General features: G+C 38.7%; 1 protein-coding gene across 1 annotated transcript; it reads right to left on the bottom strand.

The window, feature by feature from the left end:
- Nucleotides 1-48,013: 48,013 nt before the first annotated feature.
- On the bottom strand, nt 48,014-126,509 carry FAM83B (family with sequence similarity 83 member B). Its single transcript, XM_052649719.1, has 4 exons — nt 126,066-126,509; nt 55,354-55,518; nt 54,552-54,676; nt 48,014-50,324 (listed from the first exon to the last, which is right to left on the bottom strand). The coding sequence occupies exons 1-4, from the start codon at nt 126,507-126,509 to the stop codon at nt 48,014-48,016; spliced, it is 3,045 nt and encodes a 1,014-aa protein (XP_052505679.1).
- Between the last annotated feature and the right edge of the window lie 17,670 nt (nt 126,510-144,179).

Raw genomic sequence — 144,179 nt, 5'->3', positions numbered from 1 at the left:
TTCTGCATTCAAACTATAAGAAGGGGAAATGCATAATAAATACGGCAATTTAGGTGATCTTGGCAATTCTCAGTAAGATGAATTGAAGGTATCAATTAAATGCTCAGAAAATACTAAGCCTTCCTCACTCATGAAATAGGCTATAGATTCAATCTTCAAAGGATCCTTCTTTATTTAGTCTTGAAGATAGTAAGGAGGAAATCTGGGAATATTGAACTATTAATAATTTTTTAAATTCCTTCCAAATCCCTCTTCCTTTAGCAGCCCATATAAAGAGTTGTGTTCTGAGGATTTTCCTGGTGGTCCCAAAATTAGGACTCCATGCTTCCAATGCAAGAGGCCTGGGTTCCATCCCTGCTCTGGGAAGTAAGATCCTGCATGCTTCACAAAAAGGAAATAAAACAGCTAGATAGTTTCTTAAAAAAAAAAAAAAGTAGTGTTTTGGCGTGAGTTATGAATTACATTCAGAGGGAGAATTTTTATTTTAAAGCTACTATGGATTCTGTGTCAGCATATATTATTTACGTCTACGTGTTATATTACATGGCAATTTATTTTCATTCATTCCCACATTTAAAATGTGTGTGTTGCATGAGATTGTATCCACGGGCAGACATGCAGAACTAATTTCAGAGAGAGTTCTCTTGCAGAATCAGTCCTAAACCATTATCCCAGCATGAATTTGTGGCACCATACCGGAAGAAGACATCATTTCTTTTAGGAATAGTAATTTGCAGGGGAGGTTGCTGTCCATTCAGGCTTACTATAGCAGAATGAGTGGCTTTGACACCATGAAGATTTTTCAAGCCAATCCCAAATTATAGACTTGTGTGTTGCCTCTGAAGAAGCTTGGCTAAATGGAAGGTCTATATTTGAAATTTTCCATATACAAATTTAAGTACTATTATTATTTCAAGCCCAGATTGTATTAGAATATCATTTTTGGTTATTACTCTAAGTGAAATGTTACAATTCAAGCAAAACCGGCATTTCAAAAAGATGGTCTCAAGGTCATCTGCAGACAATCCTTAAAGCTGTACAGCACAATTAATGCTACTAATTGTGGCTCAGGCTTCCCAGGTGGCTCAGTGGTAAAGAATCTGCTTGTCAATGTAGGAGACAAAAGAGACACGGGTTCGATCCTGGGTGGGGAGGATTCCCTGGAAAAGGAAGTGACAACCTACTCCAGTATTCTTGCCTGGAAAATTCCATGGGCAGAAGAGTCTGGTGGGCTACAGTCCATGGGGTTACAAAGAGTCAGACACAACTGAGCACACACACACACACACACACACACACACACCCCTTCTCAAAAGACTTGGTTTTCAAAGGACTTTGTTTTGTCTTCGTTTCTCTCCCCTATTCCATATTTACCATAATCTCTATGATATTGAGTTCAAAGAAATGCTGCAAAATTCCAGACAGATGTTTTGCATCCATAAATTGGCCTTAATGTAAACTGGTTCCTAGCAAACCAGCTAGGTATCTGCTGGTTTATAGGCCCTGCTTCCTCTTAGACTATTTTTCTAGTACACATTATTCTCCTGTCTTGAATTTCTCACCACTTGATCATTATTCGGATAAGTAAGAATGCAGAATTTCATTTTATATTTAACTAAGACAAAGGCTATTTAATAGTTGGTGGTGGTTTCTCTATCTTGTCATAGAGATATCCAACTCTAAATTTTGAAAAGTTTCAGCCACACACACTCCCTATTTATCATGTCAAAGTAAAGCAAGTAAGCCACTATGTATGTTTTGGCTTTGTTTTAAGTGTGGGTGTCGGTGATGGTATATTTTTAACACAATGATTACCCCACTGTACATCTTTGCATCTGTGAGTTTGCTTAAAGGAGAAATCTGAATGGATCAAGAGTGGAACATACATACCTTCCCTTTGAAGTGTGAATCTTTAGAAAAGTTAAACAGACTGAAGGTTGCCCCATGAAATTAGAGCAGTGTTCCCCAAGAGAAAACTGTTTTGAAAGGGGTGGTTTGGTCCATGAATTGCCATTGAGGAGGTCTAGTCCTCTGAACTGTGTGATAGATGCTGAGGTCTCTCCTTCCAAGTCCCTTGGGTAGCATGAGTGGATGAGTCTCAGGAAAAAAAGGCTGTAGATATGAATAAAAGTGTTTCTCTGAGCCTGACCCTAGGGACAGGAATATTTCTTCCCGGAGCTCTTGTTATTTGAATATGAAAATAAATACAATTTGTTTTCTGCTGCAGTAGAAAAAATGCAGCACACCAGGAATATTTAACACAAATTATATTTTCTTGCATTTTGTAAATTGCTTATGGATAGTAGCTTCATTTTTGAACCGTATCATTAACATCTTTTTGTTTTATGATAACATCCTCAATTGCTTTAATTTGTATATAGTGCACACCTGATATGTGGTTTTTAACTAAATTGTATTTTCTCTTTAAATGGCTTTATGGTTTATGATGTGCTTTCACTCACACACACGCACACACACCCCTACCTATCTAACAACCATGCCAAGAGGGGATTGTGCCAGATAAAATTGTTTCCCTGAAACTTCAGGAAATAGGGATTTGTTCATGGGTAAAATCTTGAGCTAAAAACTGGGAGAACCGAAATTCAAACACAAATGCGCACAATCTTAAAGCATTGTTATTCCACTTACCACCACAAGAGACACTCTGGTGTCCCTTAAGCCAATTGTCAGCCAGAGGCTTCTTTTCTCCTTTTTCAACTCATCACTAAGTGAAACTTTCACCAGATGACCACAGTGTTCAACAGTAGAGGCTGAGCCGTGTCTGGCACCCCTCAGTACCTGACCCCTAGAGGCCTCACATCTGGCACTTCACCATCAGCTATGCAACATGGATAGCTTCTGTGCCCTATTAGGGCCTTCACTTGAAACAGAAGACATTAAAGAGCAGAAGGAAGCAAAGTCAGCAGAAAGGGAACAGGAAGGAGAAAGGGCTACTAAGAAAGACATTTGTTGTGGGAGATTCTCATAAGAGTCTCCTGAGCCATATGGGAAATTCCCATTGACTATCTACTTTACATATGGTAATGAAAGTTTCCATGATACTCTTTCTATACAGCTCACCCTCTCCTCCCCTCTCCTCATGTCCATAAGTCAATTCTCTATGTCTTTATTCATTGTTTCCCTGTAAATAAATTCTTCAGTACCATTTTTCTAGATTCGGTATATAGGTGTTAGAATATGATATTTATCTTTCTCTTTCTGACTTACTTCATTCTGTATAATAGGTTCTAGGTTCATCCACCTCATTAGAATGACTCAAAGGTGTTCTTTTTTATGGCTGAGTAATATTCCATTGTGTATATGTACCGCAATTCTTTATCCATTCATCTGTCAATGGTCATGTAGGTTGCTTCCATGTTCTAGCTATTGTAAATAGTGCTGCAATGAGCAATGGGATGGATGTGTTTCTTTCAATTTTGGATTCATCAGGGTATATGCCTAGGAGTCAGATTGCTGGCTCATGTGGTGGTTTTTCAGTTCAGTTCAGTCATTCAGTCATGTGCGACTCTTTGCGACCCCATGAATCGCAGCACGCCAGGCCTCCCTGTCCATCACCAACTCCCGGAGTTCACTTAGACTCACGTCCATCAAGTCGGTGATGCCATCCAGCCATCTCTTTCTCTGTCATCCCCTTCTCCTCCTGCCCCCAATCCCTCCCAGCATCAGAGACTTTTCCAATGAGTCCACTCTTCGCATGAGATGTCCAAAGTACTGGAGTTTCAGCTTTAGCATCATTCCCTCCAAAGAAATCCCAGGGCTGATGGTTTTAGTCCTAGTGTTTTAAGGAATCTCCATAACGCCTTCCATGAGTTCAGTTCAGTCAGTCCGTTGTGTGTGACTCTTTGCAACCCCATGGACTGCAGCACACCAGGCCTCTCTGTCCATCACCAACTCCTGGAATTTACTTAAACTCATGTCCATTGAGTCAGTGATGGCATCCAACCATCTCATTCTCTGTCGTGATCTCCTTGCAGTCCAAGGGACTCTCAAAATGCTTCTCCAACATCACAGTTCAAAAGCATCAATACTTCACCTCTCAGCTTTCTTTACAGTCCAACTCTGACATCTATACATGACTGCTGGAAAAAACCATAGCTTTGACTAGACGGACCTTTGTTGGTAAACTAATGTTTCTGCTTTTAATTATGCTGTCTAGGTTGCTCATAACTTTTCTTCCAAGGAGTAAGCATCTTTTAATTTCATGGCTGCAGTCATCATCTGCAGTGATTTTGGAGCTCAAAAATAAATAAATAAACAAAATTTCTCACTGTTTCCATTGTTTCCTCATCTATTTGCCATGAAATGATGGGATCAGATGCCAAGATCTTAGTTTTCTGAATGTCGAGTTTTAAGCCAACTTTTTCACTCTCCTCTTTCACTTTCATCAAGAGGCCTTTTAGTTCTTTGCTTTCTGCCATAAGGGTGATGTCGTCTGCATATCTGAGGCTATTGATATTTCTCCTGGCCATCTTGATACCAGCTTGTGCTTCATCCAGCCTGGCATTTCTCATGATGTTCTCTGTATATAAGTTAAATAAGCAGAGTGACAGTATATAGCCTTGATGTACTCCTTTCCCAATTTAGAACCAGTCTGTTGCTCCATGTCCAGTTCTAACTGTTGCTTATTGACCTGCATACAGATTTCCATCTTCCATAGTGGCTACATTAATTTACATAACCACCAACAGTGCAAGAGTGTTCCCTTTTCTCCACACCCTCTCCAGTATTTATTGTTTGTAGACTATTTGATGATGGCCATGCTGACTGGTAAGAGGTGATATCTCATTGTAGTTTTGATTTGCATTTCTCTAATAACGAGTGATGTTGAGCCTCTTTTCATGTGTTTGTTAGCTATCTGTGTGTCTTCTTTGGAGAAATGTCTGTTTAAATATTTTTCCCATATTTCGATTGGGTTTTTTGTTTTTCTAGTTATTGAGTTGTATGAGCTGCTTGTATATTTTGGAAATTAATCCTTTGTCAGTTGTTTAATTTGCTATTATTTTCTCTCATTTTGAGGGTTGTCTTTTCACCTTGTTTATAGTTTCCTTTGCTGTGTAAAAGCTTTTAAGTTTAATAAAGTCCCACTTGTTTACTTTTTTTTCAGTAGATTTATTTATTTATTTATTTTTGCTTTTTAAAAAATTTTTATTTTTACTTTATACTTTTTTTTTTTTTAATTTCCATTACTCTAGGAGGTGGGTCATAGAGGATCTTGCTTTGATTTATGTCACCAAGTGTTCTGCCTATGTTTTCCTCTAAGAGTTTTATAGTTTCTGGTCTTACATTTAGGTCTTTAATCCATTTTGAGTTTCTCTTTGTGTATGGTGTTAGGAAGTGTTCTAATTTCATCCTTTTGCATGTAGTTGTCCAGTTTTCCCAGCACCATTTATTGAAGAGGCTGCCTTTTTCCCTGTTGTATATTCTTGCCTCCTTTGTCAAAAATAATGTACCCATAGGCACGTGGGTTTATTTCTGGGCTTTCTATCTTGTTCCATTGGTCTACATTCCTGTTTTTGTGCAGTACCATATTGTCTTGATGACTGAGGCTTTGTAGTATAATCTGAAGTCAGGAAGATTGTTTCCTCAAGCTCCATTCTTCTTTCTCAAGACTACTTTGGCTATTCAGGGTCTTTTGTGTTTCCATATGATTTGTCAAATTTTGTGTTCTAGTTCTGTGAAAAAATGTCATTGGTAATTTGATAGGGATTGCATTGAATCTGTAGATTGTGTTTGGCAGTACAGTCATTTTCACAGTATTGATTCTTCCTACCTAGGAACATGGAATATCTCTCCATCTGTTTATGTTGTCTTTGATTTCTTAAATTAGTGTCTTATCATTTTTTGTGTACTATTCTTTTGTTTCCTTAGGTAAGTTTATTCCTAGATATTTAATTATTGTTGTTGCAATGGTGAATGGTATTGATTCCTTAATTTCTCTTTCTGATTTTTTCATTGTTAGTATAGAGAAATGCAAGTGATTTCTGTGTATTGATTTTGTATCCTGCAACTTTGCTAAATTCACTGATTAGCTCTAGTAATTTTCTGATACTATCTTTAGGGTTTTCTATGTACAGTGTCATGTCATCTACAGTGAGAGCTTTACTTCTTCTTTTTTGATCTGGATTCCTTTTATTTATATTTCTTCTCTGATTGGTATAGCTAGGACTTCCAGAACCATGTTGGATAATAGTGGTGAAAGTGGACACCCTTGTCTTGTTCCTGAGCTTCGGGGGATTGCTTTCAGTTTCTCACCATTGAGAATAATGTTTGCTGTAGGCTTATCATATATGGCCTTTACTATGCCCATATTTCGAAGAGTTTTAATCATAAATGAGTGCTGAATTTTGTCAAAGTTTTTTCTGCATCTATTGAGATGATCACATGGTTTTATCTTTCAATTTGTTAATATGGTGTTGACTGATTGATTTTTAAATATTGAAGAATAATATCATCCCTGAGATAAACCCAACTTGATCATGGTGTATGAGCTTTTTGATATGTTGATGAATTCTCTTTGCTAAAATTTTGTTGAAGATTTTTGTGTCTATGTTCATCAGTGATATTGGCCTGTAGTTTTCTTTTTGTGTGTTGTCTTTGTCTGGTTTTGGTACCAGGGTAATGGTGGCAACATAGAATGAGTTTGGAAGAGTTTCTTCCTCTTCAATTTTTTTGAAAGAGTTGTAGAAGGATAGGCATTATCTCATCTCTAAATGTTTGAAAGAATTCTTCTGTGAAGCCACCTGGTCCTGAGATTTTGTTTTTTGGGAAATTTTTGATCACAGCTTCAATTTCACTGCTTGTAATTGGGTTGTTCATAATTTCTATTTCTTGCTGGTTCAATTTTGGAAGATTGAAATTTTCTAGTAATCTGTCCATTCCTTCCAGGTTATCCATTTTATTGCCATATAGTTGTTCATAATAGTCTCTTATAATCCTTTGTATTTCTGTGTTGTCTGTGGTAACCTCTCCTTTTTCATTTCTAATTTTGTTGATTTGATTCTTCTCTCCTTTTTTCTTGATGAGGCTGGCTAAAGGCTTGTCAATTTTGTTTATTCTCTTAAAGAACCAGCTTTTAGTTTTATTAATCTTTATTATTGTTTCCTTCATGTTTTCTCATTTATTTCTGCTTGGATCTTTATGATTTCTTTCCTTCTACTAATTTTTGTTGTTTTTGTTGTTGTTGTTGTAGTTGTTGTTGTTCTTCTTCTTCTTCTTCTTTTTCAGTTGTTTTAGGTGTAAAGTTAGGTTGTCTGTTCAATGTTTTTCTTGTTTCTTGAGGGAGGATTGTATTGCTATAAACTTCCCTCTTAGAACTGCTTTTTCTGCATCCCATAGGTTTTGAGTTGTCCTGTTTTCATTGTCATTTATCTCTAGAAATTTTTTGATTCTCTTTTGATTTCTTCAGTAATCTGTTGGTTATTTAGAAATGTGTTATTTAATCTCCATGTATTTGTGTTTCTTACAGTTTTATTTTTCTTGTAATTGATACGTAGCCTCACAGCATTGTGGTCAGAAAAGATGTTTGATACGATTTCAATTTTTGTAAATTTACTGAGGTTTGATTTTTGACCCAAGATGTGGTCTATCCTGGATAATATTCCATGTGGACTTGAGATGAAGGCTTATTCTTCTGCATTTGGATGGAATGTCCTGAAGATATCAATGAGATCCACCTCATCTAATGCATCATTAAAGACTTGTGTTTTCTTATTAATTTTCTCTTTTGATGACCTGTCCATTGGTGTGAGTGGGGTGTTAGAGTCTCCTACTATTATCATGTTACTGTCAATTTCTCCTTTTATGTATGTTAGTGTTTGTCTTACGTATAAAGTGCTCCTATGTTGGGTTCATGGATATTTACAATTGTTATGTCTTCCTCTTGGATTGATCCCTTGATTATTATGTAGCATCCTTCCTTATCTTTTGTAGTATTCTTTATTTTAAGGTCTATTTTGTCTGATATGAGGATTGCTGCTCCACCTTTCTTTTGCTTCCCATTTGCATGGAATATATTTTCCTATCCTCTCACTTTCAGTCCATATGTGTCTTTCGGTCTGAAGTGGGTTTCTTGTAGACAGCATATATATGGGTTTTGTTTAGGTCTCCATTCAGCCAGTCTTTGTATTTTGGTTGGAGCATTTAATCCATTTACATTTAAAGCGATTATTGATATATATTTTCCTGTTGCCATTTTCTTAATTGTTTGTGGTTGATTTTGCAGATCGTTTTTCTTCTCTTGTATTTCTTGGCTAAATATGTCCCTTTAACATTTGTTGTAAAGCTGATTTGGTGGTACTGAATTCTCTTAACTTTTGCTTGTCTGAAAAGTTTTTTATTTTTCCATCAATTTTGAATGAGATCCTTTCCAGGTAGAGTAATCTTGGTTGTAGATTTTTTCCGTTTCAGTACTTTAAATACATCCTGCCATTCCCTTCTGGCCTGCAGAGTTTCTGCTGAAAGGTCAGCTGTTAAGCATATGGGATTTCCCTTGTATGTTACTTGTTGCTTCTTCTTTGTTGTTTTTAATATTCTTTCTTTGTGTTTAGTCTTTGTTAGTTTGATTAGTATGTGTCTTGGTGTGTTTCTCCTTGGGTTTATCTTTTATGGGACTCTTCGTGCCTCTTGGACTTGATTGCTATTTCCTTTTCCATGTTGGGGAAATTTTCAACTATAATCGCTTCAATAATTTTCTCATATACTTTCTTTCTCTCTTATTCTTCTAGGATCCCTATAATTTGAATGTTGGTGTGTTTGATTTTGTTCCAGCGGTCTCTGAGACTATCCTCAGTTCTTTTCATTCTTTTTATTTTATTCTGTTCTTCAGAAGTTATTTCCACCATTTTATCTTCCAGTTCACTGATTCATTCTTCTGCTTCAGATATTCTGCTATTGATTCCTTCTAGAGTATTTTTAATTTCAGTAATCATGTTCTTTGTCTCTGTATGTTTATTCTTTCATTCTTCTAAGTCTTTGTTAATTGATTCTTACATTTTATGCATTCTGTTTTCAAGGTTTTTGATCATATTTACAATCATTATTCTGAATTCTTTTTCAGGTAGTTTGCCTATTTCCTCTTCATTTATTTGGACTTCTGTGTTTCTAGTTTGTTTCTTCATTTGTGTAGTATTTCTCTGTCTTTTCATTATTATTTTTTTAAGTTACTATGTTTGAGGTCTCCTTTTCCCAGGCTTCAAGGAAAGTTGAATTCTTTCCTTGAAGAAGGTTGAATTCTTTCTTCCTTTGGTTTCTGCCCTCCTAAAGTTTGTCCAGCAGTTTGTGAAAGCTTCATATGGAGTGAGATTTGTGCTGAGTTTTTGTTTGTTTGCTTGTTTCTCCCCTGATGGGCAAGGGTGAATGAGGCAGTAATCCTGTCTGCTGATGATTGGGTTTGTATTTTTGCTTTGTTTGTTAGATGAGGCATCCTGCACAGGGTGCTACAGGTGGTTGGGTGATGCCAGGTCTTGAGTTCAAGTGGTTTCCTTTGTGTGAGGTCTCACTATTTGATACTCCCTAGGTTTAATTCTCTGGTAGTCTAGGGTTTCGGAGTCAGTGCTCCCACTTCAAAGGCTCAGGGCTTGATCTCTGCTATATATCAGGCGTGGACTGTGACGCTTGGGATACAACAATAAATCAAACAGAAAACGATGCTCCCCATGGTATTGTTTTCAAAGGTTAGCTCTGACTGCTAGTAGAGAATTGACTGCAGGTGGCCAAGGGTGGCAGCAGGGAAACCAGGAAGGAAGCTGTTGTAGAAATCCAGGTGAAAGAGGATGGTAGCTGGAATCAGAGTGGCAGGTCTGTGATGGTGCACCTTGGTATCCCCCTCGGTGTGGGCACAGTATCTGTGGAGACTCCGAGCAGAGTTGCAGGGTGCAGGTGCCTGAGATCAAGGTCAATCAGGGATTCAATTCAGTTTGTCATTTGCAACCTTTGTGGGATTGAGTGGCCAACTGGTGCACAGTCGCAGATGAACACCAACCGCCTCAGAGAGTTGACAGGTGGGCAGAGCCTTATGGCCAGTGTGAAGTTTGGGGACTTCCCTGGTGATCCAGTGGTTAAGAACCCACCTACCAATGCAGGGGACACAGGTTTGATCCCTGGTCCAGGAAGATTCCACATGCCTTTAAACAACTAAGGCCATGTGACACAGCTACTGGAGCCCATGCTAGGGTTAGGAGAAAAGATGCTCAGTGAGGGTCTGTGAGCATCTAAGTGCCCCATCCAAGCCACCCTGGGATCACTGACCTGGAAGCCCATTTTCTCTCATTCTTATGGCATAATAGTTTGCTATAGCAGTACATTAAGAAGAGCTGTGAGGTTATATCCAGCTCAGAAAAAGTTTTGAGGTCAATTTGAGGGCTTTTCTGTGAGCCTCACAAAGTGAGTGAAGATGGGAGGACCAGTTAATTTGTCATGTTCACTCACTCAGATAATCTTTCCACGTGTTTAACTCTGATCATTATGACTCAGGCTTGCTGGAATCTTGGTAAGAGACAAAGGCTAAAGGTTTGACCAGCTCTCTTACAAAGTTGACATCTGACCCTAGCTTAGCCAGTGCCCAAGGCTAAACCTGCAGCCTGTAGAGGATTAGGGAAACTGAGTCTTAACCAGGTCCATCCTCCAAAGGTTGTTTTGGCAACTACAGCCCAGCAAGTCAAATCTCAAGACAGAAAAGTACATATGGCCAGGAAAATACCTTGCTAGTCATCTGATTGATTTTAATTCCTTCCAGAAGTCATTTACTTATAGGGACAGGGCATGATTCTTGGGCCTCATTAAGGGTCATCTAGGTAGGGATTGAACCTAGGAAGGAAGCGGTTTGTGAAGTAGAAATTGGAGAAATCAGGCCAGGCAGAGTAGGAAACATTTACACTTTGATGAGCAGAGCACACCAAGTCCTGAAAGTGAAAGTAGCTCAGTCGTGTCTGACTCTTTGTGACCCAGCGGAATATACAGTCCATGGAATTCTCCAGGCCAGAATACTGGAGTGGGTAGCCTCTCTCTTCTCCAGGGGATCTTCCCAACCCAGGGATCAAATGCAGGTCTCCTGCATTGCAGGCAGATTCTTTACTGACTGAGACACAGGGAAGCCCAAGAATACAGGAGTGGGTAGCCTAATCCCTTCTCCAGAGGATTTTCCTGACACAGGAATCGAACTGGGGTCTCCTGCATTGCAGGCAGATTCTTTAGCAGCTGAGCTACTAGGGAAGCCCATCCTCATTACTATAAATACATTTACCCCAAGATTAGTCGAACACAGTCCAAAACTTTCTCCCACCAGCCCTCTGTCTCCTGCCTTACACAGAACTGCAAGGTTAAAGATCCTACCTTGAATCTCAGAGGTCAGTCTAAGTGTCTGAGAGCAGCATCTTGGCAACATTAAGAAAAGATACTCTTTTCTGAGCTGACCATGTGGTGCTCTTAAACTTGGAGTAACTATTTTGATGGGATCTTTATGTTTAACTGTGGTAGAAAAAAAAAGCTTTAGGACAAACATTTTTCTACATAATTCATGCCATTCAGTACACCTCCTACTTACATCAATATTTGGGTCCTCGCTGAATTCATTTTGATTTCTTTTTATCCTTTCATAAGTATGGTTTTAAACAGAGCGTTTTATAGATGACAGATCCAATACAAGACCCTGCCAAGCGTGAAACACATTTTATGTCAAGGAAGGCACTAATATATGTATTGCAATAATTTCCTTGTATCTATTTCTCAGAAGAAATTGTGCCTTCTTTGTAATTCTTTTCCAACAGTATTGTAACAATTTCTATAAAATAAGTGATGCAACGTGGAGGGGGTGGCAGAGGATGAGATGGTTAGATTGCATCACCTGTGGACATGAATTTGAGCAAACTCCAGGAGATAACGGAGGACAGAGGAACCTGGTGAGCTGCAGTTCATGAGGTCTAAAAAGTGAGACATAATTTAACCACTGAACAACAATGTGGACACTAATTTACCATGGGAAAGTAGATATGATCTATTGTCATATTCTCCAGGCCAGAATATTGGAGTGGGTAGACTTTCCCTTCTCCAGGGTATCTTCCCAACCCAGGGATCCAACCCAGGTCTCCTGCATTGCAGGTATATTCTTTACCTGCTGAGCCACAAGGGAAGTCCAATACTACTGGAGTGGGTAAGCTATTCCTTCTCCAACAGATCTTCCCTGCCTAATCAGTATAGGAGAATCAGCTGCATTTCTGTACATCAACAATAAACTATCAGAAGCATTTACAATAGCATCAAGAAAAAAGTAAAATACTTAGAAATAAATTTAATCAAACAGGTGAAAGATTTGTACACTGATGGCATTCATGAAAGAAATTAAATGCACAAATAAATGGAAAGATATTTCATTTTCAAGAATTAGAGGAATTCATATTGCTAAAAGGCCAATACTACCAAAATTATCTATAGACTCAATGTAATTCCTATCAAAATTCCAGTGCCATTTTCATAGAAATAGAAAAAGCAGCCCTAAATTTTGTATGGAACCCCAAAAGACCTCAAACAGCCAAAGTAATCTTGAAAAAGAAGAGCGAAGCTGGAGGCATCATGCTTCCTGATTTCAGACTATATATCAAGCTATGGCAATCAAAATGTATGGTACTGGCATAAAAGAAGACACACAGATCAATGGAACAGAATCAAGAGCCCCCAAATTAACACACAACTAATGGTCAAATAATCTTTGACAAGAGCACACACACACACACACACACACACAAACACAGAATGAGTGAAGAATAGTCTCTATAATAAATAGTGTTGAGAAAACTGAACATCCACATACAAAATGATCAATGCAAAATGGATTAAAAACATAAAGGCAAGACCTGAAATTGTAAAATTTCTAGAAGAAAATAAGGAGAGGTGGTAAGTTCCTTGACATTGGTCTTAGTAATGAGTTACTGGATTTTATACAAAAAAAGGAAAGGCAAAAAAAAGCAAAAATAAACAAGTAGAACTATATCAAAGTAAAAAGCTTTTGCACAGCAGAGGAAAGACAGTAACAAAGAAGTCTGTGAAATTGGAGAAAATATTTGTAAACTGCATATCTGATAAGGAATTAATATCCAACATATATAAGGAGCTCATATAATTCAATTGAAGAAACATGAATAACCCAATAAAATAGAAGGCAAAATATGTAAATAGATATCTTTTGAAAGAAGAAACTCAAATGGTCAACAGGCATGTGGACAAGTGCTCAACACCACTAATTAATATCATCGCATCAGGGAAACGCACATCAAACAAAAAGACCAATGCTGGTGAGGATGTGGGGGGAAAAGAAACACTGATACAGTCTTGGTGTGAAGGTAAACTGGTACAGATACTATAGAAAATTATATGAAGATTCCTCAAGAAATTATAAATAGAACTATCATATGAAAGGTTATGACCAACATAGACGGCATATTAAAGAGCAGAGACATTACTTTGCCAACAAAACTCCATCTAGTCAAGGCTATGATTTTCCCAGTAGTCATGTATGGATGTAAGAGTTGGACTATAAAGAAAGCTGAGTGCCAAAGAATTGATGCTTTCGAATCATAGTGTTGGAGAAGACTCTTGAGAGTCCCTGGGACTGGAAGGAGATCCAACCAGTCCGTCCTAAAGGAAATCAGTGTGGAAGGACTGATGTTGAAGCTGAAACTCTAATACTTTGGCCACCTGATGCAAAGAGCTGACTCATTTGTAAAGACCCTGATGCTGGGAAAGATTGAAGGTGGCAGGAGAAGGGGACAACAGAGGATGAGATGGTTGGATGACATCATCGACTCAATGGACATGGGTTTGAGTAAGCTCTGGGAGTTGGTGATGGACAGGAGTTGGTGATGGGAAGCCTGGCGTACTGCAGTCCATGGGGTCATAATGAGTCAGAAACGACTGAGTGACTGAACTGAACTGATCATATTAAAACCAGTAATCCCACATCTGAGTATGTATCCTAAAATCATTATCTTGATGAGATATTTGTACTCTCACGTTCACAGCAACATTATTCACAATAGCCAAGGTATGCAAGTAACCCGTGTCCTCCTACAGATGAATGAATAAGCAAATGTGGTATATGTATGATGAAACATTACACAATGTTTATAAAAAGGAAATCTTGTCATTAGTAACAACATGAACAAAACTTGAGGACATTACGCTAAGTGAAATAAGTCAGAGAGAGAAAGACAAACACTGCATGGTATCACCCACATGTGGGATCTAAAACGATAAACTAAAAGTCAAACTCACAGAAATAGTAAAAAAGTAGTGGACAGGGACTGAGCATTGGAGGAATAGGCAGCATTTGGTAAAAGGGTAAAAACTTTCATTTTTAAGATGAATAAGGGCCAAGGATCTATTGTGTAACATGACTATATTGATAACACTATTGTATAACTGAAATTTGCTAAAAGAGTAGAATTTTGGTGTTCTCAAACACACATAAACAGGTAACTATGTGGATGATGGATGTATTAATTAAATTGATGGGAGGAATTCTTCCACAATATATATGTATATCAATTCATCACATAATATACTTTAACTATCCTATAATTTTTTTGTCAATTATACCTCAGTAAAGCTAAAGAAAAAAAAAATGTGAGAAAAGAAATCATGAAAGGTAGGCAGTTACCATAGTATAATTGTTTCTCAAAATTTAGTTGTATGAGAACCACCTGGAGATCTCTCTCTTTTGAGTTGTTCTCAAACACAGTTTGAGAATTGAAGATTTATTAAATTTAGAACATTACTTCAGGGGGAATAGCTTCCCTGATGGATTCTTAAAGACCTAATTATGAAGGTCAAATACAAACTATGTAGAGAAACAAACTATAAGAACTAATTTAAATCATGTATAATAACTTTATTTCATATTTCAAAGAAACAGTTATCTCTGTCTTTGGAAATTAAGTTGCTTTTTGTAAAAATGAATATGAAAATGCCCAATAAATAAAATATTTTCAATGTTTTTCAACAGTGGGATGCTGGTTTGGCTTTCTTGTGTTTTATTTGTTTGTTGTATGCATACATTCATCTATGAAACTAAAATATGAAAATTGTCTTTTTATATTTTTATTGCTAGAGAAATTGATGACCAATCATATCCACTAGAAGATACGAAACTTATCAAAGAAAATGGATATGTTAATTCAATCGACTGAAATACATTATTAACTAGCTACACACTACAGAAAAAATCATTCAAACAAATGATATACATATTATCAATAATTCTGAGATATTTGTTTATTTTGTACAAATGCAAATGTGAGAGGTTTATTCAACTACTCAAAAAGAACATGGGTTTTTAAATCATTAGGTACAAATTTGGACACATAATTTTAAACAAAATAAGACTGAATTTTACTTCTGTGTATAATTAAAGGGCTAATCTTTGTTCTTTTATATTTCAATCTCTATTTTAACAAAGCTTCAGGAAGGAAGTTAGATATAAGGATTTCTTAAACTTATAAAAGAGTTTTCCTTCTAGGACCCCAAAATTACTTGCATTTATTCTTACAAGATGCTGGTCAGGCTGTAGGTTTTGTGTTGTCTTAGGACTAAGGTGTGTCTGGCAGAATGAACCCAACTCCTCCTGACTTCTAATCAAAGGAGCAGGAAAGAACCAAGCAGATATCTATGGGTTGAGTCTGATTTAGTTTTAGACACGATGAGGTTCATACAGGTCCCCTACCTTTATGAACGAGTTCTGTCCAAGAACATGTTTGTCAGTCCAATTTGCATTCAAGTCCAACAAAGTTACCCCAGGTACCCAACTAACAGCATAGGCTATATAGCACTGCACTGCAATAGGTTTAGAACATTTTAAAAAAACAATAAAACATTTTTGTTTTATTTTTATTTATCTATTTTAATTGGAGGACAATCACTTTACAATACTGTGATGGTTTTTGCCATACATCGACATGAAGCAGCCACGGGCATCCATGTGTCCCCTCCCTCCTGGACTCCCCTCCCACCTCCCTCCCCACCCCATCTCTCCAGCTTATCACAGAGCACTGGCTTTGTCACACATCAACCCCCCACCGGCTATCTACTTTTCCTACAGTAATGTATGTGCGTCGATGCTATTCTCTCAAATCACCCCTCCGTCTCCTACGATCCCACGTGCAGGGCAGCAAAGGAGACACAGACGCAGAGAACAGACATTTGGACTCAGTAGAAGAGAACATTCTTAGTCTCACAGCGCAGTTGTACCAGCTACCTCACCACTGTTTTCACGCTTACTTCTGGACATCCCGGGTTACTAGATACTGTACTACTGTACTAGATACAGTACTGTACAGTAAAGCTCACAAAACCACAACTACTGGCAGAGGGTGCACACACGTGAGAATGGACCCCACACATGTGAACTAACACACGTGTATGAACATTAGAATGCATATTCACACCTTTAAAAGTTCACAACTTGAAGATCTGTATGCAGGAGACTTACTGTATTATATTTGTGGGAACCCTGCCAAAGTAGATGCCATGGAAGGATAAACACTCCATGAAGTTGCATTTGAATCCTGTGTGTTTAGTACTCTCTCTAGTAAAGGACTGAGTCACTTTCAGAACCAGTGGGTGAACCACTTCGCTGCCACACTTCAGTCAGTGAACACACTTCATTTCCGTCAAACACAGCTCCAACTAATTTTTGATGTCTTATTGTTTTTGTCTCTCACCCTCAACAGGAAGATTTTGTTGACAACATAAATCTCCAAAGAATGAGACTCCAAACTAGTCTCTGCCTTTCATAGGTCTGTACAATAAAAATAATATTGATAAACACTACATTGGATAACATTGATATTCTCCTGTAAGCCAGGAGCTACTCCAACACAATTTTATTTAATGCTTAATACAACTCATATGCTCATCTGATGTGACAGCTGACTCACTGGAAAAGTCCCTGATGCTGCAAAGATAGAGGGCAGAAGGAGAAGAGGGTGTCAGAGGAAAAGGTGGCTGGATGGCATCACTGATGCAATGGATATGAACTTGGGCAAACTTCAGATGATAGTAAGGAACAGGGAGGCCTGGCTTGCTGCAGTCCATGGGGTCACAAAGAGTCAGACATGACTGGGCAACTGAACAACAACAGCTCACATTATTAGATTCTTAAAAAGTAGATAATAAATCACATAACTTGCTCTTGACCACAGTTGATAAAATGCTTCCCATATGCAAACTCAGCATTACCCATTCCCAAGTCATTTGTGACTAAGGCAAGGAATACATGAGCAGCGGACACCAACATACCATTTGCCAATGTGAGAAAACTATTTATGGTGAAATGACTATACAATTTGTAATACAGTAGACACCATGTCTATGCATCAGAGAAGCAGTCTTGGACTAGGCACCACTGCATGCTAATAGAAGAACCTCACCCTTGGCTAATTCAGGTTTTGTGGTACTTGAAGCGTACTCAATTTTGGGACCCCTAATGTAAGGAAAACATTACATGAGTATGAATAAAAATAAGGGATAAAAGTACATATTTATTATAAATTAGAGAAGAAATCTCAACAGTTTTAAAAGTTAAACTACCAATTATCACAAAATGTAGAAAAATAACACATCAGTATTATTAATTAACAACATGATACAGCCATCTAATATTTTATTTCATATACATTTTAGTGCATATTCTTTGTCTCTTCCTGTGAAAATTATAATATCTTGTCTAAAAAGAGAATAGAAAGATGATATTCAATTGCTCCTCTGGCATGGTCAATGGAAAGTTGGGTGTGGTTTTGAAAACCATTGATTCCAAAGTGTCTTTGTATGTTCCATTTCTTTATCAATAATGCCACATCTGTTTCCAGAGTGCCTCTTGCATGGGGACAGGTCATCAGAGAACTGCTCGCACCAGCTCCTGGTCCAGCTTGGCCACCTACTCTTTGTGCTCTCATCCCTTGCCATGCCATCCCTTGCCAGGCCTTTGGTTTGCAGGGCATGATGTAGTCTTGAATCTTGGTCTTGGTAACTTCTGAGCAGGGAACATTTCTAAATCAATTTCTTCTTTAAGTCAAAGATGGGGTCCAGATGCATGATGAGACCTACCTCATAGATGTCTAATTTTTGGAGGTAAAGCTGCCAGTCTATTGACCTATCCAACACCCAGGGAAGCCATCATGGGACAGAGGGTGTTACTCATGCTGGGCAACATGCCATGCTGCCAGCAGCTTTCCACACCCACTGTGGAGAGGGCCACATGATTCATTAGCTTCCAGATATAGACACCACTGCCTGTAATACTTTACATATTTATAGAGAAGTAGGAGTTGGCACAAACACCCCACAGAATTTGCAATAATGGAAGCTTCCCAGATACCAGGGGAATGGCATGTTAGAAAACAAGGAAATCCAGGTGAGCCTGAGTAAGCACTGCCTTCATCCTGGAAACTTTGGGTTCTTCCCCTGAACCAGCTCAGATCTGCTAGCTAACTTTTTGCTAATTTATCCAAAGTTTAACAGAGTTAACAGGGACATTTAACAGAAACTGGAGATGGAAATGGCAACCCACTCCAGTATTCTTGCCTGGAGAATTTCATGGATGGAGGAGCCTGGCAGACGTGGTCCATGGGGTTGCAGGGAGTCGGACATGACTAAGTGAGTATCACTCACTCACACACTCACTTTAAGAAAAAAGAAAATCTCTCCTTGATGCTATAAAAGAGAAGGGGATTTAGATTCAGATAGATCATATCTGACTCTACCACTTACTTTCTATAATATGGGACTAGATATTGTGAACTGCTGAGTAAGAGAGTTAAAGAAATGTTATATGAGCAAATGACAGCACACTGCTTGGCCTGTATGTTTTTAACGTTAAATCCCTTCAATCTCTCCTGAACCAATCAATACCAATATTCTATACCTTGAGCTATCAGGACCAATATTACCCACCAGTGGAATAATTTTTACTGCTGTAAACTTGGCAGGTAGGGTCCCTTGTTCAGCAAAGGAAACTCAAATATGTATTGTCACAGCCAACATCAATCTGTGTCTTCTTTGTTTAATGCTTCATTTTTGAGTTTAGCGCATAGATCCCCCATTGAATTTGCATTCTTGCTGTAAATCTCTGCTCAGTGGAGTAATTCTGAATGTATTCAAAATGAAGAAATTTTGTATGAACGACTCACTGACTTGGACACTTCTTGATGTGTGTTCAACCCGCTAAATCAGATTTCCTCAGCATTGTTGCTAGCCTGTCTGAAACCCAGGATTAGCCAAGCCCTGCAGAGCTAAGGGGCTGGCTACCCAGCTAAGCCTTCTGATTTCATCTGGTGCAGTTGTGCTGTCCTTCCTGCTGCCTCCTGCTGCCAGGGTTCTCACAAAGTAGGAGGGTCTAATGCAGTCTCTTAATCCACTTCCCAAAGTGGTACACAAAACGCTTCTGAGTAACAACAGAGTTGAAAATATACATTAACTCCCAGAATGACTGCTCTCTACAAACCACACATATTTGAATAAAAATTGTAAAGGCCAAAACGGAGCTAAGAACTTTACTGTCTCTCTTATTCTTCATCATAACTCCATAAGGTAACTAATAAAACGATTCCCATTTTATAGAGCAGGATTTGGCAAACTATGGCCCATGAGTCTGCCTGCCATCTGTTTTTGTGTGGCCCATGAACTAAGGATGAATTTTAAATGTTTAAGTGGTTGAAACATAATAAAAGGAAGAATAATAGTTCATGACATGTGAAAGTTGTATGAAATTCAAATTGCATACCTGGAAATAAAGTTTCCTTGGAATACAGCAACACCCACTTTTTGCATCCTGTCTGTGAGGGACTTTGCTCTACAAGTCAGAATTGTGTAGTTGGGGGACAGAGAACCTGCGGCCAGCAAAGCCTAAAACAGTTATTCTCTGGCCTTACATAGAGAAACTTTGCTGACCCCCATTTATAGGTAATGAAGCTAAACATCAGAGCATTCAATAACTTATCCAAATTACCCTAAAAGTAAGTAGTGAAACTAAGAGAAAATCTGGACCTGATTAATCCAAGAGATCGTATCTTAATAACTCTGTTGTTACAGTTTTCGTTGTTATGGAATTTAGTGAATCTCACACACAGAAAGGAAATTACATTTTAATGACTATCGTATTTTCTATCTTGACCATTGCAGACAGATTTGGCAGAGAATGACTGCTACCACCTCTGTAAAATGGTGTGCTGCTGAATGTGTAAGAGGAGTATTTGGCTTTCCTGACATCTGCATGGCACAGTGCAAGTCCTGGTCCTACTTCAAGAGGAATGATTGCCAATCTCCATATTATAAACACTTCCACGTCTAACCTAACTTCAAAAGCATAGCACATATGCTAGGTTTTTGGAATTGGATGAAAGGTTTGGGAACATGCCCAAGAAATAATTACAAATGATTATTCAAAATTATAGATTCTGTTAATTGCCAGTAAAGAGAAAAAATACTCCCTTCCTGGCTTCAGAAGGCAGAAATAGTGGCAAAAGATTCAATCATTAAATACATGAAAAAAATTACATCATCATAATCTCAGAGCAGCATTTTAATATCCAATATTCATTTTAAGATAAACTGAAATATATTTATAATTTTATTTTATTTTCAACTTGACAACATGATTTAAAATAATTGTACAGTCTGTTTTTTTTTTCACCATAGTGACACATAATGCTAATTTTCAAGGATACTATTTTATATATGTTACAGTACACAAGGAAAGGCATGATAGATTAAGGGATGCTGTTTTTAGGTCTTTGCAGAAAGGCATAAATTTTATCTCTCTATAGACTGGGGCACAGTGGCAAACTGATAATTAGAATTGTGACTTATGAATTAACACATTTATAATCAGTATCTCATGATCATTGTCCATGGTATTAAGATCTTTGGACTGGAATATCTAATCTGCATTTGCTCCATGGCTGCCCATTCCGGAAGGCTTCTTTCTGCAATTACTATGTTGGCTTTTAGGATATCTATTTTTGTGACTTGGCTATGAAGGTAAATGGCTGGTCTCAGAAAAGCACTGCTTTTAATAGGCTAGTGTCTACCTTAAGTGGGGAAGTAAAAAAGACAAGGTTTTTTTCTTCTTCTTAGATAAGAAGAAAAGACATATGTATTAGAAAATTATAAAGTGTAAAGTAACTTTCTAAAAATTAAAGCTGTGTGTCCTATTTCCAGTTTCATTTGTGAGGAACTTAGAAATTTGTACTCCATCCTAATAAAGCTAAAAATTTTTATTGATTGATGGTGAGGGGGAATAAATTGAAAGACTGGGATTGACATATGCACACTATATATATAAAATAGATCACTAATAAGGACCTACTCTATAGTACAGGGAACTCTACTCAATAGTCTGTAATGACCTATGTGGGAAAAGAATCTGAAGAAGAGCAGATATGTGTGTGTGTGTGTGTGTGTGTGTGTGTGTGTGTATACACATATACATAAAACTGAATCACTTTGCTGTTCACCTGAAACTAAAGCAACATTGTAAATTAACTATACCCCAATAAAACTTTAAGAAGTAAGTAATAAGCTCTCCCACAAATGCTAAAGGATCTTCTCTAGACAGGAAACACAGAAAGGGTGTATAAACTCGAACCCAAAACAATAAAGTAAAGGCCAACAGGATCATACTTATCAATAATTACCTTAAACATAAATGGGTTGAATGCCCCAACCAAAAGACAAAGACTGGATGAATGGATAAAAAAACAAGACCCCTGGATATGTTGTCTACAAGAGACCCACCTCAAAACAAGGGACACATATAGACTGAAAGTGAAGGGCTGGAAAAAGATATTCCATGCAAATAGAGACCAAAAGAAAGCAGGTGTAGCAATACTCATATCAGATAAAATAGACTTTAAAACAAAGGCTGTGAAAAGAGACAAAGAAGGACACTACATAATGATCAAAGGATCAAACCAAGAAGATGTAACAATTATAAATATATATGCACTCAACATAGGAGCACTGCAATATGTAAGACAAATGCTAACAAGTATGAAAGGGGAAATTAATAATAACACAATAATAGTGGGAGACTTTAATACACCACTCACACCTATGGACAGATCAACTAAACAGAAAATTAATAAGGAAACACAACCTTAAATGATACAATAGACCATTCAGACCTAATTGATATCTATAGGACATTTCACCCCAAAACAATGAATTTCACCTTTTCCTCAAGTGCACGTGAAATCTTCTCCAGGAAAGATCACATCCTGGGCCATAAATCTAGCCGTGGTAAATTCAAAAAAATTGAAATCATTCCAAGCATTTTTTCTGACCACAATGCAGTAAGATTAGATGTCAATTACAGGAGAAAAACCATTAAAAATTCCAACATATGGAGGCTGAACAATATGCTGCTGAATAACCAACAAATCACAGAAGAAATCAAAAAAGAAATTAAAATATGCATAGAAATGAATGAAAATGAAAACACAACAACTCAAAACCTATGGGACATTGTAAAAGCAGTGCTAAGGGGAAGATTCATAGCAATACAGGCTTACCTCAAGAAACAAGAAAAAAGTCAAATAAATAACCTAACTCTACACCTAAAGCAACTAGAAAAGGAAGAAATAAAGCACCCCAGGGTTAGTAAAGGAAAGAAATCTTAAAAATTAGGGCAGAAACAAATGCAAAAAAAAAAAAAAAACCAAAAAAACCATAGCAAAAATCAACAAAGCCAAAAGCTGGTTCTTTGAGAAATTAAATAAAATTGAAAAACCATTAGCCAGACTCATCAAGAAACAAAGAGAGAAAAATCAAATCAACAAAATTAGAAATGAAAATGCAGAGATCACAACAGACAACACAGAAATACAGAGGATCATAAGAGACCATTATCAGCAACTATATGCCAAGAAAAATGGACAACTTGGAAGAAATGGACAAACTCTTAGAAAAGTACAACTTTCCAAAACTGAACAAAGAAGAAATGGAAAATCTTAACAGACCCATCACAAGCACAAAAATTGAAACTGTAATCAGCAATCTCCCAGCAAACAAAAGCCCAGGACCAGATGGCTTCACAGCTGAATTCTACCAAAAATTTAGAGAAGAGCTAATACCTATCCTACTCAAACTCTTCCAGAAAATTGCAGAGGAAGGTAAACTTCCAAAATCATTCTATGAGGCCACCATCACCCTAAAACCAAAACCTGACAAAGATGCCACACAAATAAAGAAAACTATAGGTCAATACCACTGATGAATATAGATGCAAAAATCCTTAACAAAATTCTAGCAAACGGAATCCAACAACATATTAAAAAGATCATACATCATGACCAAGTGGGCTTTATCCCAGGGATGCAGGATTCTTCAATATCTGCCATCAATCAATGTAATACATCACATTAACAAATTGAAAAATAAAAACCATATGATCATCTCAATAGATGCAGAGAAAGCCTTGACAAAATTCAACATTCATTTATGATAAAAACCCTCCAGAAAGCAGGGATAGAAGGAACATATCTCAACATAATAAAAGCTATATATGACAAACCCACAACAAACATTATCCTCAATGGTGAAATACTGAAAGCATTTCCCCTAAAGTCAGGAAGAAGACAAAGTGCCCACTCTCACCACTACTATTCAACATACTTTTGGGAGTTTTGGCCACAGCAGTCAGAGCAGAAAAAGAAATAAAAGGAATTCAGATTAGAAAAGAAGAATTAAAACTCTCACTGTTTGTAGATGACATGATCCTTTACATAGAAAACCCTAAAGACTCCACCAGAAAATTAATAGAGCTAATCGATGAATATAGTAAAGTTGCGGGATATAAAATCCACACACAGAAATCCCTTGCATTCCTATACACTAACAATGAGAAAACAGAAAGAGAAATTAAGGAAATAATTCCATTCACCATTGCAACGAAAAGAATAAAATACTTAGGATTATATCTACCTAAAGAAACAAAAGATCTATATATAGAAAACTATAAAACACTGGTGAAAGAAATCAAACAGGACACCAATAGATGGAGAAATATACCGTGTTCATGGATCAGAAGAATCAATATAGTGAAAATGAGTATACTACCCAAAGCAATCTATAGATTCAATGCAATCCCTATCAAGATACCAGCGATATTTTTCACAGAAATAGATCAAATAATTTCACAATTTGTATGGAAATACAAAAAACCTCAAATAGCCAAAGCAATCTTGAGAAAGAAAAATGGAACTGGAAAAATCAACCTACCTGACTTCAGGCTCTACTACAAAGCCACAGTCATCAAGACAGTATGGTACTGGCACAAAGATAGAAATATAGATAAATGGAACAAAATAGAAAGCCCAGAGATAAATCCACGCACCTATGGTCACCTTATTTTCAACAAAGAAGGTAAGAATATACAATGGAGAAAAGACAATCTTTTTAACAAGCAGTGCTGGGAAAACTGGTCAACGACTTGTAAAAGAATGAAACTAGATCACTTTCTAACACCACACACAAAAATAAACTCAAAATGGATTAAAGATCTAAATATAAGGCCAGAAACTATAAAACTCCTAGAGGAGAACATAGGCAAAACACTCTGACATAAATCACAGCAGGATCCTCTATGATCCACCTCCCAGAATATTGGAAATAAAAGCAAAAATAAACAAATGGGATCTAATTAAAATTAAAGGCTTTTGCACAACAAAGGAAACTATAAGCAAGGTGAAAAGACAGCCTTCAGAATGGGAGAAAATAATAGCAAATGAAGCCACTGAAAGAATTCATCTCAAAATATACAAGCAAGTCCTGCAGCTCAATTCCAGAAAAATAAATGACCCAATCAAAATATGAGCCAAAGAACTAAATAGACATTTCTCCAAAGAAGACATACAGATGGCTAACAAACACATGAAAAGATGCTCAACATCACTCATTATCAGAGAAATGCAAATCAAAACCACAATGAGGTACCATTTCACACCAGTCAGAATGGCTGTGATCCAAAAGTCTACAAGCAATAAATGCTGGAGAGGGAGTGGAAAAAAAGGAACCCTCTTACACTGTTGGTAGGAATGCAAACTAGTACAGCCGCTATGGAGAACAGTATGGAGATTCTTTTAAAAAATGGAAATAGAACTACCATATGACCCAGCAATCCCACTGCTGGGCATACACACCGAGGAAACCAGAATTGAAAGAGACACGTATACCCCAATGTTCATTGCAGCACTGTTTATAATAGCCAGGACATGGAAGCAACCTAGATGTCCATCAGCAGATGAATGGATAAGAAAGCTGTGGTACATATACACAATGGATTATTACTCAGCCATTGAAAAGAATACGTTTGAATCAGTTTTAATGAGGTGTATGAAACTGGAGCCTATTATGCATAGTGAAGTAAGCCAGAAAGAAAAACACCAATACAGTATATTAATGCATATATATGGAATTTAGAAAGATAGTAACGATAACCCTGTATGCGAGACAGCAAAAGAGACACAGATGTACAGAACAGTCTTTTGGACTCTGTGGGAGAGGGTGAGGGTGGGATGGTTTGGGAGAATGGCATAATATCATATGTGAAACTGATCGCCAGTCCAGGTTCGATGCATGATACAGGATGCTTGGGGCTGGTGCACTGGGATGACCCAGAGGGATGGTATAGGGAGGAAGGTAGGAGGGGGGCTCAGGATGGGGATCATATGTACAGACCTGGTGGATTCATGTTAATGTATGGCAAAACAAATGCAATATTATAAAGTAACTCTGTTCAGTTCAGTTCAGTCGCTCAGTCGTGTCCAACTCTTTGTGACCCCATGAATTGCAGCACACCAGGCCTCCCTGTCCATCACCAATTCTCAGAGTTTACTCAAACTCATCTCCATCGAGTCGGTGATGCCATCTAGCCATCTCATCCTCTGTCATCCCCCTCTCCTCCTGCCCTCAATCCCTCCTGGCATCAGGGTCTTTTCCAATGAGTCATCTCTTCGCATGAGGTGGTCAAACTATTGGAGTTTCAGCTTCAGCATCAGTCCTTCCAATGAACACCCAGGACTGATCTCCTGTAAGATGGACTAGTTGGATCTCCTTGCAGTCCAAGGGACTTTCAAGATTTTTCTCCAGCACCACAGTTAAAAAGCATCAATTCTTTGGTGCTCAGCTTTCTTCACTGTCCAACTCTCACATCCATACGTAATTAGCCTCCAATAAATAAATAAATAAATTGACTTTTTAAAAAAGAAAGAACAAATTAAAAAAAAAAAAAAGGAAAGCCAAAAACTCTCTTGAATCCATAAGACAGGGGAAGATACTGCAGAAACCACTGCTCCTGAAGTTCAAGACACACACTCATAAACACAGGAGCCATACCTTATTCGAGCAGATACGCAGAAGCAGAAATCACCATGGAAATCAAGGCTCAGGTAGGAAACGTGAACTGGAGTTAAAGACTTGCTAGAGTCTCCTTCTGGATACCCGTGAGAGTGAAAAATTCCAGGGGGACCCAGTCCCAAGGGACTTGACAACAATGGGAGATTTGCCTAGAGGAACTCAGCCAGATTCCCACAGGGAGAATGGAAAAGGAACCATTTTGAAATACTCAGGTGCACTCTGTTTCTCTTAACAAGGCTGCTCTGAGGGCAAAAATGATCACCAGAGTCTAACCTCCTGGGGAATCACCAGAGTCCAAAAAACTTGGGTGGGCTTCCCTGGTGGCTCAGGTGATAAAGAAATCTCCTGCAATGGAGGAGACCCGAGTTCAATGCCTGGGTCGGGAAGATTCCCTGGAGAAGGGAATGGCTACCCACTCCAGTATTCTCTCTGGAGATTCCATGGACAGAGGAGCCTGGTGGACTACAGTTCATGAGGTCTCAAAGAGTCAGACATGACTGAGTGACTGACACTTTCACTTTCTTTTCACTTTCAAAAGCTTGGGTAAGGGATTTGCCCAAATTCAGCCCATTCTAGCCATCCTGTCTCACATTAGAGAGAAAAAAAAACTGAAAAGCATTTGTGAAGTTTACAGTCCAGAGGCACAGGCTAGCTAAAGCACTCAGATCTGATAACAGGACTATAGAACGCACTTTAACAGCATGTTACTAGAAGCCTATTTATAGCAGTTTCTTTTACCCAGTACATTATGTCCTCTATCAAGAAAAAAAAAATTGCAAGTCATACAAAAGGCAAAAAACACAGTCTGAAAAAAACTGAACAAGCTTCATTACCAGACAGGGATGCTTCATTACCATGGCAGGGATGCTGGACCTATCAGACTGAGCATTTAAAATAATAGTGATTAATACGCTCAGGGCTCTAATGGATAAAGTGCACACCACGCAATAACATATGGGCAATGGAAATAGGGAGATGGAGATCCTCAAAAAGAACCGAAAAAAATGCTAGAGATAAAACAAAAACAAAAACACTGTAAGACAAGTAAAGAATGTCTCCAATGGGCTTATTGGCAAACTCGATGCAACTGAGGAAGGTGTTTCTGAAATGGAGGACCTATCCATAGAATCCTGGAGAAGGCAATGGCGACCCACTCCAGTACTCTTGCCTGGAAAATCCCATGGACAGAGGAGCCTGGTGGGCTGCAGTCCATGGGGTCGCTAGGAATCAGACACGACTGAGCGACTTTACTTTCATGCATTGGAGAAGGAAATGGCAACCTACTCCAGTGTTCTTGCCTGGAGAATCCCAGGAACGGGGGAGCCTGGTGGGCTGCCGTCTATGGGGTCACACAGAATCGGACGTGACTGAAGTGACTTAGCAGCATCAATACAATCCTAGAAAGGTGAAAAGGAGAGAAACTAATGACTATTAAGAAAGACAAAATATCCAAAGACTGTGAGACAACTACAAAAGGTAGCTGTTCATGGAATTCTTCAGGCAAGACTACTGGAGTGGGTTGCCATTTTCTTCTCTAGGGGATCTTCCTGATCCAATAATAGAACGTGGGTCTCCAGCATAGCGGGCAGATTCTTTACCATATGAGCCACCAGGGAAGTCACAAAAGGTATAACATATGAATAATGAGAACGTCAGAAGGCGAATAAGGAGACAAAAGAACAAAAGAAATATTTGAAACAGCAATTACTGGAAATTTGCCAAAATTAATGTCAGAAATCCAACCATAGCTCCAGGAAGCTCAGAAAACATCAAGCAAGAGAAATGCTAATAAAACAATACCTCAGCATATTATTTTCAAACAATGGAAAGTTAAAGTTAAAGAAAAATTCCTGATAAAAAGCTAGGGGAAAATATATCTACAGAGGAATAAAGATAAGCATTATATCCATTTTTTCCTCAGAAATTATAAGAGTAAGAAGAGATTGGACTGAAATAGAGTGTTTAGAGTGTGAAATGAAATATTTCCTGGCATATTGGTTGGCAAGAAGTGTCACAGCCATCAGTGATTTCTTGCCTCCAAATGTGAATGAGGGCTCCCAAAACTTCAATCCAGCAGATGCCACACCCTCTATGGTGATTGCTGAGAAGTTTGAGGATTTGGAGAGTGGGGACTGAATGCAAAAAGAAACCATTTGCTATATCTGCCACTCCTTAAGGTGAACAAGGAAACAAGATTTTGCCCCAGATAGCTGAGGTGCATATGAAAAGCATGAATTCAGTGAATCTAGAGGCTTGAATCTTTCCATAGATAGAACACTAAATTCTTTAACTTAATATTTAGTTATTTCTTACCTCACAATAATCTTTGATGTTCAGACTGCCTGCTCTCTTTGTTGAAAATTTGTTTATAGTCTTATTCCTACTTCAACCTCCTTGAACCAGTTTTCTCAGTTAGTGAGATGCTATCTCCCAGGTTTCAGAGTCCTTACGATTCCCACCAAATAAAATAACTCTACTTTCATGTTGTGACTAATTTTCTTGGTCGACAAGAGAAAAAAACCTGGTGAACCTAGAATTTTGTTCCCTGTGAAATTACCCTTCAAAAGTGAAGAGAAATAAAGACATTCTCAAACAAACAAACAAAAAAAACTTGAGTGAATTTATTGCCAGTAGACCTGCCCTTACCTTGCTAACGTTAAAAGAAGCTCTTCAGAGAGAAGAAAAATTCAGAAACTTCAGTCTACATTAAAAAGGAAGAGTATCAAAGAAAGAATAAGCAAAAGTATAATAAAAGCATTTATTTTTCTTATTCTTAATTGATCTGACAGAAAACAGTTTGTTCAAAATAGTACGAAATCTGTATGCAGGTCAGGAAGCAATAGTTAGAACTGGACATGGAACAACAGACTGGTCCCAAATAGGAAAAGGAGCACGTCAAGGCTGTATATTGTAACCCTGCTTATTTAACTTCTATGCAGAGTACATCATGAGAAATGCTGGACTGGAAGAAACACAAGCTGGAATCAAGATTGCCGGGGAGAAATATCAATAACCTCAGATATGCAGATGACACCACCCTTATGGCAGAAAGTGAAGAGGAACTCAAAAGCCTCTTGATGAAAGTGAAAGAGGAGAGTGAAAAAGTTGGCCTAAAGCTCAACATTCAGAAAACGAAGATCATGGCATCCGGTCCCATCACTTCATGGGAAATAGATGGGGAAACAGTGGAAACAGTGTCAGACTTTATATTCTTGGGCTCCAAAATCAGTGCAGATAGTGACTGCAGCCATGAAATTAAAAGATGCTTACTCCTTGGAAAAAAAGTTATGACCAACCTAAATAGCATATTGAAAAGCAGAGACATTACTTTGTGACTAAGGTCTGTCTAGTCAAGGCTATGGTTTTTCCAGTGGTCATGTATGGATGTGAGAGTTGGACTGTGAAGAAATCTGAGTGCCAAAGAATTAATGCTTTTGAACTGTGGTGTTGGAGAAGACTCTTGAGAGTCCCTTGGACTGCAAGGAGATCTAACCAGTCCATTCTGAAGGAGATCAGCCCTGGGATTTCTTTGGAAAAAATGATGCTAAAGCTGAAGCTCCAGTACTTTGACCACCTCATGAGAGAAGAGTTGACTCATTGGAAACGACTCTGATGCTGGGAGGGATTGGGGGCAGGAGGAGAAGGGGACGACCCAGGATGAGATGGCTGGATGGCATCACTGACTCGATGAACGTGAATCTGAGTGAACTCCGGGAGTTGGTGAGGGACAGAGAGGCCTGGCGTGCTGCGATTCATGGGGTCACAAAGAGTCAGACACTACTGAGTGACTGAACTGAAATGAACTGACAAATAATGTATCAATCATATATTTACATGTTTATGTCTGTATTTATTTAAAATGAAAGAAAGCAATGGTACAAAGGACAAGAAGAAGGAATTAGAATTAATTTGTTATTACATGTTAAGTGATACAATGTTATTTGAAAGTTGATTTGAACTAATTAGCTATAAATGCATTTTGTAAACTCTAGGGCAACCACACACACACATACACACACACAAAAGTATAATGATATGCTAATAAATGAGAGAAAATGTAGCAATATAAAATGCTAAATTAAAACCAACTGTATCAATAACCAATTTGAATATAAATGGTTTAACTGAATCAGTAAAAAGATGGAGATTGTCAGAGTGAATCAAAAAACACGACCCAACTGTATGTATTTTCATACTGTTCATGGGGCTCTCAAGGCAAAAATACTGAAGTGGTTTGCCATTCCTTTCTGTGATATGAAAAGGCAAAAATATGGGACACTGAAAGATGAACTCCCCAGGTTGGTAGTTGCCCAATATTCTACTTGAGAACAGTGAAGAAATAACTCCAGAGAGAATGAAGAGATGGATCCAAAGTAAAAACAATACCCAGCTGTGGGTATGACTTGTGATGGAAGCAAAATCTGATGCTGTGAAGAAAAATATTGCATAGGAACCTGGAATGTCAGGTCCATGAATCAAGGTAAATTGGAAATGATCAAACAGGAGATGGCAAAAGTGAACATCGACATTTTAGGAATCAGCGAACTAAAATGGACTGGAATGGGTGACTTAGATGACCATTATATCTACTACTGTGGGTAAGAATCCCTTAAAAGAAATGAAGTAACCATCATAGTCAACGAAAGAGTCCAAAATGCAGTTGCTGCTGCTACTGGTGCTAAGTCGCTTCAGTCGTGTCCGACTCTGTGCGACCCCATAGATGGCCTCCTACCAGGCTCCTCTGTCCCTGTGATTCTCCAGGCAAGAACACTGGAGTGGATTTCCATTTCCTTCTCCAATGCATGAAAGTGAAAAGTGAAAGTGAAGTCGCTCAGTCGTGTCCGACTCTTAGTGACCACATGGACTACAGCCTACCAGGCTCCTCCATCCATGGGATTTTCCAGGCAAGAGTACTGGAGTGGGGTGCCATTGCCTTCTCCAACAAAATGTAGTACTTGGATGCAATAACAAAAATGACAGAATGATCTCTGTTTATTTCCAAGGCAAACCATACAATATCACAGTAATCCAAGTCTGTGCCCTGACCAGTAATCCTGAAGAAGCTGAAGTTGAAGAGTTCTATGAAGACCTACAAGACCTTCTAGAACTAACACCCCAAAAGATGTCCTTTTCATTATAGGGGACTGGAATGTAAAAGTAGGAAGTCAAGAGATACCAGGAGTAACTGGCAAATTTGGCCTTGGAACACAAAATGAAGTAGGGCAAAAGCTAACAGAGTTTTGCCGAGAGAATGCACTGGTTATAGCAGACACCCTCTTCTGAAAACACAAGAGAAGACTCTACACATGGAGATCACCAGATGGTCAATACTGAAATCAGATTGATTATATTCTTTGCAGCCAAAGATGGAGAAGCTCTATACAGTCAGGAAAAAACAAGACCAAGAGGTGACTGCAGCAAAGATCATGAACTCCTTATTGCAAAATTCAGACTTAAACTGAAGAAAGCAGGGAAAACCACTAGACCATTCAGGTATGACCTAAATCAAATCCTGTATACAGTGGCAATGACAAATAGATTCAAGGGATTAGATCTGATAGGCAGAGTGCCTGAAGAACTATGGACAGAGGATGGTAATGTATAGGAAGCAGTGATCAAGACCATCGCCAAAAAAAGAAATTCAAAAAAGGAAAATGGCTGTATGAGGAGGCCTTACAAATAGCTGAGAAAAGAAGAGAAGGTAAAGGCAAAGGAGAAAAGGAAAGATATACCCATTTGAATGCAGAATTCAAGAGAATTGCAGGAAGAGACAAGAAAGTCTTCCTCAGTGATCAATGCAAAGAAATAGAAGAAAACAATAGAATGGGGAAGACTAGAGATCTCTTCAAGAAAATTAGAGATACCAAGGGAAGTATTCTTGCAAAGATGGGCACAATAAAGGACAAAAAACGTGTGGACTTAACAGGAGCAGATGATATTAAGAGGTAGCAAGAATACACAGAAGAACTATATAAAACAGATCTTCATGACCCAGATAATCATGATGGTGTGGTTATCACCAAGAGCCAGACATTCTGGAATGCAAAGTCAAGAGGGCATTAGGAAGCATCACTATGAACAAAGCTAGTGGAGGTGATGGAATCCCAGTTGAGCCATTTCAAATCCTAAAATATGATGCTGTGAAAGTGCTGCCCTCAACATGCTGGCAAATTTGGAAAACTCAGTAGTGGCCACAGGACTGGAAAGGTCAGTTTTCATTCCAATCCCAAAGAAAGGGAATGCCAAAGAATGCTCAAACTACCGCACAATTGCACTCATCTCACACGCTAGTAAAGTAATGCTCAAAATTCTCCAAGCCAGGCTCCAGCAATATGTGAACTGTGAACTTTCAGATGTTCAGGCTGGTTTTAGAAGAGGCAGAGGAACCAGAGATCAAATTGCCAGCATCTATTGGATCATCGAAAAAGCAACAAAGTTCCAGAAAAACATCTACTTCTGCTTTATTGACTATGCCAAAGCCTTTGAATGTGTGCATCACAACACACTGTGGAAAATTCTTCAAGAGATGGGAATACCAGACTACCTGACCTGCCTTCTGAGAAATCTGTATGCAGGCCAGGATGCAACAGTTAGAAATGGACATGGAACAACAGACTGGTTCCAAATAGGCAAAGGAGTACATCAAGGCTGTATATTCTCACCCTGCTTATTTAACTTATATGCAGAGTACATCATGAGAAATGCTGGGCTGGATGAAGCACAAGTTGGAATCAAGTTTGCCGGGAAAAATATCAATAACCTCAGATATGCAGATGACACTACGTTTATGGCAGAAATCGAGGAAGAACTAAAGAGCCTCTTGATGAAATTCAAAGAGAAGAGTGAAAAAGTTGGCTTAAACCTCAACATTCAGAAAACTAAGATCATGACATCTGGTCCCATCACTTCATGGCAAATAGATGGAGAAAAAGTGGAAACAGTGAGAGACTTTATTTTGGGCGCTCCAAAATCACTGCAGATGGTGACTGCAGTCATCATATTAAAAGAAGCTTTCTCCTTGGAAGAAAAGTTATGACTATCCTAGACCGTGCCAAAGAATTTATGCTTTTGAACTTTGGTGTTGGAGAAAATTCTTGAGTCCCTTGGGCAGCAAGGACATCCAACCAGTCCATCGTAAAGGAAATCAGTTCTGAATATTCATTAGAAGGAACGGTGCTGAAGTTAACACTCCACAACTTTGGCCACCTGATGTGAAGAAATGACTCATTTTAAAAGACCCTGATGCTGGGAAAGATTGAGGGCAGGAGGAGAAGGGGAGGGCAAAGAATGAGATGGTTGAATGGTATCACTGACTCAATGGACATGAGTTTGAGTAAACTCTGGGAGTTGGTGATGGATAGGAAGGTCTGGCATGCTGCAGTTCATGGGGTTGCAGAGAGTTGGACATGACTGAGTGACTGAACTGAACTGGCTGAAAGAGTTCAGCTGGGATTCCATCACCTCTGCTAGCCATTTTCATAGTAGGGCTTCCTAAGGCCAACCTGACTTCATACTCCAGGATGTCTTACTCTAGGTGAGTGACCACATCATTGTGGTTATCTGGGTCATTGAAACCTTTTTCCTTAAGTTCTTCTGTGTTTTCTTGCCACCTCTTCTTAATCTCTTCTTCTTTTGTTAGGTCCTTACCATTTCCGTCTTTTGCATGAAATGTCTACTTGATTTTTTTTTTTTTTTTGAAAAGATCTCTAGTCTCTCCCAGTCTATTGCTTTCCTCGATTCTTTGCATTGTTCTTTTAAGAAGTCCTTCTTATCTCTCCTTGCTATTCTCTGAAACTCTGAATTCAGTGGATATATCTTTCACTCTGTCCCTTGCTTTTTGCTTCTCTTCTTTCCTCAGCTATTTGCAAAGGCTCCTAAGACAATCACTTTGCCTTGTTGCATTTCTTTTCCTGGGGATGGTTTTGGTCCCTGCCTCCTATATTGTTATGAACCTCCACAGTTGTTTAGATACACTCTCTACCGGATTATCCCTTGAATCTATTCATCACATCCATAAGTGATTTGATTTTTGTCGTACCTGAATGGTTATTGTTGTCCCTACTTTCAAGGCTGAATTTTGCAATAAGGAGTTTATGATCTGAGCCATGAACTTTCACCACCAGATGCATCAACAACTGGTGTCATTCCTGCTTTGGCCCAGTTGCTTCATTCTTTCAGGAGCTACTAATAATTGCCCTCCAGTCTTCCCTGGTAGTTTGTTGGACAATGCTTATCTTCCTGTGTCATATCTTTTGGCATTTTCATACTGTCCATGGGGTTCTCTAGGCCAGAATACTGGAGTAGGTTGCAATTTCCTCCTCCAGTGGACCATGTTTTGTCAGAACTCTTCATTTTGATCTATCCATCTTGAGGGGCCCTGCATAGCATGGCTCATATCTTCATTGAGTTACACAAGCTCCTTCACCACGACAAGGCTGTGATCCATGAAAGGTAGAAGGATTAACATGTATTGTTATTCTTCTATCCAATCCTATAGAATGTGCAACAACAAGAATGACCTATCATGTGAACTGCGACCTTTTGGTGATTGTGATGTGTCAATGCACATTAATCTTGGAAAGAGAAGTACCATTCTGAGGAGTGATGCGGGTAATAGGGGAGGCTATGCCCGTGTAGGGGCAGAGGGCATGTGAGAAATCTCTGTAACTATTCATTTCATTATAAACCTAAGATTACTTTAAAAAACTAGTTTATTTAAATAAAAGAAAACAAAACAAATACATATTCTTAAACTATTGCTTTTATTGTCTTTATATCAGTTTCTTGACAAAACTTGTTTCAAAATTAATCTATTTTTATATAATAAGTAAAGCTTGTGAATCTTTGACTTGATATACTTCCCTCCTCCTCTGAGTTCTCTTAAAACACTTTTCTGCATGCCTCATTGTGCTTTGGGCTTTTATTATCATTCTTTATCTACTTGAGTCATTCTGCTTGCTCCATATATTGTAAACTCTTTGAGGTCAGGTACAGAATCTTAAAAAGGTATTTGCATTTCCTGCTATAGGGGATTAATAGAGAATCATTGACTTAAATGGAACAAAACATGTACTTGTGGAAATGTACACTGTAAGGAAAGATGAGTGCTTTTGTTTGACAGGCACAGAGAGACTTTTATGTGCTACACAGTTTTGTGCATTAAAACTAATAAAAAACCCATATACTTTCAATGTCTGATTTGCTTTCATCATTTGCAAAGATAAAGATTAGATACATATGAAATGTTGAGAAGAATTTATTTCTTTATGAGGGGACAGATAAGGATAAGGGCTACTTTAGAGAGAAGAAGGTTAGACCTGAAGAGACTTGCAATTCTCAAGGCAAGGAAGATACAAGACACCATATTAGGAGCACTGGAAAGACTGCATAATCTGAGCAGAATTCTTCGTATTATCTCCTTTCTAGGTCCAATCACAGCATCTGAGCCTGTTCATCTCTTTCTTCTCTGATTCCAGTACTTATTAAACACAGTACAGGCAGAACATTATTCTAGAAACCATATTTTATAATTCTAAGTGCCTTGAATTTATTTTGCTAAAGCAGATAGGTAAATATGATTCTCTATTCTAACTTATGATACTAAATCTGGCTTGAACAGACTTTGTGGTTAAGACATTAATGCTCATACAATGAGCTTTAAACTGTAATCAGTTCATCTAGTGACAGACAAGTCAGTTCTAAAACATAATATTTTTCCCGTTTTATAGGCTTTGAAGACTAATTGTTTCAAACTCTGATTCTAATATTTACTAGCTTCTTGTCCTTTAGAATATCAAGAAAGTCCTGTAAACTTCAGTTCCCACGTTGGGTAAGGAGGGATGAGGGTACAAGAATCAGTTGAAATAATGCATTTAAAATTCCTGTCCATATAAGCACTTGGTAAATGCTAGCTATTAATACTACTATAATTAGTGTTGATCCATTGTGCACCTGTCTCTGTCATGGATCTCGACCTCTGGGGCAGATATTTTTGAATGGATGATTAATGTTGATAAGGTTTTAATCAACTGGGCTTCCTATTTGTCCATTCAGAATGTGTTATATAAAGAGAACTTCTGCCAGTCTTGTCAGTCTCCAGTGTCGTCTCTCCATACTTAGTAAAGCAGAAGATCACCAATTCTGATGGCTTTCCATTTTCATTTTAGTTTTTTATCTAACTCTAAATAGTAAGATGTATTCAGTTTTATAATTCATTAGTTATTTAAATTTAATCTGAATAGAATATATAAACTAATGGTACATTTAAAAATGTAGTTCTAATGTGTTGTCTTATAATGTTTCATAATGCAACATATATTTTATATTACATTATATATAACTATATTGTACAATTATATATATACATAAATTATGTATAAAACTGTATTGTACAATTATATATGTGTGTGTGTGTATATATATATATCTCGAGGCTATTTAACCTTTCTTTCTGTAAGGTAGCCGGATGAAAATGATCACAGTCATAGAACTCCAAAGCAACAGCAAATGATCTCTCTTATTACTGAATATAATAAAATGGACAATGAAAATTTCCTTTCTCAAATGGCAAAAAATTATATTTTGATGATCAATAAATGATATGGATTACATAATTCCAATTATCTTTCATTAAAAATAGTATACTTTACCACAAAGCTAAGTCACATTTGTCCCAATAAGGTAAAATGGTGGAGATGTGATCCTTCTCCCTTTCTGATATATACAGATATAAAATATCTCATACAGCTGAGCAAGCAAGCCTACAAATTTGGCTTAGGTGGAGATCAACCAACAATTTGAAGAGGGGACCTTTTCATTGGAAAACTTTTTATGCTTAAAAATAGAGGAAGCATGATTTCTCTCTAACATAATGTAATTTATCAAATGTGGATCCTAGGAAGTGTGTGAATATGTTTATGGGTGTGCGTGTGTGTGACAGTTCTGAAGAGATGACAATGAGATGAAGCAGACAAATCAGTCCTAAAGAAACAAGTTTTAATATTTTATTTGAGTAGAATATACTATAGCTAATTTTTGTGATTTCAACATTAAGTTCTGGTAGTGGAAACATTTCTGACATTATTGAGGCTGAAGAATTTCCTGAAGCACTCAGAGACTTAGCATTCAGTGGCTCTCATGTTGCGATCCCTGTGCTAACAGCACAAACATCATCTGGGGACCTAAAATGCATAGTTTAGGTCTCACTTCAGATCTACTAATGCAGAAACTCTATGAATTAGATCCAGACATCTATGTTTTCACAAGCTCTCCAAGACATTGAGATGCACATGAATGTTTGAGGACCTCTGGTCTAAATCAATTCCTCATAAAAAGGGGAAATCTGATGTACGTGCCAAGAAGTCTGGAGCAAACGTAAACCATGAGTTTAAGTAGAATGCTTGCCAACAATGCCTGTTCTAGATACCTGCAGGTCCTGTCTAGTTACGTTATTCTTTTGACTCAGGGTGGTTTATACACTGTCATAACTGCTCCACATTGTCTCCTTAACACGCTCAAGCTCAGCCACAGTCTTTAAGATGGATCTTGATCCTAGTCAGGGATATTCAAGTAGCTCTGAAGCCTCCCTTTGAGGATGAGTGTCGTGATGCTCATGGCCAATCTGACTGACCCTACTGGCTAGTTCTGCTTTATGCAGTTATCAAATCACATCCCTATTTCTGAAAAACAATTTAACATCGGTGCACCTCTTCTCATGTTTCTACTTCTTATCCCAGAAGGTAAAATGTCTACCCTAGTATACTTCTAACTTCCCTTCTTATTAGCTGCCCTATAAGGCTTCATTGATCAGTAAGATTAGTCAGAGACAAAGCCAATTAATAGGCCATTGCTGTGTGCATGCATGGGATGAAACATGTGGGGCAAGAAAGGGGACAAAGAGAGGCAGGAGGACCATAAGAAGCATGGATGTTAGCATTAGCCCTGCTTCTCAGCAAAGCCCTGAGTGTGGGACAGAACAGACACTAGCGTGTTAGGTATTTCCTTATCAAAGAACCCTGGAAGGCACAAGGCAGAAAACACAGAACTCAAACAGTAAAATTTCACTCCCCTAAACCCTAATTTCTCAGACTGAGCCATTGTTTTCTTATTTTGTTCTCTTAATCCAGAATTTTGCTTGGATACCCACCAAAAAGGGCTCCCTAGTGGCTCAGCAGTAAATAATCTGCCTGCAAGGCAGAAGATGCAGATTAGATCCCTGGGTCAGGAAGATCCCCTAGAGGAAGTCATGGCAATCGACTCCAATATTCTTGCCTGGAGAATCCCATGGACAGAGGAACCTTTCATGGGGTCGCAAAGAGTCAGACATGATTGAAACAATTGCGCACCAATGATCTCCAGTTTTAGAGAAACTTAGCTGCTTAAATCAGTCCCAAAGTCAACCCAAGACACTGTCAGGAGTAGCCCCTTTAAAGAGCCAGCCGTAATTTTCTATGCCAGCTACTTCCAGATAAATTAGCGACTTATGTGTTTCATATACCAACCTTTGGGGGCTTCATCATATTCCTTGTTAGTACCTTCAAACATTGAATTCCGTGTTGGACTATTGTGGTCCCTTGTTACACCTCCAACATTCGAAGTTATATTCAATACCTTCCTCTCGTTTTTCCAGTTGGAGTACACTGTCCCCACGCCTCATTAGAAGTGATTCTAGTTTCCAGTTCTAAGCAGGTCTGTTTTCTGCTGTAGTTACTCAGTCCATGTCTGATCATATTTTGAAATATAATAACTTTACTTGGCAAAAGATATCAGGACAGAAGAGATCCTTTGTGAAAATGCTTCACAATTAAGTTTGTGTTTCTATCATGAAAAATAATCTGCATAAGAGAAGTTCAAGAGATAACATGGATAGGAAGCTATTTTTCTTGGTTGTCACATTTAGCCTAAGGCAGTTGAGGAAGTATTTAAGATACAAGGTCAGGATCTTGGATTTAAATAAGAATTTCCCAGGAAAGTGTTCAGGAAATCTGTTATTAACTATTTAAAACATACTGAACACACACTGCAGCCCAAAGGCCGCAGCGGTGCTTCGCACCCTGGCTGTGGCCCCACTCCCTACCAGATTAGGTTTCCTGCGCGGGCGGAGGTACAGGAAGGTCCCTGGGGATTTGTTCTGTTCTGAATAAATTGCAAAATAAACATATTTTCAGCAGGGGAGATTCATTCACCTTGTGGACTGGTGAAAAGAAATAAGGCTAAAATCTCTGCTATTTGCTCTTCTTTCTTCTCTTCTCTTAATTTCTTTCCTCTTCTCTTTCTAGCTCTTTCTGGGCAGTCTTAGTGTAATTACCCACTTCAATTATCCACTTCAATGCAGATTACTTCCACATCCAACTCAGTCTTCTCCCCTGAACCCCAGATACACACCATTAATGGCTGCCTACAACCAAGTGTCTCACAGGTACCTGAAACATAACGACAAATGACTCAGCGTGCTTCCCCCGCACCACACACCTACCCCTTCTTCTGTGTAACTTGCATCAGGTGAGAAGACTATGCAGCCTTCCAAGCTAAGCAACTCAAATTATCAAAACTCATCCTTTCCCTTTAATGAAAATCATATATTTGATTATCAATTTATTTCATTCTAATGCAAAAATACATATCAATTTTGTTTCCTCTTCCTTCCCAAATGCCACTGCATGTATTCATTGTCCATTAAAAATTTCTTAGATTTCTGCAATAGCTCTCTGCAATAGCTTTCTGCAATAGCTTTCTGCAATAGCTTTCTGCAATAGCTTTCTGCAATAGTTGGATTCCGGGTTTCCTTCCAACCCATTTTTAGGATCACTTCCTAAGATTAATTTTGCAAAAACAGAAAATTAAAGGGTATTACAAACTTAAGAGCCTCCAGAGATTTCTCACTGCTTTCAAAATACAGTCTAGACCTTAGCTTGGCACATAGGATGCCTTATAATTTGGCTCTAAAGCTTCTCTTCTGACAATTACTGCTCTTTATTTTCACACCCATAAACACCAAGACCAAACCACACAAACTTCTCCATTGTTTTAGAAAAAATGCCATGCCTTTTTACATTTCTTTCTCTGTATATTCGTTTTCTCTGCTTAGAGTAGCTCCTCCACTTTATCTTCCTGGCGTACAGAGTCCCCACTGTGGCTTCTCACATGGGATGTTGATTGTTTACTTATGACTCTTTTCTCACTTAATTGTGCTGGCAAAAAGAGGGGATCATGTGTACACCACAGGTATCAAGCAAGGAATAGACATGTAATTTCAGTGAGTAAATACATACGTGAATCCAGGGCAGTGTGTGTCCCTAATAATTCCTATAAATGTTAGTGATATTAGAGTAGGGTAGACAAAATTGTTGAAGAGATAACACATTTTAGGGAGGATGAAAAATCTGGAAAGATAACGTTATCTCTTCTCTTTTTATTTTTAGAATGAAGGAAAAGTTGGCTCCATATTTAAAGCATCCCAGAAAATTCTCCTTCACCTCTCCCTCAAAAACGAATTCAGGAATGATGTCACAGATTTCCCACTGTCTAATACTGAGACAAATCACAATTTGTAGTGTCAGGGGCACAACTTCTTCTAAGTGTAATGCAGATAGTGATCATGAATGACACATAGAAACACATTTCAGATCTTTGATAATATTAAGAAATAATTAATAAAGTTATTGCATTTACATTTTGAAAAATCTTTAAATTTTAGGGATACATAATGAAAACACAGCTGTGACATGTGATAAGACTTCAGAATAATATGAAATGGTGAGATAGAGTATGGAAGAGGCACATTTATCCATGAGTTGATGAGTGTTCAGGACAGGTGATGAATGATGAGCATTCATTAAAATACCTGTCCAGGTGTGCATGCTTGAAATTCTCTCAGTAAGTTAAAAAATACTTTTTCCATCATGACCAAAGGTTCCATAATTGTGAACTATTAAAGTGACATCAAACATTGTTCTTATTATTTGTAAGGCATTGATCCTTTTTATTCTAGTATCTCCTATTCTATTAATTTTTTAAAATGGAATTATGGACTACTAAATTTATTTGGTTTGGTAGTAGTAATAGCAAACACTGTTTTACACAATGGAATAATTTTTCATATGTTAGTCTCACCCTGTTCAATATTCCCTCTAAGAGTTTTCTGTATTCCATACTAGGTATTAACCTCCTTGTAAGGCTCCCAGCCTTTTACGCATCGTAGCTTCTTGATATTGCTCTAAATTTGACACATGATTTTTGTCACAAAGTCTGCCCTAGACAATTTTTCTAGAATTGGTCTAAACAGATGAAGGTTAAGGTAGGCCATGGATAAAGCTAAGGCAACCTAGGAAGGACAATTCATGGTATCATAAAATTGTTTCCCTGACTCAGAGCAGGCAGACCTCATTTTTTCTTTGATTGCTCTTCTCAGATACTACTTTTTTCTTTCCTTCTTTAAACTGAAAGCTTTGTGACAAAGCTGTAGTAAGGAAGTCACTCGGAATTTTTCCAATACCATTTGCTCTCTTTGTATCTCCATATTTTGGTAATTATTATCATTTATCATTTTTTCATTATTAGTGTATTTGTTACGGTGATCTGTGATCTTTGATGATGCTATTGTAACTGTTTTGAGGTTCTGGGAACCATGTGCATATAAGATGGTGAACTGAGAACAATAAATGTGTGTGTTCTGACTCTCCTCTGACCAGCTGCTCCCCTATCTCTCTCCCTCTCCTCAGACCTTCCCATTCCCTGATCCACAACAATATTGATATTAGGCCAAATAATAACCCTACAATGGTCTTTAGGTGTTCAAGTGAAGAGGCATTTGATGTGGCAAACATCACTGTTGTCTTATTTTAAGAAATTGTCACCCCAGTCTTCAGCAACCCTGATCAGTCTGTAGCCATTGAGGCAAGATCATCCACCAGCAAAAAGATTATGACTCACTTCAGGCTCAGATGATGTTTAGCATCTTTTAGTAGTAAAGAGTGTTTTGAATTAAGATACATACATATACTAAAGTATAATGTAAACAAAACCTTCATGCTGCTGCTGCTGGGCTGTGCTCAGCCGTGTTCGCCTCTTTGCAACCCCATGGACTGTGTAGCCCACCAGTCTCTTCTGTCCACGGAATTTTTCAGGCAAAAATATAAATAGTGGAGTGGATTGCCATTTCCAACTCGAGGGGATCTTCCCAACCCAGGGATCGAACCCACATCTCTTGGGTCTTCTGCACTGGCAAGTGGATTCTTTACCATTGTGCCCCCTAGGAAGCCATAAATTTTATACACACTGGGAAATTTAAAAACTCTTGTGACTCACTTTACTGTATTTTCCTTTTATTGTGGTGGTCTGGAACTGAACTCTCAGTATCTCTGAGGTGGACTTGTGCATTTGAACAGAAACATCTCTTGTTTCAGGTGACTCATATCCTTTATTCAAGCTTGACCCTAGTATACAAAGAGAATCCTCCTGAACATACATTCTTCCCTATACTCCACTCCGTGTGGAAACATCTGTACTCCCCTTGTTGTACTGGTCTCTTTAGCATTACATTCTCATTTTCTTTAGCTTTGCAACCACAAAGAAATGCCCTGATTTACAGAGGCTCCAGGCATCAAACTCACCATTTAACTTATATTTGTTAAACATAATATTTTTCTCATTTTTAAAAATGTAAAGTCATTCTGTATTTCTAAATACTTTCTCACTTACCTAGGTTATTTTCAAACTTATTTTCTATGGTGCAAGATAGGCCTCCTGGGGTGGCGTCATCTACAAAAAATAAATACTTTTTCTACTGCAGCATTCAGCTTAGTGATAAAATTGAATACTATGGGTTGCACCAAACTACTTTTTATACTATCATTTCCCACATAGTGACACTTTATTCCAAGCTTCAAACCTATTTTAACTGATCAAATAAGTGTATTCAATAAAGAACAACTTAGTACCACTGTTAAGGGTAGAGTATCATCACTAAATATCAAATCTGGATAAATTATTATATGAAATATAGTAGTTAATAAAAAATAATGTTTATGAATAATTCCAAAATTAATGGAGAAATATTTTGAAATATGTAAAAATCTAAATTCATGATGTAATAACTAAGCAAAAAACATCAGGGTCAGTGGTGAAATACATGGTATGAAGATAAAAATAAACAACATACAATATATTGATTTTGTACAAAATTATTTAATATTCATTTATGAGATCTAACAACAAAATTTGGAAGAATATTTACTAACATTGTAGGTATATAAAAAGTTGACTCTCTTTGGTTTATAATTTTACTTTTTTCTTTTTAAATATTCTAGAACCAAAATGAATTTTATGATAAAAAATTTTTTTAACCAGCATCACATATAAGTCACACATTATATGAAATAATGATTCTACTTTAATCCCTTAGCTTTAAGGCACATTAAGAATCAACAGATATTCATAAAAGAAAAATATCTGTGGAATAGTATTTGAATAACTAGAAAATCTTGAGTAAAGTTAAGTACAGCAAAATTATTTGGAGCACATCTCAATTAAATAAGATATCTGCTTCCACAAAAGTAGATGTTAAAATAAACCCAGACCTCAACACACTGTGTCAGAATTATGGCCAGCCCCAATCCCTGAAACAGGGGAATACCAGGGTATTCAGGACAAAGGCACTTAAACTGCTCTGAAACTATCTGCCAAGAATTACTTTGAAATCATACCTAATTTCTTGAGTTTCTGCTTACAAACTTTTACATTATGTAGACAGCAAAAATTGTCTCACCAAACTTTAATATGAAAGTACATCCAAGCGACATTATCTTCCCACCAATAATAACATGGGGAACTTTAATATGAAAGTACATCCAAGGGACATTATCTTCCCACCAATAACGGGGCGAAAAAGGAAACATATTACTTGAAATGACTACATCCATGAAGCCTGGGTGTGTCTGTTGAAAACTCAAAACCCTGAGTAAATTATCTGAAGCATTATGTGCTTGCTTTGTCTTAACCCTGGGAGTTCCTCAGCTTCAGAAACTTTGGAAAGTTAGCATATACAGAGGCTGACATACAGATATTTGTGGAGGAAAAAAATAGAAGGAGAATAGTCCAAGATAAAAGGCAGAGAGGGAAGTGAATCTGCTGTGAAAAAGCCCACGCTACCTCACAGGTGAGTGGAATGAAGCCCTGTGCTTCCTAATCCATCAGTGAGAAGGGGAACTCAGCAACTACTTAAAAGCTCTCCCTGTTTCCAGAAATGATGGCAACTGCTGTGGAAAAAAAGAACAGGCTTTTGCATGTAATTAAGCATGATTAAAACTCTCGTCTTTATGTAATTTCAGCTTTATACAATTTCAGTTGCATTGCTGTATATTTCAGGACTTCTAATTTCAGAGCTGCCTAACGACAGCTCATTAGCCCTTAGCTCTGAAAGAAGGCCCATCTAACAATAAGAAAGAATGGATAATATTAAAGCCAAATTGGCTTGGTTAACCCTGGGTTCTGCTTTTTGATAAATCCATAAATGACTACGGTCCAGAATCACAAAAGCAAATTTTTCTAAGAACAAAATGAAAAATCTCACTCATTAAACATCAAATCTAATAGATCACACAATTGTCAGATGGCTCTAAAACTTAACACACAAATAATTAAAAACATTTTTTTTATTGCAACTGCAACTGAATTCCTTATTTGATAATAAAGAAATACATATTCCAAAGGCTATTTGAAAAATCAATTTTTTTCTGGTAAATATACTTGAATACTTTTCCTGTGAAAAATGACTATTCACTCTTAATGTGTTATTTGTATACTGTTGAATTATTAGGAAGTGTGCAAATTTTCCAGTCTATTACACTCAGCTTTCCAAAACAAACAGATAGATACTCATGTTATAGCAGTTGGAAATTCCCTATGTTCTAAGGGAGTTTTAAAACCAACTTTTATGAATGATGTGAAATTGAGTACCATACTCTGGATTTGTGTATATCAAATGTCCCTGCTGTAGTTACTTGTTTATTTTTGCAACCCTTAAAGAGATGGCTAAGGAGAAAGACAACTACTTTCAAAGAAGTTTCCTCAAGCAGAGTGGAGTAGAAGCCAACAAGTTATGATGTGGGTATAGTATTAAAAATACAGGCTTTTGTACTCAAACCCTCAGTTCAGTACAGTTCAGTCGCTCGTCATGTCCGACTCTGCGTCTACCGATAAGAGAGTTGAGCTCTTGAAAAGTTACACTTCTCTGAGGCTTAGTTTTCTCATGTGCAAAAAGGAGGCATTAACTTCACAGGATGACTGTGAATATGTAATGAGACAATATACTTAACTTTGCATTCTATTCATTGCCTAGCTCCTAACCTTCTCTAGAGCAAAATCATTTTAGGGGCAAGTTCACGTCCAGTTCCTTTTCTCTTCCTCAAAAAAACTGGAAGGAGGTCAACATGTTGCGTAGCAATTAAAAATGGACTCCTAGGCTATGTTCAGAGAGCAGCCTCACCTACTAAGAGAGTTTTAAGCTCGGCATATGCTTGTTCAACTAAACCTTTCGTAGTTGATTGCTGTTGAGTCAGGAAATGTAAACGTTCTCTCATTTAATTCTCAACAGTTTGGGTGAAGCAGGTGTTGAATATATTTGGGAAGTAACATGTGACAGAATGTTGTAGACACTTTAGTATCAGGGCTTATTGGTGATGTGGTTTGGGACATTAGCTCTCTGAGTCACAGTGTCGCAATTATCATATGAGGAAAATGGTGCCCATAAAATATTGCTCTGAGGACTTCAGATCCTAGCTCAGGGCCTCATCTGTGAATGCTGGGTTTCTGCTCCTGCTATCCTTTGTTTTCTTGTCATGTTCTTATCATGGTTTTAAAATACTATGGAAAATTATGTTAATGACATTATTTAACATTATTTTACTTAGTAATGATGTAGCTTTTAATATTTGACTGAATTTTGAATTTTTAAAACATGTTGTCCCATATAGCAACTTAGAAGGTGTAAAACAATTTAAAGTGTCATGTGGGACTTCCCTGGAGGCTCAGATGGTAAAGCATCTGCTGGCAATGCAAAAAACCCAGGTTCAACCTCTGGATGGGGAAGACCCTCTAAAGAAGAGAATGGCTCCCCACACCAATATTCCTGCCTGGAGAATTCCATGGACAGAGGAACCTGGGGACTACAGTCCATGGGGTCGCAAAGAGCCAGACACGACTGAGTGACCAACACTTAACTTATGGGACTTCCCTGGCACTCTAGTGGTTAAGATGCCATACTTCCATGTCAGGGGCTGCAGGCTCAATCCCTGGTCAGGGAACTAAGATCCTGCACACCTTGCTGCACAGCCGTACCTGTCCCCCCCCCCCCCCCAAAAAAAAATGTGTCATAGAAACACTTTCCACTCTCAAATAATGCATTGTTTCTTGAATTCTGCTCTTTGTGAATGAAAAAAAAAAAAAACAAACAAGTTATACCGTCTCTGTAATGAATATGGAACTTTTATTTCATTACTCTAAGAAAGGCAAAAGGGGATCTTATGAACTACATATCATCATCAAACTAAAATATAGAAAGATTTAAAAGTTTCAATCAGGCCCCAAGGTCATGGAAAAACCAGGCCATGCAGCACTTTTCATTGTCATCAGGGTACTCTCAAGGAAACACTATGCAGTTAGAGTGTATTTGGCATAGTATAATAAAGAGCAAAGGGTTTTGCAAGCAAAGAGTTTTGCAAGCAAAACACCTAAGCACTCTCATACTAATCCAAGATAAAAATTTATGTGGAAGGTTACAGTTTTAAAGTCTTCTTCATATTAGAAAAAGGAGGGGAATAATTTAGGTTTTCCAAATTCCTTCTGGCTTTCTATAAGTTTGAAGGAAAGAATGACTATAAAAGTTCAGCAGGGTGGCAACAGTTTCCCTTGGTCCAAAGTGGAAATAAGCACATTCTGAAAATAAATTTCTATGATTAATTTGAAATAGCTGAGGCCAATACTTTGCAAATACTTCAGATATAAAATGTGCTGAGCTATATAGTTTAAATTGTACTATTATTGCCCTACCAGTTTCACAGAAAAATTAATAAAACATTAATAAAATACAAGTTATCCTGTAGAATTGAAAAGTAATTGAAAATGACAAATGCTTTGCCCTATTTTCTCATAATTTGAAGATATGAAAACCCCACAAAGACATAGTATAAAAGACTGCTGACAGTGTCATGATCATTTTTAATAAGGAAAGAGTTTGCAATGAATGGCTAAAATCCATACACCACCTCTCCACTAAAGCTTCCATTTAAGACAAACAGATCTTCAGTCTGAAGAAAACAATTTCATTACATTTGTTTTACCATTTAAAAATCATGTATTTATAGACATTCCATCTGTAGTGTAATTAAGCACAACTAATTTTATCACACAGAACAATACTGTACATATGTGAGTTGGTAAACACATACATCATACCTCAAATTCTGCCCCCATAGAAATCTATTAGCATATTATAAAAATATGCTAATTTTTCCATGCTAACATTCCATAATGTTCTTTGGACAAATATTTACAGCCACATTGATTTTATATTTTAAAGTCTATTTGTAATTATAGTAGCTCATTTATTTTTGTGTATGAAGTTTCCAAACTTCTGCATAAATCCTCGAAATTTGTTTTCATTTGGCTGAAATGAGTGGTAAACACCAGTGTTATAATTAAGCATTGGGCTGGACCTGCCATAACTATTGCCCATAGTTGAGGATTTCACTTCTGGGCGGTGTGTACTGCTATTTGGCACGTTGCTTGTTGGCTGAATAGAGCTTTCAATCTTACAAAATGGCTCAAAACGACTGTAAACACGCCGATCAACTGAATGAGTTCTCAGAAGCTCATCATTGGGCTTTGATCTTGGAGAAGAAGTTGGTTTTCTTTCAGGAACAACAACTGCTTTAATCTCCTTTGAATCTCGGTACTGGATCTGCTCGGTGTTGAATCTGGGGGCAGAGGCATCTCCTGCTCTTTCTGAGAACTTGCTTTCAGCTGGACCTGAAGAAGCTATGGTTTTGTTACTTTCGTTGGATGGAGAACGTATCCTCTGGGGTGAATGCACTGCCACATCTTCCTTACTCTTGTGGATGCTGCCTGGAGAGTTGGATGAAGAGGAATGCTTTCTCCTAGGGGATGAATCATTTCTGGGTTCTGATTTTTTTTGTTTTTGATTCTCTTCAGCCTCAGAAATTAAGGTGTCAGAACTACTACACATTCTGTAAAAGGCAGGTGCTTTGTTTTTGGATAGATTGTCTTTCTTTTCTGGGGCAAGGCTAAGCAATGACCTTAACTTCTGAGATCCCTTTTTCAAAAAATTTGGGGAACCCTTCACTTCTTTCTTGGAAGTGACTTCTTTGTTGGGCTCCTCTTTATTCACATCCAGCAACGCAGCCATGGAAATTGACTTGGTAGCAGTGCCACTTGGAGGATCTCCCTTGGGAACCTCCTCTTCCCTCTCCTCCTCCCCTTGCACACCATGGGTCACATTGTGCATGCTTTTAGAACTTTTTAACAAATCCTCTTTAGGCTTTTCTGGTTGTCTCACTGGATTCCTGGTAAGTGTGCTATACACATAATGCTTACTGTTTCCATGATCCATATGGGCTTTTGAATGGTCAAAGAATGGGAAACTGCGCCTTTTAAGCAGATTCTCATTTTTCTGATTCTTTAGGTTTTCTGTCTGCTTGTTTGCACACAAGGTTGTATACACATAGTTGTTTGACTCCGTAGGGCCATTTGTAGTTGAGTTTAAAGCTGGTGGGTGGCTTTCAGGAACCTGTAAGGTATGCATTTTTGGTGCCTCTGGCTGCATTGAGAGCTTGGGTGTTGACTCCTCTGAGGGTTTGTCTGTCATAAGCTGTGCGCCTGTTGGGGTGTCTGGGATCTTTTTAGGTGTGTCACTTCCCTGGGAACCAACGACAGTTGAATTTGAGGAATCAGTTGTACAACTGTTGACCTCCTGCTGCTCAGGTAAAGTGGGTTTAAACACGAGAGAGGAACGAAGCCGTGAGTGAGTGTACAGGGCGCTGGCTTTCAAATTCTCATGTCCCTCATAGCCCTCAAACCTGTCGGCGGGAGCAGATCCGTTGGAATCAGGGGCAGCTTCCGAATGGTCATTTAAGTAGGACTCAATTCTCCAGTTACGCAAAAATGACTTTGTGGTATGTTCAAGGGTTGGCATGCGTTGTTGCAAGAAGCGAATATGATTATCTGTCCCGTTAAAAGACCTCCGCACGTTGGAATTCCTTTCTGGAAGATTGGTCGTCTTCCTCTGGGCAAGGCGGTCAGCAAAACTCTGGGCAGGTGTGTGCTGGTGGCCTCCGTAGCCGCCCCGGGATGACGATGCCACGCTGAGACTGTCTGAAGGCCTTTTCCAGTTCCCAGGAGCATTAACATTCCGATTCAGAGCCCTGTTGAGCAGCAAGTATGGCGTCGATTCTGGCTGTTCCCCGGCATAACTGTGCCTCTTCCAATTTTCATTTAACTGACTGTGCTGAGGCTGACGGATTGGACCATTAAAGTTGGGAACAAAGTGAGGTTTGTAGGCATGATTTCTTAAGTTGAATTTGTCATGTTCATTGCGAGTATACATCCCTCTGTTTTTGAAGTAGCTAGAATCTAGTTTATGAATGTTGTCTTGTCTGCCAAAAAGGTTTCTTTGGCTGGAAACAGAAGCTAAGGAAGACACGGAGCGCTGGTAAGTGCCGTTCTCCCAGAGGGCTTTGCCGTGGTTCACCCTGACTGACTCTTCTGGGGCAAAAGAGCTGGGGACACAGGACCTGGCGTAGAGAGTTCTAAACTCCTCGTCGAAAGACTCAACAAGCTGTCCTGTGATTATCTGAACCATGCTGAGATGTGCTTTTTCAAATGACCACATGTAGCTGGAGAGAAAAAAAAAAAAAAGCAAAATTGGCAAATGTTAACTGTGTTGACAATCCTTAGCTCTACTAAGATGTGTCATTTAATATTGACAACGAGTATTTCTGTTTTCTTTAATTACCATAATTTAGAGCTTCAGTCATTATATCTTTGCAATATGTCTCCTCACTCCTGTATTCATATTTTAAATAACAAAGCAACTCAAGTCCTGGCTTTGAATCCATCCATAATTTTGAGAAGTACAAGGAAAGCTGAGTGTACATTTTACATCTCTGCCTACTAAGATTTTATGGAGCAAAATATGGTATTCTACTTTATATGCAGCATCGTGGTCAGGTGCAGGCAAGCTGGTATTGGAGGAAAAGTTGAGAAAACTGGCCTCTTCCAAGCCAACTATTCCACATGAACTTGGAGATTAGTTTCCTCCCAGCCAGAATGAGAATAAGGACAGTATAATTATTACAATTCCTTATGGTCATAACATGTCGGGATGCAAGACAGTCTGTGCTAATGCACATATTTCATCTCTGTGTCTTAAGAGTACATGGAGTTTAGGGTGCTAGAAGTTGGAAACAGACATAGGATTTGTGGCAGCAGCCTCAGCCACTAAAGGCATCCTTCAATTCACTCAGTGTCCACAGTAAATTCAGTACTCACAAACCAAGCTAGTTAGAATGCCAATTAAGATCTCTGCTTGTAGAATACAATTGCTTTTATGTACAAAAATGCCTTTATTGTACTTTGTGGAATTTCTAAGTCTCTTTCCCAGAGTTTAGACGTGACACTTGTCTTGAAGTTTCATATGTAATTTTAAATCTTATTTTAGAAAATCTTGATAATGTAACATACAGCAACACTGAGCTGAAAAAGCCATTGTAATATGCTAGGCCTCAAAAAAATGGACATGATATAATGGAGGGGTAATATGAAAGGAGCATACTGCTTATACAGGGAAGACAGTAACAAAGGCAGATGGAAATATTAAAAGAATGTACAGAACAATAAAATATATAAAATATCATAAGCAGCAGTGTGCAACTTAAAAATCTTATTCTGATATGTTCAATTTTCTCTAGTGTGCTTACTAAATGCATGGTATGAGCAGAGTACGTCAAGGTACTTTTTATGTACAGATGTGTGACAACCAGGATGACTTACAAGAAATGGTATAAAAGTGAATTGTTACAGGAATTTTCAATCCAACTGTAGATATGAATATAAAATTTGCTAAAAACAGCAAGCAAAGGCATGAATGATCAGCTTTCAAATAGGAGGATATCCCCAGAGACAGTAAGAGATTGGCAGTATTTTGAAATTAGAAGCCAGGAATTTCAGATATGAAAAGTGGGAAAACCATTTTGGGGAAAGGAGAAACATGGAAAAAGAAAGGGAACAAGAGTGGTCATGTTTTGGCTGAACACAGAAAGCAAATTATACTTAGTTGAAGTAAGAAGCTATAGAACAGACTGATGGAGTCTTCTCTGACAGTCCAGTGGTTAAGATTTCACCTTCCCAATTCAAGGGGTGAGGTTTTGATCCCTGGTCAGGGAAGTAAGATTCCACATGCCTCATGGCCAAAAAACAGAAGCAATACAGTAACCAACTCAACAGACTCTAAAAATGGTCCACAGCAAAATAAAATCTTTAAACTCGTGGAGGAAATCTTGAAAACAAAGCAAAGAGATCACAAGATGAAAAAAAAAAAAAAAAACTTACAAAATTCTCTCTCAGTCAAACCTGTAGACAATACTAAGTATCTTCCAGGTTTTACTATGACAATTTCAAATGAGGGTATCCAATTCAAGATTTGATTTCCATACATTGTCCATGTACAATACACATTACAATATACACTGTATACATGCAATACACAATGTACGATATACACTGTCAAGAAAAGCTTGTGTGTTTTATGTCACCATTGTTGGTATCATGATGCAGCCAGACTGCTGTGTCTTCCTGATAACCCTGTCCTCACGATGTGTGAGCTATCACAGCGTGTGACCTGGGAGTATAGACGCCAGACCTCTCTAGAAATGCTGGGAGCCTAGCATATAAAGACACTTTATGGCAAAGAAATATGAATTAAGGTATGTATAAAATAGATAGCTAATGAGAACTGACTGTAGAGCACAGGGAACTCTACTCAGTGCCCTGTGGTGACCTCAATGGGAAGGAAATCTGAGGAAGAGGGGATACATGTCTCTGTATGGCTGATTTATTCTGCTGTACAGTAGAAACTCATGCAACACTGTGAAGCAACTATACTCCAGTAAAAACAGCAACGTCATAAAGGAGGCATTCGGAATTTGCCTACAAGGAAAACAATGGCAATACCAGAACAGAGACTTGAAAGCTGTTTCTACCCAAAAGGGTGTTCATTTTTAACCAGTTTCCACAAAAACCAGTTCATAACTGTTCCACTAGATCCTGACCTCATATTTGCTGATGATAAGAAAAATCCATAATGATTAGGCAAAAAAAAAAAAGGCAAGTGCTACAAGCCCTTTAAAAAAAATCATTTTTTTAAAGAAGTCTATTTGAAATTAACATGAAATAATAGAGAGAAGAGTTGTTAGATAATAGTTTTGATGAATTTTAATAATCTGTGGTCCTACAAGTCCATATTCATTTCCACAAATAGTAACTTAAGTTTTGCTTCTGTCTTATGATGTAGATGAGAAGCTAAAGAGTTTCTGTAGCTATTTGTTTGTTCTTCCCAACACCAGTTTTAAAGTAGCTCAGTTATAGTCATCTCAAAAGATATCACCTATTAATAGTAAGACGAAGCTGACATGAAGTTATTGCTGAAGATAATCTCCAAAGTCAAGTTAATAATAAAAATAGAAAGCACTCATTAGGATGAGATTAACTAGTAAACACCATTCTATAAGTCAAGTGAATGCTCATTTTAATTAAAATTTTCAATTAAAACCCCTCTAAAACCAAGTGGGTCTGAACAAATAGATACACAAATAATGAGTCTTTGCAATAATTCATTAACTTCAAGCACTGCTCTTAACACATTTTCCTTTAAAGCTGCAAAGAGGATTTTCACTAGAGGATCCCTGAGCAAATATTAACAGTTAAAACATGCCTAGAATAATAGCTGACTTTGGGGGTTTTTTGATGCATTAACACATTTAATTCTCATGACACAAGATAGGTTCTAGGATTATGCTGCTTTTACAGAGGAAGAAATTAACACGCAACCAAAGTAACTTGCCATGGCCATTCCTTTCAATGCGCTGCCTCCTTTTTCTGGACTTTTCAGTTCTTAAGACAAGAGGCAAACTTTTCCCTTTCCTCATCCTGTTGACATCCACAGCTCTCCTGAATTTTTCCCACAGCCTTTAGTAGTGAGTCTACTGTGCTCTGCTGACCCAGGAGTTCAGGTGTTTGTTGGCATTTTTATCTGCCTATTGTTATGACCTTACTGTGTGACCCATTCAAGATCTATGTCTGAAATTTATAAGGGAGTTTCAAGGCAGCACTTTACTCTAGAGCCAGCCAGACCTGGACTTGGTTGCCAGACCTGAACTGCCTTTTGGTCCTTAGCTGTGATGTTTTTAGACAAGCCACTGAACCTTCTAGAACTTCAGTTTCATCATTTATAAAATGTAGATAAAAACAAGTGCCTTGCAGATACATTGTAAGGACTGGGAATGAAACGTAAAGGCTAAGTTAGAACAGAAATGGATGTATTCCTCCAGTGGTAGTATAGAAAGATGCCAAGGAGTAGACCGGGGGATGGAAAACCCACCCACCATAGCATTTAAACAGTCAGACTCTTCAGTGAGTTTTCAGTAACACTGTGATTACAGCATAATAATCATCAGGGTCTCAATAATACTAAAATAATAAGAGCAACCCATTAAGCAGGTTCTTCCAAGTGATACAGCTTCTATTTATATGAACAATTATTATGCTTCATACTGTTTTCATAAGGAACAAAAACACCTTAAGCATTATAAATCTTTAGGGAACCTGAGATATTATTCAATTCCCTCATTTGGGGGAGGAAGAGTTTAAAGCCCAAGTAAGTTATGTGACTTGCTGATGACTTAATATTCTTTCAGCCAGAACTGAAACGCAAGTCTCTCCAAGTTTTCCATGCAAGGATTCTTCTTTTACTTTTAAGAAATAACTAAGCAGATTACATTAAAGCTTGAAACTCATAAATTCTATAAATGATTGATAATACTAGAGTGTAAATACAATGACCTTACCTGTAGGAACCAAACATAACTTTCTGGCAGTCAACCAGCAAAAATTTCTGTTCCATTTTTCCATGAAATTTTGCCCCTGTTTTGGAAAGATAATCTTGACCTTTTACTGTCCGCACTCGAATATTCTAGAATTGAATGTAAAAATATAGTAAATATTATGGTTAGAGTGGGGATATTTTGAAAAGTAAAATATATTAATATAAAAACTTTTTAATCAAAAAAGTACACAGGTAACAATTTTGTTAAACATATAACAACAATAAAGATAGAGAAGTACATTTTAAAACAAAACCTGAAAAGAAAGCACTCAAAGAAAATAGTCACTTAAATCATGCATTGTAATATAATTGAAATCATTTATACATGATGGTTTTATAAATCTCTTAGGGTCCTACTGCAAGAGCTTCTTTCAGGTTATAGTAGCATGACAACAAAACACGATGAAAATTCGCCTTCATCTTGATGACTCAGACATCACTGAAATGATTGTGACAAGAAACATCTGCTGAATGAAAGAATCACTCAAGTCAGTTGTTTCAAGGTTGCCCATGTAAAATGGAAACATTAATTATGACTGACAGCAAAGTTAACTCAGGAGCTTAAGTGCCCCACCATCAAGGAAAGCACCCTATAAAACCATCATGAAGATGATGAAGTCGTAATCTGAAAAGGACAAGGGGACCCGTCTGTGGTCGCCACCTTCAATATATGGTGTGCACCTGGAGTGACACAGCTCACTGTGCCTCTCATTTGACTGAGAAAGAGCACCTGAAGAAAAGAAAACAAAGTACAGAGTTCTTACTCTGAGACGCTGAATGTGACAGCCCTGTTTCTCGGTCATACTCAGGAAATGACTAAACTTGGACTCATCAAGCAGAATGTACACAGATATTCCTCGAGTTGATGCTTCCACGATTTCTTTGAAAATGTCCACGTCTGTAAATATATCCATCGCTAAGGCAATGACCTGTTAAAGATATGAATAGGAAACAATGTTAGATACCCAATAGAGAAAGACCAAGAAAGCACTTGCTTTCAGAAAAAAAGTGGATAAAATAGAAAATAGCTAAATGTATATTGAAAATAAACTATATACAGATTTATCACATTAAATAATTTCATACTAGCTTTAAGTCAAAGGGAATCTGCATTTCTGTAGAATGTTGAGTGAAGGGCAGATGTGAATCTTGGTGATTGAGGTTGTCTGCAGGGTGGATGGAGGGGGCAGTTAGGTGGAGGGTGGAAATTAGTGCTAATGTTTCTCATGGGAAATATTTCCAGGGGAAAGCAAGATTTCTGGAACTAGTTGTTAGGAATAAAAGTCTTAGTGAACAGGGACAGAAAAAAAAGATCTTCTAGAAATAGAAATATAGCTGAGAAAGGACCAAAGATAAGAAAGGTATAAGGAGAACTGAAGACCAGAAAATTAAATACATATGCCTAAAATTAGCAGAGCAGACAGAACAAGTAAAAGAAAAAAAATGAACAAAAACAGATGATTAAAAAGGTAAATGGAGAGAGAAATATCCTAAAGGAGCAGGCCCCCAAAATGGAGAGAGTCCAAGTTAACAGTTGAAAACAGAACCACTACTGACTCTGAGAAGCAAGGGGAATGAAATGATGCTGAAGTCATTCAACTGACCACCCACTACATGCCAGATGCAAAGGACAGAATCCCTGCCCTTTGCCAAGCTTACAAAGTGGGGAAAGAGGCCATAAACAATGCATCGAAGAGGGAAATTACATGATAAGCTTAAGATAATGTTTACTGGGGAAAAATTAGAGCAGGATGAGGAAGGTCACGAGTTCCTGGAAATGGAGAAGTGGGGGTCTGTGGCGTCTCTGAGAGAATGTCCTTTGAAAAGGCCCTTACGGTGGATATCCTGACAGACTGTATCTCAAGCAGGGGGACCCCACGGTGCAAAGGTCCTACCTCAGGTTTAAGGAACAGCAAGGGTGGGAAATAAAACAAGAAATGGAAAAACTTATCAGAAAGCCTTGAAGACGTTACAAAGCTTTCCGTGTTTTTTCCTAAATAAAATGTCAGCTGTTGAAACTTTTTATTGAGGCAATAATATGGTCTCATTTATGTTCGAAAAAGATTGCTCTGGCCTCTGTGTTAAGAACAGATGGTAAGGCTAGGAGGCAGGGTGGAAACAGGGAGGCCAGTTAGAACCACCGGAGCGATTCCAGTGGGAGGTTACAGTGGCCCGGACCAGAACGGTACTGGGAGCCGTCACCTCCAGTGATGAGCAGAAACAGTCAACACGGGGTGCTTTGAGCTCCAAGGACTTCTGTATGGGCTGAATGTGGGATGAGAGAGAATGAGGGGAAAAGAGCATGACTCTAAGATTGTGGGGCTCTTTAACCTCAAGGACGAAGTTGTCATCAACTGACATAGGGGAGGGTACAGCTGGAGTAATGTTTAGTTAAAAGATTAAAACGTCAAGGGACCTGGATATTCAAGGGGAATGCTGCGTAGGGAGGTCTAGGGCAGAACTGTCAGCTGGGTGTCATGGGGTAGATATGATGATTAAATCCAAGTCAACAAGGGAGACGAGGTGAGTAAATTAGGTGGTCTAGGACAAGGGGTAGGGCAGCAAAGGAAGGCTAAGCAAAGGGGGTATCCTGAGAGGCACGTCAAGACAAGGTGTTAACAAGAAGGGTGTCCTCAGGGGTGTGCTATCATGCCGTAAGGACAGGTAACACAGGGATTAATTATTCATCGGATTTAGTAATATACAGGTTATTGATGACTTCACAGTGTAGTTTTAGTGGAACAGTGAGATCAAAAGCTTTCTAGGGACTGTTTTAAGAGAGCTTGACTGGACAGACACTGGAAATAGCACGTACAGGTAACTCTTTTTGAGTACTCTGGCTACGACAAGAAGCAGAAAATCGGAGCGGTAGCAGCGAGTTAAGCTGGGTCAATGGAAGTTGTATTTTTTACTTTAAGGTGAGAGAAGTAACAGCAGGTCTATGTGCTAGTGAAATGCTCCAGTGAAGAGTGAAAATTAATGATGCAAGAGATAGTTGGAGGTGGTATGGGGAATTGGGGGTTCCTGGAGGAAAGTCTTAGAGTAGGCAATAAAATACAGGCTATAGGGGTAAAATCATCAGAGTACAGGGAATAAAGGCCAGTAAAAGATCACTGTACTACCAAGGCAGAAGCCAGGTAGAAGGTGGTGGTGGGAAGGCAGGTGTGGTGCTTGTGGTGGCGGGGGGTATGATGTTCTCTGAATGCTACCATTTTCTTTGTGAGATGGGAAGACCCTGGGTTATGGAAGACATGTAAGCGTATGAGGAAAGGGGCATAAATAGTCATCTAAGATGATAGGAAAGGCAATAGGGCATGAAGATAGTGTAACTGCAGGGCAGCATTAAGAACCCATCAAGTCATTAAAATGAGACCAGCCAATGTGGTTGTGAAGAGGGGAGCAGTCATGTAGCACATAGTCAACTGAAATGCTCCAGTGAAGAGTGAAAATTAATGATGAAGGAGATAGAAGATGTGTAATGTAGGGGGTTTCCCTTGTAGCTCAGATGGTAAAGAATCTGCCTGTAGTGCAGGAGACCCAGGTTCAATCCCTGGGTTGGGAAGATCCCCTGGAGAAGGAAATGGCAACCCACTCCAGCATCCTTGCCTGGAAAATCCCATGGACAGAAGAGCCTCGTGGGCTGCAGTCCATGGGGTCGCAAAGAGTTGGACATGACTGAGTGACTAACACGCACGTACATACAATGTGCAATAGCTAAGATGATTGATCCTGGGATTTAAACTTGATAAAGAGAGGAGAGATGGTGTCACAGATGTGAGAGGCAGGGAAACAGGGGTAGGATCAATGAATCTGAGGTCTCGCTGGGGCTAAATGATAATTAAATATTAAGGAATTGTCATTAATTTTTTACAATAACAGCAATATAATCATAAAAGGTAATATCCTTTCTTTTAAATAGACATTAATATAGCTACAGATAAAAATTGTATTTAATTCACATTATAAAAGGTGAACCAAAATTGGTGATGAAAAGTGAAAGCCAGTTGATGGCACATGAGTGTCTTACCTGCTGTTTTCTCTACTTTTGAAAATTTCCACAGCACAAAGTTAAAAATAAATAGATAAGCGAATAAGTGGACATTGGATATTAGCAGGTTCCGGAGGTACCATGTGCCAGAAATACAAGCAGGAGTGTTGGTCAGAGGAGGATGAATTAGGTCCTACAGGATCTGCAGTTACAGACTGTGATGCTATCAAGGACCTGATTGGGAGTCAGGGCTGAGATGCATGTAGGACAAGATCATGGAAGGAGAGCAGGAAAAGGAACTGGTCTTTAGAAGGATCCTTTCCACACATACTGAAATTGCCACCAGAACTGCTGAAAAGAGAGACGACACCAAGCAACAAAAATGGTCAAGAAACAGGAAGGAAAAGAAATACCCTGGCGATAGGCACATGGCAGCAACCACTAAGATAATGTGTTGGATACACTGCAAGTACACAGATGAAGAAGGTCATGGATAATATCTGGTTTAATCCAATAACATGCTAGAACAAAATACTGGACCGTGTTCAAACAACACAAGATGACATTCTTTAAACTATCAATAAAACATACTTCAATCAGATTTTCTTGAGGAAGAATAATTTCAATCATTCTAATGGCCTCCTATGACCCTTTCCTTATTTATGATTGAGATGAGGTACCAGAAGGGAGAAGCTAGTGAGAACAGCCTCATCTGTGTCTTCTACATACTCTTTTGAAAATCAAACGTGAAAAACCTTCAGTCACATCCACAATTATTAATGTGTTTATGATACAATAATGAGTGATGTGATGGTATATGGACATTGACATAAAGAAATGAAAGTGTCCATTTTACAAACTTATTTTACAAAATAACTTTAAAAACCATGTCTGGAGCAGTCTAGCACTAATTTTTTAACTAAAATGGGATTTTTTTAAATAGAAAAATAGTATCATACTACATGGCATTTTTTAAAAAATGACCAGCATATCTAAAGAATTTATTTATAATTTGCCAGAAAAATCATGTAACAAATTACTTCAGACTTTGGAAATGAACACAAATGTATGACAGATAAATAAAGGGTTTTGTTTGTTAAAAGTAATTGAAGCCATTCAGCCAATGGATGATTCTAGCACATATAAGATAGAACAAACGACAGTCTCTCTTGCATGACAGATAACACAATACATCAGGATCCGGGAGACCAGATTACACATTTCTGACAAGTTTATCTGATGGCAGCAGAGCCAGGTACCTTATCAGGATTTCTGGTTCCCAGTACCCTCAATAGATACCTAGAAAAATTATATGAAGTCTACAGAGAATTTCAGCTGTGCCAAGAAAGGCAAAATAAAATATAAAAGGTAACCACCTTTTTAACTGGTGGGTTACATTCAGGAAAAGGAATGATAATTAGAAATGAGCTATGCCAAACCTGATATAAAGGTATTACATTCCCAGCTAGTTAGCTAAATCACACTGTGCTGTAGAAATAACCAAAATGACTGTATCTAATGAAACAAAAATGATATACTTGATTAGTACAAGGTTTATCAAAGGGTACATTAATTAATTTTCTAAGTCAACACAGAGGTCATTTACATTAAATGGGATTCATTAAACTGCCATGTAACATATTTTTAAACTTTTCTTGCCTCTTCATTTGTTACTTTGATTCTTTTTTGATAAATTAGAAATGTAAACAAGCAAATGCATTCCTCAGCAACAGGAGACTTGGAAAACTTTTAGGAAGGTATTCTGTGTCACTTTTAACATTTGAGAGATATCTTGAATCTTTTAGTAGTTTCAGAGAATTTGATTCAAGGATCTGAGTTACCACTTACTTATCTCAGATTAGTAAATTTTCCTGAAGGGACCTAGACACAACTAATTAAAATAATATAAATAGTGACAAAACATTTATGGTAACTTCATATTCATGATACAACTTAAATTCATTTAGAGAAGGAAATAATGAGTTGTTATGTAATACACTCTAAAAATAATTCAGAGAAAGGAAAAGAATGTTCTATTGCTGCAAGAATGTTAGGGGTGAGTACAAAGTAGAATGACATGCACTACTGGGGCTTCATGCATAAGCCTTAAAAAATCAATAAAGATTATTTTTAGCCATACGACTGGAAGACTAGCATTACAGGCATAGAGGCAAAGATCAAAATGATGATCACAGTAATATCTTAATAAATGCTTATTGAATTAACCTAAATATAAGCACAAAGATTACCCACTTTATGATTATGGAGCAAATTTACTTAGGATTTAACTGTATAGCTCCTATGAAGGATCTTGCAAATCTGATATACATTTAGATATGATCTTGATAGGAATATAAATCCTGAAAAATACAATATCCAAAATACTATATGCCTTTAAATGACCCAGATACTTAATGAAATGTAAGTATACTTTGGGTTAATGTTCTGTCATTACAGAACTGTCAGCATCACTTTCAAAAATTGAAAAAGTGAATATTATACCTTTTATGCTTCAAAATACTAAGCACCATTTGAAAATATTCAGGCTTTCTTGGTAACTTCCTACATATATACAGGAGGAGGATTTACTTTCTTCCAACAGGAGAAAAGCTAAAAAGGAGTTCAAATTAATAATAATAATAATAATAAAGAACACTTTAATAATTACATTTGTAATAAAAATCAACACAGCTGGAAAACCTTAAAACCGAGTAAAAGAAATTAAGATAAATGATCACCTAAGAAATATATATTTGTAAATCTGTAATGCCTGTTAAAAGCAATGTCCTAAATGAATTTTAGAAATAAAAGAAGCCTGATATTAAGAATAAGTGATTTGGTCCTTATCCTACTGGAGCCTAAGTGAAAGTATTCATTTTGTGTGAAATTTCACATATAATATAGTGTATGCCCCAGAGTAAGTTTCAGCTTTACATTCATTGTTCAGTAGTTCAGTCATGTCCGACTCTTTGTGACCCCATGGACTGCAGCCTGCCAGGTTTCTGTGTCTTTCACTATTTCCCAGAGTTAGCTCAAACTCTTGTCCACTGAGTCGGTGATGCCATCCAAACATCTCGTTCTCTGTCGTCCCTTTCTCCTCCTGCCTTCATTCTTTCCCAGCATTGGGGTCTTTTCCAATTAGTCAGCTCTTCCCATCAGGTGGCCAAAGTATTGTAGTTTCAGCTTCAACATCACTCCTTCCAATGAACATCCAGGACTGATCTCCTTTAGGATGGACTGGTTGGATCTCTTTGCAGTCCAAGGGACTCTCAAGAGTCTTCTCCCACACAGCAATTCAAAAGCATCAATTCTTTGGAATTCAGGCTTCTTCAAGGTCCACTCTCACATCATTCATGACTAATGGAAAAACCATAGCTTTGACTATATATAGGCCTTTGTCAGCAAAATGATGTATCTGCTTTTTAATACTGTCTACGTTTGTCACAGCTTTTTTTCCAAGTAGCAAGCAACTTTTACTTTCATGGCTGCAGTCTCCAACCATAGTGATTTTGGAGTCCAGGAAAATAAAGTCTATCAGTGTTTCCATTGTTTTCACATCTATTAGCCATGAAGTGATGGGACAGGATGCCATGATCCTAGTTTTTTGAATGTTCAGTTTCAGCCAGCTTTTTCACTCTCTTCTTTTCACTTTCATCAAGAGACTCTTTAGTTCCTCTTCACTTTCTGTTGTTACAGTGGTATCATCTTCGTATCTGAGGTTGTTAATATTTCTACTGGCAATTTTGATTCCAGCTTGTGATCCATCCAGCCCGGCATTTCACATGATGTACTCTAAATATAAGTTAAATAAGCAGGGTGACAATATACAGCCTTGACACATTCCTTTCAGAATTCTGAACCAGTCCATTTCCCCACGTCTGGTTCTAAGTGTTGTTTCTTTACCTACATACAGGTTTTGCAGGAGGCAGTTAGATGGTCTGGTATTCCCATCTCTAAGGATATTCCAGTTTGTTGTGACCACACAGTCAAAGGCTTTAGCATAGTCAATGAAGCAGATGCTTTTCTATAATTTTCTTGCTTTTTCTATGATTCAACAGATCTTGGCAATTTGATCTCTGCTTCTTCTGCCTTTTCTAAACCCAGTTTGCACATCTGAAATTTCTTGGTTCCCATAGTGTTGCAGCCTAGCTTCAAGGATTTTGAGCATTACCTTGCTAGCATGTGAAACAAGTGCAATTGTGGAATTGGAATAAAAACTGACCTTTTCCAGTCCTGTGGCCACTGCTGAGTTTTCCAAATTTGCTGGCCTATTGTGTGCAACACTTTAATAGCATCATCTTTTAGGATTTATAATAGTTCAGCTGGAATTCTATCACCTCCACTAGCTTTGTTCGTAGTGATGCTCCCTAAGGGCCACTTGACTTCACATTCATTATGAATACAATAATTTTTGCACACATATAAGTATACTAACAGCTAAATCGATATCAGCTGATTTGGTCTGCTATGAATTTTGTAATCTTTGGAAAGTCACTGAAATGATTCTGAGTCTCACTGACTTCTGCTGCTGCTGCTGCTAAGTTGCGTCAGTTGTGTCTGACTCTTTGTGACCCCATAGATGGCAGCCCATCAGGCTCCTCTGTCCCTGGGATTCTTCAGGCAAGAATACTGGAGTGGGTTGCCATTTCCTTCTCCAACACATGCATGCATGCATGCTAAGTCACTTCAGTTGTGTCCGACTCTGTGTGACCCCATGGAACAGCAGCCCACCAGGCTCCCCTGTCCACAGGATTCTCCAGTCAACAATACTGTAGTGGGTTGCCATTTCCTTCTCTATGTATTAAATTAGCCACAGAAGATGGTGTGTGTATCAAGTTCTAAAATGCTATGTTTCAATAACTATTCACTTACTCCTAATTACTCAGCAATTGGATTAAAACATAAGTTGTACTTAGCTTTTTAAAACCTTACTGACCATGACCTAGTGATAGTAAAAACAGACAAAAAACAAAAAACACCTGGGCACTGTAGTAAAAGTCAACAGAAAATGTTAAATTGGAATGTCTAGGCTCTGTTATAGGTACAACATACTTTTGTAGAACTAGTATATACGTTTGACAACTCAGAAGGGTTGCATAAATCATTTCCCTCTGTTTCTACATTGTGTTATGTGATTGAAAGTATTTATACAACAGTGTTAGGGACTAAATGTTTGTATCTTTCAAAATTCAGATTTTGAAATCCTGAGCAGGCTTAAAAAAAAAAAAAACAGCAAGAAGAGTAATAGTCATTTTACTGATTTCACAATTCAGCCCACTTACAAGTTCATGTCTTTCTAGCATTTTCTGAAAAGTGCCTTCTCCTGAAAACTGGCCTAACAAGGGTCCTGGGCATGGCCTGCCAAACCAATGGGTCAGGATCTAGATCTTGGCACAATGACAAAAGTAACTTGTTTTCAAGTTACTGGTTGTAACATAATTATCCATTGGCTTGGAATAGCTATTATGTTATTTAAAATTTTGCAATATAAAAGGGTGTCTGTCAAGAAGATCACCAGGAGAAATATCGATTACCTCAGATATGCAGATGTCACCACCATTATAAAGAGTAATGAAAGTGAAAGAAAAGAGTGAAAAAGCTGACTTAAAATTCAACATTCGGAAAACAAAGATCATGGCACCTGGTCCCATCATTTCAAGGCAAATAGATGGGAAAACAATGGAAACAGTGACAGACTTTATTTTCCTGGGCTCCAAAATCACTGCAGATGGTGACTGCAGCCATAAAATTAAAAGACACTTGCTCTTTGGAAGAAAAGCTATGACCAACCTAGACAGCATACTAAAAAGCAGAGACATTACTTTGCTGACAAATGTCTGTATAGTCAAAGCTCTGGTTTTTCCAATAGTCATGTAAGAGTCATGTGAAAGTTGGACCATAAAGAAAGCTGAGGGTCAAAGAATTGATGCTTTTAATATTCTTCCTTTGTGTTTAGTTTTTGTTAGTTTGATTGGTATGACTCTTGTCATACTAATCATACAAGACATAATAAGTCTTGTCTTCTTGGGTTTATCCTGTATGGGACTCTTTGTGCCTCTTGGACTTGATTGCCTATTTCCTTTTCCACGTTGGGGAAATTTTCAACTATAATCTCTTCAAAATTTTTCTCATACCCTTTCTTTTTCTCTTCATCTTCTGGGACCCCTATAGCTTGAATGTTGGTGTGTTTGATATTGTCCCAGAGGTCTCTAGGACTATCCTCAGTTCTTTTCATTCTTTTTCTTTATTTCCACCATTTTATCTTCCAGTTTACTGATTCATTTTTCTGCTTCAGATATTCTGCTATTGATTCCTTCTATTTTTAATTTCATTAATTGTGTTGTTTGTCTCTGTATGTTTATTTTTTAATATTTCTAGGTCTTTGTTAATTGATTCTTGCATTTCCTCCATTTTGTTTTCAAGATTTTTGGTTATCTTCACTATTATCCTTCTGAATTCTTTTCCAGATAGTTTGCCTATTTCCTCTTCATTGATTTGGACTTCTGTGTTTCTAGTTTGTTCCTTCATTTGTGTAGTATTTCTCTGCCTTTTCATTTTTTTTTTAAACTTATTGTGTTTGAGGTCTTATTTTCTCTGCTTCAAGGTTGAATTCTTTTTTTAAAACATAAATTTATTTATTTTAATTGGAGGTTAATTACTTTACAATATTGTATCAGTTTTGCCATACATCAACATGAATCCGCCACAGGTATACACGTGTTCCCCATCCTGAACTCCCGCCCTCCTCCCTCCCCCAGAAGGTTGAATTCTTTCTTCCTTTTGGTTTCTGCCCTCCTAAGGTTGGTCCAGAGGTTTGTATAAGCTTCATATAGAGTGAGATTTGCGTTGAGTTTCTGTTTGTTTTTCCTCTGATGGGCAAGGCCGAGTGAGGTGGTAATGCTGCCTGCAGATGATTGGGTTTGTAGCTTTATTTTGTTTGTTGTTTAGTGAGGTGTCTGCACAGGGTGCTATTGGTGGTTGGGAGATGCCGAGTCTTGTATTCCAGTGGTTTCCTCTGTGTGAGTTCGCACTATCTGATACTACCTAGGGTTAGTTCTCTGGTAGTCTAGGGTCTTGGAGTCAGTGCTCCCTCTCCAAAGGCTCAGCGCTTGATCTCAAGTTTTGCATGGTGGTATATATTCTTTTCCACTGGTCAGGCACTCCTGTCCACTCTCAGCTGGTGTTCTGCACACACGCTGTGTCTGAAGTTGTATTTCTGATGTATCTGTGGAGAGAGATGTACTCCATGTCCACCTGCTCCTCCGCCATCTTGCTCTTCGGAAGTGACACTTTTACTTTTGTGGGAGTGAGCATCCAAAGGGGCGCAGTCACAGACGGACACCAGCCTCCTCAGAGAGTTGACAGGTGGGTGGAGCCTTGTGGTCAATGTGAAGTTTAGGGACTTCTCTGGTGACCCACTGGTTAGGAATCCACCTGCCCACCTCTCCTCATGTTCTTAAGTCCATTTTCTATGTCTGCTTCTCCACTGCTGTCCCATAAATCTGTTCTTCAGTACCATTCTTCTAGATTCCATATATATGTGTTAGAATACGATATTTATCTTTCTCTTTCTGACTCACTTCATTCTGTATAATAGGTTCTAGGTTCATCCACCTCATCAGAACCAACTCAAATGCGTTCCTTTTTATGGCTGAATAATATTCCGTTGTTTATGGAAAGAGTAACACAGGAACTTACATTACCATATGTAAAATAGATAGCCAATGGGAATTTGCTCTTTGGCTCAGCAAACTCAAACAGGGGCTCTGTATCAACTTAGAGGGTTGGGATTAGGAGGGAGATGGGAGGAAGGTTCAAAAGCGAGAGGGTATATGTAAATACCAGCACTTCCCTGGTGGCTCAGATGGTAAAGCATCTGCTTACAATGTGGGAGACCTGGGTTCGATCCCTGGGTCAGGAAGATCCCCTGGAGAAGGAAATGGCAACCCACTCCAGTATTCTTGCCTGGAAAATCTCATGGATGGAGGAGCCTGGTGGGCTGCAGTCCACGGGGTTGCAAAGAGTCAGATACGACTGAGCAACTTCACTTTCACTTTCATATGTATATCTATGGCTGATTCATGTTGAGGTTTGATGGAAAAAAACACAAAATTCTGTAAAGCAATTATCCTTCAATAAAAATTTTTTTTAAAAAAAGAATCCACCTGCCAATACAGGGGACACAGGTTTCATCCCTGGTCCAGGAAGATTTCACATGCCTTGGAACAACTAAGGCCATGCGACACAGCTACTGGAGCCCATGCTCGGGTTAGGAGCAAAGATGCTCAGGGAGGGTCTGTGAACGTCTATGTGCCCCGTCCAAGCCGCCTGGGATCACTAACCCGCACGCTCCTCCCTAGACTGCATTCTTTACTTGAGCAATAATTGTGTCTCTTGAATGTCAACAATTAATTAGCTTGACATAAAAAAGAAATCAATCACATAGTGTGGCAAAAATACCACAGGTCCTATTTATCCAATAATTTCTATTTGAATAAGAAATTTGAACACAAGGAGTTTTACATAAATTCATGAACTGTCGCAGTAGTCAGTGTAAGTCTTCCTGTGTCTTCACCCTGTGCTCAAGTTACATGAGCTTAATCCCCTGTTTATTTAACGCTACTGCTCTTTCTCTCTTGGGGATTTTTTTTTTTTACCACTTGCTTCTGAGAACTGTGTATTATTTTTCACTTTGATGCCTGAAAATTGAAAGACAGCATACCTTTGGTGGTAGAGAACAGTCGTTCTAAAAGCTGAGAGACAGGGGAACAACTAATTTTCATGGTATCATCAACCTTGATTGAAAACAATTAGCCACATTACTTAGAATACTTCCTGAATAATTTGTCTCCCACACACTCCAAGTTTCTTAAGCATTTTGAACACCTAATGATACTCCGGAGAAGGTAATGGCACCCCACTCCAGTACTCTTGCCTGGAAAATCCCATGGATGGAGGAGCCTGGTAGGCTGCAGTCCATGCAGTCGCTAAGAGTCGGACACGATTGAGGGACTTCACTTTCACGCACTGGAGAAGGAAATGGCAGCCCACTCCAGTGTTCTTGTCTGGAGAATCCCAGGGACAGAGGAGCCTGGTAGGAGGCCATCTATGGGGTCACACAGAGTCAGACACGACTGAAGCAACTTAGCAGCAATGATACTCATTCTATATAGATAATATTCAGATGCAAAGCAGTGAATGTTTTTCAGTTGGGCTACAGAAACAAGACGCAGGTTTCCTATTTTATTAGCATTTCCAAGTCTTCATTAATATGATTAAAATCTCATTGTGAAAATCTCCACTTTCCCTGCTAGGAAAATTCTAAACTATAATTTATTTTCCTTCAGTAGGTTCATAAAAAAGATCTTGCCCTAATTCTAGGTTGAAAGTCTGTTTATTAGCTATACTACATCTGAACGTTGAGGTTTTATTAAAATAAACTGCCTTTATCAAAAGCTGAGATAGCGACATTTATTCCAGCCACTTTCATTGTTAAACCAAATTGTTTTATCTATCAAATTAAGGAAGATCCACGTCTTTACATATGACCTTTGATTAATATTCTACATAAATATGTTACTTGAAAAATAAAATATTTTATATAAATATATCCTCGAGCAGCTCTTAAAGCTGTAAATATTGGCAAAATGGGAGCTAGTGATTAAAGAAGGAGATGAGGAAAAAAACTACAAAAATTTTCTTGACTACATTAAATTTGGTTACTATACCAAATTTGTCAAATGACATTTGAAAGCCATTTAAACTTCAAATATTTCCAAAGGTCAAATAATTTCATCTTTTAGGACACAAATAATATTTTAAAAGTACTTCCATTCTAACAAAATTGAATGTGGAGTTTCTATCTGGGCCAGTGAAATATTTCTGAAAAAGAATTAAGTATGCCTGTGAATTTAGGTTTCTTGAGACTTTATTTCTGAAAACAGATCAAATGGCAAAAGAAAAGTACACTGGATAAACATTAAAAGGTTCAGATAATCATAGGGGAAGAAAAAATATCCAAATCATTAAAATGTAAAGCAGTTCAATAAAAAATCTAACCTTCAGCTTTTATTATTGAGCTGATCAAAGGCAACAGAAAGCCTCCTGACTGATAAGAGAACCAGAGGAATCTGTCCTCTGAGAGGACGGTAGAAAAGGGTGTGCAGTGAATTTAACTATCTGATAGGAAATAACCCTGTCAATGACATATTTGGTTTCAAATTAAAATTAAAGAAATGAAAGTTTCATGAGTATCAGAAAAGATCCCCAGCCCCACTTTCTCAGAGAGGCTAATTATTCAGGTAAAAGATAATCTTGTGGCTTTTTAGACTTGATATTAGATTGCCTTTTTTTCACATTGAACTCAAACTTCCTAAGTAAAATTTAGGAGAATTTCTTTCAGTTCTAGTGTCTGGATCGGAAAGTAAACAAACAAGTAGACAGCAATATTCTCATGTCATGAAAAATTTTATAAAGTATGCTTCATAATTATACACACACACAGGGTGAGAGAAAGAATGAGAGAGAAAGAGAGATGATCTGTCTCTTTCAACCTCCAGGGGAAGAATGATTATTTTTAAAAAACAGACTAAAAAAGGGGAACTTGCAATAATTTCACAATTATGCCAGGGACAATGGTATTTTTTCTTTTATCCTGTTGTATGCATACTTTTAGAAACTGAGATGTTATTTACGTAATGTGTATGTTATATGTTTGTCATTAAGGAATGTTCTCCTACTATACAAACTGTCATAATTTCATGTTTTTAGAAAAGATAGTTTTCCAAAAAGCAGTGTGAAGAATGTAGTATGAACATAGAAGGACCCCACCTAGAAGTCTTCTGTAAAGGTTCAGAATCTGATTGGCAACAGGGATCATATCAATGTCTGTCAAGAAAACATTTCCCTAGGAATTTTCAATGTTGCGAAATTAAAGAAACGACCATTTACAGAAGTGTGGGCACAGTTAAGTATACTGACTATAGAGACCCAAGTCTGTCACTTACGGGGGAGAGAGAAAAGGGGAAAAACAGAAAATAAACTTCTTTTCTTCTGGGGTTCCCTGTCCTGCTGGCACCTCCCGTCAACTGGATCGTGGGGTACACAAGGAGAAAATACTTCTGGACAACTTGCAGATTTCTTGATTGAATGACTGAGTGGCTGATGTCGTCAGTGACAGACACAGGCAGATGGGAGGTTGGAAAGGGAGAAGGTTGGCTTTGGGTCTGTGGATTGTCAACCATCTATGTAACTGTCAACCAGTTACAGGCTGCTGGTTGTCAGGAGAAAGCTTCTGGCCTCCAAATTCTACAGATTTCCACCCATAAGTCAGACTATTTAAGAATACGAAATTTATAAAAGAAGGCGATGGCACCCCACTCCAGTACTCTTGCCTGGAAAATCCCACAGACGGAAGAGCCTGGTAGGCTGCAGTCCATGGGATCGCGAAGAGTCGGACACGACTGAGCGACTTCCCTTTCACTTTTCACTTTCATGCATTGGAGAAGGAAATGGCAACCCACTCCAGAGTTCTTGCCTGGAGAATCCCAGGGACGGGGGAGCCTGTTGGGCTGCCGTCTATGGGGTCGCACAGAGTCAGACACGACTGAAGCGACTTAGCAGCAGCAGCAATTTATAAAATCAAATGTAAACTCTTTACAGTGGCATGCAGAGTCTGTCTTCATTTCAGGCCTCACTGTATCTTCTATGTCTCCTGCGATTCCTTCTGTCTAAAATCTCCACCTTCTCTTTATCAAAGTCCAACTCTCCTCTCAAGGCCGAGTTTACCTGTAGGCCTCTTTCACAAAGCTGCTGCTGATTCCCTGAGCCTGCATCAGTAACATCCTAATGTATGCTCCATCTATGGTTTTTAATACACTTAGCACAGCATTTATTTCATCAGCCTTGTTGCTCACTTACTACTTCCAAGGGAGTAATAAGCTAGGGGAGAGTGGGGAAAATATACCTCAGTCATTTTGTATCCCCATCAGCTTAACAATACAACTCAATAAAATTTATTAAATTATTCAAGCTATTTCTCTGAAGCATCAAGTATGGTTATTTTCAAATAGTAAATAAGCCAATGTTTTTAACTGCATATTGACACTTCTTATTTTGAATTCCTAAACATTTCTATGCTTTTCTAAAGAAAGCGTTGCTGTTGTTCAGTTGCTCAGTCATGTCCAACTCTTTGCGACTCCACAGACCGCAGCAGGCCAGCTTCCGTCTTCACTGTTTCCCAGAGTTTGCTCAAACTCATGTCCATTGAGTCAGTGATGCCATCCAACCATCTCATCCTCTGTCATCCCCTTCCAATGAGTTGGCTTTTCGCATCAGGTGGCCAAAGTATTAGAGCTGCAGCTTCAGCATCAGTCCTTCCAATGAATATTCAGAGTTGAATTCCTTTAGGATTGAATGGTTAGACCTCCTTGCCATCCAAAGGACTCTCAAGAGTCTTCTCCAACACCACAGTTTGAAGGCATCAGTTCTTCAGTGCTCAGCCTTTTTTATTGTCCAATTCTCACATCTGTACATGACTACTGGAAAAACCATAGCTTTGACTATATGGACCTTTGGGGTCGCAAAGAGTTGGACACGACTGAGCGACTGAACTGACTGACTGACTGAGGCAAAATAATGTCTCTACTTTTAAATACGCTGTCTAGGTTTGTCATAGCTTTTCTTTCAAGGGGCAAGTGTCTTTTGATGTCATGACTGCAGTCACCATCCACAGTTATTTTAGAGCCCAAGAGAATAACGTATGCCACTGTTTCCACTGTTTCTAAAGAAACTACTTTCTCAGAAATCTCTCTTGACACTTTTCATTTACAGTTTAGAGTCTGTGATGGAGGTAGTTTGGAGCACAGGAACTGATGATACAACTGTGTTATTGGTCTTCTCTTTCTGGGAATTATTTTATGTATGTGCACCTGCATGAACGAACTAGAAGGCACCTAAAAGTCATCTGCCTGCTGTTCAAATGAAGTATGTCCCACAACTTATCCTAAATGGCACAGGTAATAAAGATAGAAAAAAGCAAAGAAGAACTAAAGAGCCTCTTGATGAAAGTGAAAGAGGAGAGTGAAAAAGCTGGCTTAAAACTCAACATTCATAAAACTAAGCGGTCCCATCACTTCATGGCAAATAGATGGAGAAACAGTGGAAACAGTGACAGATTTCTTTTCTGGGGGGAGGGGCCTCCAAAATCACTGTTGATGGTGACTGCAGCCATGAAATTAAAAGACGCTTGCTCCTTGGAAGAAAAGTGATGACTAACCTAGACAGCATATTAAAAAGCAGAGACATTACTTTGTCAACTAAGGTCTGTCTAGTCAAAGCTATGGTTTTTCCACTAGTCATGTATGGATGTGAGAGTTGGACTATAAAGAAAGCTGAGCGCTGAAGAATTGATGCTTTTGAACTGTGGTATTGGAGAAGACTCTTGAGAGTCCCTTGGACTGCAAGGAGATCCAACGAGTCCATCCTAAAGAAACTCTGTCCTGAATATTCATTGGAAGGACTAATGCTGAAGCTGAAACTCCAATACTTTGGCCACCTGATGCGAAGAACTGACTCATTGGAAAAGACCCTGATGCTGGAAAGGATTGAAGGTGGGAGGAGAAGGGGGTGACAGAGGATGAGATGGTTGGATGGCATCACCGACTCAATGGACATGAGTTTGAGTAAATTCCGGGAGTTGGTGATGGACAGGGAGGCCTGGTGTGCTTCAGTCCATGGGGTTGCAAAGAGATGGACATGACTGAGTGACTGAACTGAACAGAATAATAACATTTGTAACATGGAGGGTGTTAGTAAGAGTCATCTTTCCCAAAAAATTAGTTGGGCTGGATAAATAGTATTTTCATATCAGTGGCACCAGCAACAAAAGCTGAAGAACATGGATATTAAGGTATTTATTTAAGATCAAACCATAAGTGATAAAGCTACAGCTAGAACTAAGTTTTCTTCTAGTTCAGTACTTTGCCATCAGGCCATATGCCATCAATCCACTGCTTGAATCAGGGGAAAATGAGTATACCTAAGGAGGTTCCAGAACATGGTGACCATCCTTTGGTAGAGTTCAGTTTGTTCCCAGATGTATGGTTAATGCATCAATAGTGAAAAGCAAAGAACACTTTGATGCAGAGTTCCATTCTTGAAATACAATTGTACCCCATTTTTTGAATCTTGGCTAAAAGTTCTGACACTACAATATTATCATTGGGTTAAGCTAGTATCAAATTCTACTTTGTCTCTGCACTCTATCTATAGCTATGTCTGAGCCACTATGGTACAGAATCTTCATTGGCGAGATTCTATTCCAAACATGTACAAAACCCAGCAGACAGCTATTATAATGGCTATCATCAAAAAGACAAGTTAACAAGTGTTGGTGAGGATGCAGAGAAAAAGGAAACCCTGTGAAGAGCTGGTGGGACTATAAATTAATGAAACCACTATGGAAAATAGTATGGCGGTTTCCCAAAAAATTAAAAATAGAGCTACCACATGACCTACCAATTCATCCAAAGACTACAAAAAGAATAACTCAAAAGGACATATGTATCCCTATGTTCCTTGCAGCATTATTTATAATAGCCAAGACATGGAAACAACCTAAATGCCCATCAGGAGATGAATGGATAAAGAGGTTGTGGTGTACAAATAACAGTGGAATATTAACTCGGCCCTAAGAAAGAATGCAATAATGCCACTTGTGATAACCAAGTGGCACAAGGGTATTATGCTAAGTGAAATAAATCAGGCAGATAAAGACAAATAGTCTATGCCATCACTTACATGTGGACTCCAAGAAAACAAATGAACATAACCAAATAGAAACAGAGTCATGGATACAGAGAACAGATGGTTGCCAGAGAGGAGCAGGTTGAGGGCAAAAGAAACATGGATGAGGGAGACTGAGACGTATAAACTTTAAATTATAAAACAAATGAGTCACAGATATGAAATGTACAGTATGGGGAAAATAACCAGTAACTATATAACATCTTTGAATGGTGACAGATGGTGACTAGATTTACCATGGTGATTATTTTGAACATATAGAAATATTAAATCACGGATTCCCTGATAGCTCAACTGGTAAAGAATCCGCCTGCAATGCAGGAGACCCCAGTTCAATTCCTGGGTCAGGAAGATCCACTGGAGAAGGGATAGGCTGCCTGCTCCGGTATTCTGGCCTGGAGAATTCCATGGACTGTATAGTCCATGGGGTCTCAAAGAGTCGGACATGACTGGTTGCCTTTCACTTTCATGCTATGTACCAGCAACTAACATAGTGGATTAGGCCAATTATGCCTCAAAAACAAATTCATAGATAAAGAAACCAGATTTGTGGTTATCAGAGGCAGGAGGTGGACTGAGAAGAGGGGAGGAGAGACTAGATAAGGTTGTCAAAAGATACAAACTTTTAGTTATAAGATAAATATAAGGGATATAAAGTACAACATGATAAATATAACTAAGGCTGCGATATATTATATATGAAAGGTGCTGAGAGTAAATCCTAAGAGTACTCATCTCAAGCGACATTTGTGTCTATATGAGATGATGGAAGTTTACTAAATTTACTGTGATCATCAGTTCATGATGTAAGTACCTTATGCTATATACCTTAAACTTACATGATACTGTACATCAATTCTAAGAATATGTATATAAGCTCTCTCTGGATGCTTTCCAATACATGAGATATGTCTCATAAATATGTATCATAAATTATATGAGATATGAAAATTATGGCTAGATTTTTGTCTTTATATAGCTGACAAGTGGTTATTTGAAAAATCCATCTCACTAATGAACTTAAAAATCAAGTAATCAGGATATATCATATGCTCATCCATTCTAAAAAAAATACAATATTTAAATGAGATAGGTTTCAAAGTGTTTAAAGAAGTTCTACTTCATCTTGGCAGAACTGTACTTTCAGGATGTTTCTGAAAATGGAAGAGTCGTGCCAGGTAAGGAACTGTACTGCAAAGGTGTAAGTAGAATAGCTCATGGAAAAAAAAAAAAAAAAAGCTTAGTTTCTAGTAAAGAAATGGAGAAACAAAATAAAGTGGGATGAGAAGATAAGGAATTTGAAGCTGAATGAAATCAGTAGCTATAATTCCTATTAATAGGATATCTTTTACAAGCATCCTTGCCAGCATTCGCTAGCTTCTTTCCCCACCCCACTCAAGAAATGCCAAGAAGGCAGAGAGTTCCATTTGGTCAGTAAATGAGGTAGCAACAGTTGTATTTCACAAGTGTTAAGTCCATTTAATTTTTCTTCCTCCAAATTTTGGTAAAGGAGAGCCTTAAATAAGTAATGGTAATTTTTTTTTAATCCCTCAAGTGGATTTTCTTTCATGACAGGGTCTATGTCATATCAGCTCAATGTTATTCCTTTAATAAAAATCATATGGCCACTCAAGCCAAATAAGTCATTATAACACTTAGGTCATTATGTCTCTTTTCTGTGTGTGTGCTTAGTGGCTCAGTCATGTCTGACTCTTAATGACCCCATGGACTGTAGCCTGCCGGACTCCTCTGTCCATGGGATTCTCCAGGCAAGAATACTGGAGTGGGTTGCCATGCCCTCCTCGAAGGGATCTTCCCGACCCAGGATTGAACCCAGGTCTCCCACATTGCAGGCGGATTTCTTAACCATCTGAGCCCCAGGGAAGCATGTCTTTTCTCAGATTTCTTCAAAACTGAACACATTCTCAGAAGTTTGGTCCAGTATTTAACTGGAACCTTTCATAGAAATTTTAAAAAACCATTTTTGAGCAAAGGCTTGAATTAGGTCAACTCTGCCCTCTTGAAGTGCTTTCAAGCTCTGAGATTCTATGCTTGTTAAAAAAGAAACTTCACATTTCACAAAAGATTCCCTATGAAAATATCACCAAGAATTCTCCCTTACTTCCTCTCTCTCATGCCATCGGCTCCTCATGCTACAGGCAAATGAGACATTAGGCACAGAAGCTGAAAGTCAAGATCAACTGTGAGTAAAGAGAGTAAGGAATTGAAGAGAATATCACAGGGTTATGACGTCATCCAGAAATGTTAGCCACACTGGCATCTTCTGCTTATATATTTCAGCAACACTGAACAATGCTTTGGAGTCATTTGGTTGTTTTCCATGGTAACAAGTCCAAAGGATTGAAATCAGCAAATAAAATTATATGTCTATGAAAAATAATACATTCTTAAATAGCATTAGATTAAATAAAACAATGATGGGAATAATCTTGTTTAATTTAACTAAAATATAATAAGACTAATCTAGACAATGGCTTTATGCCACTGACGAAATGACAAAAAAGGCTGAAAAGTATGTCTAACACTTGATTTTTACTGTTAACCATCACTCAAGAAAAGGCACTGTCTGAAATGGAATGCATAGCTCATACTAAAAGTAGACTTTCTCCACATAACTGTAATGAGCTTTATAGTTGATAGTCCTATTTACCCTAAACACATTACAATAATAGAATAAAATGGAAATGGGCACTTCATAAAACAGGACAAATTTTAATATAACCAGAAAAGAATGTCTAATCAAAAAGGCTCTTACATACACATTGAATGAAAGAGATTTCATAATACTTGCCATACCTGTAAATGGATATTTCATTATGTTGTTATTTATTCATAATATTTTTTGAAATCTTACAGATAATTCTTAGCAACATCATATCAAATCATTATAGATTTAAAATCACCTATTAACTGTAAGAATAACCAATAATTGTTTTGCTTCTGATTCTAAATTCTGCTAGATTGAGTTCTAAGTTTAGAAAGGTTTTTTTCTTATTAAAATTTAGATGATAAAATCAGATAAAATAGATAAGGCAGTGAAAGCAGCTTCTGGCAGGAAAGAGCTCTTTGCCAAAATAGTTCTCTGCAGGCACCCCCTTTGGTCTTGTCACTAACCTCACACCAGGAACCTCAGTCCTCTACTTATCTCAGTCTTAAGCATCTTTTTCAAATATTAATCACACGAATCTTGTGCAATCTGTTCCATAGATGAAAGAAGTAGAAATGAAGAATAAGTAATTAACAGATGACCAGATCGCTTCTCCAGCTTCCCCTTCAGTAATCTCAAGAAATAAATTATGTAAACAAGAGAGCAACTAAAGAAAGATCACAAGAAGGTGACAAGCCTGCCGACCGGGAGGGATGGCAAGGACTGATTTCTTACCCCACTGATTCACCGAGATTATCCCCCGTTTTTCCCTTTAAGAACTTCACGGTCAAGCAGAATCTTTACAGTTGGTTTTGGGGGGACATGAGTCTGCCTTCTCCCCAGCATTCTGATTAAAGGCAACTTCTTTCTATCAATCTCTCTGTCTCTCTCATTGATTTTTCAGGGGCAAGCAACGAACCTGAGTCCGTAACAGTCACCAGCTTCACTCAGCCCATGTGTGTTACCAATACAGGCTCATCATCACAGGTACTGCTCGTTTTATCTGCTCTTAATCGAATAAATGACCCAGCTTATTTCTAAATACAACCAGACATTCTGTACTTCGTGGTCTTTTGAAAATCCCATTTAAATGGAATTTCGGTTCTTCATAGAGATAAAACAGGAAGGTCAGATCAAACAAGAGGCTGGAATTTTTAATCTAGTTCTTTCAGCACAAAGACACGCACGGAGAGCTTCATCTTGGGACAAGGGAGGAAGCTCTTTGCTGAGGCGAGGACCCAGGTCAATGTGGAGGCAGCTGTGAGAGACACTGCTGGAGCCCACAGGCATTTCAATTTGTCCCCCAGGCTTCCACGTTTTCTGTCCCTTTCTCCCCTCTCCCTCTCTCTTCGGGAGGAAGCACAGAACTCTACTCGCAGGAAGCACTGAGACCAGGGCGGGCGGCGGCAGCCACTCCCCAGCTCTACCCCGCTGCCTCCCACGCAGCTGCGGCCTCTGGGGGGTCTTTTCCAGGCCTCTCCAGAATGTCCTTCCTTTTCCTTACAAGTCACTAACCTCCCTTTCCCCACCCACCACCCTCTCCGTATCGCTTTCTTTTTTTAAATGGAAGCACAGCTGATTTACAGTGTTTTGTTAGTTTCAGGAGTTCAGCAACATGATTCAGATGTACATCTTTTTCAGATTCTTTTCCATTATAGATTATTACAAGATGTTGAATATAGTTTCCTGTGGTATACAGTAGGTTCCTGTTTATCTGTTTCACAGAGTTGTGTGTATATGCTAACCCCAAACTCTTAATTTATCCCTGCTCCTTGATAACCATAAATTTCTATTCTATGTCTGTGGGTCTATTTCTGATCTGTATATAAATTCATTTTTATCCTGCAATCTGACTCTTGGGCTTATATACAGAGGAAACCATAATTTGAAAAGATACATGTACTGCAGCCACTAGTTACAACGGCTAAGACACGGAAGCAAGCTAAATGTCCAGGGACAGATGAATGGATAAAGAAGATGGGGCACACACAAAAATACAGAAATGGAATACTACACAGCCATAAAAAGATGAAATAATGCCATTTGCAGCAACATGGATAGACTGAGAAATTGTCATACACGGTAGATAAAGTCAGAGAAAGATACATCTCACATGTGTGGGACCTCTCATTTTCTCTCTGTCTCTTTTTTCCTCTTTGTTCCCTTGAATGTATATTTTCTTTGCTCCTTTTTACTGCTTGGCTTCTCTAAAAGTTAGTCTTTGACTCCCACAACCACTCTGCCAACGCTGGCTTGCGTGAGGCTCCTAGGCCAGAGCTCTGCTCTGGTTCCCACTCTTTGCTGTCCTCATAACTTTAGCATTAAAGGCATCTACAGACTCAGCCTTCTGAACTTAGGTCTAACGTCTTAACAGCCAGAATCTATTTAGCCCATCCATGGAACAAACTAGAATGGGCAGAGGCATTCATTATCCATTTGTTTATTTTTTAACTAAAGTGCACTGAGCTCTCATGCTTTGCCAGATCCTGTGAGGTATTAAATAGAGGCTGGAGGAGGGGGGCAGGGTACAGTGGAAGAGTGTTTATCTTAGACAGGATTGGGGAGGCAATCATCTAGGTTAGAACAATAATTAATCTTTGGACAATAGTACTTCTAGGTAGAAATGATAACTTCTGTAAATTCATTCAACAAAATACCTTAGGACTTTTGGAAGATGATGCTATTCATTGCTTTGGGACAAGTTTTGTTTGCTCAGGTGGACTCACTGATAATGGTCTGCATATCAACACATGTACAGACCATCGCTTCTTAACACTGTTAAATATCTGAGGAAACCAGATAATTTGTAGACATTTTGAACAGAGAAATAGCCTTTCATTTATGATTTTTTAAGACCATTGACCTGTTAAGGTTGGATGTTAAACAATATGCAAACAAAGACTTTACTTGTGATTAGTCATAGGAGACTTCCCTTTGGGGCTTTCCTTGTGGCTTAGCTGGTAAAGAATCCGCCTGCAATGTGGGAGACCTGGGTCCGATCCCTGGGTTGGGAAGATCCCCTGGAGAAGGGAAAGGCTACCCACTCCAGTATTCTGGCCTAGAGAATTCCATGAACTATACAGTCGCAAAGAGTTGAACATGACTGAGTGACTTTCATTCACTTCACATAGGAGACTTAAAATAGAAAGGAAATATCTTGCAACTTGGTGACATCATAGTTCACTTGGGATTTTGCAAGGATTTCTGAGGCTAGGGGCTATGTAAAAATGCACCTCATTTTATTGGATTTTGCTTTATTGCACTTCACAGATATTGTGGTTTTTACAAATGGAAGCTTTGTGGCAACTCTGCACTGAGCAAGGCTTTTTGTTGCTGTTGTTGTTCAGTTGCTAAGTCATGTCTGATATTTTGCCTGGTGGCTCAGATGCTAAAGAATCTGTCTGTAATGCAGGAGACCCAGCTTCAATCCATGGGTGAGGAAGATACCCCAGAGAAGGAAATGGCAACCCACTCCAGTATTCTTGCCTGGAGAATCCCGTGGACTGGAGCCTGGTGGGCTATAGTTCAGGGGTGGCAATGGGTCAGAGATGACTGAGCAACTATCACGCACATGAACTATAGCACGCCAGGCTCCTCTGTCCACTGTTTTCCAAGTTTGCTCAAATTCATGTTCATTGAGTTGGTCATGCTATTTAACAAAGTCTACTAGCATCATATTTCCAGCAGCATTTCTCACTTTCTGGCTCTGTGTCACTTTTTGGCAATTCTCACAATGCTTCAAATATTTTCATTATTATTATATTTGTCATTCTGATCTGTGATTGGTGATCCTTGATGTTACTATTTCAAAAAGATGACAACTTGCTAAAAGCTCTGATTGATGATGGCTAGCATTTTTTAGCAATAAGTTATGTTTAATTAACATTAAAAAAGCAAATATTTGGCTAAATGGAGTAAGACAACAACCATCTAGGGTGCCCAGGACAGTTTCAGCCTAACAAAGAACTCCTATTCAGTCACACCAGTTAAGGGCTGACACTAATTCCTTAGTGAGGAGGAGTTAGGAAGTGACATTAGAACTTACTCTATATACACATGATCTGTGAGCACATAGAGCAATGATTCTAATATTCACCTAGAAATGAAATGGGACTACAGAGAAATACTCAAAGGAAAGAATAACTGAATGTGCAATATTACGATAGAGTAAATAGTATGCTGCTGCTGCTGCTGCTAAGTTGCTTCCGTTGTGTCCGACTGTGTGACCCCATAGACGGCAGCCCACCAGGCTCCGCCATCCCTGGGATTCTCCAGGCAAGAACACTGGAGTGGGTTGCCATTTCCTCCTCCCATACATGAAAGTGGAAAGTGAAAGTGAAGTCACTCAGTCGTGTCTGACCCTCAGCGACCCCATGGACTGCAGCCTACCAGGCTCCTCCATCCATGGGATTTTCCAAGCAAGAGTACTGGAGTGGGGTGCCATTGCCTTCTCCGAAATAGTATGCTATGGCATATTATGGCATATTAAAAATAGACCAATAGAAAGGAACAGAAAAAATAAAGAATGAGTTAAAAAATATAGCAAGAATCTATTAAAGGTGTTTTTCAGACAGTTAAGAAAGAACTATGTTATTACATTAGTGGAGTTAGGAAATAAAAATAAATAAATAAAGACTAATACTCCAAAAGAAAAATGATGAAAGCAAATACGCATGGTCAATAAAGCATAAGAGATGCAGTACAAAAACTCAATAACACACAGTAATGCAAATCAAGCCATCATGTTTTACCTATCAGCCTCTCCAAGCCATCATGTTTTACCTATCAGCCTCTCAAAAAAACTGAAGTGACTGACAGCACTCCCTGTTGGCAGGTGGTGAGAAAAGAATCTCAATGGTCGTATAAATTGAGACAATTTTCTGAAGTGACAACATGGTAATGTTCTTTACAGTGAACAGGTACCAAACCATATCCACCAGACCAGTTCCCTGGACTCATCCTGATGGAGATGGTACTCAAATGTAGAGATGTACACGTACATATTCAACCCTTCACTTCCTGTGACAACACACATCTGTAAGCAGTCTATGTGCCCAATAAATAATACGGCATTACAGTTATGGTACAGTCATATCATGGAAAACAGTGGCAAAAATAAGCCAAGCTCCAAGCATTATGTAGGATATAAACCCACTGACTGAAATATACAGAAATATATACATAGGAAAAAACTACAATTATAATCACCAAATTTGTTTCAGGCTATTTTTATTGTCTTCTATCTTCCTCTTATTCTTCTGCTGTATTATTGCAAGTGAGACTAGTTCTACTTTTTTGATTATCAAATGTATTTGTTTTAAATGTTTATGAAATCAAATAATATAATATTTACCTTTAATCATATTATTCTATCCTAGAGGCTGAAGTTGAAGAGTCCTTCAAGATTCCTGAGCATAGAGAAAGTAAAGACAGTACGCAGCACTCCTTAAAAAATTCTGTCTTAATGAGACATTTTTGCCTGAGTAAGTGAGCTATAGGTTACATATATGTAAAATTTTGGACCTCACTAGCAGTGGTGATTTAGTTGCTAAGTCGTTTCCAACTCTTGCAACCCCATGGACTGTAGCCTGCCAGGCGCCTCTGTCCAAGGGATTCTCCAAGTTAGAATACTGGAGTGGGTTGCCATTTCCTTTTCCAGGAAACTCTTCCTAGCCCAAGGATCGAACCTGGGTCTCCTGCACTGCAGGCTGATTGTTTAGTGACTGAGCTACGAGGGAAGCCCATCACTAGGGGAGAACTAGGGTTAAAATGAAAGGATAGTCTGACTCACTCACAAAATAAAAGAGGTCTGCCTGGAATTCAATAGTTCTTTTATCTTAGAACCTACACAAAAGTTTCGAAAATTGTTGAAAACAAGATAGCTGTAATCATTAAGAAGGGCATGTAGCCTCTCCCATAATGATAGCAAATTGACAGAATTCTCAGACTATGATCACAATAGAGCTGAAGACAGAGATCATGGGAGACTTGGACAATTTCTACTAATGAATTTCCAGATAAGAAAACATTCCACATAATAGATATTGGATTCATTAAATGTCTACTTCTCAAAGTTGTTAGAGTCAAAACAATGGAAATACAATCTAAAATTAATAAAAGTGAATTCATGATTTACAGATTCACAGCTCTGAAAGAGAAGGTGGAGGTGCTTGGGGAACTGGTCTTGTTTTTGGAGTCAACATTGGGGGGTAGCATTATTCTATCTCTCACATCATGCAGTTGAATGTCAACACCAGAGACAAGACACAGACACACAGGACACAATGTTTGACCTAAGAAGGGCTTCCCAGGTAGTGCTAGTGGTATAGAACCCACCTGCCAATGCAGGAGACAGAAGACACATGTGGATTAGAGCCCTGGGCCAGGAAGATCCTCTGGAGGACAACATGGCAACCCACGCCAGTATTCTTACCCGGAAAATCCCATGGATAGAGGAGCTGGTGGGCCACAGTCCATGGGATCGCAAAGAGTCAGACACAACTTAGTGACTAAACAGAAATAAGGTCACCCCTTAGCTGGGAGGTGGATGCAATAACAAACATGAAAATACATGTATGGTTACCACTGGGGAAGTAGGGTGGGCGGGATAAATCAGGAGTCTGGGATTAACAGAAAAACACTACTATGTGTGAAATAGGTAATCGACAAGGACCTACTGTATATTACAGGGAACTCTAGTCAATACTCAATAACACTCTACATGGGAAGACAATCTGAAAAACAATGGATACATGTATGTGTATGACTGAATTACTTTACTGTACACCTGAAGTTAACACAGCATTATAAATCAACTATTCAGTTCAGTTCAGTTCAGTTCAGTCGCTCAGTAGTGTCCGACTGTTTGCGACCCCATGAATCGCAGCACGCCAGGCCTTACTCCAATATAAAACAAAAGACATAAAAGAATAATGGAAATAAACTATTTGAAATTTTTATACCAAAAAAAGATAAGAAAGAAAAAATTGTGTTGAAAGTGATTCAAGCAAATGATGGCAATTCACAAATCATGAGTGAAAATGAAGTCAGTCTTGACCTCTCTAAATAAGAAAGATCCAGGGATGGGAAGACAGCTGACCTCTTTCAGCCTGAAGTGGAGGCAGAGGAGGGACGACTCCTGGATGGAAAAATAGTCTGTCAACTTAGCTACTTTTTGTGCAAATGACATACCTGTCACTGAACAATGTTAACCTGTCAGAGTTTAAGTGCTTAATTACCTTACATTATTTTATAAATCTGATTAATAAAAATGTTATGAATGTAAAATATTGACTTCTCTTCAAAGTCACTGCAAGGAAGAACCTAGTGTCTCAACAACCTAACTTCAGTCAGCAACTGCTCTTTCTTCCCTTTATGTTCAATATTAAAGGACTGAATAAAGAAAGCAATGCTATTTTCATAAGAACCTACATAAGTTATTTTATAAACTTTTCATAGCATGGCAATGCTGTATTATTACATTAAAAAAAAAAAAAAAACTTCTCCCCTGAGCATATAACGTGTTATATATGTTTTCCTTTGACAGGAAATTCTTTTTAATGTTTATTCATTTATTTGGCTGAGTAGGGTCTCATGTAGCATGTGGGACCTAGCCCCCTGACCAGGGATCAAACCTGAGCCCCCTGCACTGGGAGAACTGAGTCTTAGCAGCTAGGCCACCAGCTTAGTCTCAACAAGGAGTTCTTTAACATAATGGTTTCAGGGGATATGAGGATCAATCATCTACTTGCTTTATTGTAACAGGCTTTCTCCTTATTTGCTTCAAGAGGATAATAATACACTTTTTTTTAATGTTGAGCAACTTTGTCAACCTGGTAGTCTACTGACTGGGATTCTATACTGAACTACATGTTTTCTCAATTCCCCGGTCCCCACGGTGTTTCCAGTCTAGGAAAACATAAATGTGTTAAAAGGAGAGCCAAAGAACTCAAGAATAGCCTAAAAAGCAGGATCGATATTAACTGAGTTCTGAGACACGTGTCATCTTTAACCTTTAGACTTCTTCTTTGTAGCTTATTCAAGAATACTGATTTGGTGAGACACATAGGCGGATTCTCACTTCTTTCCACATATGTGTCAACAAAAGTTTTTGTTGCCAGGAATTCAGTAAATCAGTAAAGTTGACAAATGTCAAAGAAGAGTCATGATCTATCGAAAAAATTTAAATTTTGACCTATGGTTGCCCTTTAATCTCCTAATACACAATTAGAGTTGCTTTGAATGTTGAACACGCCAGGGTTGTTACACATGGGGTCCCTGTACCCCACATTTCCCAGCCATTCTTACCAGGTCAATGCTGCTGCTGCTTCTGCTAAGTAGCTTCAGTTGTGTCCGACTCTGTGCGACCCCAGAGATGGCAGCCCACCAGGCTCCTCTGTCCCTGGGATTCTCCAGGCAACAACACTGGAGTGGGTTGCCATTTCCAGGTCAATGGGATGGCCCAACACAAGCATCAACTTTTGCATTTCTCAGTTCTTGCTAAAAGAACTTATTTGATTGATGCTGCCATTTAAGCTGAAAGCACAGTCAATTCAGCCTCCACCATCAAGCATTTTGTTTGCTCTGTATATTTGTTATACATACACATGTGTGTGTGTGTGTGTGTCATTGACATGTGCCTTTTCCTCCCCTCAGTCATCAACATTTACTTGATTAACAGCAAAGATAGAATCTGTGGCACCAAAACTATTATTTTTATGAATGCTTCATCTGAGTATGTACAAAAATACAAAAAAGTGTTTTATTTTTGGTGTTTCTAGAAATATGAGAAGGAAATCCTGGCAACTGCTGACTTCATTCTTCAGTAGTGCGCTCATTTTTTTTCTGCCTCAATCTTCCTCAAGAATACCACACTCCCATCAAGTGAACGCTTTCTTTACACACTGAGATTGTACACTGCCACCCCTGCCAGGCTGCAAATGAGAAGCTTGAAAGGGGGCCCCATAATTCTGCTCTGGGGCCACAGGGGTGGGATAAGGCTGGGGACACCTCACTCTCTTCCCATCACTCTATCCACTGAAAGGCCATGATCTAAAGAAAGACAGGCTGTTCGTTCCCGCTTTCAAGTAGTGCCTTAACCTGAAGTATGCTTCAATATTAATTGCATGAATAACTTTGTGTACATGCTTACACTGAACACATCAAAGGTGCATTTTCATAAAATTTTAGTTGATTTAAAATGTGATGCTGCATGTTGTAATCATCTATAAACTATATATCACGGGATAAACTCTTTTAACCTGTTTCATACATCAGGCTTGGCTTTTGTTTGTTTTAAACTGAATCATTTCATTTCATTGTCATTAAAAGGTGTGCTGTCAGTCATTTGGTCCTTGGAGCTCAATTTATTTTGAGTCATGAAACTCTGAGAATGAACATTTGAAAGCATTCAGTTTGGCAATTTTCATGAGCTTTTGAACAGAACACTGTTAGACCTAGGTAAAGAAGGCACTGGATTATAGGGTATGACAAAGGATAAAACGCACTTTATTACTCGGTATGACTAAGGATAAAATGAGCATTTTGAATCAAACTTCAAGTTGCTGCATTTACTATTACATCCAAAAATCTCAGTGCAAGTTATAATTGCATGTGATTTCTAAGACACTTAAGAGAGAAATATTTGGAAAAACCTTGAACCAATTCTCCCGTTTGCATAAATATTGTACGTAAAGTTCATGTAAAATATAATAAGGCTTTTTAAATTTCTGCTTTATCAGTTTATACCACTGATTTTGGGTTTCATGACAGATCAGGACCCATCTTTCTATTTCTCATTTTTATTTAAGAAATATGCTGTGTATTCACTGTGGATCAGGAATTTTAAAGTGTGTAAGATAAAGTTCCTTTCTCAAGGACTTTAGAGTCTAGTTGGAGAAACAGAGGCATAAACAAAGATTGATTAAGGGCTACACAGATATGCACAGGAACCTGGAAGGTAACACTGAACAAACCTGGAAAGTTCAAGAAATGCTCAGCAGAGATGTATTAACTAAAACATAAAAACTAAGGGGAAATCAACAAGAAAGATGACTATAGAGGAACACAGGAGAGGTTTCCAAATCAGACCAGACAAGAGACTATGCAAGTCTGAAGTTGAGCAGAGGCACTAGGGGCAGGGTGTTGGTGAAAGAACCAACAAGTCTTGATAAAAATTTGTATGGGTGTAGACAAGCTTCCCTGGTGGCTCAGATGGTAAAGCGTCTGCCCACAGTGCAGGAGACCCAGGTTCCATCCCTAGGTTGGGAAGATCCCCTGAAGAAGGAAATGGCAACCCACTCCAGTACTCTTGCCTGGGAAATTTCATGGAGTGAGAGGCTCCTCAGAGCCTGGTAGGCTACAGTCCATTGGGTCGCAAAGAGTCGGACACGACTGAGCGACTTCACTTCACTTCAGACAAGTATGGGAGAGAGGAAGGTGTTAAATCAATTAATATCAAGATTATTATTTTGGGGTTTTTTTTTTTTGGTTTTAATTTTTATTTTGTATTGGAGTATAGTTGAGTTACTATTTCGAATGCATGTGAGAAATGGAATATTTCCTGCCCTATCAGTAAACAAGGATTTCACAGTCATCAGCAATTGTGCCTTTCCAATGTGAAGAGGTAAGCCCTGAGGAAACCCAGGATGTGAAAATACAGGATACTGGCCCCAGATAGCTCCCCAGGATCAACGGAATGATTTCAGGGAGCCCAGGCTCTTGCATCTTTCCATACACAAAAAAGCACTGAACTCCTTAACTTGACATATCTGGTTTTCATTAACTAACAGTAATCTTTCGATCCTGAACCTGAAGCTCCAATACTTTGGTCACCTGAAGCAAAGAGCTGACGCATTGGAAAAGACTCTGATGCTGGGAAAGACTGAGGGGAGGAGGAGAAGGGGGCAACAGAGGATGAGATGGTTGGATGGCATCATTGACACAATGGACACGAGTCTGAGCAAACTCTGGGAGAGAGTGAAGGACAAGGAAGCCTGGTGTGCTGCAGTCCATGGGGTCGCAAAGAATCAGACACGACTTAGTGACTGAACAAAAACATTTTGATGTTCCCAACTACCTGCCCTTTGTTGCAAAATTCCTTTATATCCTAGTTTCTCCCTCGCCTCCTCAGAGCAGTTTTTCAACGCCATCTGAAATGATGTTTCCCAGGCTACAGTCCTCATTTTGCCCCCAATAAAACTTAGCTCAAAACTCTCACATTGTATGTTTTTTCAACACGTGATAAGATGGTGATAGAGTTAGAAAAACGTAAGCGCAACATCTGATTTGGAAGTGGGGTAGGGGAAGACGCTTATCTGGGGAAGTACTAAATGTGGAATGCTTGGGACACTCAGATGGCGATGTCCTGAGGTCTCCACTAGTCACATCACTTCATTCTTTCTGACCTTTGTCCCAAATCTTCGCAAATATCATATGACCTACAAAGACAAGCCATCTCTGTAATCTGAGTTTCTGTCAAGTGTTGAGCATCTTTGAGCCTGCTTCACACCTGAACAGAGCCAGTGATAAGCCTCCCATGGACTCCTGTGCTTCCTGCACTGATGTGGGGTTGGCAGAAAACTCTTCTTTGAGCTGCTTGGGAGGAAAGAGCATTGGACAGGAGCAACAGGCAGGTTCAGCTATGCCAGAAGCTTCTGGTTCGTTTCAGATTTAATTCCCAGGGAATATACAGGAAAACCATACTGGATCCTTAGAAATTAAACCCTATATAAGACAAAAAGTTTAGCTAAATACCCATAGGAGGAGGAAGAAAATACATTAGCTACTGTAAGAAAGGCCACCCTGAGTAGAGGATGGAAGGATATTTCCCTTATTCTGCTCTTCTCTTGGGCCCCCATAATTGATTGTTTTCCTTCAGCATGCTGTAATTATCACATCGAAATTCCGTAACTTTCAAGGTTGCTAATTAGGAAAACAGTACAGGTACTATTTTTATTTCATACATGTCTAATCGCTATCTGCTTGCCAAAATCTTTGCTGGCTGTGAACTGGCTGGCCTGTGCCCTGCTTAATTCTTCTGGCAGATAGACGCCTTTTAATACTTCTTCTGGCAGATGCGTTGGTGTTACTGACATGCCTTTTTTTACCGTCACAATATCCTACTGGTCTAGACAAAAAGAGAATGACTGGAAGTTCCAGGATATTCACCAAATGAAAGCTTAAACACTTTGACCTGAATTTGACAGCTAACTTAACAGCTAGGTTTTCATGTTCTTTTGTCTTTTTCCAGACATCCACAGAATTTTTCACACGAAAATTGTTACCGGAGTTTCTGTCAAAAGCTGTAAGAAAAATGCGTGAGTCCTCTGTCCCTATATTCGATTTGTAGAGAACACAATAATATATAAGCACATGTCAGAAATTTTAATCTCATTTAACAGCTCTCCAATTTAAAACATTTAAACTACTCAGGATATACAGCTATGCAATCAAGGCTTTTATTCTCAGCAAGAAGATTGCAAGTGTTATTTTAGGTTAATCGTGGTGCCCAGAACTGTCGTCCATCTCTGGCCTCCCTACTTTCCAGATGCTGTTGTTGATGTTTCTATTATCGGGTCACATGGTGGGTTACTTCGCCCCAGTGCAGCAGCTGCCCTGGCTGCTAAAGCTGTCCTAGGTCTGCGGACTGGACTAAGTAACCTGATGGGTCTCAGAGAAAAGGCCTGGGAAGGAATGTAGCAGTAACAAGTAGGAAAACAAGAACAATAGAAATAAGAACCACAAAGATGAAAGGGAAGGAAATAAACAACATCTCACTAAATATTAACAGGGTGGTGTCAGAAGTAATCTTATACTATTCTGGGCTGTATGGCTTCCATATGATTTCTTAGAATCTAGACTTGATTATAATATCAAATTATTAATTAATTTGTTAAAAATTATTATTAATTTTATAATAATTTATTAATAATTAATTTATTAATTATAATTAATAATAATTTTAACAAATGCAACTGATTTTTATTAAGGAAGATCTTTCCAAGGATTTGGGTAACATATATAAATTCAAACCAGGTAAATTTTCCTAATAATTAATGAAATGTGACTAAACATCAAAATATGTTTGTTGTTTTTATTCTATCAATTTTAGATTGATAACATTCATAAATACAGAATAATTTTCCCTTGATATATACACAAACATATATAAAATAGATAAACAACAAAGACCTACTGTATAGCACAGGGAACTATATACAATATCTTGTAACCATCTATACTGGAAAACAATATATATCTATATATGTGTGTGTATATACACACACACAACTGAGTCACTTTGCTGTGCTCCTGAAACTAACAAAACATTGTCAATGAACTATACTTCCATTTTTAAAAAATGGTTAATAAAAAAAGAATAAATCTTCCCTGAATTCTCAAGCATAGTAGTAGATTGATATGATTCAAATTTGATAGTATTTGAATGTACTGTAAGTGACCGTCACTGACAGTACTGTAAGTCACTGTCACTGACAGTGACAGTATTAAAGGTTGATTGCAGAGGTAGTTGCTGTACCGAGGGCCGTATGAGGCTTTGCTTATGGTATTCTTTCATACGGTTCTTACTGTGTTTCTCTGCTATCAGGATGTCAAGCTAATACTTTCTTTCTTGACAGCATGGCTCCTTGTGTTCTAATTTAATATTTGTAATCTGATCGGGTTTGTAAAGATTTAAGAGCTAATTTGAATTTTGTATAATATAAGGGACTCCCTGGGTCAGGAAGATTCTAGTATTCTTGCCAGGAAAATTCCATGGATAGAGGAGCCTGGCAGGCTGTAGTCCATGGGGTCGCAAAGAGCTGTACATGACTGAGCAACTGAGCACATGCACACACATACGGGACTAAGAGGCCTGTTCCACCAAAAAGCTGTAGATTTGGCATGTCTGCTTTGGCTGTTCTAGGGTTGATTTCCTTATTTCTTGATTCTCTGCATCATTCTAGATGGGTGCTATAAATAGGCAGCCAGATCTGCAAAGGTAGCATGTTGGTGTGTACTTTAGTTTTAAGCAATTGATAAAGTATAAAGTATTTTAACTAATTTTTTTTTTTTTTTTTTAGGCTTTGCCATGCTTTTCTCTGGAAGGAGTGATGCTGAAGCTGAAGCTCCAATACTTTGGCCACCCAATGTGAAGTTGATTCATTGGAAAATACCCTGATACGGGGTAAGACTGAGTGCAAGAGGAAAAGAAGGCAACAGAGGATGAGATGGTTGGATGGCCTCACCAACTCAATGGACCTGAGTTTGAGTAAACTCTGGGAGACAGTGGAGAACAGGGAAGCCAGGCATGCTGCAGTCCATGGGGTCACAGAGAATCAGACATGACTTAAAGACTAAACAACAAATGTTTTCAAGTTTTGGTTTCAGAGCCCATTTTTCCCTAATTTAGATGAAGCCTGTTCAACAGAGACAACCATTACACACAACATTTACAACACACATAACCAAAAACTATGAACATGAACTTGGCATGTTTATTTTCAGAATATATGACGCCTCGATATTTGAGTGTATGTCAAAATTCTCTGGCGCAACAATCATGTTTGCACACAAACAGCCCTGAGACAATAAAAGCCAGAACCACAAGTTGGCACATCCACCTGAGAACAGGAAAACCAGATGTATATCATAAAAAGATATGTACAAGGCTCAAGGAAGGACGACGCAGTATAGACTGGAGAGTGTGCTCAGCGTGTCCGACTCTTTGTGACCCCGTGGACTGTAGCCCGCCCGGCTCCTCCATCCATGGAATTCTCCAGGCAAGAGCACTGGAGTGGGTAGCCGTTCATTTCTCCAGGGGATCTCCCTGACCCAGGGATCAAACCTGCGTCTCTTGTGTCTTCTGCATTGGCAGGTGGATTCTTTACCACAAGTGCCACCTGGGAAGCCCAAAATACAGTATAATAGCAATTTTTGCAAGACTAAAATGAAAAAAAAAAAAAAAACAAAAACAACAGAAGGGATCTTGATGGGGTATCGAATCTGTCCTTTTACCTTCCCAAGAATACACCTGCCCCAGGCAAACCAAAACTTCTATTCAGGCCCAGCAGTGACTGTCTCTTCAAATTCTCACTCATCCACACTCTAGATGTTACCATGGTTGTTTTCCCACACCCTTTCTGAGTTACAGAACCAAGGCAATAAAGTATAAATGCCCTGGCAATAATTTGGTTCCAGGCTTGGAACTATCATGCTAGCCTTGGTCAAATTACTTAACTTTTTGAAATGTCAGTTTCTTTATTTGAAAAATGGGAAAATAAAGCATACCCCAGAGTCTTTTCAAGGATGAAATAAAAACCTTTCAGGCATGTAGCATCAGACCTAATGCATAGAAAAGGCTAGGTGAGAACTGAGTTTGAATGCCAGACAGTCGGGACCCAGGGCTCACGTCCATGTTCATGATCCCTGCCCTAAGCTGCCAAATACATTTGCACATTCTGAGCTTTCTTTCTGAAAGGTATCATACCAGATTTTACCCTGCTTATTCACAATAGTTTTCTGGCCAAAGCCACTCTTCATTCAGTTCAGTTCAGTTCAGTCGCTCAGTCGTGTCCAACTCTTTGTGACCCCATGAATTGCAGCACGCCAGGCCTCCCTGTCCATCACCAACTCCTGGAGTTCACTCAGACTCACGTCCATCGAGTCAGTGATGCCATCCAGGCATCTCATCCTCTGTTGTCACCTTCTCCTCCTGCCCCCAATCCCTCCCAGCATCAGAGTCTTTTCCAATGAGTCAACTCTTTGCATGAGGAGGCCAAAATATTGGAGTTTCAGCTTTAGCATCATTCCTTCCAAAGAACACCCAGGGCTGATCTCCTTCAGAATGTACTGGTTGAATCTCCTTGCAGTCCAAGAGACTCTCAAGAGTCTTCTCCAACACCACAGTTCAGAAGCATCAATTCTTCGGCACTCAGATTTCTTCACAGTCCAACTCTCACATCCATACGTGACCACTGGAAAAACCATAGCCTTGACTAGACGGACTGTTGTTGGCAAAGTAATGTCTCTGCTTTTGAATATGCTATCTAAGTGGGTCATAACTTTTCTTCCAAGGAGTGTCTTTTACTTTCATGGCTGCAGTCACCATCTGCAGCGATTCTGGAGCCCAAAAAAATAAAGTCACACTGTTTCCACTGTTTCCCCATCTATTTCCCATGAAGTGATGGGACCAGATGCCATGATCTTCGTTTTCTGAATGTTGAGCTTTAAGCCAACTTTTTCACTCTCCTCTTTCACTTTCATCAAGAGGCTTTTGAGTTCCTCTTCACTTTCTGCCATAAGGGTGGTGTCATCTGCATATCTGAGGTTATTGATATTTCTCCCGGCAATCTTGATTCCAGCATGTGCTTCTTCCAGCCCAGGGTTTCTCATGATGTACTCTACATAGAAGTTAAATAAGCAGGGTGACAATATACAGCCTTGACGGACTCCTTTGCCTATTTGGAACCAGTCTGTTGTTCCATGTCCAGTTCTAACTGTTGCTTCCTGACCTGCATACAGATTTCTCAAGAGGCAGGTTAGGTGGTCTGGTATTGCCATTTCTTTCAGAATTTTCCACAGTTTATTGTGATCCACACATTCAAAGGCTTTGGCATAGTCAATAAAGCAGAAATGATGTTTTTCTGGAACTCTCTTGCTTTTTCCATGATCCAGCGGATGTTAGCAATTTGATCTCTGGTTCCTCTGCCTTTTCTAAAACCAGCTTGAACATCAGGAAGTTCACGGTTCATGTATTGCTGAAGCCTGGCTTGGAGAATTTTGAGCATTACTTTACTAGCATGTGAGATGAGTGCAATTGTGTGGTAGTTTGAGCATTCGTTGGCATTGCATTTCTTTGAGACTGGAATGAAAACTGACCTTTTCCAGTCCTGTGGCCCCTGCTGAGTTTTCCAAATTTGCTGGCATATTCAGTGCAGCACTTTCACAGCATCATCTTTCAGGATTTGAAATAGCTCCACTGGAATTCCATCACCTCCACTAGCTTTCTTTGTAGTGGTGCTTTCTAAGGCCCACTTGACTTCACATTCCAGGATGTCTGGCTCTTGATGAGTAATCACACCATCGTGATTATCTGGGTCATGAAGATCTTTTTTGTACAGTTCTTCTGTGTATTCTTGCCACCTCTTCTTAATATCTGCTGCTTCTATTAGGTCCATACCACTTCTTTCCTTTATCGAGCCCATCTTTGCATGACATGTTCCCTTGGTATCTTTAATTTTCTTGAAGATATCTCTAGTCTTTCCCATTCTGTTGTTTGCCTCTATTTCTTTGCATTGATCGCTGAAGAAGGCTTTCTTATCTCTCCTTGCTATTCTTTGGAACTCTGCATTCAGATGCTTATATCTTTCCTTTTTCTCCTTTGCTTTTCACTTCTCTTCTTTTAACAGCTATTTGTAAGGCCTCCCCAGACAGCCATTTTGCTTTTTTGCATTTCTTTTCCATGGGGATAGTCTTGGTCCCTGTCTCCTGCACAATGTCACAAACCTCATTCCATAGTTCATCAGGCACTCTATCTCTCAGATCTAGACCCTTAAATCTATTTCTCACTTCCACTGTTTAATCATATGGGATTTGATTTAGGTCATACCAGAATGGTCGAGTGGTTTTCCCTACTTTCTTCAATTTAAGTCTGAGTTTGGTATTGAGGAGTTCATGATCTGAGCCACAGTCAGCTCCTGGTCTTGTTTTTGTTGACTGTATAGAGCTTATCCATCTCTGGCTGCAAAGAATATAATCAGTCTGATTTCAGTGTTGACCATCTGGTGATGTCCATGTGCAGAGTCTTCTCTTGAGTTGTTGGAAGAGGGTGTTTGCTATGACCAGTGCAATTTCTTGGCAAAACTCTATTAGTCTTTGCCCTGCTTCATTCATATTCCAAGGCCAAATTTGCCTGTTACTCCAGGCGTTTCTTTACTTCCTACTTTTGCATTCCAGTCGCCTATAATGAAAAGGACATCTTTTTTGGGTGTTAGTTCTAAAAGGTCTTGTAGGTCTTCATAGAACCGTTCAACTTCAGCTTCTTCAGCATTACTGGTTGGGGCATAGACTTGGATTACTGTGATATTGAATGGTTTGCCTTGGAAACAAACAGAGATCATTCTGTCATTTTTGAGATTGCATCTAAGTACTGCATTTCAGACTCTTTTGTTGACCATGATGGCTACTCCATTCTTCATTAGAGGCCCAATTCCAAGGGTCTACTACTCTTTCTAATGTGTCATCTATTGAAAACTGGAGATAAAGGTTTTGTATTCTATTCCAATAAAGAACAAAAATGTTAATTCAAACACCAGGCTAAGGCACACCTCTGTAGAGTTCTGTTTCTTACATTCCCTAAGATGACACATATTTTTAATTATAATCTCCTCAAGTATGTTCTCTCAAATATAAGACACCTGCATAAACTATATTGTATTAATACCATTTTTGGCATATGGGCCTTTTTTTTTTTTTGGCAGACATCACAAACATGATATGTTACACAAGGTAGATTATATTTCCCCAATTTAAATGGCAACCCACTCCAGTATTCTTGCCTGGAGAATCCCATGGACGGAGGAGCTTGGTGGGCTACAGTCCACAAAGAGTTGGACACGACTGAGTGACTTCACTTATCATCCTAAACAAAATTAAGAGACTCATTAGTATCCATATAGACTACATATACCATCTATCAGGAAAAAAATATTGCTTCTAGGACTTGGAGTTTAAACATTCTGGCAGATCTGTTGCTTCCTGAATTTAGACATGGGACACTGGGAAAGTCATTTAAATCAACGGACTGAAGGTCACTGGCAGCATACACCACAGCACTTACAGGATTCAAGTGCAAAAGGCACACTGTTAAATATGAGCCAGGAAGAAACTCTTCTCTCTCACCCTTAAATTAACCCCCAAACTAACAGACAAATGTAAACGTCCAAATGGAAAAACAAACAAACAAACAAACAGTCTCTTTCATGAAATAATTAAACAATACAGTTTTCCAACCACCATAAAACATATTGATTAAGGTTCAAGTAAGGTGACACAAAACCAATTATTTTTTAGCACTTGTAACACTTAATGTGATTTGAGTGTTAAACCACTTCCAGAATGGAGAGGAGCAGGATGATTACAGGAATAAACATTGAGGCCTCACATATATTCACGTGTGCACGAGAAAGGACTCTGAAGGTTCCTTGTATTTCTCTTCACATAAATATTGTCAAAGCAGACTCCTCCGTGTTAAACTTTAGAAGGATTTCTTTCTATAAAAAGTCACTTTCCATCTGCATCATTTTGTTCAGATATTTGACCATCAATTTAATTTAGAAATTGACTCTGTATATAAATCAAGTAGAAGCGTAACATTTTAATTGGTCCATAGATGTCGGGCATATATCATCGCTAGAAATGTGAAACTTGTGATGCTGAGAATGTCTTTTAACAACCAGCAGCTGATTTGGCAAAGATCATCTCTAGAACCAAGATATAACCAAGATATAAAGCGTTAAGTTACTGAACTGACTGATATCAGAAATTTGGTTCATGTTATAAGTGCTGATGCATTTGGCATAGTTATTAAACATAATATGCATTCTGCACATTATTAACCAGTTTAAACTTGTAGAAACGTGTCCTAATACATAAACTATAAAATGGATTAACAAATAACTATAATAGGAATAGTCTGTGTCAAGGAACACGTCATTGGTATAAATCAAAAGATTTCTCAGACATAATCTCACCTTTCTAGTTGAGATCAGGCTTCTTATAATAGTTATCTAATGCTGAATAGAGAATTATCTCTAAAATGCAGTGGCTTCAAACAACAAACATTAATTATCTCACAGTTAGTGTGGGTGAAGAATGTGAGAGCAGCTTAGGTTAGCTGGGTGATTCTGACTCAGAGCCAATGTCATAGTCATTTGAGGCTGGCTGAGGAGTATCTGCTCCCAAGGGGGTTCATTCACGCATCGGTTGTAGAAGGTCTTGGTTCCTGGCCCTACGGGCCTCTGTAGAAACTGCTGAAGGAGCTCATGACACAGCAGATGACTTCTCTCAGAGCAAAAATCATCCAGACAGAGAGGGCTAAGCAAGATATCCTACTTATCACCTGGTCTCACTTCTCCCATGTTCTATTCATTAGAGGGGAGTCACTCAGTCTAGAACACACTCAAGGAGAAGGGAATTCAGCTCTACTTTTGGAAGGAGGACTGTTAAGAGTTGTGGACATATTAGCACAGGCAACAGTAAGATGGTGTGCCCAAAATATATACAGTACTAGTAGGGAGAGATGAAGAAGAGCATTTCTGGAAGAGGGAAGGGCAGAAGCGAATATTTAAAGGTAGAAAATGGCAGATGTCAAAGCTACAGGGGCAGATGCTGGATGCATCGACACTTCTTTGGCACTCGCACAAAGCAAAGGTACAGGGGTTCGTCATCAGAGAAGGATGACATGGATCCTTCCGGCAAGTGACTGCAGGGATACTGGAGAAAACAGAATTGTTAGGTAGCAAGATAAGTTAGGAGGACTATTGTGATTAACCATGGAAAGTTGAGAGCAGAACTTGGGCGGTAGCAACAGAGAGAATTAGAAGGAGGAAGACACGGCAGAGGCCCAAACCTCAGGGTCTGATGGCAAAACTGGAGGTGTGCAGTGAGAGAATATTGAGTCATATATGCGATTCCAAGGTGGCCTCAGTATCAGAGAAAGTGATGATGCCTTTCACACAGAGAGAAGATGGGAGAAAACGTTCAGTGAACTTCATAAACTCTTTTGGACACAACTGCATTTTAAAGCCCAGTGAGCCCTGTAGGTAAAGACATGGGACAGTCAGAAAAAATTAAAGGGCGACATCGCAGACAGTCCACACCAGAGCTGTAAAGAGGAGGAGGTGTGGACGTGGAAAGGCGCACCGAGGGATAACGTGCAGAGAGAACAGGACCTGAGGATAAAAGCTTTGAAACATTCACTTTCAGGAAAGGGAAAGAGAACCACAAACGGACAGGAAGAAGAGAGAGGAATGTCATCGTGAACAACGGCAAGAGACGAGAGGTGACCAGTGCTTACTGAGAAGTTGAGGAGGCTGGGTTTGTTAAAAAGTGGCTGGCGTGTCTTAACCACGTGCAAAACAGTGGACTCTGAGGCACTGGGTCAGAAAGGAATGGAACAGAGACCTGGACTGCAGAGGTGAGAGGAAGGAGAAAGAAAGACGCAGAGACACTTGATGACCTACTCCTGAAGGAAGTACAATGATTAAAAAAGGAGAGAAAGAATGGTAACAGGATGGAGCCAAGCAACTCACTCAGAATGTCGTACTGGAAAGCAGAGAGAAATGACCATACATACGAAATAAAGATATAGAAATCAGAGTAATAGCACTGCAGGGGGCAGTTAAGATTGTAGATTCTTTTTTTTTTTCTTTTTCTCTTCTCTCTGAAGAAAACAGATTAAAAGAAATGAAGCCTACATTAGACTTTTGCCAGGAAAAAGCTAGCAGTTGAAAGGGAGTCACTTGGAAAGTCCTCACATCAAGGATTTATCCAGGGAAAGCAGTTCTTAGAGATTAGGGCATAAAGACATTCAATGCAGTTTCAAAAGCTAAGCCCCATTCAAAAAATTCTACAAACTGAATGCTGGAGTAAGTGTGGAGGAAAGGGAACCCTCATGCACTGTTGCTGGGAGTGTAGACTGATACAGCCACCATGGAGAGGAGTATGGAGGTTCCTTAAAAAACTAAATACATAACTACCATATTATCCAGTAATCCCACTCTTGGGCACATATCCAGAAAATGTCGTAATTCAAGAAGATACATGCACCACAATGTGCACCGCAGCACTATTTACAACAGCCAGGATGAGGGAGCAACTTAAGCATCCATCACCAGAGGAATGGATAAAGATGTGGTACATGTATCCAATGGACATTGGATATCCATCCATAAACAAAGAAGGATATTGGGTCATTTGCAGAGACATGGATAGACTGAGAGCGTACCATACGGAGTGAAGTAAGTCATAAAGAGAAAACCGAATATCATATATTAACGGGTATATGTGTAATCTAGAAAAGTGGCACAGGTGACCTTGTTTGCAAAGCAGAAATAGAGACACAGAAGCAGAGAACAAACAGATGGATACTCAAGGGGAATGGGGAGGGGGAGGAGTTGGGAGACTGGGATTGACACGTACACATTATTGATACTATACACAGAACAGGTAACCAATGAGAAGCTACGGTACAGCACAGGGAACTCAGTGCTCTGGGCTGATCTGAAGGTGAGGGAAATTCAAAAAGGAGGGAATATATGTATACATATGGCTGATTCACTTTGCTGTACAACAGAAACTAACACAATGCTATAAAGCAACTATATTCTAATAAAATTACTTAAAAAATGATCTTGCGACCCCTTCCTTATTATGGTGATTGCATGAGTTGAATATACGGTGACATAGGTCGCAGCAATCTGTAAGCAGTTTCTTTGGCAGTTAACCAGGAAGCCAAAAACAGAGCCTTTTTCCACTTCCGGGGTTGAGGGGAGAATTCACATGTGTAATCAGTAAGTGCATTCCTTGGGGCACACTTCCTGAAGTGTTATTTTCAAATGATTGTTTGGGCTCTCAACGTATTTGGTCTTACCATTAAAAATAAAACAGCATGGGCATACACGTTAATGTGAAACTAAGCTCTGGGAAACCCGTGACTCTGAGCTCCAGGGATTCTGCTACTGTGAAACAATGGAAATAAATCCTGAAAGCTCTGATGACTCAATCAGAATGGGTCTACTTTTACAAGCACATTAAGTCAGCTGACGTGATAACCTTTTATTATAGAAGCAAGTTGCATGGTTTTCCAAATTGGATTATTAACAGTAATAAATTATTTGAAATTTAACATAGAAAGAGAAAAAGGCCTGGTGTGCTTGGCTCAGTAAGTACATTTACCATTTGAACATGGCAGATGTTTTCCAAAAAAAGATGAAACAAACATACATTTGAAAAAATTAACACTACATTTTTTCAAACCTTATGCTTTCTATACTATAACTTCTGATGAATATAATGCTATAAAATCATTGTATTTGTTTTCACTTGGGGCAGTTCTTTCCTTTTGATACTTTGAATAGATTCTGGCATTATATATTTTTCTTTAAAAAAGTTTAGGTAGTTCCCTGGTGGATCAGTAGTTACGACTAGGGATGGTACAGGGAGGGAGGAAGGAGGGAGATTAAGGATGGGGAACATGTGTATACCTGTGGCACATACATGTTGATGTATGGCAAAACCAATACAATATTGGTTTTGTGTATATGTAAGCATCACTATTAAATAATATATTGCTATACATGATATTTATAACGTTTATAAAGCCATTTTAAAAAGATACACACAGAGGTTTCTTTTAAGGCTTTAAACCTAAGAGCGCTTAAATTTTATTAAACTTCCCATAGAGTTAAGCAGCTTAAGCAATATGCTTTAAGATTTTAAACATGAAGAAAAGTATGCACATATAAAACATATGTAAACATGAACATCTATCCTTGCACAGACAGAACAACTATACATAAACTTCTTTTCACTTGTATACTATTTTAAGTAGTATTTTAAACCCAAGGCTGCATCATTTGTAGCTTATAGATGAAACTACGAAGATAATGGTTGAAATAATGAACTTGATGAGCTTGATGATGTGTGGAAAAATGTTGGAAAGTAAGGCATGCAGAGGAAAAATAAAATACAGGGTGGTTTCTATCCATAAACATATTGGAAACTCTTAAAAGTAAAATAAAAAGTCTTTAACTGATTCACTGAATGAGTAATATGTATATTTAAGTAGTATGCAAACTTTAAACAACTTCTCAAAATTTTAAAATAGTGATAACTTTACCCTTTAGTTTTATTTTTAACTCTATAAATATATAACTAAGATATGCATAAATGTTTTTCTTAAATTCACATGCAGATAGACTCTGTGATATTTAATCATACCAATTCATTCTAAATTAAGTGAAAGGCAGTCCTCTGATACAAGACTATGATAGCTTATTCTAGACTAAATTTCTTACTGGAGTCAATAAGGGCTGAAAAACAAAAATAAAGGTAGCCAGGATTTATGGAGCCAAAATCAGAGATAAAGGAGAAACAAGAGGAAATGGAATATTTCCTGCCACTTTTCACCTAACATTTTTTCGTGTTTGCCAATTCACAGAGAAGGGCACTAAAGGCAGTAAGCCATGGTGAAGAGCTTCTCCAATTTCAGAGTGATGAAGAAAGCAAAAACTAGATTCTAACACCACCAAAAAGGACGTTAAGACACCAGATAGCAGAGAAAAGAGAATCACAGCAAAGTGGACTCAGGATTCCACACAGTTATTGCCCTAAAGACACTCCTGAAATCTTAAATGGCTCACTGAGTAAAGGGAAGAGAAAACAGAGAGAAGAAAGTTGATAAGACGGTAAAGTGTGTAAGAAAGTTTTGACAATCAGATTACAAAGATAAAAATTGAAGTTGAGATTCTTCCAAGAAAACAGAGGCTCCTGTGAAATCCCAGAAGGGTTACTCTAGAAGTCAATGAAAACTGGGAACAGTCCACTGTTTGTAAGACTAAATGTCATCCTCATACCTCAGTCTCTATGGAATAGGTTGATTTACTCTTACTTCAATTGTCAGCTTAAAGAAAACTAAATCCTCTTTAATGGAGATTACTTCTAAATCTTTTCATACTCAATAGTCAGCATTCAATCAATCAAAGAAATTCCAAGGAGGTGAAAGGACACAAACAAAGGACCAAAAACACCAAGAGGAAAAAACAAACCACAGATAATAGAAATAGATTTATAGGTGATCCAGACTGCTGGTGTTATCAGAAACAGATTTTGGAATAACTTATTGAGGCATTCAAGAATTATATGGGAGATATGGGTTCAACCCCTGGGTCAGGAAGATCTTCTGGAGAAGGAAATGGCAACCCACTCCAGTATTCTTGCCTGGGAAATCCCATGGACAGAGAAGCCTGGTGGGCTATAGTCACAGGGTCACAAAGAGTCAGAAATGACTAAGCAACTAAACAACAACAATTATATGGGTGAAAAATACCAATACCAAAATTAACAATTCAACAGTTGAGTTTAATAATAAATAATCCTCAAAGAAAGGATTAGTGACTTAAAGATACCTACATAGAAAACATCCAGCATGAAATACAGAGAGAGAAAATGATGGAAAACACAAAAATGAATATAAAATATATGCGGGTTATGTTTAAATAAAAATAAACAAAAATTTAAAAACGAACAAATTAATACCAGCAATTAGAATTCCTGGGACAGGAACAGAAATAGCAAAGAGACTCAACATTTGAACAGATGCTAGCTGAGATACTACCTAAAAAAGCAGAAAGACACGATGCAGATTAGAGAAGCTCTACTAAGAAAAATTTTTAAAAATAAGTACTCACTCAGTTATATCATATTAAAGCTACAGAAATGAAAGTAACATCTTAAAAGCAGATATGGAAAAAAGATACATTATCTCTAAGTAAGCAACAATAAAAGTCAGCTGACTTTACAAATATAGTAATATTTTATTTAAAAATATTTCACAGAAAGTACTGTTTATATTTCATGTTATATTCAACATTATAAAAGAAGCCCTAGCAACATAATAAGGTACTCAAAAAATATAAAAGTTATATGGATTGAAAAAGGGAAAATAAAACTAGTATTAGTTACAGATATAATTATATACCTAGAAAATCCAAATACTCTATAAACTATAAACTATTGGAATTAATAAATGAAGTTATCAAGTCATTGAATCCAAGTTAAAATACAAGGAAAAAAAACATGTATTTCTATACACTAGCAAAGGAAAAATTAGAACAAAATGCTCAAAATATCATTTCTAATATGATAAAAAAGTAACAACTGCTAATAAATCAAATGATGTGTAATACCTATATACAGAAAACTACAAAATCCCACTGAAAGAATGTATTTATAACTAAATAAATGGATGACTATATCTCACTCATGAATTGGAAGATTGAGTGTTGTGAAGTTTAATTCTGTTTAAATAGTCTATAGATGGAATATAATCCCAATCAAAAGCTCAGATTTTTCTTTTTAAATTATTAAAAGGATTCTAAAATTCCTACAGAGAAGCCACGGATTTAGAATAACTAAGGCAATATTGAAGGAAAACAAAACTAGCGGACATAATGCTACCAAATAGAGACACTTACTATAAAGGTATAAAAACTAAAACACTGTAGTCTTGGAACAAAGTTACGAATAGATCCATGGAACAGAATAAAGCAAAAAGTGTACTAATGTCTGAAAGGCAATGGTGGCACTGCAGTTACACATAGAAGGGATGATAAATGCTGCTAGGTCAACTTGATACTATTTCTACAAAACCTAAAATGGACCCTGACTTCACGACACATATATATCAGTACCAGAAGGATTTGCAAACCCAAAGGTGTGTATGCGCATGCTCTGCTGTGTCTGATTCTTTGCAACCCCATGGACTGTAAGCCACATGGGGTGCAAGCCACAGAATGTATTTGCAGGACATGTATCTTGACAAAGATTTCATGCGTACATGAGTACTCAGTTGTGTCCCACTCTGTGATTCCCTGGACTGTAGCCTGTCATGCTCTTCTGTCCATGGGATTCTCCAGGCAAGGAAATGGAGTGGGTTTCCCTTTCTACTCTGGGGATCTTCCCAACCCAGGGATCAAACCTGCATCTCCTGCACTGGGAGGCAGATTCTTCACCACTGAGCTACCTGGGGAGCCCCAAAGAATTCACAGACGGTGTAAAAGATTCTTAGAAATCAATTTTAAACTAACAAATACCTAGCTTTAAAAAAGAAGAAGAAAACAATGGGTGAAGAATCCTGAGCCCTATGATAGAATGGAGAACACAGCTCATCTAAAATCCAAAGGACAAGTATAAACATGACGATATCCTAGGGCAAATGACTAATCCAAGCCTGGTGAGGGAATTGATCAGAGCTCAATTTAGCAAGTAAAGCTGAACAAGGATTTTAAAAGACGAATGGGAGGCAAAGAATAAGCAAAGGGATGCTCCACAGAGAATAATCATGTTGAAAATCAGGAAACAAACAGCTGCCATGGAAAGCCTGCAGAATGGCAGTACAGTAACACTGGAGAGTCAGGTGATGGGAGGGAAGAGGAAGGAGATAAAGGGCAAAGGTGAGAAGGAGCCACCTTCAACAGGAAGAGCCTCGTATATGCCATTTTTGTCCACCTGGACTCTATCAGGTAGATCATCAGGACCCAAACATGGTAAGACCTGCACAAAAGTGTCCTGAGAATTCAGTGGTTTGTCCAGTACCAATAGGCAAGGACTATTAGGTGCTATCTCTGGGTTCAAGTTCCAGCATCGCCTTTCCTACTTCAAATTCTAGTAAAAAGTTATTAACCTCTTTGTTCTTCACCCATGAAAGGAGGCAACAGAGGTACCTATCTGAGACAGCTGCTGTGAATATAAATGTCAATACATATAAAGAGTTTACCATACTGCCTGGCATGTACCAGTCAATAAATGCTAGATAGTATCAATGTCAGGAACAAATTTTGTGCTCCTTCCCAGTAGAGAAGCAACCTGGGATGTAAGAGTTTGGGAATGGAATCAAGACACCTGAAGACAATCTGTCCTGAGGGTTACTGGGTGACTTTGAACTTCTGGGTAAAAAGGCTACATGGTCACTGGGTTCAGATTCTTTTATTTTTTTTAAGTAACCATTCTTGAATTTCAGGCGGCTTGATTATGACTGCGTACGGTGACACAGACACTGATTGTTTTCCATGATTATGGATTTTCCAGTAGCACATATTGGATTGATATTTAGCCAAATGGCAATGTTTTTGCACGTTCACATTTATTTACTTGCTTAAAATGTTCGTTTGACTTATTAGGGGGAAATTGATAGGTGATGATTAATAAGACATTAATACAGCCTGAAACGAAGTTTAGAAAGAAAATGTACACTTACTGATTTCTCTGCTTTTAAAGCTTCGAGAGTGCTTATTGAGTAGCTAATAATTACACAAAGACAGTTATTCCTTCATTTCTAAAGGAATGTTACTGGGATTCTCATCATATCAGCACTGATGTACAGAGGAGTAGGAGGAGGGTGGGGACGGATCTAGACAGAAGGACCTGCTCTGCTTCAGCAGAGGCTGCCCTGCTGAGAAACAGGACAGTATCACTGATAGTATTTACAACCGCCAGTGCACAGTGTCATAAAAAAGCAGACTGCCTTTTACTCAATCTTATTCCTGTTTTCAAATTCCCAAGAGGCAATGAACTTCCTTATTACCTGCACCCAGGCACCCTTCACTGACCCTGTTCTATGCCACTGCTTATTGGCACAGGAAACCAAGTATTTTATTATGGGAAAAGTCCTAAGTGGAAAAGTTCGGAGGCAAATTGTTATACATAATTTCAAGTATGATCTCAAGTGTATTACATATGAACATTCTATGTCAGAGATGCAATATTGGGTGTTCAGAGATTTACACACACATATAAAATACACACTTGGGTGCACATGTACTTTCCTGTCCATCTATTTATATCTTAGAGGGAAGAAAATACCTAAATTTTATTTTCTTAACTCTTTCTTGTATTTTCCCCATATTTTCTATAAGGAATGTGTATACTCTGGTAATAAGAAAAAGTAAACCTTTATTCTATGTATTCGCTGAACTAGTAATCGCTGTTTGCCAATAAATATTTTGGCAAAATATTTCTCTACTTTAAAACTTTAAGAAGTATCTCTGTATCACTCTGATACATAAAGTAAAAAAGGTGGATAAAAACCCAGACCCTTTGTAACACATAGGTCACTCACATAATGGCCAAAACCCTCAAGCTCTTATCTATAAATCTCCCATAAATCTTTTACCACATCCCCCAAATACTAGACTCTAAACCACTTGAAGCATTTCTTTTTCTACTTGTATGACCTAGTAGAGTGTCTTAAACTTAACAAAAATTTAATAGATACATATAAACTATATATAGTATAGTATATAGTTATGTTTTTATTCAGAAATAAATTTTATTGACTTAAAATCAAATAGTTAAGACATTTAAAAACAACTCCCCCAAATCACCTTCTGAATTAAGTAGTTATAGTATTCTACCTCTGCAAGAAATTGAAGGTATAATATATTCTCATTTCAAGAAGAGATCTTCAGCTCTGGCCCATTATCAGCCTCTCAGTGAGCTTTATACCAACATTTGCTACAACCTACTTATATTTCCCTCTACATTTTAACTAACCAACAAAATGCTAATATGTGCAAGACCAGATGTGATGGTATCACCCAGAAACATTTCATGGCCTCCCACTATCCATACTCACAAAGGCAGACTGAAGGACCTTCACAGTTTGATCTCAACACCCTCTGCCTTTCTTTTTCCAGCCCCACTTTGCTCCCTCCGCATTCCCTGTTGTCGAAAATGCCAAGCTCTCCAGGGTACATCTCCTGCTCCTCCACACATATGATCCACAGTGACCTCTCAAGAAAGTGAGGTCCCAACAAACACCTTCCCAGTTGTTGTCTTACTTCACCAGGTCAGCATATGCGGTTGCTTAACACTTGCCTTTGGGAGGTTCTGCTTCTCTGCAGGTTTTGTAACCTCCTGCCTTATCAGGCCTTGGGCCATCAGCCAGCCAGGCTTCTTATCTCACATGCTCTATTTACCTACTTATTTGTATCTCTGGCTTATCCAGCTATGTCCCAGTCCATTCCTTACCAGTGACCTCAGGACCAGGACTGTCTCCAAGTCCAGTCACTCTGGGGATAGATTATAACCAGAACCCTAGTCACTATTTAGACAGTGGTGGCTATAGTCACCAGTCAGCGATCTCAGGGCTGTGATAAAAATGATAACTTAAAGGCCTCTGTGACTTGGTCTCTGCCTGCATCTTGATTCAAACAAGCTGATGACTCTGAAGCCAACTTCAAGGACAATGTCATCATCCCAAATGCTCACATCAAAAATGGTGGAGTAATCTTATATTTTCAATTTATTTCATACCTCGTATCTTACTGCCTTTAAAATATATCCAGAATCTGATCAGCACTGCTACCATTATGGCAATCTGACAAGATAATCTCACACTTGAATTACTGTAATAGCCTTTGCTAAGTTTATTCTTGGGTTCCTTCTCAGATGGCGCCAGTGGTAAAGAACCCGTCTGCCAATGCAAGAGACACAAGAGATGTGGGTTCAATCTGTGGGTTGGGAAGATTCCCTGGAGGACGACACCACAATCCATTCCAGTATTCCTGCCTGGAGGATCCCATGGACAGAGGAGTCTGGAGGGCTATACTCCATGGGGTCGCAAAGAGTCAGAGAGTTCAGTTCAGTTCAGCCGCTCAGTCATGTCCACCTCTTTGTGACCCCTTGGACTGCAGCAGGCCAGGCTGCCCTGTCCATCACCAACTCCCAGAGTTTACTCAAACTCATGTCCATTGAGTCAGTGATGCCCTCCAACCATCTCATCCTCTGTCGTCCCCTTCTTCTTCCGCCTTCAATCTTTCCCAGCATCAGGGTCTTTTCCAGTGAGTTAGTTCTTTGCATCAGGTGGCAAAAATATTGGAGTTTCAGCTTCATCATCAGTCCTTCGAATGAATATTCAGGACTGATTTCCTTTAGGATGGACTGGTTGGATCTCCTTGCTGTCCAAGGGGCTCTCAAGAGTCTTCTCCAACACCACAGTTCAAAAGCATTGATTCTTTGGTGCTCAGCTTTCTTTGTAGTCCTACTCTCACATCCATACGTGACTACTGGAAAATCCATAGCTGGACCTGATTAGATGGACCTTTGTTGGCAATGTCTCTGCTTTTTAATATGCTCTCTAGATTGGTCATAACTTTCCTTCCAAGGAGAAAGTGTCTTTTAATTTCATGACTGCAGTCACCATCTGCAGTGATTTTGGAGCCCAAAAAAATAAAGTCAGCCACTGTTTCCATTGTTTCCCCATCTATTTGCCATGCCATGATCTTAGTTTTCTGAATGTTGAGTTTTAAACCAACTTTTTCACTCTCTTCTTTCACTTTCATCAAGAAGTTCTTTAGTTCTTTTCGCTTTTTGCCATAAGGGTGATGTCATCTGCATATCTGAGGTTATTGATATTTCCCCAGCAATCTTGATTCCAGCTTGTGCTTCCTCCAGCCTAGCATTTCTCATGATGTACTCTGCATATAAGTTAAATAAGCAGTGTGACAGTATACAGCCTTGACATACTCTTTTCCTGATTTGGAATCAGTCTGTTCCAAGTTCTAACTGTCCCTTCCTGATCTGTATACAGATTTCTCAGGAGGCAGGTCAGGTGGTCTGGTAGTCCCATCTCTTTAAGAATTTTCCACAGTTTGTTGTGATCCACACAGTCAAAGGCTTTGGCATAGTCAATAAAGCAGAAGTAGATGCTTTTTCTGGAACTCTCTTGCTTTTTCGATAATCCAACAGATGTTGGCAATTTGATCTCTGGTTTCTCTGCCTTTTCTAAATCCAGCTTGAACATCTGGAAGTTCATGATTCACGAACTGTTGAAGCCTGGCTTGGAGACTTTTAAGCATTTCTTTGCTAGTGTGTGGGATGAGTCAGACACGACTGGAGCAAATTAGCAAGTTTATTCTTGAGTGCTTATAGTTAATTTTCAATACTGTAGCCAGATGTATCCTTTTAAAATACAGCATATTTCAAATTGATCATGTCTCTCTTTTGCCCAAAATTCTCCAGTGGCTCCCCATTTTACATGGAGCATAAACCAAGGTCCTTGTAATGGTCCATGAGGACCTCATGGTACCTCTCTGAACCCACCTGCTCATCTCCCTCTGTTTTCTTGGGTCCAGAAACTGGCATCCACACTATTCCTCTAATACACAAGAAGGCATGTCCTTGCCCTAAAGCTTACCCCATGTCCAGTCTGCTCTGCCCACAAGTAGACTCAGGATTCATTCCTTCTTTCCTCAAATCTTGACTCCATCATCACCTTGTTGATGAAGCCTCTTCTGAGAATCCAGTTTAAAATCATACACTGCCCCCTGCCACCACTCAATGCTCCTACCCCTCCAAGTTTGTGTTCTGTTTTTCTCCATAGCACTCCTCATTTATGTGCTTATTATCGAAATCTCCCTATTTGTCCATAAGCTCCATTCAAAGACAGTGTTTCTTTGGGGTTTTATTCTCTTATGTATCCTCAGAGTTTAGAACTGCATTTGACAAGCAGTTTACATTAAATAAATATTTGCAGAATAAGTGAGCCGCCTGCTATACTGATCACCTGTTAAGGCTCGCCGATGGCTGGCTGATCCAGTCATAGCTGAACGCAAGAGAGGCCAAAGGACAATCTCATTGAGTACTTTTTCTAAGGTCTCCTTTATGTGAAACCCAGAGAATTTGTTTCTTTCCTGTGTGTCTTAACACAGTCTGTATCCAAGGTGCTACACCCCATCCACGTATCACAGTCTTCTGTCGGTTCCAGTCGGTCACTTCTGACTTCCAGCAGCAAACCGCACAGTGGCCTTGTGCCTGGTCCATTTAGAAATCAGCACTCCCACACGGCCACCCACTGCACTCCAGGCCAGACCCTCTCACCAGGTCTTCTACAACCTCCATTTGGGAACAGGCCGCCATTCATACTTTCCAATTACGATCCTTTTGGATCATTACCACTGACGTCATCATGCCTATTACCAGAAAGCAGATTATTCATCATTAAAATACGGATCATAAAAGTACCTATTTCATGAGATGGGCAGTGTGAAAGTCAATTTAAAGTAGTGCATGTAAACTGCTAAACAGTACATGACACATAAGGGTTCCATAAATATTACATGTTACTGTTACTGGATTATACAACACAAACCCTTTCCTCAAAATCAGTTGCTAGTTCCAGTCCTGATAATAAAAGCTAAGCAATGTTTTTCAAGAAATTTGAAGAGTGACTAGTTAAATGACATGAAAAATTGATATAAAGTATATGTCTCATGATGAATCTATGGCAACTACAGGAGAATAGGCAAAAATCCTTGAACCACAAAATGTCAATCTGATATGAGAACCTCCCTCACCTCAAAAAGACATCCTAAAGCAACCCCCCCACCCCATTACATTTCACATCTCATTAAGAGGACAGATAAGCAAAGGACAGTTGCATCCCTTTATTCTCATGGAAGTTAACATTTTATAAGATACTTCAATCTGACCTGATTCCCTAAGTTTATCACCACCATCAGCAGCAAGCCTCAATTTATTTATATCATTTTACAATAACTTTGCTTATTTATTTATTTTGGCTGTGCTGGGTCTCGGTTGCTGCATGCACTTTTTTCTAAGTTGCAGCCACAGGGGCTACTCTCTAGTTTCAGAGCACAACCTTCTCACTGCAGTGGCCTCTCTTTGCGTGGAGCACGGGCTTCAGAAGTTGAGGCTCCTGGGTTCTGGATCACAGCGCCAACAGCTGTGGCGCACAGGCTTAGTTACTCCATGCATGTGGGGTGTGCCCAGACCAGCAGGGACTGAACTGTATCTTTCGCACTGGCAGGTGGATTCTTCACGACTCAGCCACCGGGAAAGCCTCTATTTGCACCACTTTAAACAGGGATGCCCACAGAGTTGAGGTTAAGCTCTCTTCACCCATGTTCTTTTGACTTCCCATCGGGATATCACTTGCCCCTTTCTCCTGTGCAGAATTACTTTTCTGGCTTTCCCCCAAAACAGCATCTGAGTTTGCACAACTGCTAAATTCTATCCCTATGAACTTTTGGTATCACTGAGACATTAGGAAAACCGAATGCTTTATGATCATAATGTTTTATGATGGCAATTAGATCTGTCATTCCAAAAACTACTAAAGGTGTGGTATCAGAAAAATGTTACACACTTCAATAAGTACCTGTTTATTTATTTTAATCCTACGAAAGGAAGGAAAATGAGGAAACCAAAATTATCATTAAAAAATAAACTGTCTACTTCCGAGATCCCAGAATACGTTGAACTAAGTTCTGTGCCATGGTCGATAACAGTCTCCCTCACAGTTCGGTGGAAAGAATGTACACACCACATGCAGTCCTAGGGGAACTGCTTCTCACAGCTCATATTGTAAAAGAAAAGAATTAAAGGATACCAAAAGATAGCACCTGAGGGCAGAAAATGGTCTTAAAAATATTTCCCTTGATCAAATAAATCATGTGCACTCTGAATAATTCAAATTTTAAAACCTTTTTTTCCCAACTAGTAATAGAGGCATAGGTTAATATCACCAAGGCAGAGTTTCTGATAAATTTACTGTCTTCTATAAATGATTTTAAGTATTCTTTTAAAAGTTAAACTCTTTCCCAAATTGCCACTGTCAAATAAAAATGGGTTAAAAATGAAAATCAAGGGTGATTTTTAGATTTTACCTGATAAGACATAGCCTGGCAAAATACCTGAAACTCATAAATCACACATGACTTCAGAATAAAAAACAAGCTGGAGATCTTATATAACAATTTTATTTGTATTTTTTCATACATTTCAGATTAATTGCTTCCATTAAGCAAAAAAAGAAATAGCCTCTCAGTCTGGAAAGTAAGAGTTTTAAGCTGAGATGACTAATTAGGGTAAGTCTTAAATAATATGTTCCATATTACTTGTTTAATTATATCAGAATTATTTAGTAAGTAATAATAATTCATAAATTCAGGGTTACTTGAACTTAGGACACTGAATGTCAGGTCTAAAATAAAACTTACAAATAATTGCTCTTCTTTTTTTATAAATATAGAATCTTTGTATAAAAATCCAAAAAAATTATAACTTTTCAAATTAGAGATGAAATGGAATGACTTTTTTTTTCCTCTTGGTCTACAACAATGTTCCCTGTCCTCCCCCTTCGCTTTTCACCAAAACTCTGTATCTTTTCAGATTTTAGCATGGTTTAGAATTTTTTCTTCAATTCTGAACAACTGTCCATTAAAGAGGATGTCTTTTATGCACATCCTGAGTATAAAATTTGTAACATGTGAGCTGTCTTCACAGTAGGTAGTATTTTCAAGAATGCATACTTATGTTGAATCAATATTTTCCCATTTTGAACCTTCTAAGCAATAACCCTTGGAAAATGCTATGCACTTTGCTAATGCACTGTTACATAATCACCACAATACTTCAGAAATGGATTTGAGTCATTTCACCAACAGCTAATAACCTTGGCTGCCATTCCTGGTAAGTTGCTATCATCTTGGATGCTGGACATGGTTGTTCATTTGCTCTCACTTTTAAAAGAGAAAGGCCAAATCACAGTGATGCAAAAATAAAGGCTGATGAAATTTTGACAACATAAAGGTCTGGAAAAATATAGTAAGAGGAAGAAATGTAGAAGGAGGAGGAAGAGAAGTAGTGGTTGTCATCATTTCAACACCACATGCATCAAACATATGGGGGTAACATGGTAAACATGTCAGTCCATCCATTCCACTCTCACCAGGACCCAGTGGAGTATTAGCATATCCATTTCACAGATGGGAAAACTAAAGCTCAGAGCAGTTGTAGTACAAAGCCTACTGTAAACAGTTGTTTGAGCTGGGATTCAACCTGGCCCTAACTGACTCTGCAATTCAGAGCCTTCATGAGATTCCATGAAGATTCTTTGAAAAAAAGCATCATTTGAAATTGTGCAATTTTAAAGGAGGATACAATATTTTGCCCATAAAAGTTATCAAGTCAATCAAGAAACCTAAAACACTCCTTTGCAGCCAAAGATGGAGAAGCTCTTTATAGTCAGCAAAAACAAGACCAGGAGCTGACTGTGGCTCAGATTATGAACTCCTTATTGCCAAATTCAGACTGAAATTGAAGAAAGTAGGGAAAATCACTAGACCATTCAGGTATGACCTAAATCAAATTCTTTAGAATTATACAATAGAAGTGAGAAACAGATTTAAGGGACTAGGCTGATAGAATGCCTGATGACCTATGGACAGAGGTTCGTGACATTGTACAAGAGGCAGTGATCAAGACTATCCCCAAGAAAAAGAAATGCAAAAAAGCAAAATGGCTGTCTGATGAGACCTTACAAATAGCTGTGAAAAGAAGAGAAGCGAGAAGCAAAGGAGAAAAGAAAATATGCCCATTTGAATGCAAAGTTCTACAGAATTGCAAGGAGAGATAAGAAAGCCTTCCTCAGTGATCAGTGCAAAGAAATAGAGGAAAACAATAGAATGGGAAAGACTAGAGAACTCTTCAAGAAAATTAGAGATAGCAAGGGAATATTTCATGCAAAGATGGGCTCAAAAAAGGACAGAAATGGTATGGACCTAACAGAAGCAGAAGATATTAAGAAGAGATGGCAAGAATACAAAGAAGAACTGTACAAAAAAGATCTTCATGACCAGATAATCACGATGGTGTGATAACTCACCTAAAGCCAGACCTGGAATGCGAAGTCAGTGGGACTTAGGAAGCATCACTATGAACAAAGCTAGTGGAGGTGATAGAATTCCAGTTGAGCTATTTCAAATCCTAAAAGATGATGCTGTGAAAGTGCTGCACTCAATATGCCAGCAAATTTGGAAAACTCAGCAGTGGCAACAGGACTAAAAAAGGTCAGTTTTCATTCTATTCCCAAAGAAAGACAATGCCAAAGAATGCTCAAACTACCACACAATTGTACTCATCTCACACACGGGTAAAGTAATGCTCAAAATTCCCCAAGCCAGGCTTCAGGTATGTGAACCGTAAACTTCCAGATGTTCAAAATGAATTGCAAAAAGGCAGAGGAACCAGAGATCAAATTGCCAACATCCACTGGAACATCAAAAAAGCAAGAGAGTTCTATTTCTGCTTTATTGACTATGACAAAGCCTTTGACTATGTGAATCACAATCAACTGTGGGAAATTCTGAAAGAGATGGGATTACCAGACCACCTGACCTGCCTTCTGAGAAATCTGTATGCAGGTCAGGAGGCAACAGTTAGAACTGGACATGGAACAACAGACTGGTTCCAAATAGGAAAAGGAGTACGTCAAGGCGGTATATTGTCACCCTGCTTATTTAACTTCTATGCAGAGTACATCATGAGAAACCCTGGGCTGGAAGAAGCACAAGCTGGAATCAAGACTGCCAGGAGAAATATCAATAACCTCAGATATGCAGATGACACCACCCTTGTGGTAGACAGTGAAGAGGAACTAAAAAGCCTCTTGATGAAAGTGAAAGAGGAGAGTGAAAAAGTTGGCTTAAAGCTCAACATTCAGAAAATGAAGATCATGACATCTGGTCCCATCATTTTATGGCAAATAGATGGGGAAACGGAGGAAACAATGACAGACTATTTTTGGGGGCTCCAAAATGACTGCAGATGGTGACTGCAGCCATGAAATTAAAAGACGCTTGCTCCTTGGAAGGAAAGATATGACCAACCTAGACAGCTTATTAAAAAGCAGAGACATTACTTTGCCAACAAAGGTCCATCTAGTCAAGGCTATGGTTTTTCCAGTAGTCATGTATGGATGTGAGAGTTGGACTATAAAGAAAGCTGAGTGCCAAAGAATTGATGCTTTTGAACTGTGGTGTTGGAGAAGACTCTTGAGAGTCCCTTGGACAGCAAGGCGATCCAACCAGTCCATCCTAAAGGAAATCAGTCCTGAATATTCATTGGAAGGACTGATGTTGAAGCTGAAACTCCAATACATTAGCCATCTGATTCAAAGAGCTGACTGATTTGAAAAGACCCTGATGCTAGGAAAGACTGAAGGCAGGAGGAAAATGGGATGACACAGGATGATATGGTTGGATGGCATCACCTACTCAATGGGTGTGAGTTTGAGTAAACTCTGGGAGTTGGTGATGGACAGGGAAGCCTGGTGTGCTGCAGTCATGGGGTCACAAAGAGTCGGACACAATTGAACGACTGAACTGAAATGAAAGAGCATTTTTTTCCTCTTTCCTCTCCCTTAAGTAACTGTGTTAAAAATTATATACTTAATATCAGGGTTATTGATAGTAATAGAAGATAGGAGAACAGCACCAGGGTTGGCATAGAAAGAGTATTCCCATGCAATCACAATAACAGTTTACATGGTAAAGTCAGTGTACTTTAAAAAAGACTTTTTCACAAAATCTAAAAACAAAAAATGCTGGAGAGGGTGTGGAGAAAGGAGAACCTTTTTGTTTTGTTGGTGGAAATATAACTTGAGATAGCCACTATGGAGAATAAGAAGAGGTTCTTTAAAAAACTAAAAATAGAACTATCACAATGACCCAGCAATCCCACCACTGGGCATATACCCAGAGAAAATCATAATTCAAAAAGACACATGTACCCCAGTGAGTGTTCATTCCAGCACTGTTTGCAATAGCCAGGACATTGAAATAACTTAAATGTCCAATGACAGATAAAATAAAGAAGATGTAGTGTATATATACAATGGAATATTCCTCATTCATAAAAAGGGACAAAACTGAGTCATCTGTAGAGACATGGATGGACCCAGAGACTGTCATACAGAGTGAACTAAGTCAGAAAAATAAGAACAAATATTAAAGTATATATGTGGAATCTGGAAAAAGAACTGGTATAGATGATCTTATTTATGAAGCAAAAATAGAGACACAGACATAGAGAATGTACAGATACCAAAGGGGAAGGCGGGATGGGATGAGTTGGGAGGTTGGGATTTATATATATATATAAATTTATATATATATATATATAAATATACATGTCATGTATGGATGTGAGAGTTGGACTGTGAAGAAGGCTGAGCACCGAAGAATAGATGCTTTTGAACTGTGGTGTTGGAGAAGACTCTTGAGAGTCCCTTGGACTGCAAGGAGATCCAACCAGTCCATTCTGAAGGAGATCAGCCCTGGGATTTCTTTGGAAGGAATGATGCTAAAGCTGAAGCTCCAGTACTTTGGCCACCTCATGCGAACAGTTGACTCATTGGAAAAGACTCTGATGCTGGGAGGGATTGGTGGCAGGAGGAGAAGGGGACGACAGAGGATGAGATGGCTGGATGGTATCACTGACTCGAGGGATGTGAATCTGAGTGAACTCCGGGAGTTGGTGATGGACAGGGAGGCCTGGCGTGCTGTGATTCATGGGGTCGCAAAGAGTCGGACACAACAAGCGACTGAACTGAACTGAACTGAAATGATACTATTGACACTATGTATAAAATAGATAACTAATCAGCATCTACTGTATAGAACAGGGAACTCTACTGAATGCTCTGTGATGACCTAAAATGGGAAGGAAATTCAAAGAAGAGGAGATATATGGATACAAATAGCTGATTCACTTTGCTGTACAGTAGAAATTAATACAACATTATAAAGCAACTATAACTACTCCAATAAAAATTTTGTAAAAAAGATTCTTAACAAAATTTCTCGCTCTTTCTCAAAACACACAGACACACAGACACAGATACACGCACACATTTACACACACATATAATGCATTTACTCAAAGAAAAGCTATTATATTAATGTCACAGGATACTACTGTCATTAAATCTGACTAAGCAAAAGCTATTTCCTGGAAGAAACTAATTTTGACTCAAATTTAAAGAATGAAATATTCATGGTGAGTGTTGAAATAGGAAGATGCAGAGAGGAAATTCTTAATAAGCATTGGAAACATCAGGAGAGAGATAATAAAGGCAGTGATAAACACGTAAACATCCCTTAGCTGGGCAGGGTATGACTGCAAAGAAATGGCAAGGAAAGTGACACACGGTGACACAGTAAATTCTACTTGTGTAATGGAGGAATATAACATACTGAAATAATCGTGACTCTGTAACTGCTATTAGAGATTTGGATAGGAACATTAAATTTAAAAAATTCTAAAAGGTTTTGCTTTGTGTCTTTCATTAAATAAGTGGAGGTACCTGGAGGGGCACCATGACTTGTTCAATCCATAACTAGTTAGCTATCAAGCCGCCAGCACTTTGATTGCACCCATCAAGTCCCAGGAAAAGTCCCCATTATCAGCCACCTTCACTTTGTGGCAATGGGGCCACCCAGTACTTAAGTTTCTGTTAGTATTAAGGATCCTGAGGCCATAACAGACACACCCAGGAACGGTGACTCAGGGAGCAACCAAGATCTAACTCAGGAGATGCAGGTCTGAGCAACTTGGGAATCACACTGCCCTAATTCTCACTAGATTCTTGCTTATGTGACTTCTCCATATTTCACAAGAGTAAGAGTCACATTTCACAGAAGACACTAGGCTAGAATTAAGAAACAGAAAAACCAGCAGTATCTGCTTAAACATTTACATATTCAAGATGATCATGTACACCTGTGGCTGATTCACATCAATGTATGGCAAAACCAATACAGTATTGTAAAGCAAAATAAAGTAAAAATAAAAATTAAAAAAAAAAAGATGACTTTATTGATATCTACTGCTGAGTAGCTAGAAGAAAAGTGACTTTAATGAAAGATGACTTTTCAAAGTAATTAGAGGAGACATTTTCATAAGAGGTATTCATGGTAATTAGGAATAAATGCATATATCATCTTGGGAACACTTCTTGAGAGACAAATAATTACCTGGGAAAAGTCTTGCTAGACGCTATCAGACTTTATAAAGTTGAACCAAATATAATTATGTCAACCATACAGTGACATAAATAGAAGGAGGTTAACAAAGAGCCAGTAAATAAAAATAAGATCTTCTTAGGGCACAAGGTGCTACCTACAACTGGATTTTCTCATAGGAAAATTCTCAAATAATCAAATTTGCAAAAGAAAAAGAAAAGAAAACATCTTTCTGAACAACTTGTAAGTGACAACAGGCAAAAATAAAATGAATAAATATAAATCTATGAATCCTTGAAATGCTATAAAGATTATCTTCTGCTTATAAAAGCAGAATGATTCAGAGATAAAGCAAATGCAATAAATTAGCAAAGTTCAAAACCAAAATATTCCCAGACAAGAGAGATGAGATATAGCATCATTTTTATTTCCTTTCTCAAGGGACTGGAAGGTTGGTTTGGTAGTTATGATCAGACTTCAAATATTTGGACCTCTAAGAAAACTGCAAATGGAGTACGTCAAGGCTGTATATTGTCACCCTGCTTATTTAACTTCTATGCAGAGTACATCATGAGAAACGCTGGACTGGAAGAAACACAAGCTGGAATCAAGACTGCTGGGAGAAATATCAATAACCTCAGATATGCAGATGACACCACCCTTATGGCAGAAAGTGAAGAGGAGCTAAAAAGCCTCTTGATGAAAGTGAAAGAGGAGAGTGAAAAAGTTGGCCTAAAGCTCAACATTCAGAAAACGAAGATCATGGCATCCAGTCCCATCACTTCATGGGAAAGAGATAGGGAAACAGTGGAAACAGTGTCAGACTTTATTTTGGGGGGCTCCAAAATCACTGCAGATGGTGACTGCAGCCATGACATTAAAAGACGCTTACTCCTTGGAAGGAAAGTTATGACCAACCTAGATAGCATATTGAAAAGCAGAGACATTACTTTACCGACTAAGCTCCGTCTAGTCAAGGCTATGGTTTTTCCTGTGGTCATGTATGGATGTGAGAGTTGGACTGTGAAGAAGGCTGAGCGCTGAAGAATTGATGCTTTTGAACTGTGGTGTTGGAGAAGACTCTTGAGAGTTCCTTGGACTGCAAGGAGATCCAACCAGTCCATTCTGAAGGAGATCAGCCCTGGGATTTCTTTGGAAGGAATGATGCTAAAGCTGAAACTCCAGTACTTTGGCCACCTCATGAGAAGAGTTGACTTACTGGAAGACTCTGATGCTGGGAGGGATTGGGGGCAGGAGGAGAAGGGGATGACAGAGGATGAGATGGCTGGATGGCATCACTGACTCGATGGACATGAGTCTGAGTGAACTCCGGGAGTTGGTGATGGACAGGGAGGCCTGGCGTGCTGCGATTCATGGGGTCGCATAGAGTCAGACACGACTGAGCGACTGAACTGAACTAAACTGAAGAAAACTGCTTTTGAATTCTTTTTATTATTTTGATTTTTTTCTATTAAATGACATTTATTTCATAAGCAGTTTATCTCATTTGCAAACAGAACAGTGAAAACAAATTAAAATCCTTCTCTGAGATCGTTACTGGGTTCAGCTATGCTGTTTCCTTGCATTACTTGTTATTACCTCATAGCTCCATTGTCTCATAACGATTAAGAAAAGAATTTCCATAGACTTCCCTGGTGGTGAAGAAGTGGTTAAGAATTCACCTGCTAATCCAGGGGACATGGGTTCGATCTTTGGTTTGGGAAGCTTCCACATCCCACAAGGCAATTAAGTCTGTGCCCCGCACTACTGAGCTCCGTGCACCCCAGAACCTGCGCTCTGAAGCAATAGAAGCTGCTGCAGTGAGAAGCCCATGCAAGGCAACCAGAGAGGAGCCCTGCTCATTGCAACTAGAGAAAGCCGGCCAGCAGCAATGAAGACACAGCACAGCCAAATATAAAATCAAAAAACAAAAGAATTTCCCCAAGAAATGTGGAAGCAAGAAACTTTATTCCATCCTCTAAAATAAACATTATTCAAGTACTTTATCTGAAAAAAAAAAAAAAGATAATCCTCTTTGTACATTTCATCCTCTCATGACAATTCATTGACAGTTACCAGTAAAGAGAATTCATCCCCTTAAAATAGTTCAGAAACAAGAAGTTTATTATGATAACTAATAGGCTAGAATCTGAAGGTTTACAAGAGCCTAACTCAGCTGCTGAGTCATGAAAAGCAGGCAGAATATTTCAAAGGCAATGTGTTTTGACAAGCTATGATTTCATAATAATATTTATTTTCTTATTTTAACATTTTTCACAGGACCTATGGGCAAGCAGTGCAAAATTGTTTAAAAATGTGGTCAATAACTCTGTCTTCTCTGGAGTATTGGATCCTTCAAAAATCTTTCAATTAACATTGTGACATAGCAAGAAACTTCCAAAATACTCGCACAACATACATCCCATATACTTATAGCCCATTTGGCCAAAATATGTATTAAATCTGGTAAGAAATAAACACATTCTCCAATGCTTTTGGGAAAATAACAGAAAACCACTAAGTTATCTACTGCAATTTATAGTCAATTTCATTTTACTCAACTTATAAAGTTCAAATAATTCTTTCTTTGAATTCGGAATGGATATATGTATGCAGGGCAATATACATACCTTGGGTAAGTATAAAGATAAAGTTCTTCCTTATTTTATGCCACTTGGAATTGATGAAAGAGAAGCAAAGCATCATATTATGGTTTTACAGTTTGGACTTTGAGATCCTTGTTTGCTAATTCAAGTGGGAATTCCCAGCAAACAATGACCAGGCAGAGGATATTACATTTAAAGGTTTACTAAATAAACAGCTATCACATTAGAACAAAAATACATCAGAAGCTCATGACTGATGTTCAGTGTCCAGTGAGTGCTCGCCTGAGAACTCAAGCTAGCTCCTGAATTTCACTTGGTATCACAGATGTGCAGTGCCCCAAAGGAGACTGTCTGGGGTTCAGGCTGATGAACTAATAACTGCAAAGATTAACATAATGAAAATATGAAGCTTCACTGATGCATTTTTCAGTTAATACTGTGGTTCAGAAACATACTGTCTCCCCAAACAGAAATTCACAAATATTACTACTTGGTATTTGTTATATTACCTACGAAGTGAAAGTGAACTGAAAGTCATTCAGCTGTGTCCAACTCTTTGCGACCCCATGGACTACGCAGTCCATAGAATTCTCCAGGCCAGAATATTGGAATGGGTAGCCTTCCCCTTCTCCAGCAGATCTTCCCAATCCAGGGATCTAACTCAGGTCTCCTACATTGTAGGTGGATTCTTCACCAGCTGAGCCACAAGGGAAGCTCTACATTACCTATACAAGGACTCGTATATACTCAACTAATATACTGAATTTATATATAAATTGAATATCGAGAATATCGAGTTGTGCTGTTTTACAAAATACAACTGTAGAATTTGTTTACAGAGTATAGAATAGTCCAGTTTTAAAAATTCTCATAGTTCAACTTATTCAGTGAAAGTCTAGATACCTACCATGTGCCTGATTCTACAGCTAATTTTTAACAACTGGAATAGATGAGTGTTTTCTTAATGTAATCCTGCTAAAGGGGTTAATACAAGTACAAAGTCAGCTTATTTGAGCTTTGAAGATCTAAGGGGGAAAAACATCACCTTACTTTGAAAAGCCTGCATGTGACATTGGTCTTGGAACATTGTGTCTGCTTAATGAGAACTAGAGATTCTTAGTTTCCTGTCTTGCAAACTATCATGTCCCTGTGGGTTTCAAGGAATCTAATACATCTGTACTTCATAAAAGCACACTTTCCCAAGCATTCTGTGTCTTGTAGACATGAAAGAAAGCAATGCCAGGTATGTCTGCATCCCAACCCCCTTTTAGTTCGAAATTTCTACACTGTATAGTATACATAGAGAAGTATCCATAGATGTACACAGCATGTATAGGTCCACTGTGTGGATCACAATAAACTGTGGAAAATACTTAAAGAGACAGGAACACCAGACCACCTTACCTGTCTCCGTGAAACCTGTATGCATGTCAAGAAGCAATAGTTAGAATCAGACAGAAGAAAGAATTGGTTCAAAACTTGGAAAGGAGTATGTCAAGTCTGTATATTGTCACCTTGCTTATTTAACATACATGCAGAGTACATCATGTGAAATGCTGGGATGGATAAATCTCAAGCTGGAATCAAGAAGGCTGGGAGAAATATCAACAACCTCAGATATGCAGGTAATACCACTCTAATGGCAGAAAGTGAAGAGGAACTAAAGAACCTCCTGATGAATGTGAAAGAGGAGAGTGAAAAAGCTGGCCAAAAGCTGAACATGCAAAACACTAAGATCACGGCATCCAGTCACAATACTTCATGGCAAACAGATGCAGAAACAATGGAAACAACAAATGACTTCATTTTCTTGGGCTCCAGAATCACTGCAGACAGTGACTGCAGCCATGAAGTAAAGACATTTGCTCATTGGAAGGAAAGCTATGACCAACCTAGTTAGCATATTAAAAAGCAGACATCACTTTGCCAACAAAAGTCTGAATAGTCAAACCTATGTTTTTTTCTAGTAGTTATGTAAGAATGTAAGAATTTGACCATAAAAAGACTGAATGCTGAATAATTGATGCTTTTGAGTTGTGGTGCTGGAGAAGACTCTTGAGAGTCCTCTGCACAGTTAGGAGATCAAATCAGTCAATCCTAAAGGAAATCAACCCTGAACATTCATTGGAAGGACTGATGCTGAAGCTGAAGCACCTGATTCAAAGAGCTGACTTATTAGAAAAGAACCTGATGCTGGGAAAGATTGAAGGCAAAAGGAGAAGGTGGTGGCAGAGGTGAGATGGTTAAATAGCATCATTGACTCAATGGACATGAATTTGAGCAAACTCAAGGAGATAATAGAGGACAGAGGAGCCTGCTGTGCTGCAGTCCATGGGGTTGTTAAGAGTCAGACACTACTTAGCAACTGAACAACAACAACAATACAGTATCCATAACTAAGAAATAGACACCTCATAGTTAACGATCATAATCTTTTGTTTATATATTTTAAAACTCAATAAACAACTTCAGAAATCGTGTTGTAATGTCCAAAACACCTATCATGGTGCTGAGTACATAGAAAGCTCTCAATAAGCTTTATGATATTAATTTAAAAATATTTCTACAGTTTTGTCTGAGTTCTATGATAGAATTTCTGAGATTGATAAGCCAATTTAAATATTTCATAAAGAAAACAGACACCCTAACATGCTAAACACCTCAGAAAGTTACTTCAGAATTTTACACTAAGCCTGGCTAAATACTGTTTTCACAAAACTCAGGAAGTAAATAAGAAAATCTATGCTTTATTAAGTGAAAGTGGAGAGTGAAAAAGTTGGCTTAAAGCTCAGTATTAAGAAAAAGAAGATCATGGCATCTAGTCCCATCACTTCATGGAAAATAGATGGGGAAACAGTGGAAACAGTGTCAGACTTTATTTTTGGGGGCTCCAAAATCACTGCAGATGGTGACTGCAGCCATGAAATTAAAAGACACTTAATCCTTGGAAGAAAAGTTATGACCAACCTAGATAGCATATTCAAAAGCAGAGACATTACTTTGCCGACTAAGGTCCGTCTAGTCAAGGCTATGGTTTTTCCTGTGGTCATGTATGGATGTGAGAGTTGGACTGTGAAGAAGGCTGAGCGCTGAAGAATTGATGCTTTTGAAGTGTGGTGTTGGAGAAGACTCTTGAGAGTCCCTTGGACTGCAAAGAGATCCAACCAATCCATTCTGAAGGAGATCACCCCTGGGATTTCTTTGGAAGGAATGATGCTAAAGCTGAAACTCCAGTACTTTGGCCACCTCATGCGAAGAGTTGACTCATTGGAAAAGACTTTGATGCTGGGAGGGATTGGGGGCAGGAGGAGAAGGGGACGACAGAGAGAGGATGAAATGGCTGGATGGCATCACTGACTCGATGGACATGGGTCTGAGTGAACTCTGGGAGTTGGTGATGGACAGGGAGGCCTGGCGTGCTGCGATTCATGGGGTCGCAAAGAGTCGGACACAACTGAGCGACTGAACTGAATGAACTGATGCTTTATTCAAGCGATAAATAGATTCAAGAGATTAGATCTGATAGAGTGCCTGAAGAACTACGGACAAAGGTTTATACCACTGTACAGGAGGCAGTGTCAAAACCTTCCACCCCCCCACCACCCCCGCAAAAAAAAAAAAAAAAAAGGCAAAATGGTTGTCTGAGGAGGCCTTACAAATAGCTGAGAAAAGAAGAGATGGAAAAGGCAAAAGAGAAAAAGAAAGATAATACCCATCTGAATGCAGAGTTCCAAAGAATAGCAAGGAGAGATAACAAAGCCTTCTTAAGTGAACAATGCAAATAAATAGAGGGAAACAACAGAATGGGAAAGACTAGTAATCTCATCAAGAAAATGAGAGATACCAAGAGAATGTTTCATGCAAAGATGGGCACAATAAAAGACAGAAATAGTATGAACCTAACAGAATCAGACCACTCCAGTACTCTTGCCTAGAAAATCCTATGGACAGAGGAGCCCCGTAGGCTGCAGTCCATGGGGTCGCTGAGGGTCAGACATAACTGAGGGACTTCACTTTCACTTTTCACTTTTATGCATTGGAGAAGGAAATGGCAACCCACTTCAGTGTTCTTGCCTGGAGAATCCCAGGGACGGGGGAGCCTGGTGGGCTGCCGTCTATGAGGTTGCACAGAGTCGGACACGACTGAAGCAACTTAGCAGCAGTAGCAGCAACAGAATCAGAAGAGATTAAGAAGAGTTGGCAAGAATACAAGAAGAATTATACAAAAAGGTCTTAATGACCCAGACAACCATAATGGTATGGTCACTGATCTAGAGTCAGACATCCCGGAGTTTGAAGTCAAGTGGGCCTCAGGAAGCATTACTGCAAACAAAGCTAGTGGAGGTGATGGAATTCTATTTAGCTCTTTCAAATCCTAAAAAGATGATGCTGTGAAAGTGTTGCACTCAATATGCCAGTAAATTTGGAAAATTCAGCAGTGGCCACAGGACTGGAAAAGGTCAGTTTTTACTCCAATCCCAAAGAAAGGCAACGCCAAAGAATGTTCAAACTACTTCACAACTACACTCATCTCACACGCTAGCAAAGTAATGCTCAATATTCTCCAAGCCAGGCTTCAACAGTATGTGAACTGAGAATTTCCAGATGTTCAAGCTGGGTTTAGAAAATGCAGAGGATCTCCGAATCAAATTGCCAACATCCACTGGAACAGAGAAAAAGCAAGAGAATTCCAGAAAAACATCTACTTCTGCTTCATTGACTACACAAAAGCCTTTGACTGTGTGGATCACAATAAACTGTGGAAAATTCTTAGAGAAGGGAAAACAAGACTATCTTCTGAGAAGGGAATACTTTCTCACCTGCCTCCTAAGAAATCTGTTTGCAGGTCAAGAAGCAACAGTTAGAAACAGACATGGAACAATGAACTGGTTCAAAATTAGGAAAGGAGTACATCAAGGCTGTATATTGTCACCCTGCTTATTTAACTTATATGCAGAGTACATCATGTGAAATGCTGGGCTGGATGAAGCTCAAGCTGGACTCAAGATTGCCAGGAGAAATATCAACAACCTCAAACATGCAGATCATACCACTCTAATGGAAGAAAGTGAAAAGAGCCTCTTCATGAGGGTGAAAAGAGGAAATTGCAAAGCTGGCTTGAAACTCAACATTCAAAAACCTAAGATCATGGCATCTGGTCCCATCACTTCATGACAAGTAGAGGGGAAATAATGGAAACAGTGACAGATTTTATTTTCTTGGGCTCCAAAATCACTGTGGACAGTGACTGCAGCCATGAAATTAAGTCACTTGTTCCTCAGAAGAAAAGCTATGACAAACCTAGACAGCATGTTCAAAAGCAGAGACATCACTTTGTCAATAAAGGTCCGTCTAGTCAAAGCTATGGTTTTTCCAGTAGTCATGAATGATGTGAGAGCTGGACCATGAAGAAGCCTGAGCACCAAAAAATGATGCTTTCAAATTGCAGTGCAGGAGAAGACTCTTGAGAGTTCTTTGGACTGCGAGGAGACCAAACCAGTCAATCCTAAAGGAAATGAACCCTGAATATTCATTAGAAAGACGGCAGCCGAAGCTCCAATATTTTGCCACCTAAAGCAAAGAGCCAAGTCATTGGAAAAGACCATGAATCTGTGAAAGACTGAAGCTAGGAGAAGTGGGCAACGGAGGATGAGATGGTCGGAAGGCATCATTGACTCAATGGACACGAGTTTGAGCAAGCTCCAGGAGATAGTGAAGGACAGGGAAGCCTGGTGTGCTGCAGTTCATGCAGTTGCAAAGAGTCAGACAGCACTTAACAACTGAACAACAACAAAATGTTTTATTTACCAAAATAAACTATATCCAGAGCAAGAATTAGGGCCCTGTACGCTTATGAACAAGGAAAATTTTCCAAGATTTACTAACCACATATTTCCTTTCAGAGATTAAGGAAAAGTTAAATGATTTAGATTATGAATGCATCAAAGCATCCCATTTCCAATCCATACAGCTTAGATATCATGCATGAAGGTCTCTCAGATGTATGAACATGGTGAAGAGAAGGAATTCTCCACCTGCAGCAAGGACACAACACCTGATCTCAGAAACTTGCAGCATGTGAGAAGTACAGCGTGCCTATATATTCATATGTATATTTCCTGAAAGTAACAAGCATGGTCTATACACGTAGAGGTTCTTATTAACGTATGTATCTGTTATACCACATATCTCCAACCCCTGGGTCACGGGTTGCTACCAGTCTGAGGTCTGTTAGGAACCGGGCTGCACAGCAGGGGGTGCGTGGAGGGTGAACACGCGAGCCTTTGTCTATATCTCCAGTCACTCCACATCGCTCACTTTACAGTCTGAGCTCTGCCTCTTCTCAGATCAGGAGTGGCATTAGTTCTCAGACGAGCATGAACCCTGCTGTGAACTACTGGGACCTAGATGGCTCATTCCTTATGAGAATCTGATGCCTGGTGATCTGAGGCAGTGATGCTGGCACTGGAGAGCAGCTGCTACTGTCTCCCGTCACCCCCAGATGGGACCGGCCAGTCGCAGGAAGACAAGCTCAGGGCTCCTCCTGATTCTGCATTATGATGAGTGGCACAATTATTTCATTATATATGACAATGTAAGAATTACAGAAAAAAAGTGCACAATAAATGTAATGCACTGAAATCATCCCCAAACCATTCCTCCCGCCCCCTCTATCCTGCTCCGTGGAAAAACTGTCTTGCACAAAACTGGTTCCTGATGCCAAAATGGTTGGAGACAGCTGTATTGATACTACTCTGATGATTTCCCACGTTTCAAATCTTTCATCGAGAGATAGAAATATTACCTTTCTTGCTTCTTTGATCATCTTCCGAATGGTTTCCTTAATTGTAAGCAGTTGTGCTCTTGGTGGATGAAAGAGGAGCTCAATGTGTGTCCCCCCTAAGAGTCCAGGCATTACATACGGCCAGCCTAAGTCAAGATTTGGGGCTTCCACGTCGGACTCCACAGGCCAGTAAGTCCCTGAAGATGATGCATCATCGCAGGAATTATCAGGACCATGTGCCGTGCTTTGTGCAACTTTTTGAACATTGTTCAAAATGTAATTAATTTCTTCCTCAGCTAGAAAGTCTGACACTCGTTCCTTGGCAAGAAATTCTTTGTATGCATCTAACCCATGTTCAATCAGTGTGTCCACAGCCACTCGGTACCATTCCTTATAGTGAGGTTCAATGTAATTGTCTGATTTACACTCGTCATTCAAGGAGGAAAGCATTGATGAGGACTCCATGCTTGCAAATCTTTGACAAGGGCACTTTCAAATGTCCATTCGTGAAGGAATGAGAGGTATCTGGATGTCTAAAAAGAAGAAAATCAAAATCAGAATTTGGAAATCAAATGTCTTAAAATCCTTGTCAACTGTTATTTCTACATTTATTTATTTTTACTACCAGCTCAATATGACATACATTTTCTATTCAAAGTGGCATTAATAATACCACAATTCACAAAATCCCAATAATTATTATGGTATTATTCACATAATACCATAATCCAAATAAGTTAAACTGATTTCCTTTTACAGATTCCTAGTTGATAAATCCCTTCCCAAGATACCTCTAACTTTAATTCCTCATCTAAGGAAATATACCTTCCTCCTCTGACATTCTGAAAGCCCATCCTTCTTAAGTTTAATCTGGGATTACACACGGTATGATTAGAATCAGAATAAAACCAACGCCTGGTCAGCCATTTATATAAATCTTTACCAAGTACCTGTTAAGCATATATCCTGATGAAATATAAAAAGCTCAAAACACTTGCCTTCCAGGGATGTATAAATAAGATGAAGAGGTGAACTATACATACAAAGCTGTTTGTTACCACTTTGAACAAAGACATATACTGCTAAGGGCCAAAACAAGTACTGTGTGTAGTCAATGCTTTCAGAATAAAAGCAAGTCGAGATCAGTATGGAATAGAAAAGATGCATTATGGATAGCCTAGAGAGGAGGTGGGCTTCAGCTGAACCTGGGACGATGAATAAAAATATGATCAGACGTCAAGAAGGAATATTTTCATCCCACACAAAAACGTAAAACATAAGCAAAAGCACAGAACACGTGTGAGCTTGGTACATTCAGAGCTGGTTTAAAAAGAAAAAAAAAAGACAACTTGGTCTGCTGGAAATCAGGATGCTTGTGTTAGTGGCAGGAGATAGAGGGGGATAGACCAAATGGAGCCAGGTGTGGAGGCCCACGGGAGATTGTTGTGATTCAGCAAAACTTATGCCCAAGACAATTAGTCTGGCAGTTTCAGGGGAGTAGAGGAGGGATAAGGAGCTGAGAGAGCCCTTCTCTTTTCAAACACCCAGTGAGGACGTGACGAGAATATTCAAGCCATGGTGCAAAGCACAAACTTGAAATCTGATGGCTTGACAGCATACAGGTGATAAAGAAATTCAGGGCATCAAAGACAATTCAGATTTCTCTTAGGAAGGAAAATCTGCCTACCCAGGCCCACGCACCATCCCTCACAATGCCCACAAAATGCTATTCATTCCCTCACTCTCTGCGTCAGATGCCGGACTGGACCTTGTGTCTGTCCAATCGGGACTTCCGATTTGAAGGCTTTTGAAGTCACAAGCTCCCCTGTGTGGATGCAGACAAAGAGCAGCTCTACGATGTGCTACAAGCACTCCAGGGCTTTTCTGACTAAAATCGTCTTCGTCAGTGGCCCTGCCGTAGTCGTCAGTTTTCTACTTCACTCAGCCTTACCGAAAAGCTAATCTGGAAGCCATTACCATTTATTAACTCCTCACCTGAAAATCCGTAACAAGAGTCACTAACCGTAGACAGAAGTCATGGAAAATGGACAATAAACAGGGCCATAGTTCTGCAGATCCAGTGTACAGTAAGCCAGACTGAGGAGTGAGCGGGGTTCAGGGTACCTTACTTTACTATTTCATGTACACAGATGGAGACAAGCCTGCCTCCATCCCTAGGCTTGGAGGTTTTACAGAGAAAATCTAGTAGTAATGAAACCTAAAGATTAAATCTGACCTAAGAAAAGAAGAGGACACGTTGCTTTCAGTCTCCTGGAGGATCCTCAGCTTGAGCCATAACTTGACCAAAGCCAAGGCAACTGGAACTGTCCCTGGGTCCCGGGACCATCATCATCTATGCAACAGGGCATCGGAGTTCTGGGCAACACAGTCTTCCTGCCTCCTATGGAATTATGGTGCAGTTTTGGGGTAACATGCCCTCACTCCTCCATGCACTGGAGGAATAAGGACTAAGCCGTCTGCTAGTCTGATAGATAAGCCATAAAGAAGTAAAATTTGATGATTTTATTACCTCATCACATCCAACTTAATGTATTGACATCTACCAGGATGTTAAGAAGGAAACTTTCATAAATGTCTCAATCTTATATAGGTGCCCAGGGGTTCTCAATAGGAGAGATTTGACGCCACCCGCACTCTAAGCACGAGCAATGTCTGGAGATGTTCTTAATGATACGGATGTGTGGGGAGGTGTGTTACTGCCACACGGTGTGTAGGGACCAGGGATGCTGCAAAGTCCATGTCAACGCACAGAACAGCTGCCCACAGTAAGGAATTATCTGGTCCAAAATGCAAATGGTGCCAAGGTTGAGAAATCTTCATCAAGTTGCTCACTTCCTGTGCATAGTATTAAACTACTAAATAGTGACCTTTGCAGTGTTCATTAAAGATCTCTTTTGCACATTAACACTCATTCATTAACAAAGATATAAGGTTTTTATTTGTTTGACAGAATGAATTAATCTGATCAAAGTTTAGTTTCCTAAGGTTTAGTGAAGTGTAGTTTTCATTTGATAATTCCAGTCCATGAAGGGACAAACATCCAGTGATCACAGGAAGTCACACAGATCATCTGTAATTATTAAAAACAGTAGGCAACTGATGACTGTTCATAACAGTCCCAGGCCTCCTAAGCACTCATTTTTAAACTTTTAAAATTTAACTTTTGAATTCCTAAAACATGTGATGCTACCTGCCTATTCCATCTGGAAATCAAAAGGCATAAAGTACTTTAAAAAAACTGGATGCTTGGGGCTGGTGCACTGAGACGACCCAGAGGGATGGTACAGGGAGGGAGGAGGGAGGGGGGTTCAGGATGGGGAACACGTGTATACCTGTGGCGGATTCATGTAGATATATGGCAAAGCCAATACAATATTGTAAAGTAATTAACCTCCAATTAAAATAAATAAATTTATATTTTAAAAAAATATACTCAATTCATTTCTGAGCTTTACCTATGCAAATATATACACTGCAAATATTTTTGAAAACTTCATTCTTGAACTATGTGAAAGCTAAGAAATCACAGAGATCAGAGGGATTATGAAAGTAAAATAAAACTAGGAGGACACATAGGAAAAATTAATTATGAAGGTAAAAACAATTGGAAGTGAGAATAAAAGTGAAACCCTATAGGACTAATCAAGAGCAAAACCAGATACGATGCAGAAAAAACACACCACAGGAAAAATACAACAGCCAGTAAGTACTGAAGTTGAGATATGATGTATAAGAGTTAAGATAAGAAATAAATACACTTGATTTGTCCTGCTGGAGAGAAGCTATCCTTCCACCATTGTCTAGAGATCTACTCATTTATTGCAAGAGCTGTTTACAGGGGGGTATTATAAAATATGAACCATCTACATAAATGTTAATGGGAGAGAGCAAAGCAATGGCTCCTACATAAACAGCTACTGCAATAAGATAGCACCTGTATTTAGTTATAGACTCAATAGAGCACTTTAAGAGTTCAGATGTTAAATATTCGAAGGGTTATATTTGAGGACAAAATGAATTGGGTATGCCTTTAAACACAGAAAAATTTAGCATCATTTAATTAACAACCATTAAAAACTCTTAGAAAGTATATTCTTTTCACATACTATTTCATGTATATTCTTTTCACAGGATAGAGTTAACGAGAAAAGAAAAATAAAATCTCTCCATGATATAAAAGCTGAGGAGACTGTTTGGCTCATCTATTATTTGACTCAGTCCAGAAAAAGAGACTTGCAAAACACGTGATTCAAATCCAGACCCCCAAACCACCACATACTGCATGTGCTATCAAACTTTAGGGTCACTGTAGGAAGTATAAATTCCAAAAATGAAATCTGTAAATACAAAATATATAAACAAGGTATAAAAGAATAGATTTCAATGTGTGGGCCACTCTAAAATACGGTTTGGACATTTCAATTATAAAACTAAATATACGACTAACACAAGGCAACAGCTTCACTCCTAGGGTTGATCCTGAGAAACGGAAACTTACCTTCACACAAAGATTTGTACACAAATGATTACAGCAGTCTTATTTATAACAGCCCCAAGCTGGCAACAACTCAAACATCTTTTGCAGTTGAGTATTATACAAACTGTGGTACCCTCATATCTTGGAGTATTCATCAGCTATACAGTGAACTAACTTCTGATGCCTGACCAACCTCTATGAACCTCACGAAAGTATGCTGAGTTAAGAAGGCCAAACCCCAAAGACTACGATACACACTTACAGTTCTGCAAGATATAACCGCTGCCTGAAAGGAGGGGAACTGCGTGAAAGATAACAACCAATTTCTCTGTATTATTTCCCTCAACTTCATGCGAATCTACAATTATCTTAAAACAAATTGTGCTCACTAGCAATTTCACCTGCCTTGAATAGAAAACAAAATAAAAATAACATATAACTGGGAGGGTGAGAGCTTGTGTTCAGGGTCACACCACTAGGTTTAAAACCTGCTTCGCAAATCACAGTCAATTCCCTACATATGAACTTTTAAGTTATAAGCTTTCAAAGATATGAATGTGTGTTCCAGCAACATCAGGGTGGGTGAAACTGCAGCTTGCCCTCTGATTGGGTTAGCTGGGTACCTAGGGTAACTTCGTTTGACTTATGAACAAATAGGATTTGCAAATGGCACTCTTGGAATGGAACTCATTTGTATGTAGGGGACTTCCCGTGTTGCGAAGTTCACGGACAAGTGACCTGCGCACACAAACCTCAGTCTGTGCCTGTTACCGAATGCAAGTTTGTGTTCCTGATCCACAGTGAGGTCAAACAAACTGAAACATCGGAGTTTGGAGGAAGGTATATTGCAGGGCTCTGAACTGAAAATGTGTGGCTCCTGCTCAAAAACCCTGAACTCTCTGAAATGCTTCAGCAGAGCATTTTTAAAGACAGGTGAGGCAGAAGCATCTCAAGGAATGTATCATCTGATGCACAAATCTCTGGTTAATGGTGAGGTACCAGTGTGGTGTCACAGGGGTTAACATTATCAGTCCTCAGGCTCCAATAGGTCTGGGGCTATATACTCCTGGTCATCAATTTCTTTCACTTGGTGGTGGCTTTTAGCATCTGAAAATCTTGGGGAAATACAAGATGCTGTTACGGTGGGGGTACTTCAGAGAGGTGCTCAAGCAGAAGATATGGGGAGGGGTCTGTCCCAGGAAGGCCCCATAGGTCCTGCTCAGCTACATGTTCATGATATTAAGTCATTCTAAGAAATAAATGAGGCAAATGCCTGTGAAGTATACTAGCATTCCTATTTTACATTTTAACATAATGTTACAGTATAAAGATATAAAACATTTGGTCACAAAAATCTTTTAGGATTCAAAAAAAGGCAGAATCTCTGTCATCCCATCAGCAGTGTTAACACTGTTTTGTCAACTGTAGTATTAAGCCAACAGCTAAACCTAGTCTCCATTGCTTACAGTTTCTGATCACAGAACGATCACTGGAAAGACTTCTGAAATAACAGGTTGGTGGAAAAATGCTCCAAGGAGAAATTATAAGGTTCTTAAATAACAGATAGTCTGAGGTTATGATTAGCTCATGGGCAAGCGACTGGCCCCAAATCAGGATTTTGGCTGAAAGGAATCCCAGAGAGATAAGCATTGCCAATGTCCCCAATGTCCTGTTACCAACTTCAGTCTTAGGCTGTTTCTATTCAACCAGTGCAGATGACACCACCCTTATGGCAGAAAGCAAAGAGGAACTAAAGAGCCTCTTGATGAAGGTGAAAGAGGAGTGTGAAAAAGCTGGCCAAAAGCTCAACATTCAAAAAATGAAGATCATGGCACCTGGTCCCATCACTTCATGACAAATAATAGATGGGGAAACAATGGAAACATTGACAGACTTTATTTTGGGGGGCTACAAAATCACTGCAGATGGTGACTGCAGCCATGAAATTAAGAGACGTTTGCTCCTTGGAAGAAAAATCATGACAAACCTAGACAGTGTATTAAAAAGCAGAGAAATTACTTTGCTGACAGAGGTCCACATAGCCAAACCTATGGTTCTTTCAGTAGTCGTGTATGGATGTGAGAGCTGGACCATAAAGAAAGCTGAGCAATGAAGAACTGATGCTTTTGAGCGGTGGTGTTGGGAAGACTCTTGAGAGTCCCTTGGACTGCAAGGAGATCAAACCAGTCAATCCTAAAGGAAATCAATCTTGAATATTCATGGGAAGGACTGATGCTGAAGCTGAAACTCCAATACTTTGGCCACCTGATGTGAAGAGCTGCCTCATTAGAAAAGACCCAGATGCTGGGAAAGATTGAAGGCGGGAGGAGAAGGCGATGACAGAGGATGAAATAGTTGGATGGCATCAGTGATTCAATGGGCACGAGTTTGAGCAAGCTCTGGGAGATGGTGAAGGACCGGAAGCCTGGTGTGCTGCAGTCCGTGGGATAGCAGAGATTCAGACACGACTGAGCAACTGAACAGCAACAGTGCTGTCATGGATTCAACTGAGTCCTCCAAGAAAATATGTTCAAGACCTAACCCTCAGTACCAGTAAATGTGATCTCATTTGGGAACAGCGTATTCTCTGCAAGGCACAAGACATAGACAAATACATGGGATAACTCCAAGTGACTGAAAAGGCAGAGATCGGAATCCTAGAGATTACTGCCAACACCAGACCAAAGAGAAAGTCATGAACAGATTATCCCTTAGAGCTTCCAAGAAAACAGGGTCCCAAGGACACCAGACTATTAGCCTCCAGAACTATGAGAGAATAAGCTCTATTGTTATAGGCCAAAATTTGTGGCGTTTTGTTACAGCAGCCCTAGAAAGCTAACATAAACACACATAGGATTATTTTTATTTGTAAATCTTAAAAATGTCAAATAAAGGAACTTAAAAAAATAAATTTACCCTTCACAAATGATTTCAATTGGTTTTTTAGTGTGTTATTATAAAACAAGTTTTCTGACGTAACTTCAACGTTAGGCAAATTTCTTTAAGGGACATTTAATAGTCTTTCAAATATTGAGGGAAAAGATACTTCAAATCACTCTTTTTAGAGCGGGCATTGACTCTATGATGTGCATCAAAATGTTTGCTTATAGAAGATGAGAAAATGTTTTATAAAGGCTTGTTTCAGAACATCCTTGACTGATAAAATCGTAATCTACAGTGGACAACAGTTGAAAATAACTTAACTCTTCTTTCTTCAAATTTTTCAGTTCAGTTCAGTTCATTTGCTCAGTCATGTCCAACTCTTTGCAACCCCCTGGACTGCAGCACACCAGGCTTCTCCGTCCATCACCAACTCTGCCAAGATTATGCTTGACTTTGATTTTAAGAAATTTAAGATGACCATGAAAACATTAAAGAAGCTACTACTAAATTTAAAATTCACTATAATAATCTGCCAAGCGCAATCAAATACCTAATTGTGGCAACCCAACATACTAAGATTCTAAGCTGACTTCATAATAACACTTAGGACAAAATGGCCAATAGTGCAGGTCACAGGCTTCCACAGAACAAGCCAAGGAATTCAAGCTCCTGTGGCACACGCTGTGTGGGTACAGACTTGCCCACAAGCGGATATGCCCATGAGGCATACGCAGTTAGTGTGGGTGCAAATGCCTCCATACGTGGTCGTCAAGAGAATCATCCATCTTATCAAACTCATGAAAAGGACAAAACTAAGCAGCTGCAACTCGTTCTATAAATCCTGATGAAAATATCATTTGCTCACTATCTAATCATTTCTCAGTTTCCTTAATCTCTTTTAACTGGGGAATAGCATGGCGATCACTTGCATACCAAAATAATTCCAAGGTTTGTTTCTTAATGGCTGCTCTTCTATATACTGGCATCCCCAGTCTAAACTATAGTTCAAATGTAAGAACATAAAGACCATGACAATAAAACATAGTCATTTATTATATTTGGAAAGATTTATTGAGTAATTCCTGTAGAGAAACGTGTAGGAGAAAGAATAAACACTTTACTGAGAAAACATGCACTTAATAGTCAAACTGCAGAGAATTACTCTATGCACGGCATAAAATGAAAGAGAAATTAAAGCAAATTACTCTTGGACCAATATCTGACCTATTCCTAAATTGTGTTTTATTATGATATTAGTACACCAAAAGATCCAAAGAATGGAACAAGGTAACCCTAATTGGTTGCATCTTGTGTGAAAAACGCTCCATCTCAGCCTGGTCCTGATCAATGTGTGTGACAATTATTTGTACCAATAAACAGAAAAACGTTGCTACAGTTTACAGAACTGAACAACATATATGTTAGAGGACAGACTCAATATTCAAAATGATCTCACACAGTAAGATAATAAATCAATTGATTAGGATAAAACCCAATACAAAAAATTTTAAAGTTTAAGTTTACATTAAAAACTAGTTCTATAAGCACAGGATAGAGGAGGGTAGGGGGAAGATTATGTCATGAAGAATATTTGAAAAATGGAATTGTTCATCCAAAGAGAACACAAAGAGAGACATATTAGGGTAACGTTTAATTACATGAAATAGGGAAGGAGAATGGTTTTAAAGGCAAACGACAAATCAGAGGTTGGTTCAGTGACCCAGAGTGGGAAAAAGAGCCTAGGATTCGACTTCTGCTCTACCACATACTTGCTTTTGGTTACTGTCATTTCTTGACTCCAAACTTCATGTTCCTGTATGATGGCAAAGGGCTTCTATAAAAGCCTTACTATCTATCTGCTACAAATGGTGAGGCAGTCATATAGGATGGATTTTACTTAGTAATAAGTCTCCATTTTTTTTCTTATTTTCTGCCTGTGTACTCTCTTTCTGTATGTATTCAGGCAAAGGACACATTTTTGGACAGAGTCTTATCACATGTCACAAGTTGGGTTCTGGGGGCACACCTTTTGCTTTAAAACTCTAAGATGACATTTATATGGCCTGCTGAAAAAATCGGGAATAGATACCCACAAACTCGTGAACTTTACTTGGGAGCATGGAGGTGGTTAAGAAAGCATGTTTCACTTAGGTGTGACAAAGACCTGCCTACTAAGTCCTGTCCTGGATTCTCCTGGGTCAGCCTCCACCATTCAGCTTCATTTTATTGAAGCTAAATAAACAACATTAAACACACCCATTTTCAAATGTAAAACAAAAGAACAAAAAAGCCAAGACAGTCAGGTGTCTCTCGCTTTGGCCGGGATGCCATATGGACAACAAGCAGGCTACCGAACTACTCAAGAGCAAAATTATAACTTAAGAAAATTCATCCAAAATCAAAAGGAAACACACACATAAAAATTAGAGTGCTGCCAAAACCAATACAGTATTGTAAAGTAAAATAAAGTTTTAAAAAAATGTAAAACCCGCAAAAAAAATATTTGAGTGCTTGTCTTTGAGTGCTGGTGTTATGGGTGATTTCTTTAAAACTCTTTACACCTTTTTATATTTGCCAAATATTTAGCAATGAATTGGGCTTCCCTTGTGGCTCAGTTGGTAAAGAATCCACCTGCAATGCAGGAGACGTGGGTTTGATTCCTGGGTTGAGAAGATCCCTGGGTTGAGAAGATCCCTTGGAGAAGGGAAAGGCTACCAACTCCAGTATTCTGGCCTGGAGAATTCCATGCACTGTATAGTCCATGGGGTCACAGAATTGGACATGACTGAGTGACTTTCACTTTTTTAATAATGAATATATGGGATTCCCTGGTGGCCCAGATGGTAAAGAATCTGCCTGCAATGCAGGAGACCGGGTTTGATACCTGGGTCAGGAAGATATCCTAGAGAAGGATATGGCTATCCACTCCAGTATTCTTGTTGGAGAATCCCATGGACAAAGGAGCCTGGTGGGCTACAATCCACTGGGTCGCAAAAAGTCGGACACAACTGAGCAACTAACACACTTTTATCAATGAATATATGTTGTTCACACTAGGGAAGAGGATGTTCCCACTGGGGAAAAAGAAAGTTGATAAAACAATTATTCCCACAGTTAATTTTAACTTTAGAAAAGTCTCTTCTTTTTTCGATCATGTGCTAAATTGACTGTAATAGGTAATTCAAAACACTGCGTATAAAACAGTCTAATAACTATTACAAAACAACACATGAACAGGTACAAAACATGCAAAAAATAAAGCTACATTGTTACAGGGGCCATAAAGAAAACAAAATGAAAATAACTACATGTGGTTAATGAGGTCTTAAGTAATTAGCTCAGGGAGACAGATGCAGCGTCATCCCCAACTCTCAGGGGGTCAGGACCAAGGCCAGGGCAAGGGGCAACCACAGCACTCCCAGCACCGAGCATCTTACGTGGTGCATCAAGTAAAGGCCTTATTCGCTACTTCTTTCCTGAGGCTAGGAGCCTGTAAAGGAGGAGACTGTCTGTTTAGCACACTCATCAGTGATCAGGACGGACATAACTGTTCAATAACCAATTAACCACATATTACCTTAAAAACTCAAAGTAACAGAATTAGAGTTGATTAAAGTGGTGTTAGTGCCAATGCAGGAGACGTAAAGAGACAAGGGTTTGATTCCTGGGTCAGGAAGATCCCCTGGGGAAGAAAATTATAACCCACTCCAGTATTCTTGCCTGGAGAATCCCATGGACAGAGGTGCCTGGCGGGCTACTGTCCATGGGATCACAAAGAGTCAGACAGGACTGAAGGGACTTAGCACGCATGTGAAGTATGATAGGCCCCAAGATACTGAAGAATAATTTTTTTTAAATGCTAAAACCTCTGCATAATGTTTGGGCTTCTCAGGTGTGTGCATGAAGTGTGAAAACCACTCAGGCATGTCCAACTCTTTGCAACCCCATAGCCTATACAGTCCAGGCCAGAATACTGGGGTGGGTAGCCTTCCCCTTCTCCAGCGGATCTTCCCATCCCAGAGATGAAACCCAGGTCTCCCTCACTGCAGGTGGACTTTTTACCAGCTGAGCCATAAGGGAAGCCCAGGAATACTGGAGTTGGGCTTCCTAGGTGCGTCAGGCTTCCCAGGTGCCTAGTGGTAAAGAAGCTGTCTGTGGTGCAGGAGATCCAGGAAATGTGAGTTCAATCCCTGGGTTAGGAAGATCCTCTGTAGGAGCGTGTGGAAACAACTCCAGTACTCTTGCTGGGATAATCCCATAGACAGAGGAGCCTGGTAGGCTCCAGTCCATGGGGCTGTAAAGAGTCAGACACGACTGAAGTGACTAAGCACCCATGCACGCATGTGCAGAACTTGAAAGGTGTAAGCACCTATTTGTTTCTGCTAAGTGGAGCTTAGTTTTTCGGTAATACAAATTATTGCCCTTTTGTAAAGCACTTTAACAGAATAATCAGAAATCCAATGAGCACTGTAAAAGTTCTTAGATAAATCCATGCTATCAAAAAAAAATTAATTTCAAATGAGCACTTTATCAGAAGTATGGAGATGTTATTGTGTCACATGGAGATTCTCCCTAAAAGTTGTATTTTAAAACGTTTAATTGTTAAAGTCATTCTGAGAAATGACTTCTCTGCACTTCATCTTAACAAAATAAAGTTCTAAGTCTTGCATTTTTCAACAGAAATAGTGATACCAATTAGCTGTAAAGCATGATTCATTTCCCTGTGTCATTAATGTCAGTTCTATTATTAAAGAGATTTATTTCAGCAGGAAGAAAGGATTCATTGGGTGTTTAAATGAATTATGATTATAGATGTTTGGTACATCATTAACATGAAACTGGAGTAAACTATATATTCCTAAGCAGCCGTGAGAAGCTTCAAAGTCTATATTTCTTTTGACAACTTGATAAAACACCGCACAGTGAAGCTTCAGTTGATCCCACAAGTTACCCTGATACAAACCCAGATTATGGTTTCAAGAAGTATGTAAATCTCTCTGTTCTAAAGGCAGGCAAAACTTGCAGTAGGACCAGGATCTCCTTTTATCTTGAGAACTGCTAGAGTGTTAGGGGAAGTGATTTTTATAGTGACAGTTGTTAGAACCAACAATATAGAAAAAACACAGCTGAGATATCCTCCGTGCTGGGTTCCAGGATAGCAGCTGAGAATTACCTTCAAATGTCAAGGCCCATTTTCCCATTTCTTGGCTTGAACTTGAGAGCTACACTCATCTCTGTCCTCAACCATCTCTGTCAACACTCTCCCAGGAACTTTACAGGTGGACACACCCTGTGTCCACAGGTGACAGGCGAATCCCAGACCTGACTGCTCCCTTAGGCTCCAGATCCATATAGTCAATCGGTTCTGACATCTTCCCTGGGTACCTTTCTTTGTTTACCTTTAACATTATGAGTTCATTCCCATCTTAGGATCTTCACACTAGTTGTTCATCTACCTGGAACACCCCTTCTTTTCACTCCTTTATGTCACCACTTTACAGAAGTCTTCCAGACTGCTGACAAAAAAAAAAAAAAAAAAAAAACAACACCCTGTCCCTGTCTGCCATGCTTAATTCTCTTACCTGGTTTTATTTAACCTATATCACTTACCATGCTGTAAAATAGCAAAGGCATTTATTTACATGTCACGGCCTGTATCCCCCTCACTAGAATGGAAACCCCTCCAAGGCCAACAAACAGTATTCTAATTTACCAGTGCCCGTACCATACTGGTTAGTACATATCCCCACTGTTTTGGATAGGCCTCACGTCTCATGTTCTCCTCTCGTGTTTTATTCTCTCTGTGTAATCACAAAGGAGAAATATCTAAGGATCCATCTCTATGCCTCCATCCATCCATCTATCCATCCATCCATCCACCCATCCATCCATCTATCCACCCATCCATCCATCTATCAACCCATCCATCTGCTCATCTCTTTGCCTTGCCTTTCCTCTCACTTCACAACACCCATCTACAGTTCCCTGATCCCACAGGAAGTGGGGTTCAGGATCTTTCAACCTCAGTTTCTGAACTTTAGCAGAATTTATAACAAAGACTTGATATATTTAGCCCAGGGCACTGCAAGCAACAAGGGCCAACTGGAGAGGAAGGTTGAACATGTGTTAAATGCATTCCTGGCCCACCTTTGAGTCTATTTAAGGTAATAAAAGCTCAATCATGGTTCACACTGACATTTGCAGAAGAACAGGTGCTGTAGGAAAACATAATAATCTTGTGCCCCAACGTGAACTATAAGAGGCTTTCCAAATACATCAGTAAAAACAGTGTACTTAACCAATGGAAACTTCTAAATACAATGCCTGGAGAAAATGTATTTTGTGAAGGTATGTTGGGAACAGCCATTGAAATTCAAGGTATTATAAATATTTAGCAGCAAAAAAATAATCTTGGACTGTTAGAAAGTAAACATTCAAAACCATGTGAAGATGATGTGGATACTGTATAAACTGACACACACTTATTTCATTAAAACACTAAAAAATGGTAATAATATATCTAGCTCAGAAAAATATTAGTTTCAATTTGTGTAAAGAGCCATAAAAAAATCAGAACATCTAAAACAATACCAACATCTAGCAGTCTTTTATTTGTCTTTTCCCTCGGGAGTCACTTTTAATCAAGCCTTCCTAGATATCACAGTTGAAGTAGAGTATCCCTCTTTTATTTCCTCCCAGAAATCCCTGCCAAAAAATGTGACTGGAAAAAGAGCCCATGCTAAATCAGCCCTTTTATTATTTTCTCAATAAGTTTCTTCACTGGCTCCTTTCGCTTGTTTATAAAACACATGCACACAAAGAAATCAATCAACGAGGTCTAAATAAACACATTTCTTAAATGTGTAAAATGCTGCTGGAACGTATAATAGACCCTAGGTCTTAAGGATTCCACAGGAACAGTAACCTCGGTTCCCCGTAACCTCTCTCCATAACTGTAGGAGGGTATAACAAAAGGCAATACCTACAACAATGTACACTTCTAAGTGGAAGGAACTTAGCACCGTTCTGAAGGTGTGTTATCATTGGTTGCATTATCAAAACCTATCTTCTGTTTGCTTCAGGGCTGTGTGTGTGTGTGTGTGTGTGTGTGTGTGTGTGTGTGTGTGCTAGTCACTCAGTTGTGTCCGACTCTGCAACGCCATGGACTGTAGCCGGCCAGGCTCCTCTGCCCATGGATTCTCCAGGCAAGAATACTGGAGTGGGTAGCCATTCTCTTCTCCAGGGGATCTTCCTGACCCAGGGATCGAACCCAGGTCTCCTGCATTACAGGCAGATTCTTTACTATCTGAGCCACCAGGCAAGCCTCAGTTGCAACCATCCTTTATACAAACCAAGAAAGTAATTCATGTCTCTGCAAAGGGCATGATTTTGCTCCTTTTTTGGCTGAGTCATATTCCATTGCATAAATGTACCACATCATCTTTATCCATTCCTCTGTCTATGGACATCTACACTGTTCCCATGTCCTGGCTATTGTAAACAGTGCTGCAAGGAACACTGAGGTGCATGTATCTTTTGGAATTATGGTTTTAGCCAGGTATAGGATGACACAAAGTGGGGGAAAAGGAGGGTTGGATAAATCGGGAGATTGGAAATTGACATAAACACACTGCTATAAATAAAATAGATAACCAATGAGTACCATGTATAGCACAGAGATGGGGAAAAAAGAAGGTACAATATATTTGCAGGACATATGTTAAGTTAACCTGAAAAATGCATTCCAATATTCATTAGATGCTGACAAATACTGTTTGACTCCAGTTATAAACCAGATAACTAGAACAGTCAAATTCATAGAGTCAGAAAGTACTCCGGTAGATGTCAGGAGATGAGGAATGGGGGGAGGAAGGGGGACAGGGAATGGGCAGTTAGTGTTCAATGGGGACAGAGTCTCAGTTTAGAAAGGTGAAAAATTCATGACATGGATGATGGTGAGAAGCTGCATACAACAATATGAGTATACTTAGTGCCACTGAACTGTACAGCTAAATATGGTTAAAACAGTGTGCTTTATATTATGTGACTTTTTACCATAATCAAAAACATTAAAAGTCATTCATATGAAATGTAAACAAAATAAACTGTTTGGGTCTCCCTCAAATAATGTTATTATTATGCAATGATATTAAAATCAAAGATAACAATTTGTTTCTTTAACTTGATTCATTAATGATTTTATCAAGTCACGTATTCCACATGTGATATCTTACTCAGGATGGTCAAGGGTTCTCGTGCCAAATTTCTGAGGAATAGTATTCAGGATCCAATGGTTTTGAAGAGAGTTTATGCTCTTTTCCATTTAGGTTTCTTGTCCTAACTCTACTATGTACAAGATGTAACCTGCTAGATGGGAGTAAATCTATTCTATAAACACAACACAGTAAGTAAAATAGTGTGAAGACACTGTCTTAATAATAGGGCTCTGAATTAGGCCTTTGAGGATGGACCAGATGCGACTGATTTTTCAGGAATACCTTTAGATATGAGTGTACAAGAAGTGGCCAGCTACACAAACAAATGCTTTTGTAACAAAGCAATGTTTGTGTCACTTTCGATATTTAGAGGCTGATGCTTTTTGCCTGGCATTAACAGACATGGAAATTGTAGACATAGGGTACACTTTTAATATTCTTTTGTATCATTTTCCTGATGAGATTTTTTTAAAAAGAAAGATTCAATGACATGTATAAGTGGTTCCCTCCTTAGTTCTTTTGCCCTGTGAACTTCTCTGCATTAGACACTAACACTCAAAGTAACTCTTCTGTGACAAATCCAGTCTTTAATCCATCCATTAACGAATATTTCAATTTCCTGCCCAGTAAGGCTGTCAGCACGCCAATATACCATTTCAATAACATCATTACCTTCTTTTTATTGTCTTATTTGTACTCTATTTGAATATTTTATTCCAACTTGAACTCATTTTATAAGTTTATGAAAAACAGAAAAATGAAAGTCTCCATGGTAGTGACAAAACGCTTATCTAGTAGGCGGAATGCAATCAAGCCAAAGATGGAATTATTAGGTATGCCAAATGAGGCAAATCTTTAGTTTTAAGATGGTCATTGTACACGTATTCCACTGGGAAGGAAAAGGACAAAATTTCTAAATGCATAAAAATGCTATAAATGTAGTGTTAAACACTGTATTTAATATTAAAGTATAAATGGGAATTTTATTTATAACATATTTTGGCTGTTAGAGAATAAAATTTCCCTTGGAATTTATATTTTTAATATAATTTTATTTTACAGAGTTTTAGAAACATATAATGTGGAAGAGTAGAGACTTGAAATGATGGAGAAAGATGACAGATGGAAACGAAGAAAGATTTTAAACAGATTGAACCCTCAAATAAAAGCGATCACAGAGAATTTCAGAGCAGAATGACACACACCAGTGATCAACTATTCAAGTCCTTCACGACATCACTAGAAAACTTGAGAGGCCAAGAGAATTTAAATACTCTGGCCAAAATCAACACTAACTCAGGTCTGATAATGTCCAAGTTCACAAATTGTTAGTGAACATATACAGTATCTGCTGGGATCTTCGGAGAGCATGAAGGGAATACTAACAAACAAACAGAAGCAGGGATTGGGTGTGCAGGGCAGAGAAAAGGTGAAAGGTGAGGTGACGAAAGAAGAGCAGAGGAAGGAAAGAGAGAGGCACAAAGAAAGAAAGAGAAGGCCGAGGCAAAGAAAGACGGGGGCAAGGAGGACCAGTAAGGGGAGAGAGGGGTCAGAAATGCTAAGAGAGGACAGAGACGTTAAAGGGCAGTAGGAGACCAGAGAGCAAGGAAGGGCTGAGATTGAAAGAAAAATTAAAAATTAAAAAGGCCATCTTTGGGGAACGCTGTCAACAGTTCCTTACTTTAAAAAACACCTTAACTTTATTTTACTCTTCTCAAACACTTCAGGAGTTATATTTATTTGAGAAAAATGTCGATTAAAAACAAAAATCAGGAAACAGCTGTTGAATGAGTCAGGTGAGACTGAGCATTTAGAGGAGCTCGCTGTTTATAGTAACGCCATCACCGCTGTGCATATATACAGACGACAGTCAGACGCCCTACGGTGAGCAATTCTATCATGGCTATTGAGGTGGAAGATGCCGCGTCTTAGTGCTCTGAAAACTGCCTTTTCTTCCCCAAGTGAGTAATGCTTATACAATCTGAGAAGCAATGTAATAATAAACAGAGATCTAAAACTCTCTGAAATGAAAGCTGGATAACAGAAGTGGAAATAATGAGGTTCCAGTCACACTCTGGGGAGACCTTAGCTAACGTTATTTTATTGAACCCTCAAATAGAGATCACAGAGAATTTCAGAGCAGAATGACACATACCAATGATCAAGTATTCAAGCCCTAAATGACATCACAGAAAAACTTGAGAGGCCAAGAGAATTTAAATACTCTGGCCAAAATCACCACTAACTCAGGTCTGATAATGTCCAAGTTCACAAATTTTTAGTGAACATATACAGTATCTGCTGGAATCTTCAGAAAGCATGAAGGGAATACTAAGTAAAGGAACCTGATCCATTAATATCTGTTTGTACTTATTATTAGTTTCATAACAATGAACTTCCTGAGAGCCAAGAACAATGTTAACCCCATATTCCCAGAGCAGAACACATTGGTGAGGGCATCATAGCCAATATATGTATGTTTAATGAATGGATAGGGCACAAGTCCGAACAGGAACTAAAGAGCCTCCAGATGAGGGT

This window comes from Budorcas taxicolor, chromosome 11, assembly GCF_023091745.1.
Source record: "Budorcas taxicolor isolate Tak-1 chromosome 11, Takin1.1, whole genome shotgun sequence".
Taxonomy (NCBI): Eukaryota; Metazoa; Chordata; class Mammalia; order Artiodactyla; family Bovidae; genus Budorcas; species Budorcas taxicolor.
This window is presented reverse-complemented; position numbering and strand designations above follow the sequence as displayed.

Excerpts from the sequence above, each read along its gene's own strand:
- FAM83B (XM_052649719.1), bottom strand. The coding sequence starts at position 126,509 with ATGGAGTCCTCATCAATGCTTTCCTCCTTGAATGACGAGTGTAAATCA. Across the intron at positions 55,519-126,065 it reads TGATCAAAGAAGCAAGAAAG|GTCATTGCCTTAGCGATGGA; the intron begins GTAATATTTCTA and ends TATCTTTAACAG. Across the intron at positions 54,677-55,353 it reads GTCACATTCAGCGTCTCAGA|AATATTCGAGTGCGGACAGT; the intron begins GTAAGAACTCTG and ends ATTCAATTCTAG.